This window comes from Pantherophis guttatus, chromosome 1 (assembly GCF_059756535.1).
Source record: "Pantherophis guttatus breed Tessera chromosome 1, ASM5975653v1, whole genome shotgun sequence".
Taxonomy (NCBI): domain Eukaryota; kingdom Metazoa; phylum Chordata; class Lepidosauria; order Squamata; family Colubridae; genus Pantherophis; species Pantherophis guttatus.
The window spans coordinates 231,963,615-232,107,793 of NC_142063.1; the positions used below are offsets into that span (position 1 = coordinate 231,963,615).

The 144,179-nt window shown below is 38.4% G+C and overlaps 1 protein-coding gene across 1 annotated transcript; it reads left to right on the forward strand.

Annotated features, from left to right (window-relative positions):
- Positions 1–49,852: 49,852 nt before the first annotated feature.
- MEI4 (meiotic double-stranded break formation protein 4) lies at positions 49,853–97,097 on the forward strand. Its single transcript, XM_034431830.2, has 5 exons — positions 49,853–49,931; positions 59,558–59,803; positions 60,990–61,525; positions 77,285–77,416; positions 96,733–97,097. Exons 1-5 carry the CDS (start codon positions 49,853–49,855, stop codon positions 96,988–96,990), a joined length of 1,251 nt encoding a protein of 416 aa, XP_034287721.2. The 3' UTR covers positions 96,991–97,097.
- The last annotated feature ends 47,082 nt before the right edge of the window (positions 97,098–144,179 follow it).

Sequence of the window (144,179 nt, forward strand, 5' to 3'; positions counted from 1 at the left end):
GCTGGATGACCTTGGACTAGTCACTTTCTCTCTGCCCTAGGAAGAAAGTAATGGAACCACTTCTGAGAATCTTGCCAAAAAAAACTGCAGGAATTGATTCAGATAGTTACCAGAAGTCAAGACTGACCAAACATTTAACAAATAAAAATGATCAGTTGTAGAATATTTATTCCATATTTATTTATTTTTCATATATTTAATTTTTAATTTAATTTATTTGTGTATGCTTCTTGGCTTTCCATAGAAGATCAAACAGCCTAATGGAAGGACAGTGCATTCTGGCTCTCTGCATTAGAAAGAGGTCATTAGGAGTTTCTCACCTAGCTTTCTAAGAAGTCCATTATGGTTAGATATGTGGGGAAATCATCTGCCAGTTTCCTTATAAGGAGAAATCTCCTAAATTTACTTTTTTAACAGTATCTTTGTGAGCTCAAATATATACTACTAATAAAGAAATGACTTAAATCTTTACTTTGAATGTTTTTTCTTATTCGTTGATTACAACTCTGTGAATTATCATCCATTCTTCTTGCAGCATATTATTGATTTCATAACTACAATCACATCCGTTGGATTTATTTATTTTATTCAATTTGCATGGCCAACCATCTCAACAAATTATTCTGGATGGGAACAATTTTAATGTCAATTTAAAGTAAATGTCCATCACAAATATAAAAATTAAAACATAGAGCAACTGAGTAGAATATTACCATCAATGGCTTTTAGAAGAATCCCAGGAGATGGACTCTTCTCACACTCGGAGCCTCAGACCCTGGCACAGAATCAAGTCTTTAGGGACCTACAAAAAGCCAACAGGTCCCAGGACTATCCAAATTTCTGGAGGAAGAACATTCTGAATGATGGGAACTAGAGTAGACAAGGCATGCCTTCTGCGTCCCACCAACCATCACTGTTTTCATTACTTTGCTGCATATTAAAATATATATACGCATATATTGTAAAAATGATTTCCTCCATGCCTCACATTCTGTTCCACTTAAAAGTTATTAATAGCAATTGTTACCTTCTTGTCATCACTTGATTTCTTTGATTTCTTTGATTAACTAATTAGAGCCTTTCTTCCTCTGGAATATAAACTGACCCTGTTTATAAGCTCTTCAGATGTTCTTCACACTTGCCTCTTTTTGTTGAAGTTTGTTTCTAAAAAGTTTTCTGTGTAATTGATTTTCCTTTCCAGTTGAACTTCATACTCTCTTTCTACTCAAGAGTTTTGGTTGCTAAATAATACAATTATCTCTTGGGAGCAATGAATCTTAAATTTTGTATTTCTTAGCCTGACAGTGTCAAGAAAAAGAAATTGCTCTGTGCCTAATGATTATAAATTAAAATGTGCACTTAAAGTATATATTTGGGTAAAGTATACATAAACAATGAGAAAACAAGACCAATGGGGCCGCCATAAAACTGTAACTTTATTCATACTTGCCAAAGAATGTGTGGAAACTCAGTTTTCACTACTCAGAAAACAACTAGTGAAGCTACACTTGTAAGGAAAGGTCTGCTTCACTTGAAGGCAAGTAGAGTTCCCACTGAGACCACATCATTCATCACACAAATAAAAACAAAACAAAAGAACAGACTCAGCATAGAACATATCAAGAAATACAGTCCAATCTCTCTATCTAAGTTATGTCGGCTGGCGACACCCAGGGGGAGGGCCTTCTCTGTGGGAGCCCCAGCCCTGTGGAATGAACTGCCCCCGGAAATACGTAAGATCTCCGACCTCCGGGTGTTTCGCTGCGCTCTGAAGACCCTGTTGTTCCACCACGCCGGGCTATTAACATAACGATTTTAAATTGGGGTATTTTAAATTTCTGGGATTTTAATTGGAGCCTAATTATTTAATGATTTTAAATTTTAATTGTTGTTTTGTTTCTGTGTTTTTAAATAGGCTATACACCGCCCTGAGTCCTTCGGGAGAAGGGCGGTATAGAAATAAAATTATTATTATTATTATTATTATTATTATTATTATTATTATTATTATTATTATTATTATCCAGGTTGAGTCTCTATTGTTCTGGATAATGTTTAATGTATATTCCAAGGGAACTCAAATACCTCTTGATGGGTGGGTTGTTTTGAGGCACCATAGTACGATGATTATTTTTACTTTTAATTGTATTCTGTATTTTACTATATTATTATTATTTTATTATTAACATCATTAGCCACCCAGAGTTGTTTAAGATTGGTGGCCATGTTGTCAACTCCACAAGGCAGACCTATGGTAATCACGAAATAAATAAGACCACTTTTGTTTAGAATGGCTCTAGTAATCTTGCAAGTCTGATTCTGCTTCCCCTCTTCTCTCTTTTGTAATTTTTGGAATTAGGGAAGCATCTGTCTGAGATGTTTGTGCACACTTTCTATTTGCCCCAGACTTAATCTGTATTTTTTTTTCTCATCTCTTTAATAATGCTTCTCCCCTCAAGGCTATCCTGGGGTGTCAAACTCGATTTCATTGAGGGCCACATCAGGGTTGTGTTTGACCTTGGAGGGGATGGGGGGGCATGGCCAGGGGGGGCATGGCTAGCTTGACATCACTCGTGTCAGGGGCACCTGTGGTGGCCCAAGCACTCTGCCAGCGAAAACAGGCTCCCGAGCTCTGTTTTCGGCTATGACGGCCTCCTGCAACCCTCTGCCCTCTGCCAGTGAAAACAGTCACAGCAGAGGCACCACGGGTCCTTTGCTGTTTCCAGGACAGCCCCGCGAGCCAAATCTAACCACCCCATGGGCCAGATCTGGCCCCTGGGCCTGCTTTACACAAATAGTTTCCAATTAAATAAATGATATTCTTCTATATTAAATTATAACTTATGCAAAAAACAGAACCATCTCTACCAAAAAGGGAGATTATCTCCAGATTTGGGGGAACCCCAATATTTATAAAAAGACAAAAATGGAATGAGGAAGGAATACTCTCAAAATAACTGCTGAGCAGCCATAGATCATCAGATGATTATTTGGAAAGAAGCTGAAACAGAAATACAATAAATGGCCATGGAGGAGAACATAATATAACTTATGCATCAAGCAACCAAAACACTCTTCTGAACCCCCTGAGATAAGGTGATGGGCATTAGGAATAACCTTGAGAAACAGAAGGGAACAGCTGCAACCAAGGCAATGGGAAGATAAAATAAATTTGGGTCTGAGTCGCAAGTGTTCAGACTTGACTTTCCTTAGTTTTCACAATGAAAAAGAAACTTTGCCATTGAAGTTCATGATACTAACCTTTTCTGTCTGATTTTTGGCAGAGCTACAAGCAAATTCTCAGATTCCTTATCTCCATTCTCCATAAATATTTCAGTTGTGATGAACCAAGAGCCAACTGTCTGCCTTGAATATTGGTCCTTAATCTTGTGCCTTTCTGGCTGGTTGTCTTTACCTTTGCTCTAGATGTAATTTAGCTTAATACTTAATCTTGCCAATTTTTTTTCCTTCTAGGTGCTGTTCCTGGAAATGTTGGAAATAATTAAATGTTTGATAGGGACTGCTGAGCAACTGTAAGAAAAATTACCAATGCCAGGAATGGAAAACCAAACTAGATTATAGAGATCTCAGACCATGTTGTGACATGAATATACGTTACAATGTCACAATGCAATAGTGATTAAACTATAGAAGGGACTCATATAATGTGTGTTCCAGTAGAGTAGACAATAAAGTCCAGTAGCCATTAATGGAAGCACATCCATGGGATTGAAAAATGTTTTATTTTTGTGTTTGCTAGGGAATGCAAAAATAAGAGAGCAATAATCATCAGCTAAACAGACCATAAGTCTTGTTATTATGGTACTTTAGTTTATGGTATTTTAATAAAAATAAGGCTGCACCCAAGAAAGCCATCAATGTATGTAATAGATTTATTTATAATAATTTCAGGATATCTGGAAGCTAATTTAATTTTTCAGAAATAATTAAGAATAGCCTACGTCTACGTTTTCTAAAATTTGCTTTACAGCCCACCATCAGAATAAGGTCAATAAATCGGTTAAATGAGAAGAGGGTAATTTTTTTGCAAGAAGATTATTATAATGGAATGCTAGGATTGCCATCAAAATGGTGTAAAAATTTATGTAATTAATGGGAGTCAGAGGTTTAAAAGGTTGGAATTGTGTTTCAGTTCAGATCTCTGACAGTAGAATTGCTTACGTTTCATAAAGTGAGATTATTCCTTTCTCAGCCTCAAATATACAGTATAGCAGAGTTGAACAGAACTCAGCCTCAAATATACAGTATAGCAGAGTTGAACAGAAAATATAGGATAGTATTGCACAGATATAACTGACAATGGGACAATTTCACAAGTGACTCAGTTGTGCGTTCCATTCTCATATCAGCAACAACTCATTACTGTATAAGATATCTTGATCTCACCAGGACTGGTCTTCCATATTTTACAAATAATAAGATAGTACCACCCCCTCAATAATGGTAACAGAACAATATTCTTTACTCTGTTTGATACAAACAACCTAATTTAGGAGTACTGACAAAATACACGTCATATTCATTTCCAACAGAAGGGAATGTCTGGGAAGGTTCAAAACAAATGTTTGCCCTTACTCTTCTACTTCCTTCAATATCTAGTATTTGCAGCAGTATCTTCAGTCTTAATGATGGGAATGAGTTGCTAATATGACCATCATTTCTATGTTCCCTAGTTGGCCATAATCTATCATTACAAGGCCAAGTTGCTTCTCAGCTTCCATTCTATCATTCTTTCATTAAAATCCATAGCAGTGGTGAAATCTAAAATTTGTTACTACTGGTTCTGTGGGCGTGGCTTGGTGGAGGGGTAATGTGACTGGGTGGGTGTGGCCATTTTTTTTAACTTTTAAAACCATTTTTTCTACAACCTCTTTGGCGAAGAAGTTGTAAAAAAAATGCTTTCAAAAGGCTCTGACGGTCCCAACTGAGTTGCCCGATCGTCAGAGGCTTTTTTTCTTTTAAATGCCTCTGCCGATCAGGCAACTCTGCTTGGATCGTCAGGCATCATCTTGAATCATCAGCTTGGATCGTCAAACTCAGCTTGACAATCAGGCAACTCAGCTTGGATAGTCAGAGGCTTTTAAAAGAATAAAAGTCTCTGCCGATCAGGCAACTCAGCTTGGATCGTCAGGCATTGTCTTGGATCGTCAGCTTGGATCGTCAAACTCAGCTTGACGATCAGGCAACTCAGCTTGGATCGTCAGGCATCATCTTGAATCATCAGCTTGGATTGTCAAACTCAGCTTGACAATCAGGCAACTCAGCTTAGATAGTCAGAGGCTTTTTTTCTTTTAAATGCCTCTGCCGATCAGGCAACTCTGCTTGGATCGTCAGGCATCATCTTGAATCATCAGCTTGGATCGTCAAACTCAGCTTGACAATCAGGCAACTCAGCTTGGATAGTCAGAGGCTTTTAAAAGAATAAAAGTCTCTGCCGATCAGGCAACTCAGCTTGGATCGTCAGGCATTGTCTTGGATCGTCAGCTTGGATCGTCAAACTCAGCTTGACGATCAGGCAACTCAGCTTGGATCGTCAGGCATCATCTTGAATCATCAGCTTGGATTGTCAAACTCAGCTTGACAATCAGGCAACTCAGCTTAGATAGTCAGAGGCTTTTAAAAGAAAAAAAGCCTCTGATGATCGCGTGGCTCAGCTGGGCATGGGGGGGCAGGGATTTTTGCTACTGGTTCTCCGAACCACGTGCCTCCTTCGCTACCGGATCGGGCGATCCAGTCCGAACTGGGAGCATTTCACCCCTGATCCATAGGGTCCCCAAACCAGTGCTTTTTCAACTTCAGCAGCTTGAGGATGTGTGGAGTTGAATATCCAAAATCCTCAGCCACCATGCAGTTGCTTTCATTTAATCCAAAAACAAAAAATCAGAAAGTGTGAAAATGGGCTCATTTCCAGCAATATAGGCATCATTTTCTCTTTTCATAACTGACAACTCTATTACCTGGCTGTTTACTGACATGGTCTTATATCATCTTGTACAGTATTGACACTGCTTTTAGAATGCTTTGCTTTAGTGAGTTGGACTGGGGGATTAAATAATGGAAAAGAGAGCTGTTGATTGGTTAATCAAAACTCAGGCAGCAGCACAGCTACCCCAGGATAAAGTCCCTGAGCTTTGTAATCATCTGGAAATGTTAGTTCTGACAGTTAAATCCCCTTAACAATTAGACTTGGCAGCTCCTTCCTGTCATTCCATTAGAATGTAGCTTTTTCTCAAAGCTTTGGTATATTTAACCTGTCAGGATAAGCAGCAGGCTATATATATAAGTACAATACATATCAAAAAGGATCTGACTGATCTAATGGCTTGGAATCCTACCTTTTTCACTGATTTCAAAGATCCACCCAGCTTCATACTACCGATAATATAACAAAATTACTGAATAAATTAAATTGTTCAACATTAAAGCCAATTGTGCAATATATCTGTTGAGCTACTGAGATTAGTAGAATTTAATCCCAGACAATCACTATAAAACTACAGCATTATAGGTAGTACTTGACTCATGACTATAATGGAGACTTGCTCGCTATGGTTGAAAGTCATGATGGCTATTAAGCGAAGCACCCATGTGATTGCTTCACTTATGACTCCCCATCCCTACTCTTCATGAGGCTATCATTAAACAAATAGATGGGCAATTAAATGCAGTTTGAAATGCCTCAGAGGCCCTAGGGGAGGCCTAATGCAGACCAGCTCCATGCCTCCCAAGGTTCTCCTACTCTGAGTTACCATGTGCTCCACTTCCCACCCTTCAAGATCCATGCAGGCCTTGGGTCTGCTTTGCCACTGGGACCCACATCCTCCTCACCTCACCTCACCTATCACCCATTTACCTTCATGAGTATGGCTCATACCTGTCTCCCATCATATTTCCCTCTATAAACATAGTGATGTTTCCACTAACCACTAATCCTTCTCAGAAACTAAACCCTGACCCCACCAAGCCCTCCTCAGGTCACAGGGTCCCATCCCAAACACCCCCCCCCATTCCCAATTCACAGGGCAATTTCTGCATCAGCAGGTAGAGGCATTGGGCCCAGGCCACACACACACTCTCCAGTACTTTGTTCAAAGTACTTGTTCAAAGTACTGAATTTCCCAGAGACCATGATGGTTGCAGACAGGGCCGGATTTTCCTATAGGCTAACTAGGCTTCAGCCTAGGGCCTCAAGATCAAGAGGGGCCTACATTCCCTACATTCAAATTGTTAGCAAAATTAAAATTACACTTTCACTATAGGTGAAAGGGCCTCATAAGTGGAATAGCCTAGGGCCTCTTTTCATCTAAATCCGGCCCTGGTTGCAGAGATGGTATAAGACCATGATGGCAAACCTATGGCATACAGTACATGCCAGAGATGGCATGCAGAACCCTCTCTGTGGGCATGTGCACCGCCAGCTGCTCTTCTGGTTTCTGGCACGCATGCTGGTCTTCGCGGGTGCTGGAGGGCTGGAAAATGGCCTGAAAAACAGCCAAAAAACAGACTGTTTTCTAGGCCTTTTTCAGGTCATTTTCCAGGCTGTTTTCCAGGCCTTTTTGAGCCCTGAAAACGGCCAAACAAATGGCCAAAAACATGCATGTGCTGGCCAGCTGGTCTTCGGGTTTCCGGCGCTCCATGCGCGCACATGCACGCACATTCTGGTTTGGGCACTCAGTGCCGAAAAGGTTTGCCATCACTGGTATAAGACTTGACAACAATCTTAGAAGTAATGTTAATATAAACATTGGTAGAAAAAGAGAAATGGTTAAGATCATAGGGAGGAAAGGATAAAACTCCTATCTTGAGAGAGATGGGCAGTTGAGAAATATGAAATACATACATGCATGCATACATACATACATACATACTAATTACAACTTTAGTCCATGATATTTAGATTCAATTTGCAATTAATTACGCATTTTGAACTGGAAAAATTCATACTCCACTTCTATACTGGATGAGTCAGTAAGTAGAGTACATAGTAAAATGGAGCTTCTCCCATCTCTTACCAACTTTGATGGTTGGAGCTGTACTATAGTAATATTACCATCTTCTCCTTTAACTTTAATGCCCTGGAAATCCCCAAGACTAATTCAGAAAGACAAGGAAGACAGGGCAAGCATAAGACAGCATCTTTATATTATCTACTACTCAAAAGCTTTTTTTTTTCTTTTTGCAAAATACCAGATTATATTCTATAAACTTTAACAGCAAATCCATATTTCTCTTTTGGAGAAAAAAAATGTATGTAAAGAAATAGACTTTTTCTAGTCAGAGTCTAAACAGCAAGTTGTGTTTAATCCTTTTTTACTCGTTTTGCTTTTTTCACAGCACGACTGAGCACAGGAAATAGATTTCAGGTTTTTTACTTTATAATTATATTAAAAGGAAATCATTCTTTTCTTACTGCTGAAAAAAATACTTCTGCTGAGTAGTCAGCTCTCTTAATTACCTTCAGAAATTTGATTTAGATTTAACCTGCTCTAATCTTTTGATCTAGCAGAAAGAAATAATTTGAGAAATACTTGTGAAGTAGCTATATATGGTAAACAAACAGGATTAGAATAAGAACAAAACTAAAGAGAAGTCTCATTATGAGACAGATCTTTAACAAATGGAAATGAAAATATACTCTCATGAAAAGAGTGTGTGGTTCTTCAGGAAATAGGGTTGCCAGGTGTCCACTATTTGAGCGGACAGTCCACTTTTTTCACATTATGTTCACTATTTTTTTTCACAAAATAGTGAACATTTTTTTTATTCAAAAGCTTTATGATGAAATGGTACGTAATCTAAAGCTGTACAGTCTAAGAGAATAAGGATAGGGGAATCGCGTTTTGTCTTTTTTTTTCATAAGTTAGTATGAGACAAAGATCGAATATCCATTGAACTCGATTCTCTGAAAAAATTAATGATGAGATTAAAATAAAAATATATTATAAAATTATGTACAGTTCACATTTTTAAAATGTATTGTAGCTTATGTCAACTGACCTAAAATGGCGTGTTAAAATGTTTGTAACAAAATATATAATTTAATTGTAATTTTTTTTTTAATTTTTTTACTACTTAACACGCCCCCCCCCCCCACTCCGCTTGTCCGTTATTTTTTGGAAGCAGACCTGGCAATCCTATCAGGAAAACCGGTTAGAGGGTTTATTTATTAAGAAATGGATCTTACAAATCTGATGAGTTCAGGGCATGTTCTATGGAACTATTTCTGTCACTATTGGTGGTTTATCGGAACATCAATTATAAATATGGAGAAACTAGGCCTGTCTCTATCCATGCACAGCAAGCTTTATATGAAGCATTCAGTGGAAATTCTTGATTCCAAAAAGACCATTGTCTCAACTCCTGTAAGGTTTTTAATGTATTTCTTCTTTGTAAATCGATAGTTGTAACATATTTAAGATATTGATAGTAACAGAGCAGAACCAGGGGTGATAAATCTTCCAGACTTTTCCTTCAGAACCTTAAGCTGAAAATGTTTATAATGTTTCTCACAATTGAGGGCTAGGATAACACATAAATAAGAATGCAATTGTGTTTAGTTGAAAGCTCATGATATGGAATACAGATAGTATTTTGGGCTTATGAGCCCAAAATTTATGTTGCTAAGTGAGAAATTTGTTAAGTGAGTTTTGCCCCATTTTACAACTTTTCTTGCCGCATTTGTTAAGTGAATCACTGCAGTTGTTAAGTTAATAACCCAGTTGTTAAGTGAATCTGGCTTCCCCATTGACTTTGCTTGTCAGAAGGTCGTAAAAGGGGATCAATCACATGACCCCAGGAGACTGCAACCGTCATAAATATAAACCAGTTGTCAAGCGTCTGAATGTAAATTACATGATGATGGGGATGCTGCAACGGTCATAAGTGTGAAAAATGGTCTTAGGTCACTTTTTTCAGTGCCATTGTAACTTTGAATGGTCACTAAATGAACTGTTGTAAGTCAAGGACTACCTGTACTTACTACATTTGGATCACTCACAAGCAAACAGATGGTTCAGATTAGTGCACAGGTACACACAAGGACATACCCAATGCCCATTCAGTGCACACACATCCATAGGTATAGTAGCTCTTCAGATTCAGTCTTCAAAAGGCACTTTGGGGTATGCCCCTCCCCTTTGCAACAATTGAAAAACTGCAAATGCAATTGCAGGATGCCAGAAGAAGGCCTGGCTGCCTTGAGGTATTACAGTGCATTTGAAAATCTAGAGAGCTGCATAACACGTGGGTATGTATTGAAGAAGTTTGTATCATTTATTATATTTTCTAATTTGATTTCTATTTTGAAAAACAAAGTCTCTGCCCAAACATTAATGTCAGACTGTTAAGAGAAAAGGCAGCTTGCAAAGTCAGGAAGCTGACACAGAAAAATCAATTCTGTGAACTTACTTCTTTTTTAACAACTTCCATCATTCATGTGCCAAGTGGTACATTATTTTTCTGCGTTAAGTCACCCAGAATCTACAACATTAACTGATCCAGCAAGAATCACTATATCCATTCTGTCTTCAGGCTAATTGCATTTTTAATCATCTCCCAAATTCAAGAACCTAAGCATTTTTTTAAAAACTGAAATGAATCTAGAAAATTGTCATCAGTTAATATAGTGTAATGTTAATCTGTGACCTTTATGAATAAATTTTAAAATGCAACTCTAAATATATATCTCTGCCCAGATATAAGGCCACCTTACACTGAGTTAGCATTTATTTTAACCATGATTTGTTGAATAATCAACAATGATTTCCAATATAACCAATAGACTTTTGTTTATAAACCACAATAAAAAAAACAAGTGCAAATCATAATAAGTCTTAGCATGGAGAAGAGGTGTACTTATTATGTCAGCTAGGCTTTCTCCCTCCAAAGTACATAGAGTTGCAGTTTAAATATCACTAAAATAGATTTCATTCGTTTGTTTTGTCATCTTCCATTCTTTCAACTCCCATGTCCTCAAATTATAACCGTTCATTTAATAATTGTTTAAAGTTACAACAGCACTGAAAAAAGTGACTTACAATCCACCCTTGCACTTACAACTGTCACTGGATCTCCACCAGTAGTGGGTTCCACTTACCTTCGCTACCAGTTCAGAATTGTGAGCATGTGTGTGCGCTCGCTTTGCTCGTGCACAGCGCTTCTGCACATGCGCAGAACCTTCCACACATGCGCAGAGCATCCATGATGACGTCTGGGCAGGTGGGCGGAGCCTCCTGCCACCACCACTACTGGTTCATCTGAACTGGGGCGAACCAGAAGAAACCCACCACTGATCTCCACACTATACTTTCAGATTTGCAAGATTACTAAAACAATGTTACTACTATGAGTACGGACACTACTTTATTGTACATTTACAGAATCTTCTGAGTCTGAAAGTACTTCTCTCCTCTTTCAACTTTACGGTTTCCCCAAACTGACTTTCCCAAGTTGAGATAATAGTTTTCTTTGTCATGAATTACTAAAATGCCCCAGGAAAGACTTATCAATTACCTGTTTCTTTCCTTGCCTTTGGATTTCTCTTTTGGCTCGCCTACAGAAATGTTTAATAAAAGTTGTCTTTGATACAAGAAACCATGGACTGAGACTGACTGTAGGCTCCAAAGGTACTATTATGAAATGGTATGAAAAGTAAGAAATTAAATACCCCATCTAGGGGTACTGGTTTAGAAAAAAAGCAAAAAAGATCCATTAAGAAAATCCAAAAAGATTCTGCACATTTTTTTTCCTACCTACATGTATTTAGAGAAGTTGCCATATTAGTAATTTCGGATTAATATGGCTGATTTATAAAGCAATGCTAGTATTCCACTATAATCCAAATTATTTGTAGGTTATTAGAGCCACTTTTATTGCATCTTCTCAGAAATAATATAAGGCCAATCCAATGCATGTTTCCTCAGAAAAAATGTCCACTGAGCTAGGAGTGGAGTAGGAGTAGAGATACAATCTTATAGTTAACCTAGAAGCAAAGCCCAATTGAACTCAGTGCAATTTGCTTCTGTATGATTCCAGCATAGCCAGTATTGTTAGCCCAGGTACCATCAAATACCAGAAAGATACCCATACATAAAGAAGAATTTTAATTAAAATAATTCTGAGGTAGGTTCCTTCCAAGAAGCATATAATCTCTGTACAGCAGTTCATATCATGATGAGTTTTACTGTGGTTTGCAGATTTCCATGAGAAGATCCTATTTTCACTATCCAGAATCCCCGGATAAAATTAGAAAGTCATTGTTGGAGAGCCCAGACCGGCCTTCACAAGCATTTTCAGTGGTCTTAGGAGTGCAGATATCTTTAAAAGTTATTGATTTGGGTCAGAGGCAGATAGTACTGAATGAGAGGAACTGCAATCTGAGTTAGCTGAAGTGAAGTTCCTATTGTATCATCCACAGTGGCAAAACAGGTTCAGTTATGCTCTGATGGTTTTAGCTGCCTCTATGTTATCCTTCCCATTAGTAAGATTGCTAATCCTTCAGGGTGTTAGTTTGTCCCTCTTCGTAGTTTATAAAGAACACCCAGTAAAAGTGGCACAAGTTATAATTGTCATGTTGTCAGAGAAGTATCTGTGATTTATTACTGCCAGAGGTACAAAGTGTTCAGCTTCTCTCAGTTCAGTTGTCACACAGTTTGCCATTAAATTTCAACTGCTTAGAAAAGGTTGAGGGTTGAAAGGAAAGACCCATGCAGAAATATCACTTCTACAGACAAGAGAGGTGAATTTGTCATGTCAAAGAATATAATTATGCCTATTCGTTGACTGACTTGCTTTGTGAAATATATTGCATGTTCTCTCAGTTTAACGGCTCATCTGTCCAAACACATAAAGTGTTAAATATTTACAAAGTACTGCAATTACAAATAACAAGCATTTTAAAAATGCAGCATTAAAAATCATGCTAATATATCCACAGCACAGACCCATTTGCAGGTTGAATAAAAACCATATCAAGACTATGAGAAACTAGAAAGTGAATGAAAGAGAACTTTTTGTTTGCTCCCTTCCCCCCTCCCCCCCCAAAAAAGCATAAGAAAGAAGCGATAAATAAAGAGATAGGAAAGTTTTGCCTTCTAGTTATATTTTCTACTGGCACTGCCCCCTGCAATTCCTTGGAGAGGTTTCTCAGAAGTGTATTGCCAGCTGAGAGTGATTGGCCCAAAGTCACCCAGTTGGTTTCATGCCAAAGATGAAATTAGAGCTCACGGTCTCCTGGTTTCTAGGATGGCATCTTCCCCATTACACCAAACTAGCTTTAGATAGAGCTATTTAGCCAATGTGTCTATTGGCAATTCTCAATCATCCAGATCGTGGTTGTTCCAAAGGTGCTTTTTCAAAAGGCAACTGGACTTTCTTGGTTTTTCCCCTTGAAAACATTTCACTTCTCAACCAATGAACTGAAGAAATTTATTGGATGAGAAGCAAAACATTTTCAAGGGGAAAAAACACCCAAGAAAGTCCAATTGCCTTTTGGAAAAGCACCTTTGGGATATTTAGCTGATACAAAAGACAATATATTGAATCATTTGGTCTCTGTCCTTCTGGATCTATCTCTAAAAAGCAGCACAATAAAATAGCTCAAACATTGATTTAGAGCCATCGCAGCTTGTGAAACTTTGAAAGAAACTGCTCAGCCCCACTTAATAATCGGGTTTTTCAATCTTCTGTTTCCCAAACCTTTATATAGCACATTTAAATGAATTACTCCTTATTTTGGGTTGCCCTATTTTTTACAGATCTATGTTAATATTCATCATGCTGTCATCAGGGTCCAGCCTACATTGGTAAGTCTGACCTTGAAGATAGTTATCAGTCAAAAAGATTTCACCCAAACAGCCTTTAAGCAGGTCAATAACCAACCAAATTTTTCCTGTCCATTCACAGAATGGGCTCAGGAATAAGAAAAACATCATTAGTTTTCATTTTATTCTTATCAAATTTAGAAACTGTGCATCTGATTGCCCTCCAGTGACTCTGGGCAGTATAGTTTTCTCATCTCCATCTCTCTGATATATAATGTTTATCTACATGTGTTTGATGACAATAAATAATTATCTTTTTGGAGGTTGCTCTATGAAAAGAGAAAGTGAAGGAAGACTACCTTTAAAAAAATTAGGACATAAACTAAAGGGAATGTTCCAGATGCAACAACTTCTTGTGGCACTTTTACTTAATTATATATGTATATGTTTGTATGTATAAATTAGTACAAGGCTTGAGTGAAAAATAATGCTTCCAATGTTGTAAGTTGTTACAAATGGTACTACTCACGTACTAGGAACTCTGTGGTGTTCCTTAACATCTGTTCTTTCACTTCACTTGGTAGGAAATGGTAGAGAAAAACGGCTGTGCTGCTATTGTTTGTGAAATGAAAGCCTGCAGGTAGAACTCATCAATGCACTTCAAGCAATGTGCAATGTTTTGAATTTTTAACTGATCAAAATATTCACTACTGAATGTAGTTTGTGTATAATATGAGTATGAATGCTGTTTGATGCTCGGCCAAAAGATGTCAAGAAGGTGAAATGGGAAGAAATGATTTCTGTGACCAAGAACAAAATAGATAACTTGTGATAGCAACCAACTTTCACAAGAGAAAGGTTGATAGCCTGATGAAGGACAATCAGTAGATCTTTCAAAGGGAAAATTGTGGAAAGTTTAGTATCCTACAGGAGTGTGTTGGTGATATTATAATGTTCTTTGATACTGGAAGATTTGAGAAAGATGGGTCATGGAGGCAAATTTGCCAGTAGCTGTTGTCATGCACTGAGAATGAAATTAAAGAGTGTCCCCACAGCATCATGACAGCTGACAAAACAAGAGCTTAACATTATGATCCAGAAATAAAACGTCCGTTCATAGAATATTGTCATAAACTTCCCTTCAATCAATCAATAATTTAGGCTCCAGGAAAAGAAAAATCATGATTGTAGATATTTTTTTAAAAGATGCAATGCTGTTATTCAAGTGGATGTCCTTGAACCTAGCACCACTATCAAATCAGATAACACTCAAACTTCGAAACAATGACTAAGCAGAATTCAGAGTGCAGGAAGGAAATTTTGCTGCACTATGACAGTGCTAGGCCTCACAAGCCACCCAAGAGACAAATGCAAATCTGGATCTTATCTTATCTTATCTTATCTTATCTTATCTTATCTTATCTTATCTTATCTTATCTTATCTTATCTTATCTTATCTCTTATCTTATCTTATCTTATCTTATCTTATCTTATCTTATCAACTCAAATGAAGAAATGGAAAATACTCTCAGACCTTAATAGAAGAGACAAAAGTTTGGAATTCTTGTATTACGACTTTAAAAAGTTGCCTGTGGTTGGTTGACTGAAAGCGACAATTATGTGGAAAAAGTAAACACAGGTAAGAAAACAGCTCATTTCAATTATTATTTAAATATCCCTATCTAAACTAAAGTTATGGAGGTAAAAGCATTACTTTTGATTCATCTTAATATGTATATGTTCACATACACATGTATCTATGTAATCACACCTCAAAGGGATTTATAAATTTAGGATTTACATCAGGTTTATAGTTATGTTTAACACTATCACAACCCTTATTAGATCTTGAAACTTATAGCCTCAAGGGATCTACCCTGAGAAATGTACTCACTTAAATCTTTAGTACCAAAGCATCAGAGCATTGGAAGGAATCCCTGGGTGATCTTCTGACACCCCTCTTTACCTTGGCCATATTTCACTACAATAATCTCAGACTCTCTTCTGAACCTACCACATCTTTCTGATCATTTCCATTGTAATAATGTGTTGTAATGAAAAGTTCATTCATTTGCTAATTTAATGCTAGTGCAACTATGAAATTGACCACTAGGGAAGAATCCTGGGTGAGAGCTTTCTTTGCAATCAATAAACAAGCTGCATCATATTTTTCAATTTGTTGTCATCCAGAATGTTATTACTTTTAACTCACCTGAGCTTGTCTTTCCCATTTTTCCTATATGTGTCCAGAATGTTCATTTCCAATCTAATAAATTTCTTGTGCATTGTTTACTTGAATGGCACTTTGGGAGTTTATCTATATACAGTATTTAATTTAATTTAATTTATTGAATTTCTATGTAGTTTCAAATAATCTTTTGCAGAAAAGAAATCATTACTACTATCTTTGGGTTTGGTTCTTGCCTTTCCAGGTTATAGACTTGAAACTTAAATCTGATATATTGCAAGAATTTTCTATACATTAATAATTTTTAGCATAATCTTCATGGAATATATATATATTTGATATTAAAACCAGAAGAGATAATTTTGGACTTGCTCTTTTTTGGTTTTCATCCCAAATTTTGAATTTCTTTTCTTCCATTCAATCATGTCTGATTCTCAGAGACTACCTGAATGAGTCCCTGCAGTTTTCTTGGTGGTGTTTTTCAGAAGAGGTTTGCCATTGTCTACTTTCTAGGGCTAAGAAAAAGTGACTGGTCCAGCCAACTGGACAGTTGGCTTTGTGGCTAAGGCGGGACTAGAACTCCCAGTCTCCCAGTTTCTAGCCTCATACCTTAACCACTATACCAAACAGGATCTCATATAAGCTACTTCTAACTCATTTCTTCTCCATGCATCACTTCTTTTCATATCGGTCTAAAGACATTTATGTCCTAGCTATACTTTAGTTATGTGTTGTGACATATCCTTTACTCAGTCTTGTTACATTTTCATATGATTCCATTATATGGTTCAGTGAATTTTGTTTGTTTTGTAGACTTGAAGGATTATAAATTAAATATTAAAGTCAGCATCTTTAGCAAGGCTGCCATATAATTTGGCTTCATTACAGATTTAGATTTAATTCAGATTTATAAGGCTTTTCTGAACATTCAATAACACTCAACATTTGGCCTCACATGTACCTTCTGCCATTGTCTTTGTGGGTGGCCTTCAATTATTAGTAGGCCTTTCATTTTATGACCTAATTGTGAGTAATGTATTCCATTGGTTTCAAGTAATCAAACTGCAATTAAGTTTAGTTCATTTTGACATCTCTCTCAACAGATGTGGGCCATCATTTGAAAAAGTGAGAATCACTATTATTTCACAAGGTTGTCATGGTATAATACAAACGAATCACATTGTTCATTAAACCTGTTGTACAAATTAATGAAGAGGAGGATTCCCACAATTCCTTAACATGATGAAATTCTTAATTTTCCTATTAAATGCACCCTTTTCGTTCTACTATATAGTGCTCATTCTCTTGTGTTGTATTGGTTGCTATGGTTACCAGCTATAGCACCATTCTAGTGACTTTTGTCGACTGTCACTTTAATTATATTTTTCAAGCTTATTTTTGCCCCTTTGTGACATTTTCATGACTGCCAGGCACCCAGCATGGCAACTGGTACACTTCCAATGAACTGAGTATATTTTAGCAGTGTGACATTCATTGACTTTAATGGGAAACTGAAGGCTAAAATGCTCCTTTGATGGGCAAGGTAAATGTTAGAATCTACATTAACAATAAACCAGCAAGACATATACTTGTTAAATATATTCTTTATAAGCAATCATTTCAACATCTACTCTTTGAAACTACAAGGGTAATTCTTTTCTTCTACACATATCAAGTAACATCTCTGCTATGCACGGGAGAGCTACAGAAAACTAGAAAATTAAACTCACCTTGTTATTCTGGAAACAGAAAATGCCCTTGAATTTGACACATGACAGAAAAGTTGCTTCTTGTCTTTAAAAATTTACCTGGCTCATTCAGGTCTTTTCTATCTATTGTTTGATATGACCTCAAAATAAATCATTTATTCAGAAATACATATCCATGTGTACTTATGCAAATTTAGACTGATCATAAACAAGCCCCTCACCATAAGTATTGAGGCAGATTACAAAATGAAACCAAATAAAAAATATTTACCAGTTTTAAGACAAAACTGCTTGTTTTGAAATTGATTTGTAAAAGCTGGGATCTAAAAGGCTAAGCCTGTATTTCTTTTTGCTAGAAATATCTTGTTGTGTCTGCAGAGCTGCCGAGTGGAGCAAGGAACGTGCCAACACAGAAGCGTTCTGATTGGTTGGTCCATAACTCCCTCCAGTGGGAAATTGAAGCGCGCCTATTGGCTAGGGTGTTTTTACAGCTCAGTATATAAGACCTGTCAACTTGTTCGCATATTGCTGTTGTTCTGTTCTGGGTTGTCTTGTTAAGGTTAGAACGTAATAAACTAATAAACGGTTAACTGTTAGCAATCCGTTTCGCCTCATTAATTCCAACCCACGGTCAGTATTTAAAATATCAAACCCAGGGGTGTCAAACTCAAGGCCCGGGGGTCTGATCCGGGCCACAGGGTGCTTAGATCTGTCCCGGGGGTCTGATCCGGGCCACAGTGAAGAACTGGCCCGTAGTGCCTCTGCCAGTGAAAACGGAGCTTGGGAGTCCACTTTCTCTGGCAGAGCCATAGGCACCTCCAACACGAGTGATGTTGAGCTGGCCCCGCCCACCATGGCCACGCCCACTCCACTTCCGAGGTTAAACACAACCCTGATGTAGCCTTCAATGAAATCGAGTTTGATACCCCTGATCTAACCTATCCATTCAAAACAAGCATGATTTACTTAAAATTTATATTTGCAGATTAAGTTTTAGAAAAGGGTACCATAACTAAAATTGAAGCCCAACATAGCTCACTGTGGTGTGGAAGACAATGACCAGTGATCTTTGTGTTTGTTCAGTCAGCTGTCCAAGAGGAAAACTTTGGACGGGTGTTTTTTTTATCCTTCCTTCTTAAGTCTTCTCATCTTGAAATTGGATTTGGACTAAAACCTCTGTATGGACTTAATCCTTTCAGTAGTTCTGACCTTAAACAGGACTGCAATGAAATGTCCCTTCAAACAGTTGACATTTCTGGAATCCAACTGGAACATAGGATACATAGCCATCCTATGCTTCTCAGGTCTTTTCTCTTCTTCTGTTCTTTGCCATATGGATACCCTAAGCAGCAGGTGAAGGGCCTCAGTTTGGAAGTTGAAATGACCAAAGTCATAGATATCTGGAGAAATCCTTTTGTCTCACATAGGACTTTTTAGATTTCCAGTCTTTTGTTGCACCACAGCAAAAGGAGGTCACTAATTTTGGGGATTCAAAGCCAACGGACCCATGCCTGAGGTACAAGCTGAAAGGATTTGTTTTTTGTTTTTTTTTTATTGCAAAAGTTTTACAATTACATTTTCACCCCACTTTTCCCCCCCAACCCACCCCTCACTCCCCACCCTAACTCCCCCAAACCCCCCTAACCCTCCCCCCCTGACTTCCACAGAATATAATCCCATCAAAATCCCCTTTTTATAAAACTTGAACCCCTCAAACCCCCTTATAATTTTTTCTCTTCACAATTCATACATTTCTATTTTTATATAGTACTTTCAGTGAAAAGCTATTTGATACTTCCTAACTTGATATTTATTCTGCACATAATCTATCAATTTTTTCCATTCCCATTCATAAGTCTCTTGTGAGCGATCTTTTAAATATGCTGAAATCTTCGCCATCTCCGCAAAACTGGCCATCTTCAAAGTCCATTCTTCACATAGGACTTTTTAGATTTCCAGTCTTTTGTTGCACCACAGCAAAATGAGGTCACTAATTTTGGGGATTCAAAGCCAACGGACCCATGCCTGAGGTACAAGCTGAAAGGATTTGTTGAACAAAGCAAACTAGCAAAACTAAAGAACACCACCTTACGATACAGACCGAAAATTATTCACATATGAGGAAACAAAACAAGAAATTCAGTACAGACTAAGAGACAGTCCTCCACTACTGGGAACCTTGCTCTTATCCAAGGCAAACAAATATAGTTCCCCCAAATGATTCCAGCAAAGCCCAGCACAATATGCTGTCCCAGGATATGGCTGCTTTCTTCAAAATCACAAAAGCAGTAATCAGCCATAGTGCCATATGCCCCATTCCTTTTCTTCGTATGTGTAATGACAGCCCACTGCAAAGCCTCAATCCAGAGTAGGCCTATGCTGTGGGTACACTAAGCAAGTTGTTTACAGCTTCTATGTAATTACTCATACTTCTAATTCAGCACATGTATTGCTTTTTATTTTGTAGGGAGTTATCAGAAGTTTATGTAAGATGGTGTTGAATAGTGGGTGCGGACAGAGGACACAAGACACGTCCTGCAGTGCAACATCTTTATTCAGCTCCACTAACAGCAATGGCTATGCGAGCCATGGCAGCCCTTTTTAAACCGGAGCTGTCCACGGCTTCAGCCACTGACGCGCGCTTGATTTTCCCGCTCTAGCTACTGGCTCCTGATTGGTCTTTGTGCCCGTCTATTCAATACTTAACAGATGATATGTCAGCCCTTTTAGGAGGACCAAAATGAAAATCAGACTCCACACATACAAAAAGCTATTTTTTATTAGAATAACTATTTGAATCTTACAATATGAATGTACTGTTTACCTTCCCTCTTTTATCTTTATGAGAATTGGGGCTGGGGGTGAGGCTTCTAAGGTGTTTTTACAAATTATTTTCTTGGTCTGGGTTTAGGTTTGGTTAATCTGATAGTTGCCTTGCGAGTCAATCTTCCCTCTGTCTTTCAAGCCATCCTCTTTATTCACTATACAGTAGCAGCTCATCCAACACACATTTCTAGTACAGGTGACTGGCAGTGTAGTTAGAAGAAGGGAGGGAGGGAGGGAGGGAGGGAGGGAGGGAGGGAGGAAGGAAGGAAGGAAGGAAGGAAGGAAGGAAGGAAGGAAGGAAGGAAGGCCTAGAATAGGGTATCCAGCAGAGCATAGTCAGGTTTAGACAAATAAAGTGATGTGCATGTGTCCATGAACTTGAGCCAAACGTTTGGGACAGAGATTAACTTGATACAGATAGTCCTCAATTTACGACTACAACTGAGACTGGCTTCCCCATTGATTTTGCTTGCCGGAAGCCAGCTGGGAAGTGGCATTCAATATGACTCCAGGATGCTGCAACTTCTGCAAATACATTCCTATTACCAAGCACCCAAAGTTTGATCATATGAGCATGGCGATGCTTCATCAGTGGTAAGTGCGAAGACGAGTTGTAAGTCACATTTTTGCGGTGTCATCGTAACTTTGAATAGTCAGTAAATGAATGGTTGTAAGTAATAGTGCTTTTCTGGGCAACTGTTCCCTTTTGTTCTATGCCAACTTGCCAGCTACCTCATCTGATCTACCATGTAACTCCAATCCAGTCATGGATGAAATGATCTTCCATGAACATACATTAAAGGGAAGTTGTCACTGGATTAATTAGATAATTTTTAAGATGTCTAAAGTACATTAAGATCTTTACATAACCCCATGCTTATTATTATTAAGAATGCAATGTTGATCTAAAAGACAATCTGAAGAAAGGGTGAGTGTTTAATGTATGAATGTGTAAGAGAATCTGTGTGAGTCATAAGAGATACTGAAATACACATATACACACCCAGACACAGAGCACTGCCAGCAAAACAGTCTCCATAGTACTTAACCTATTTCTATGAGGTCAAAATAAAATGGCAGGCAGCATCATTCAAAAGTAACCCTGACATGGGCTACCATTTAGGGATCCGCTGAAATGCCACATGCAATGCAATTTGAAATTTTCTTGACAAAATAATGTCCCTTCACACCATTAAAGTATTTAAGCCCTTTCGGTATGAATAAAGATCTTGGAGGTAGAGGGAAGGAGATGCAAAATTAGTTCAAATATAATTGTGTGCCATGTTATACTGTGATACATTCAAGTACAGCTTCTAATTCAGCATGTTCATTAGCAGTGAATAAGACAATATGGGACTTTAATTTTCTGCTGAATATTTTTAGTGGGTTGTACTAAAAACAAGTTCCCGCTGATAAAAACCAATGTGTAGTCTAATCCTTGACGTCTTTGGTGCTCTCACAGAAAGTGTTCTTTACACTCAGAAAGGAATTTCATCCATTGTTCCAGCATGTCATATGCCACTATTAAGAATTATTCTGACCATAATTCAGAATATATCAGTTTGTATTGTACTTGATTCTTTGCAGCACCTGAGCTATATTTTTCCATTATTCAGAATAACTGAACAATGATCCAGGATTACATCTTCTAATCTACATTGCAGATGTAAAATTAGAATAATTCTTTCAGGTGACTTCCTGATCTTCCTTAGATGCTCATTTATGACTTTATAAAATATAGGCGTTCATTTTAAACTAGGCATAGCCACAAATAAGAAATCCACTTTCTTGGCTTTGAGCCAACAGTCCCAATTTTGGATGTAATAGGAAATTCTGGTTTTCTACACCTTTCCACTCACAATTCATGCTCACATAATCAATAGGTATAGCTCCTTTGTATTTTGATTAATTCTTTATTCAATCAGTTATTTCATTCCAGAAGTAGAGCGGAATGAAGTGGATTTGATTTAAGAAAAGAGTCACAAGTCCACTTATGCGGTGCCGCAGCTCAGCAGTACAGTATCTGGTTTGCATGCTAAGATACTACTCATCATTTTCAGCATGTTTCCCAGCAAGTCAGGCTAGGAAAAGCTCTGTTGGAAACTCTGGGGAGTCACTGCCAGTCAGGGTCACTGATGGCCTGATTTGGTATTAGGCTGCTTTCTAAATTAATGGAATTTGCATGAAGGTCACTAATTGCCAGTCAGCACCAGATGTCATACTATACAGTATGTACCTCTTAACCCAGTTGTGTGTGTGTGGGGGGGGGAGGCAGTCATAGAAGATGGGAATATTAGTTGTGCTCAGAACTATGCATTGCTAGCAAGGGTGTTGTGGGCTGTTGGACCCTGGCCCCTCCAACAGCCAAATCAGAGGAGGAGGCAGTGTGGGAGTCAAAGTCAGCATCAAGGCAACCTGAGAGCTCCGAGGGGGAAGCGGGAGTGGAACTGGCAAAGAGAGAGACAGAGAGACAGAGACAGGGCCTAGGCTGTTCATCAGCCCTCAAATGGAGAGTCAACAGCCCCTAGGTCTGGAGGTGGCTGATGAGGAAGAAGAGGAACAGCTGAGTCCAGTTCCTAACATGCAGATGTGCAGAAGGCAGAGGAGAGAAGAGCAGTGGAAATCCATGGGCTGATCCTGGGGAAGCAAGAGCCACCACTGCTAATGAGGCCCCACCCTTGCTCTGGGGATAAAAGGCAGGGGGCGGGGATGAATAGATGTGGCAGACAACTAATCACCTTCTGGCCGGATGGACTTGTTAGCCTGCAGTGAGAAAGAAAATGGGCCTTCCAGTCCCACTGGAAGTCAGCAAATAGGTCGTTTCCGGCCTCCGGAGGGCCTCCGGGAGATGGGGAAGTCCATTTTCACCCTCCCCAGGCTCCTAGAAAGTCTCTGGAGCCTGGGGAGGGCAAAAAAACATGCCTATCAGGCCCACCGTGCCATCATGTGCCAAAAGCGGGGAGTATGCAGGGGGTTGCACGTGCATGCATGGGGTGAGGCGCATAGAATTATGGGTGTGGGCACAGTCGCTCATGACCGCCCCACACTCCCCACGCTTTTGGCATGTGATGGCAAAAAGGTTAGCCATCACTGTCCTAGACCCTAAAAGGGCTATTCAATTTCTGGTTAATTTTCCAAAGGGAGAAAAATTATCTCTAATATTAATGATCTGTACCATTTTATATATTTTCTGAATGAATGGGCTAAATGGTCAAAACTGTTCTAGGAAAGTTATAATAATGCCAGTGCTCTAGTGATGTATGATCTGCACTTTGGTTTAGAAAGGGGTGTCAATGTCACAGCCCACGGGCTGGATGTGTTATGTGCTGGCCACGCCCACCCCCGGTTTAGCCAAGGGGGAAAAAGTTGTGATATGTCATGTGATGACAATGTGTCGTCACGAGTTGGACATCCGTGGTTTAGAACAACTAAAAAGTTCTGATGATGCAGTCATTTGTTTGAGAATGCATTAAAATGCAGTTAACACTGTGGCAGTAACCACATACTGGCCATTATTTCTATTTTCTACACAGTATGTCTTATAATAACATTGACAAATCTTGTTCATCTTTCACAGATGCTATTTATTTATTTCTGGTATGTCATTGGAGGAAGAAAAATCTCTGTATGCAAAATGTCCAAGGTTTAATCATGATATATCCAGTGGAGTACAAAATTCACTGACTTCCCTGCCTGAAATCAATGACAATCACTGTTCAAATGCTTGACTCGGTTTGCTAAATTTCATTTAAGCACAAATGTGTTCAAGGTCCCGAAGTTAGGAGCCAATTTGCATTTTAAGTAACTGGGAAGTTCAATTATTGATATTGAAATACAGGACAAATATTCTGTCAAGCACCCAAACTGTTTTCTTCATGTTCAGCAGATTATAATGCATTGCTATCTTATAGTATCCACTACCTGGAGAATAGACAGTTTGATAATATTTGTCTAAATAAAGACAGATAGTCCTCAACTTATAGCAATAGAAGTTATACTGTATACCACTTTATAGTGTCTTGCAGCCCTCTCTAAGCGGTTTACAGAGTCAGCATATTTCCACCAACAATCTGGGTCCTCATTTTATTGACCTTGGAAGGATGGAAGGCTGAGTCAACCTTGAGCCAGTGAGAATCGAACTGCTGGCAGCTGGCAGTCAGCAGAAGTAGCCTGCAGTACTGCATTCTAACCACAATGCCAGCATGGTTCTTATTTAAGATGGTAATAGAATCTGCTCCTTAGGGTTGTAGGACATGATGTTTCAAAGCAGGTCACCCACATGATTGACCCGATTGTACAATCTTTTTTGTGGGAGATTTGTTAAGTAAATCTCTGTGGTTGTTAAATGAAGCCATTGTTTGTTCTAGGGTGTTTTTGTCAAAACCCAGAAGTGAATGCTGGTTTTTTGACAAACACCTTGAAAATCATGGTCATGTGACCATGGGGCTGTAAATTTCTGTAAATGTGGGCTGGTTGTTGAGTACTCCAAAATGACCACGGGGGGGGGGGGGGACTTGGCTGTTGGAACTTTGGAACCTGGTTGTAAGAAGCTTTTGGTGTGTCCAATGTAACTTCAAATGGTTGTCAAGCGACTGGCTGTAAGTTGAGGAATAGCCATATTTCTATTTCTCCAATAAATTACTGATACAAATTAAATACTTTGATTTGTTTCATAATCTGCCTGGCTGATATCACTTTCCGATTGCCTTTAGACTGGTGGAAAGTGTTGAAGAAAAGTTCATGTTGATCTGAGGCGAGAGGAGAGGAAGAAGAAGGAGGAGAAGGAGAAGGAGAAGGAGAAGGAGAAGAAGAAGAAGAGACTAAAATGAACATTCCTAAACTGAGAACTAGAAAAGTGATACGATGAGGTTGGGGGAGTTTTTTGACTTCCATGAAAAACAGAGCTAAAGAAAGACAGGTGCAAAAAACAACAACATTTTGTACAGGTAAAAGCAATAACTCGATTAAATCTTTTTGGCAATGCCTCCCCTGTTTGCCTAATTAATATAAACGCAGTTGGCTTCTATTTTATTCAAGTTTTCATTGCAATGTGAATATATTCTAATTGCATCTGCTTTTATTTTACAGCCTGTATTTTTAATTTATTCTTTGACTGAAGAGCTATTGTTTTGTTAGGGAAATAATTTGTCACTGCTGTGAATTAAATAAACTCAGGTATATACAGACACTTTATTCAAAAACAAGAAATTTTATTATGCTGCCCATTCCTTTTCAAAACCATCCATGAGGGGAATAAATTATATGTTTGCAAAAAGATACCATAACTTTGGATAGATATTTAAAAATATTATTCCTTTTAAATTTTATCTTAAAGAGATAAAATATGAATGTCTGTGTTTTTGGATATCTGTATTAAGTCAAAGTATAATACTGTATATATTTGCACATTTAATATAAATAATTATTTCTCCCTTCTGGATAAGAATGATGTTATGAAATCTCCTTATTTCTGTAGTCTGGCAGAGAAATTCAATTTTTATTTTTTTTCCTTCCTAAAACTATTTTTATGATTCAGTTATAAAATATTCATACAATGGTTTTTATGCAGAAGGGCTTTGTTTAGATATGAAAAAAAAATCATCTGGAGTGTTCGAGTTTTGAACAATTGTACACCTGAATGGATTATAGGTGCATGTGTCCTTGCTATGGCAAACTTGTACCTGGCTGTATTAAGAGATTTTTAAAAAAATAACCTTGTTCTTCAATCCTGTCTTGAAGTACTTTTGTCAGTTTTAAATTAACAATCTAAAGCTGTGAAATGATAAAGAAGACAGAATTCAATTTGGTGGACAAACTTGGTATTTCTTTTTTTCTGCCAAAATTATTTTTATGAGTCACTCATAAAATATTCATACAGTGGTTTTTATACAGAAGAACCTCATTTAGATATGAAGAAAAATGTCTTCTCAAGTGCTCAACTTTTGAACCTTTACACCTGAATAGATTATATGTGCAGGTTTGCCTGCTATGGCAAATCTGTATCTGTGTCAGCCTCCGCCTTTACTGCTTTGGCTGCCATAGTAACGGGAGGGGGGAGAGCTAGGTAGCATGGGGGGGGGAAAGCGTGCTGGAGGGAAACGAAACCGATAGTTAAGCCACCGGACTGTATCTTTGAAGCTGCCGATGGTCGTGGCATTCCTGATTGATGACGCTGCCAGACGTGTGCTTCCACCTGACCCCTGGGAGACCTTTGGATTGGATGATTTACGGTGGACAGTGGGAGGGGATGCTTTCTATATGCAATTTTCACGCGTATTGCCTTAGATTCTGCTTTCCTTTGGTTGCATTCACTTCATCTTCTAGTAAAAGTACCTTTCTCTATAAACAATGGAGTTTGGGTCATTCTTTCCTGGACTTTGATGGAAGCACACCTGACAATCTGGTTGTATCACCAAGAGATTTTTCTAAATAACCCTGTTTTCAACCGTGTCATGAAGCCTTTTTCCTAGTTTTAAATTAATAATCTAAACGTGTAAAATGGGAAGGAAGGCAGAAAATGGGAAGGAAGATAGAATTCATGCCATCTTTCTAATTACCTGTGATTAATTACAGGTATCTATTCTCTTCTGTTGGTACTTATGACTAATTCAGAAATGTTGCTTGTTCTTCTCAGGACTTTTCTTCCTTTGCATGGCTCAACATTCTCAACAAGACTTGGCCTATTTCTGTGTGCAACAGTTCTTGCTCAGCCATTTACAGTACAACCTCTGGTCACGAATGCTCCTGACCACGACCAAATCGGGTTCGGACCAAAAAATGCACCTTTTTTTTCCACAGCTGATTTCCCCTTCCACCCCATTTTTTTTGTAAGTGCCATATTTCCAAAATTAGGTTTGGATCATGACCAAATCGGTTTGCGACTAAAGTTATGGAACGAATTATGGTCGTGATCAGAGGTTCTACTGTATATAGTTGCTCTTTCTGAAAAACCCAAGGTTTGTGTAGACGTCTAGATCAGCAGTCCCCAACTGTTCCAGCTCCAGAGACTAATTTCAGAAGAAAAATTGTCTTCCACAGACCAGAGGTGGGAGGATGGTTTCACATGGGCAACCTAGATCTGCTCATCCACAGATGAAGTTTCATTCACTCACTCACTGCTTGCGTGGCCCAGTTCCTGATAGGCCATGGACTGGTACTGATCCACGGACCAGGGAGACCCCTGATCTAGGTAGAGAACAACAGATGTTTGACATCCTTGCAGAACTGCTGCCTATGTTGCAGCAGAATCTTTATTAGAAACTTATGCCATTTTTGTGTTACCACATGTCATTGAAAGCAGTGTAATGAAATTATAGCAAACGAGGATTACAGTAAGAGATTTCGCTTCTGTATGCTTCTGTGGAAAGCTCTTGTAGCCCCCTGATTAGGAAGAGGCTACATGATGCTATACCATACCTGTCCTATCAGAAATTGGAGGGTTGTATGTAAATATCTGTTCAAAAGAGGTGGCTGGCTCAAAGCCAATGTCTTTTTCACTTTAGACTGACTCTTTCATCCATAGTAAAATAATGATACACTCGGTAATAACTGTGACAAATTATGTGCAGACATGTCTAATATTTAACATTGCAATTTTCGCCTTCCATGGCAGGAATTGGAGGTAGGGAAAAATTGAAAATGGTTCAGTTGTTCTGTTTTTGTGCTTCCAGAAAGAACGGGCAAGGTTAAGACGTATAAAGGAGCCAACATTTCCAGCCCATTGCTTAAATTTTAAATGAAACTACAGGTTGCAACTTACAACAGCAATGGAACCCAATGTTTTTGTTGCTAAGCGAGACACTTATTAAATTAATTTTGCCCAGTTTTACGATCTGTATTGCTACAGTTGTTAAGTGAATCACTGCAGTTATTAAGTTAGTAACACAGTTGTTAAATGAATCTAGCTTTTCCATTGACTTTGCTTCTCAAAAGGTCGCAAAAGGTGATCACATGACTCCAGGATAGTGCAACCATCATAAATATGAGTCAGTTGCCAAGCATCTGAATTTTGATCATATGACCATAGGGATGTTGCAATGGTTATAAGTGTAAAAATAAGTCACTTTTTTCAGTGTTGCAATTTCGAATGGTCACTAAATGAACTGTTGTAAGTCAAAGAGTACCTGTATACCATTTTCATTGGAAGCTGATTCCAAAATATGGAAATATGGAGCAAGATCCTGATGGTAGTACAGGTAACCCTTGACTTAAGTATTGTAATTGAGCCTGCAATTACATTTGTAAATCCTGATAGTCATTAAGAGGGTTATTAATGTAATTAAAGAGCCTTAGTGGCACAGCAGACTAAAGTGCTAATAAGTAGCACCAGCTGCCTACAATTACTGCAAGTTCAAATTTCACCAGGCTCAAGGTTGACTCAGCCTTCTATCCTTTCAAGGTAGGTAAAATGAGGACCCGGATTGTGGGGGCAATAAGCTGACTTTGTATAAAAAAGAACACTGCTGGGGGGTGGGGGCGAAAGCCCTACAAAACCGGTATATACAAAAGTATGAAGGCTATTGCTTAACGCATTGTAAGCTGCCCTGAGTCTCCGGAAAAGGGCGGCATATAAATCGAACCAATAAATAAATAAATAAATTATGTAACTGCACCCAATTTTATGCCGTGTTAAGTAAACACGGCAGTTGTTAAGCTTATGTTAGGTCATTAAGCAAACCCAATGTTCACTATGAAGGGTATTTTGCCGAAAACCAGAAGTCAATCTTGGTTTCTTGCAAAAACATAGTAAATCAGAGTCACATGAGCTGCTGCAAATGGCCAAATGCCCAAAATGTAGTCACGTGACTGGAGGGGTGCTGGTTATTATAACTTCAAATCTGGGTTACTTTGAATTCCAGGTCGTAAGTACTTTTTTTTTGGGGGGGGGAGGGTGTCTATCATAAATGATTGATAAAGCAATAAGTCATAAATCAAGGACTACCTTTATATAAATACTTAATATAGCTCTCCTCACTGAGCTGATTTACTACATTATGTACAGTATATATATTGGACATAACTGGATGGCTACTAGGTCAACAGTCCAAATAGCCATGAATATATCTTCATATAGATTAAACTGGCTAATCTCATTATTTGGCTAGAGACATTACTGAATACTGAAATGTTTTCATATCAGTAAATGAGCAGCTTGAAGAACCTCCTGGGTGCCACTTTTTACCCAATTAACTTCTGAAAACATGGCTTTAAGGATACTTTAGAGACACGGCTTCGTCATGCATATCTGAAGGCTGTTACAATTAAATTTTTCATTGGCTAAAAAAAGGAAAACTAAGCAACCCTATCAAGTTATTTCTGTTGAGTTTCCAAGCTGAACTTTCTAAGAACCTTTGTATTCAGACATCCATGTTATCTTTTGACCCATGGGACATAATGTGGACAGATACTCTGCTACAATCATTTGTCTGAAATTGTATAGGGTTTACTACTGAAGCAGGGGGTTGGACTAGAAAACCTCCAAGTCTCTTCCAACTCTATTATTCTGTTAAAGCTCTAAGATCTATCTCTGGTTTGCCAAGTTCAATGCCTCTTTCTTCTAATTCATCTTGTGCTTTTTTCTCCTTGACTGAACCAACTTGCTTGCTGATTTGTAAGCCAGGTGATTCACTCCAAACAGAATCTTTTCAGAATGTATCTCTTTATTTAAATTTGTGCGCGCACACACAAATTAAATAATTTGAGAAGAGGATGTGCTTCGAATGGATGGTCACATTTTATGAGAATCTTACTACTCAAGGTGTAAGAGCTTAGTCTTGAAGTGGGACTGAGACTGTTGCGTGTAGATTTTCAATTATGGTGTTAAATTCTAAACTTTTGCAAAGCCATGGTTTAGTTAACCATGATTTTAAGTAAACCACAATGTTCAGCTTTAGTCGAAGTGAAAACAAAACAACCATTTATGGTTTAGTGTAATATGCACTTTGCTTTTGTGAACACACCCAGGCTAACTCATTATCTGTTTTATAATGATTTATTAGATAAACCATAGCTTAGACTACACTTTGAAGCACTTTCATTCACAGAATGGCAGTTCTGAACAAGTGGATTTCATATAAGGCATAGCCTGTACATCTGTCATCAAACAAACTCGGAGCTGAAACAATAGTACTCAAGCAGTTACAAAGCTACCAACATTTAAGGGTTATAATCAGAATTCTGAATTAATTATTTGAAATTAATCCAAAAAAAATGAATAATATGGTTTCTTTATTAAGATAGTACAAACACAATATGATTTTAAATAAAGCTGTACACATATATACAGTGCCTAAAATCTGCTATGTCTAAATCAAGGAGCTCAAGAAAACAGTGGATATTAGATATGAACTCACAGCAAAATCTTGGGGAAGGTAATTTTATGCAATAAATAAAATAGGTTACATTTAACAGAACAGTCAAACACAAAGGCTGAAAAGCAGTCCCGGTGAAGAACCTCACTAAAACCAGTTTTATATTGGGACAATTACGGTAAATACCATGATCAATCTTATTAACCTTATTAACTTGACTTGTAATGGAATTGTGTGCATCTGATGCCACAGCTGATGATAATGTTAATAAGTACACTTGAAAGCTGATTTTGCAATAGATTTTTTCTTTAAATGTCATTTATGTCATGCCCAGAATAAATGGCTCCTTTCATTCATGCTAATGTAACTGTGTCTGAAGATGATAGATAATGATTAATAAGCAGCATATAACATATATGACTCCCCCTTTTTAACCTTGCAGCCGCTCTCAGGTAAGCTGAGACATATTGATTGTCACATGGACATTTATTGAGCTTTAAAAGTTTCTCTGTTTTTTGTCTAGCATTCAGATCAATGCAGCACCCTATTATTTGTTGACTTCTCTACAAACTGAGGTCATGAATAATTTATCAATTTAATTAAAAAGATCATAACTGTTATCTGATTTAAATGACAACAGTATTGAAAACTTCTGTCTAAAGTATTCAGGAGAAATAGCTAATGGAAATTACTTTGATGCTTAACCCAATAGTATTGGTTGGTTCCTATTACAATTAGTTGGTAATAGGTTGGCTCCAATTACAAACAGTGGGCATAATTACAAATAGTAGGTAGAGAGAACTATGTTTAATTGTCATTGATTAATTGATGTCATGAGGACAATCAAATCTATACAATACTTGATTTTGGATTGATTAAATACTTTTTCGAATGAAATGAGAGCAAATGTTTTCAATTGGCAGAAGCTAAATCCAATACATACATACATACATACATACATACATACATGCATACATACATACATATAAATATATATATATATATGTAGGTCTTTGGTTATTCGGGTTTCTCCCACGTAAAATTGGAGGTTTCTTGGCAACGTTTCGACGAAGTCTCATTCGTCATCTTCAGGCTGGTGTTCTCGGCTTCGTGCTTCTAGGAGCAATGTGAGAAAACCTGAATAACCAAAGACCTACATACAAACACCCGCGAAAACCTCAGAAAACAAATATATATATATATATATATATATATATATATATATATATATATATATATACACACACACACATACACACACACACACACACACACACACACACACACACACCAAAGAGCTGTTTCAAAGGTGGTATTTAATTGAAGGAAATGTGGAACATATTCATCAGTTTTTCCAGTTCGGAACAAGCAAAAACAAATAACAAATCAACCCCCCAAAAACCTATCAAATGTTAATCAGCCATATTATTTCATCTTGTTCTGCCTACAAATTATTCAGCGTATTAAGGAATGTAAACTTTAAAGCATATTTTGTGCTGAATAACTTGTAGACAGGACATATGAAATAATGTTAATTAGATCTTATAATATGCTGGCTTATTAATGTTTAAGAGGTTGGGGTGTAATTTGTTACCAAGGACCACAAACGAGCGTGGAATTTCAGTTGTAAGTTGTTGCAATTTTTAAGCAAGATGCCCACGTGACTCAGTGATCACAGTCCTAACTTTCCCAGTTGTGATTGTTAAGCAATTGTGAGAGTTGTTAAGTGGACAGACACCACCCCAGTTTGTTGGCAATGTAACGCCGCTATGGGAACTTATTTTCATACCTGGTGGACCTGTCCCCGAGCAAAAGAATATTGGACTAAAATTCAAAAATGGATTTTAGAAATCATAGGATGCAGGATAAAATTGAACCCGGAAACGTTTTTACTAGGCATGAAACCAGAGAACTTAAACAAATCTAATTGGTATCTCGCTCTCCACATCATCATTGCAGCCAGGATCTCGTTTGTGCAAGAATGGAAATCCAAAAATACTCCATTGGAGACTATGTTAACCGCAAAGATCATGGACCGTGCAGAGGCAGACAAGTTTACCGGACTTTTGCGAGATAGACAAGAATCGGGGCTATATATGAGTTGGGACTGGTGGTATGCTTGGCTGCAAAAAAGAAATCTTAAGAAGAATGTAAAATAATAATCTTAGTGTGACTGTGGATAAAGATTTATAGGAATATTGCATGGCAGTTGAGAATTTTTTCTTCTAGATAATCTTTTCTTTTTTTGATGATTTGGTTTAATGGAGGTTTGTACTATTTCTAGACGAAAATAGATGCTTTAAAACTATATATGTATTATATTATTCTCTGCAGTTCTATCCATACTGCTATATTTTTTCTGTAATTTTTAATATTTTTCAATAAAAATTTGTAAAAAAAAAAAAAAAAGTGGACAGACACAGCTTAAAGGAATTGCTTGCTAAAATACAAAGTCCTTCTCTGTACTCCCAGCAGAGGGGAAAACTCCTGTGCTGGGCAGTCTAAACAAAGTTTGAAACCCAAAGATCCAAACCTCATTCAACTTGTCCAGGGAAGGAATTCTCTTTCACAGATACTGTTCCTTTAACTGTGTTGATATCTATACCAATGGCAATAGCACCTCTCTAAGCGGTTTACAGAGTGAGCATATTGCCCCCAACAATACGGGTCCTCATTTTACCCACCTCGGAAGGGTGGAAGGCTGAGTCAATCTTGAGCCTGATGAGATTTGAACTGCCAAATTGTAGTCAGCTAGCAATCAGCAGAAGTAACCTGCAGTACTGCATTCTAACCACTGTGCCACCACAGCTCCTCTATATCATTACCTTGATATTTGCCAAATTATTGGGAGGACTACTGTTGTAATTCAGCATCTGAATGGATTTCACATCATATTTTCAGGTGTTTGGTAACAACCTAGGATCATGAAATGTTCTCCCTTCAACTTCCAGGAGCAGACAGGGATAAAGAAGTATTCCCTTGGTGTTTCGTTATCTCACAAACTTCATTAAATTCTTTATGATTGTTGAGAATCTTGGGGGCAAGTCAAGGGAGATTATTTCTTTTCTGCATATTCTAATGAACTTGTTTGCCTAGAGAACAGCAAGATATTATCACTTGGGGTTTGCCTAAGGAATATTCCTACAACTATACTCGATTTATAATAAATTGACATCTTGATGAAACCAAGAAAGCTGATTAAATTTCGACAGGGAAATCTCACAAAAACAGGCACACCTCACAAAAACTTTATTTATTTATTTATTTATTTATTTATTTATTTATTTATTTATTTATTTATTTATTTTTTAAATTTTTATACCGCCCCCTCTCCCAAAGGACTCGTGGTGGTGAACAGCCAAGATTAAGAAACATCCAATACAAACATTAAAATGCATTTAAAACAAAATTAAATCCAATGGCTTTCCCCAATTTAAAACCCCTTACCCATAAAATTCACCAATAAAAATTCTAAGCCAGCCCGGCTTGCCGAAATAAAAACGTTTTCAGAGCCCGGCGAAAGGTTTGGAGGTCTGGGATCAGTCGTATCCCTGGGGGTAGCTCATTCCAGAGGGCGGGTGCCCCCACAGAGAAGGCTCTTCCCCGGGGGTCGCCAGTCGACATTGCCTGACCGACGGCACCCTGAGGAGACCCTCTCTGTGGGAGTGTGTTGGCCGGTGGGAGGTTATCGGTGGCAGGTGGTGGTCTCGTAAATAACCGGGCCCTAAGCCATGGAGCGCTTTGAAGATGAGAACCAGTATCTTGAAGCGCATTATCAGTTAGTAGAGGCTGCATACAAAAATCCAATATTTTATCTTGCATAAATGGCCTGGGATTGGAATTAGCTCATCATGCCATGGTGGGTCCGTGGCTAAAGACACTGAGCTTGTCAATCAGAAAGGTTGACTGTTCAGCAGTTTGAATCCCTAGTACAGGTCTCCTGCGTGAGCAGGGAGTTGGACTAGATGACCTCTAAGATCCCTTCCAACTCTGTTACTGTTACATGTCGCTAAGCTCCTCAGAATGTGATCTCTCAGTCTTTTAGAGGGCTTGGATTCTTTTATCATGAGATTCCAACATTTTCTCAAACTCTTTAATTTTATTCTGTGTGGAAACAACATTTTGTCTGAGTGTTTCAATGGTAAACATATACTTTGTAAGAGTGATTGATTGATTGATTTTATTTAATCAACCTGAATGCCACCTCAATCACAAGGCAATTCAAGGTGTCTTACATAAAAAAAACACAACATAATGAGAACAACAATAAAGAAACCTTATAATGAGTGCTTCAAAGTCTGATTATTCAACTCCAGTTCATAATCAATCAGACTGTCAGCCAGGTTGACAGTCTCTTTAAATGGAACAGGATTCTCTGAAATAATTGTGTTCATTGGCAGCTGCTGGTGAAGTTTTTCCTTTCTTGGTTGGGCCCGGTGCCTTCCAGCCAAGGAAATGGAAGGAATGAGAAATGTATTTATTATGAAGCATATTTTCTCCCCAATTTTCAAAGTTTAATAATTTACGAAACCACCTTCTGCCACCGATAACCTCCCACCGGCCAATCCGCTCCCACAGAGAGGGTCTCCTCAGGGTGCCGTCGGTCAAGCAATGTCGACTGACGACCCCCAGGGGGAGAGCCTTCTCTGTGGGGGCACCCGCCCTCTGGAACGAGCTACCCCCAGGAATACGACTGATCCCAGACCTCCGTACTTTCCACTGAGCATTGAAGACCTTCTTATTTCAGCAAGCTGGGCTGGCTTAAAATTTTAATGGGCTATTTTATGGGTAAAGGGTTTTAAAATTTGGGGAAGCCAAACCGATCTAATTCTGTTTTAATTTATTTTAATTTTTATATTGTGTGTATTTTAATTTTGGCTGTTCACCGCCCTGAGTCCTTCGGGAGAAGGGCGGTATACAAATTTAATAAACCTAAACCTAAACCTAATACAACAAAACAAGATTTAATTCTATTTATTTTTTAAGAGCAATCTAGTTATAGTTAAACTATTAGGCTAGAAACCAACTAGATCCCAACATCCAATGAGGCACGTCAAATAATAACTTTGGACATGATGCATCAAATAATGCCAATAATAATGGTTATTTAACAATAATTACTCTGGATTTTTATACATGCAAGAGATTAATATTAATATTCTACTGAATATTCTACTTAGCCAATAGCAGCTATTTGCCAATCTTGTCTAGTCTCAGAAGTTAAGCAAGGTTGGGCATGCAGACTCCTTATATCATAGGACTACAGAGTTATGGGTAAGACTAGAAAGACAAAAAAGCCTTCCTAGAAGAAGCATAATGCCAAACTATCTCCATATTGTTGCATTAAAAAGTATAAAAGCATATCCACAAACTGTCAATCAGAAAATATAAAAATAGGCATGTGCAAAAACTATTTGGGGAATATAATTCTACCAGATCAGGCCAATACTCGTATACCTCACTGGCTTGCTTACACATTTTGCCTGGGTCTACTGATATTCCCTATGGTGGGATGTGGTGGCTCAGTGGCTAAGATACTGAGCTTGTCAATCAAAAGGTCGGCAGTTCAGTGGTTCAAATCCCTAGTGCCGTGTAACGGAGTGAGCTCTGTTACTTGCCCCACCTTCTGCCAATCTAACAGTTGAAAAGCACGTAAAAAATGCAAGTAGAAAAATAGGGACCACCTTTGGTGGGAAGGTAACAGTGTTCCGTGCACCTTTGGCATTTAGTCATGCCAGCCACATGACCACGGAGACGTCTTTGGACAGCGCTGGCTCTTCAGCTTTGAAACGGAGATGAGCACTGTCCCCTAGAGTCAGGAACAACTAGCACATATGTGCAAGGGGAATCTTTATCTTACCAATATTCCCTACAAGAACCTCCATAAATGTTCAAACTACTGAACAATTGCACTTATTTCATCTCCTAATAAAAAATCCTCAAGACTTTACAATCCAGGCTTTAAATACACAAGGGAAGGAAATTATCAAAGGCTTCAGAGGAAGCAATGATATCTGGGATCACATCGCAAATATCCAGTGGATAATGGAAAATGCAAGAGACTTCCCAAAAAATGTACTTTTATTTTATTGATTATACTAAATCTTTTGACTGCATGCAACCAACAAATATAAATAAATATAAATATAAATAGCCTTTTTTAAAAAGTGTACTAGACCTCTCCATCAGTAAAAAAAAAAATTGTATAAGCAAGAAAATGGTTCTTGCTGGGAAAAGTTTTCATCAAGACTATATATTTTCTATCTACTTAATTTAGATGCAGATTATGAGAAATGCTGAAGTAGAAACTGGAATTGGAAATTGCTGTAAGAAATATTATCAACTCCAGCTTTGCTTGGTGGCTGGAAGCTGGGAACACTTAAGGGAATGTTTTGTTGAAGATAGAAAATGCAAAAACTAGTGTAATGTTCATCGTGAAAAAAAACCCCTTAAAATTATACTAGCTGCTAGTGCCCACCTGATACAAATAGGTGAAGATGTTGTGGAAAGAATAACTGACTTCATCTTCATCTTCATCTGGGTCAAAACTCCACAGAGATGGTGATTCTAACCATGATATAAGGAGATGTGACAGACATATTCTATTCTAACCATGAGGATCTCTTTTGCTGATTCCTCGTTACCCTTGTGTTTGTGCAAGTGTGAATTTCTCCACACAGCACTTCCTTTTGTGTCAGTTTTCCTTAAATTGAATTCCGGAAACTCTATTCCCACAGACAGTTTATGGGAAGGTAGGTCAATGTGTACCTTCATTCAGAAACAGATATGTTCCCCAGAGAGGAAAAATGACCTGAATTGTTAATCCTGTAAGTAAAATTCTCAAAAAGGAGAGCACTCTATTCTGTAGTAGTTAAACTTGGCAAGTTTGAGAGAAATATAAAGACTGTCACCTGAGATGATGGTATGCATAAAACAATTTTCTGAAGTGGGTTTTAAGGACTAAAATGTCGTATTCTACCAAACCAATAAAGGCAAAAAAATTACACATTCACATCAATCCTAGTTTTGCATTTTTCTTTGTGAACCCTTAATAAAACGCTCCTGGTATTGAGGCTGAGGCACCTAAACAGTCAAAAATGAAGTTTCAGTCACATCTAGGCTTAACCTTTTTATTAAAACCAGATTTTTAATAGCTACCTCTAATATCTCCATCAGGAGCAATTTCTAAAGATAACATTCCTCATGCCGTTCAAAGTAAAGGTTAAAGTTACTGCTCAAACAGGCTACTGAAAAAAAAAAAAGAATGACATTTACACTTCGGAATTTGTTAACAATAGTCCCAAAGATACAATGGAAAAGATTCCTCTTATTCTCAGTTTTATTTTTGGGGTATCCATATCTTTCCCCAGCTTTTTAGGGAAGATTATTCATAAGATAGTAAGCTTACAGCTCATGGAGGACCCTAGAGGAAATGGATGATCTTTTTCAGTCAGGTTTCGGGTTATAGTGTTGCAATATTTTCAGGATCAGACTCAATAATAATAGTAAGAATTAAAGGTTTAAATATACTTCCTTTTATTTACAATAGGCATTCTATATTCACTGAATATTCACAGATAGAAGCAAGGAAAAGGGTGAAGGTGGCTCCTTATATATACAATGGGTGGAGCTATAAGTGGGAGTGGTGAATCATGAATACATTAGGAATTGAAGAATAAGTTAACCCCTGATATCCCATTCATATACTATTTACACATTAGAGAATAAGGCATTTACATCTGACAAATCCCCCTCTAAATGCCGATTCGTTATACAACACCAATTACATTCAGATTCGGGACAATACAAGATATGCAGTTTAGAAGTTAAATATTTGTGCTGTTTAGAAGGTAAAGGCTTTGTCAATATGTCAGCTAATTGTTCTGAAGTATCACAGTGCACTGCTTTAATAAATCCATCCTGAGACAATTGTCTCACATGTTTAAATTTTATGTCTATATGCCTGGACCTTTGTCCAATGGCATCGGATCTAGATATTTCAATGGCTGCTTTATTGTCTTCATGCATAACAAAAGGCAAAGCAGGTTTTTTCCAAACATCTGAAATTAAATCGTTAAACCATACAAGGTTATTTGCAGCTTTGGATAAACAAACATATTCCGCTTCTGTCGTTGAAGTGGCTACTAGTTCTTGTTTACCAGTGTACCATTAAACTGGACAGTCATTTAAGAGAAAAATATAACCAGATGTACTTTTTCTGCATGACGTGTCTCCAGCCCAATCCGCATCTGCGTAACATACAAGCTTTGGTTCTTTGTTATCACTAGGTTCTAATACTAAGCAAAAATCTAGTGTACTTTTCAGATATCTTAAAATTCTTTTAACAGCTTCCCAATGGTACATTGTGGGTTTGCTGACGTGTCTGGAGAGTAAATTGAGTGGTAAGGCGATATCTGGCCTAGTCCAATTAGATATATAAAGAAGTGAACCTATGATTGATCTATAAAATGTGTTATCCTTGAATTCAGGAGAAGATTCATCAGTATTTCTAAGAAAATCAGTCTGCATAGGGGTATCACAGGGTTTGGCATTGATTAAATTGCATTTATTTAAAAGTTCTATAATCTTATCTCTCTGAGTAAGTTTGAATCCCCTTCTAGTCTTATTAATTTGGACACCAAGATATTTATTCACTTTACCTAGGGATTTCAACGAGAAATGTTCATTTAACTTATTTACAAAAGTTTCTCTTCTCTCTTTGTGTTTTCCTATATATAAAATGTCATCTACATAAATCAATACAAATTCAATGTAATCATCACCCTTTTTGACAAAGAAACAGTTATCAGCAGTGGTAGCATTGAAATCCATGGTCTTAAGTACTTTTACTAAACAATCATACCATCTTTTACCAGATTGTTTTAATCCATATAAACTCTTATTCAACAACCAAATCTCATTTTTGTTGGTGTATTGACTGTGAGGTGCTCTTACATATATTTCCTTATCTAGTTTCGCGTGTAGATACGCAGTCTGTATGTCATATTGAAATACATCAAGGTTGAGTGCTGATGCTACCACTAGAGCTGTTTTGACACTCTCTGTTCTTACTGTGGGGGAATACGTGTCAGTATAGTCCTCCGGATATTTCTGTGCATAACCTTGTGCAACTAATCTAGCTTTGTATAGAGTATTGCCTCCTTCTAAATTCTTAATTTTATATATCCACCTGGTACCAATAATTGTTTTATCTTTAGGTGCTATTGCAGGTGTAAATACATTTAATCCTTGTAAACTTTCCATCTCTTTCTTCATAGCTAGTTCCCATTTTTCTTTTTCTTCACGAGGAAGTTTTAACACTTCTTCATATGTATTAGGTGTTATTGGTTCACTATCCATATGCATTATGTAATCTCTGTATTTATTTGGCATTTGATTCCTGTTGTTCCTAATGACTCTTTCAGGTTTGCTATTGTTATCATGCAAATATCTTGCTTCCTTTTTTGTTAGTGTGTCTGTCTTTATTTTGTGTTGGCTATTTGTCCAAGTTTTGGTTTTGCTTTTATGTTTGTTGATATTTTGTTTTTCTATGGTCCCTTCCTCATGAGATTTTGTTTCTTTGCATTTATTTGGAAATATTTCATTAAGATGTAATTTAGACCAGTTGGCCTGTTCATGGAACACAGCTGTTCTGGAAACTATAAATTTGTTATTATTATCAATGAATCTGTATCCTTTGGTGCCAGTTTCGTATCCCATGAATCTGAGTCTTCTGGATACATTTTCTCCCTTTCTTCTCAACTGTTTAGGTATGTGTACGTCTGCAGTGACTCCGAAAATGTGCATGTGTGCTAATTTTGGTTTCCTATTATACATTACTTCATATGGTGTCTTATTTATAATACTGGACCAGGTTCTATTTTGTGTGTAATTTGAATAATGTAAGGCTTCTGACCAAAATTGTTTGCTTAAGCCAGCATCCTCCAATGTGCACCTAATCATTGTTTGTAATGTGGAATTTTTCTCTCTGCAATCCCGTTCTGAAACGCAGAAAATGGACTAGACGTGTAATGTAGCATTCCTCTATCTTTTAACCATTGGGAGAATTCTTTAGACATGAATTCACATCCCCTATCTGTCATAATTTGTTTTATTCTGATATTGTGTTGTGTTTCTATGCGTTTGTAAAATTCCTTAAATTTTTGAAAGGTTTCATCTTTATGTTTTAATGTGTAAACAAACCCATAACGACTATAATCGTCTACTATTGTTAGGAAGTAACGTTTTCTATAAGTGATTGATGGGGTTAATGGACCTACTAGGTCCATGTGTACTAAGTCAAAAATTTTGTTAGTTGATCTAGTAGATTTTCTTGGCCTGGGACTAGTTTTTAGTTTTGTAGATTTACATACTGAGCATTCCAAATAGTTTTCACAATTTTTTATTTTGACACCTTCTGCGTGTTCAGTCATTTTTTGTACTACAGGAAAACTGGCATGTCCTAACTTCCTATGCAAGATGTGAGCACACTCATCATGAATTGGCTTACCTATTTTTGGTTTTTTTTTATCGTGTGCATCTGTATGATCATGAGATATTTTACATTCATCATTGTCACTGTTGCTAATGTTTTCATCATCTGCCTCAATACAATCTTCTATATTTGAATCAATGTTATGCAACCATTCTTCCTTTATTATCAGATAAGGTAGGTCTCCTTTAATCATTACAGTGCCTACATTTGTTTTATTCTTCTCCAAAGTCGCTTTTCCCTTTGAGAAAACTATATTAATGTCAGAATCTCTACTTAGTTTTATGACACTTAGTATGTTATGAGGTATTTCAGGTATTAACAATACCCCCTCTATTTTTCCTAGACCAGGCAAAGTTACATTCCCTCTGCCTAATACTTGAACCTTCTCTTGGTTAGCTACCTTTATTACAAATTTATCTTCTGTAAATGAAGACAATATATTTTTGTTATTAGTGGTGTGATTAGTTGCTCCAGAATCAATAAGCCAATTATTGTTCTCATTTTGCTGTATTTTAGTGTTGTCTTGTTTATTTAGTCCATTCAGTGAACCAGATTTTCTATCCTTTGAATTTTCTCTGCCCCCTCTATTTTCTCTGTAATTTGGTGGGCTTCTATATCTATGTCTATCTATGGAGGACTGTCTATAATTGTAATTGTTCCTATATTCTGACCTATGTTTTCCTTTGAAATTTTGGGGCAATCTCTTCTATTGTGTTCCCTGGATCCACAATTGTGACATTTGTATGTTTCATTATATTTTTCTTGGAAAGCTACTTTCCTAAAAGGTTTGTGTTCTGTGTGATTGCTAGAACGATTTTTTCTCGAATTGTCTTCTGCTATCAATTTGTTGGATAGACTTTCTATGGATAAATATCCTAGATTGATAGTGTCTAAATGTGACATAAAACTATCCCATGATGAATCAAGTGAGTTGATAATAACACTTTTCATTGTTTGGTCTGAAATTACCTCCCCCCTCAAGTGCAGCTCAGCTCTTATTTTGTTTAAAGATATTAAATGCTCACTTATGGAAACCCCTGGTTTTACCCTAGATGAAAAGAAATCCTTAGACATTCTTGTGGTGATAGCTACACTGTCGCTGTGAAATAGATTAAACATGCATTGAATAATTTCTGAAACAGTCAGATTTGGTTTGATGCTATGATACATTGCAGGAGACACACTAGATATTATTAAGAAAAAAGCTCTATGGTGTAGACAATCTATTTTTAAAGTCCAAGGTCTTTTTGGGGGACTAGTGATAAAGAATAGTAAGTTTTCCTTCATAAAGACAACCTGGAGCTGTTGATACCATTCTTGCAAATTAACGCCATCAACCCTTAGTTTTGGGAAGTCACTGGGTAAGTTTCCCACATTATTTTGTCCATTACTTACAACCTGAGGTAGTCCGTGGTCTCGCAAGTGTAGAAAATTGCAAAACGGCATGGGGATGCTCGCAACGAGTCTGCGTGGTTCTCTCACCAGTTCATGTCTTCCCGGACCGTCTGTGTAGTTTCGCGCATGCGCGTTGTCCATTTCTTCTTTGACGTCGTCGTGGAAGGTTCTCTCCATCGCGGCTCGTTCGCTCTGCTCCTCTTCAGACGAGTCGGTCTCTGGTTCGGCCTTGGGAGTTCTGGCGACGGCGGCTGTTCTTCTTTTTCTTTTGTGGGCGTTGTCACTTGCTTCGGTCTGTGGTGTAGGGCGGAATCGACAAGACTCTCTAGGTTCGGGCGTCGTCGCTCTCGAAGTCAGGATGGGAGCGGGCAGGTCTTGAGGTATCGGCTTGCTCGCTCTCTTCTTCGGCGGCTTTTTGGTAATTTTTAGTTTTGGCCCAAATGCAGCAAAAAGCGTTTTCATCGCTGACTTTACTTGGGATTTCGTTGAGTCATCTTCACTTTCTGATTCTGACTCTTCCGAGGAGTTTGAATCCTCTTTTTCATTTTCGTTATCTGATAACGTTTTTCGCGCCAGAAATTTTGAACTGAGCATTTTGATTGGCTCTGTTTCGCTCACCTTGGAGGCCTGTTGAAACCAAGATGGCTGCCATTCAAAATTTCGCGCGGGATCACATTTTTTCTTCTTCTTAATGACTTTCTCTGTAGTCATATCACTTACTATTTTTGGTTCTTTAGACTTCTCATTAGTGATGTTTTTCTCTCTCGCTGCTCCGCTGTTCTTCAGCATTTCTTGGAGGTTCGCGATGAGGCTTTCATCATTCTTCTGGCTTTTTAATAGTTTTAATATCTCTGACCTGAGTTCGTTATTCTTTATTTCGATTTCCTCCTGGTCATCATTTTCATCTATTATTTCTTCGTCTTCAGTGGTGTATTCTTCGGACTCTCTTGAAATTGCGTTTGTGGATTCGTTGATTATTTCTTGTTCTGTTTCCATTTCTTTGCTGTAGGCCCTGGTGTTGGGCCTATCCTTCTTAGACATTTTTAAGTTTTTTATTGAGTCAATTAACCATCCTCTGCTACCAGCTTGTTGCAATATTTTCAGGATCAGACTCAATAATAATAGTAAGAATTAAAGGATTAAATATACTTCCTTTTATTTACAATAGGCATTCTATATTCACTGAATATTCACAGATAGAAGCAAGGAAAAGGGTGAAGGTGGCTCCTTATATATACAATGGGTGGAGCTATAAGTGGGAGTGGTGAATCATGAATACATTAGGAATTGAAGAATAAGTTAACCCCTGATATCCCATTCATATACTATTTACACATTAGAGAATAAGGCATTTACATCTGACATATAGTACCGAAATTTATTGATTGTATGTGTTGATGATTTCTGGGAGCTCAGGATGGAAGATACACCTGTCCTCACCATTTTGAATCTTTCAGTAGTTTTCAATACCATTAATCATGCTACCCTTGCTATCCCATTTAGGGATGTGGGGATAGGAGAAACAGTTTTGTAGTGGCTCTCCACCTTCTTTCAAGGCTAGTTCCAATTAGTGTTGGAAGTGAAGAATGATCTAACATTACAAGACATTTTAGGATTGTATTCTTTTCTCAGACCTATTTAATACCTACATGGTAAATATTAAAGGTCATCCACTGGCATGGAATTAAGTATTCTCAGTATACTGATGAAAATACTCAGTTGTACATCTCTACCCAGGCCACTAAAATGGTGTCAGCAAGCTTTTTTTCCTAGTGCCTGGAGTTTAGTCTTAATAAGATCAAGCAGTTCTGAGTTTTAGGGGCCCGGAGATTTTCTGCCTTTGACTCTGGATTGGATTAGTTCTTCCAGGGTTGTTCACAATTTGGGTATCTCATTGCTGCTGCTTGGGGAGGTGCAGCTGTGATCAGGAAGGCCTTTACAGTAACAAATGCAGTTTTGGGCACACCATGTTAACACCACTGCATCATAAACTGCACTGACTCTCAGTAGGCTTCGGGGTACAATTCAAGATGTATGGGATTGCCATCTCCAATTGCTTCCATTTATCCTACCAAATCCAACTGGGTAGGTGTGCTCTGGGGCCCTTCTCTGAAATAATATAGTTTAGCAGGGCCAGGGCCGGATTTAGATGAAAAGAGGCCCTAGGCTATTCCACTTATGAGGCCCTTTCACCAGTGGTGGGATTCAATTTTTTTAACAACAGGTTCTGTGGGCGTGGCTTAGTTGGGGGTGTGGCTTGGCAATCATGTGACTGGGTGGGCGTGGCTAGCTGGTCACGTGACTGTGTAGGCGTTGGTAGCTCGTCATGTGACCTGGTGGGCGTGGCTATGTGCATAGACTTTTTTCAGAGGGCTGAAAAAAGTCATTTCTGACTGGGCCTCACACTTTTGACCGGTCCTCACACTTATGACCATCCTCACATTTATGCCCGTGCAGCTTTCTTAACAACCATGTCACTCATTTCACAACTGCTTCTCTTCACCATGGTGACAAGATAGGGCAAAAATGTAAAATGTGAGGAGAGTCGTAAGTTCGAGGACTGGTCAAAAGTGCGAGGACCAGTCAGAAATAACTTTTTCAGCCCCCTGAGTAGTCCATATACATAAAAGGATACAGCAATAGAGAGGGATGAAGGAAGGGAAGGGAAATTAGAGTAGGAGTGAGGGTAAGAGAGGGAGGAAGAGAGGAGGAGAAGGAGAAAGGAAGAGGAAGTAGGGAGGAGAAGAAGAGGGGGAGGAAGAGAAAGTAAGAAGGAAAGAAAAGAGAGAGGTGGTAGGTTTGAGGAGAAAGATTGCTGTACAATAAAAAAGATGAAAGGGAAGAAAGCCAACCCCAAACAAATATAAAGATATTAAGATAAAGAATGAATTGTTAAACTTTAAAGAATAAAAGAGAACAAATATGAATAAATAACAATAATTAGAAACACACATACAAACATACAATGTATTTTCTTTGAACAGAGTATTTGGCCAGTTCACAAATTTAAACAGTGTTTAGTCATTTCAATTAAATTTACAATTTCTATATTTCCTTTTTGCCATATTTATTCCTCATCTATTTTTGTAAAAAACCAATATTACCCTTCATCCTCATCTCTAATCTTAATCAAATTCAATTTTTCCCATCTATTCTATATTATACCCCTTCCCATTGTCATCTATTTTTATATCCATCCTCACATTGGTTAATTATGTAATATTAGTTGTTTAATATAAATTCAACATTTAAATATAAACCAATTAGTTATATAATTACCTTTTTTGTATATTAATCAATATGAACATGAATATTCCAATTATTTCCATGCAATCCAATTTCTTACAAATCAATTAATTATATTTATCAATAATAATAAACCAAATAATTTCCCCCATATATTCCTCCAAACCACAACTTAACCATTTCTGCTTTCAGAAATATACAATTAATAGTATCTCAATTATTACAATTCCCTAGTTAAATAGAGCTTTTTTTCTTTTGTGTTTTAAAATCCTGAACTCTCCTCTTTTTCCCTAAATTTCCCATTGTTTGCACCTACCTTTTTTGGTGAGGAAAAAGAAAAGAATTCTGCCTGTCTAATTTTCCAACCTTGCAGCAACATCAAAGCAGTTTCAGTTTCGTTGGTCCACATAGCTAGAGGGAAAAAAAATCAGCACTCTTTGCAAGGAAGCAGAAGAGCCCTGAGCAAAACAGCCGAGACAAATCAGCTGAGAGCCGGGAGGCCAATTAGCCTATGCTGAAGCTCCGGGGGCCAATAAAATTACAAAAAACACACCAAACCATTTGTTAAATTGCTGGCTCCCCTGCCCCTCGCCCACCACTATTTATTGGCAATAAATAGTGGTGCGGAGGGGCGGGGCAAGCCAGCAATTTAACAAAGGGTCGGCTGCACCACTGGCTATAGGGCGGCCCTTTGAAGCCCCGCGGCAAGAATTTGAAGTTTTTTTTTTCCTCTAGCCATCGGAGGCAGCAATAGATTGGGAGTGGGCGGGGTAAAGGAACGGCCGGCGATCCAACAGAGCAGAGAGTGAGGGTGAGTGAAGGCGTGGAAGCTGCTTTCTCCATCCTGCTCTCTTGCGTCCGGAGCCGGTGGGGAACCACGTGGCAGCCCACGTGGATCCCAGGCAGCGGAACTCAGGCTAGGGAAGGGGTGGGCAATTGTGGCTCTTTTACAACCTGTGGCCTTCAAGTCCCAGAATTCCTGAGACAGCCAAGCTGTCTCAGGAATTCTGGAAGTTTAAGTCCACAGGTTGTAAAAGAGCCACAATTGCCTACCCCTGGTTACGGTAGGCTGGCACCGCGCGGGTGGGAGGCGAGGGGCGGGCAACCCAGCAATTTAACAAAGGGTTCGGCTGAACCCCCTAGAAACCCCAGAATCCCACCACTGTGTAGGCCCCTCTTGATCTTGAGGCCCTAGGCTGAAGCCTAGTTAGCCTATAGGAAAATCCGGCCCTGAGCAGGGCCCATGCACTTGCCTTAAAACGGGATTCCCTAACCCCTCCCACCTCAAATTTAGATGGCTCCAATCCTGTTAGCCTTCTATAAGATCCTGAAAACCTGACTTTTCCCTTAGACTTTCAACCAAGGTATTAGATGAGTCCCTTATATAAGGATGGCTAATGGGTTTTCCCCCAGTTTAAGTATCATAAGTCTTGGTTGCGTCATATTAGTTATGTGTGTTTACTATGAGTTTTTGTTATTGTTGTAGGTAGCTATATTATTGCTCTTTTGTATTGTTGGCATATTTTCATGTATTGTTAGTTGCTCTGAATCAGTGTGACATGGACAACAATATGCTGATTAGAAATGAAATAGAAGTACTATGTTTCATATTTTCTGATATTAACAGGAATTCAACTGAGTGGAAAAGCCTGAAGCCATATTGGGATATTTTGAAAAGTTGCTAGAGAAACATTTCATTATTCATCGAGCATCTTGATTCAATAGATCCATTTATAGTTGCAAATTGAGATCAAAAGAGCTTGTGTATATTTGAACTGTATTTCTGTCATAATTATCAATATTATAAGGCACCAAGTTACAAATTCATTATAATTCATTACACAGTACATAATGAAGACATCAACATGTTTTATCTTTCATTAAAAAGATAGTAATAGTGTCAATGAGCAAAACAATCTATCTTGGGATGGAAGCAAAATTTTAAGTATTTAATTTTGAAGCATCCTTCTCAAATGTGGCGTCTTCCAAATGCACTATAATACAGTTTCTATCAACCCCCCTACCCAACTAAGTATGGGAGAATTTTCTAGAACTTTATTAAAATGCACATTTATAATAAGGGTAATACAAAAGTTCACTGGTTTGGAACTGTTTTATTAATTTGACCTGCTTTTCAGAATCTTCTCTGTCTTCAATGTATTTTTTGCATAATGCCATTGTTCTTCAGATGCTTGGTTGCTTTTCTCTCCATTGTCAACCTTCTGATATTTCAGATCAAGGGCCTTTTTCATTATAGTAGAAAATATGGATTTTCTAAGTAGTTTTATGCTGTTTCAGTTAACCAACTTCAGAAGAATATTGTAGGTAGAAAACTGATGGAGACTTCTGAATATGACGTCTAACATTGATTAAGAGCCCTGAGGTTCAAATCCATCTTTAGCCATTGAAGCTAAATGCCTTGGGTCAATTTCTCCCAGCTCAATCTTCCTCAGACTTGTTAGATGTAGGATGGGAGGGCAGGGGTCACTGTGTAAGAACTACTATAAGCACTGCTCAGAGATACAGGAAGAAAATGTGGGCATAAATCTAACAATGAACAAATAGTCTACTTCACATGGTGGAGGATAAAATCAGTTGGAAGTAAGAGTAGGATGAGTTGAACACCTTAAAAAAAAATTTTTTATGCCATAAGTATAGTATGATAGAAAGTACATAGGTTTGCTTCCTCTTTGTAGAGCAAAAAGTTGTTTCTCACTAAGGATAGACAACTTTGCTGCATGCCTTTAGAATAGAATAGAATAGAATAGAATAGAATCGAATAGAATAGAATCGAATAGAATAGAATCGAATAGAATAGAATCGAATAGAATTCTTTATTGGCCAAGTGTAATTGGACACACAAGGAATTTGTCTTGGTGTCTATGCTCTCAGTGTACATAAAAGATACATTCCTCAAGAATCATAAGGTACAACACTTAATGATAGTCATAGGCAGTAGCGGGTTTCAAAACCCGTCACTACTGGTTTGCTCAGGGGCGTGGGCGCGCTTGCATGTGCGATGCTTCTGTGCATGCACAGAAGCATCCAGCGTGGGTGAATAGAGCCTGGGCAAACCGGTAGCAACACACTACTGGTCATAGGGTGCAAATAAGCAATCAAATCATATTAGGAAACAGTCAATATAAATCTTAAGGATACCAGCAACAAGGTTACAGTCATAACTGGGAGGAGATGGGTGATAGGAACAATGAGAAGATTAATAGTAGTGCAGACTTTCTTCACAAGCCTCCGGGATTTCCTCAGAAATAACTCTATTCTACTCAATCTGACTTTCCACCGTGATTATGAAGATCACTGCACCCCTGAGGAATAAACACGAATATCCACTAGAGACCCGAGTGCCTAAATTTGCTCCATGGCAGGTTACCCGATTTACCATCAAGTGGACCTACCCACCCACCCCCGCACACATACACACACACCGAAAATAAATGCATACACTTTCTGCTGACGGAAGTACATTATCTTATTGTTCTCAAAAGATCAGAGAGGTTTACTGAGCGAAGCTGTTACGGCTCCTTTCCACCTCCTCCTCCAGACGCGTTTTGTCCCTCAAATTCAGGCGCCAGTCAAGCCAGCCATTGGTTTGGTTTGGTTTGGTTTTTAAGCGCAAGCCCGCCCCATTTATAAGCGCTTAATCAGATGTTTGGGGGACTCATAAAGGGCTTTTTTAAAAAAAAGAAAGAAAAGAAAAGCCGTAGTTGCAGGGAGTTTTAGCAAAGCGCGGGACCATCCCAATCACCCCAGCCGCTTTCTCTGGCGTCCTCAACGCGCGAGCGCTTTTCTCAGCTGAGGCGCGTGGGCCTCGGCGTGGTTTGTGGAGCGATTGCTGCCGCGCAAGCAGCACCGAGATAACCCAGGGGTGAAGGCCGGGGAATGGCATGGAGGCCCCGGCTTTTCCCTGGGTGAAAGACAGCGGCCCTACAGAGAGTCTGCCGGCTGCAGGACGACGGCCTGCAGGTGAGTGGGCAGGACTGCTGAAAAGTGGGAAGTCCGAGTAGATGCGGTAATGCCCGGTTGCTGCAGCTATTGCCACAAAATAATGCATAGATGAAACCCAGCGCCTTTGAAATGTCCCCAAGACTATCCTACTTCCAGAATAACTTAAGTGGAATTTGTTGTCTTCCAGCGTACTTTTAAGTGGAAAAATAGTTCCTCTGGTCAGTCAGAAGGCAAAAAGTCAGGACACTCCCCCCCCCCCCCCCTTTAAATCATATTATCCTGCGGGGCTTGAGGTGATGAAAAAGCATTCTGGCCTAAAAACGTTTTCTCTTCCTGGCTAATTGTAATTCTGCCAGTATAACTAGGCCATTGACTGACGCTGTCCTGACTGGTTTAATGTGGGGACAGGATAGGGAATTGCTTGGGCTTGTTTCAACCAGTATCACTTTCCTCAACATGGAGCCTTGCAATGTTGGAGGTGAAAACTTGGAATTGAGTGTTTGCCCCCCTGTCATGTTATATTTGCGGAAGGTTGTGTGAGGTGAAGTGAGAGCCCCCCAACACTCCTGGTTGGCGCAACTCTTCCTCTGTAGAGGAACTGGTAGTCCTCGACTTAATGATCCCTGTTGAGCCCCAAATTTATGTTGCTAAGTGAGAAATTTGTTAAGGGAGTTTTGCCCCATTTTATGACCTTTCTTGCCCCAGTTGTTAAGTGGATCACTGCACTTGTTAAACTAGCAACATGGTTGTTAAGGGAATCTGGCTTCCCCATGGACTTTGCTTGTCAGAAGGTCCCAAAAGGGGATCATGCGACCCTGGGATACAGCAACTGTCATAAATATGAACCACTTGTCAAGTATCCGAATGTAAATCATGTGACCATGGGGTTGCTGCAACATTCATAAATGTGAAAAACAGTTATAACTCACTTTTTTCAGTGCCATTGTAACTGAATGATCACTAAATGAATGTAAGTCGAGAACTACCTGTTTGACAGCCAGGCTATTTCTGAAGAGATTGCTAGCTTTGTTTTTTTAACATTTGGCAATATGTTAGGAAGTGCATCAAGCTTATGGCTCCAAAAAATATGATTTCAAGGATGGTGACATCCAATTGATCAGACAGATAAACAATAAAATTAATCAACTGAAAAAATGTCACAATTAATTGGTGGAACATTTATAGATGCACTGTAATATTTAATTCATGCTTATAAAAAGATAAACAAAAGTTTAAACAAGGCATTCTCCCTTTTCTTAGCCAGAAGAATGGTGTTTCTCCAAAGACCAAAATATACAAAATTATCTCTTGTTGCTCTTGAATGCAAGACACCTTTTCCTATTAGCCTGAATGATGTTCTCATCCTGGGATAGAAGTATGATCTTTGGAGCTTTTCCCTTTATTAAAAACCTACCTGGATTGAGTGTTATCTCTGAAATTTTCATAATTAAAAAGCACCTACTAGAAACTTGATATAGATAAAAGTATAATAGCTAGTCGTCAGGTAATACAAATGACTTTTAGTTTATAAATAAGTTCACATTTATGCTAACATTTTTATATTTATTTGTGTTTGGAAATCAAACTTGGATGTAGGAACCATATTTTCATCCTTGTAAGATTATGATGAAATAGATTCCCTGTGCTCATATTAAATTTACCAGCTGCTTTATCATTGAAGTTCAGAGTTACTGTTCACTAAATCTAGATTCTCTTAAATGTTCTCATGAGACAGCACTGAAGAGGCTTATTTTTGTAACAAGGAAATGAGATTGGGAGGTGAGGTTAATGGGTTGAAAGTTCAAGAAGATATAGTATAGCAACTTGACACATTTTAAGTACACTATCATGAAGCTTATCAATTAAAACTTTAAAATTATTTGCTGAATTGTAATCTTTTTTGGTACCTTCTGGATAATGTTAACTTCTAGTGATGGCCTAAACAAGTTCCTGCAATTTTCTTGGAAAGATTTCAGAAGTGGTTTGCCATTCCCTCCTTTCTAGGGCTGGGAGAGAGTGACTGACCCAAGGTCACCCAGCTGCCTTTGTGCTTGAGGCAGGACTAGAATTCACAGTCTTCCAGTTTCTAGCTTGATGCCTTAATCACTGCATCAACATGGCTCTAAATTGTAATTTCTGAGGGAAAAAAATATATATCTGCATGTTCTATCTACCCTGTCTTTTCTGCTGTATCCCTACCAGTGCCTTAAACTACTATGATTTCTCTTGAAACCAGAACACTGGTTTTTTAAAAAAATAAACAGCATAAGTTAATTAATTATGTAAGTTTTTCTTCTCTTGCCAAAGAAAGCACAATTCCTGTACTGATTACTTTGGCTGTGGAGCCCTAATGAGTGGGAGTGATTTTTCCCTTGCCATAGTTATGTCAGCAACTTACAGCATTCTTTTGAAAGAGAGAAAAATATAGCAAGGCTACAATTCTTCATGGATAGGGAAATCACATGTACCAAAGATTAGTACTAATTTTATACCATCCACTATTCATTATCTCCCTCCTGTACATGTAGAGGGAGAATACACAGACGTTATCTTCCATATTAGGTATTCAAGAACAAATGACATTTATTTCACACTGCAGACAATTTCTGTCAAGTGAGATCCTGAATTTTGCTGACCGAACTTTAAGCATCTAGAATCATTTGGTGTCCAGCTATGAATCAGTTATAATTTTTCACTGATGGTAGGTTTTTCTTTATTGATATATTCTTTGCTTCCTGTTATAACTGAAAGTTAATTCATTTTTTCAGAATATACTTATTCTTAAAGTTCTTGCTCTCTCAACAGCTTAACATGATTAATATAGAAGACCACAACTATTTTCCAGTCCCCAGAGTTTACATAGGAGCAAAATTACATCGTTATGTTTTCAGAGACTCAAGCCACCAATTTCACCTTTTGACAAATCCAAAATTCCCCATGCAAAATTGGAACCTGGCCCTCCTACTTAACTTTTGGTATATGGCCCTTCTTTGCCACATAAAGTCTGATGCAGCCCTTAAGCTAATAAAAGTTGGTCATCATCTATCGTAGCATGTAGCATAAGCCTATTTTCCCACGAAGAAAACCAGAAGGGAAAGGAAATATATGTTTTTAGCCACAATTACTCATATCACTCTTTCTTTGCATGTAATTCTAATCAGGAACATTACCAATATTTGCCAATCTAGAATAAAGGACAGTTATGTTTCAAGTATTAGTGTCATAAGTATGCTTTATTTTTCTGTCAAGATTATATTTCAGTTGTGCAAAACATTATATTTCCCCAGTTCCAGCAGTGGATTTTTAACTATCTCTACAGTCTGTATACATCATTGTATATAATATGCTTGAGTACTGTGTCATGAATGCTGATTTCCCCTTCCCCTCATTGCCTTTTGTGACACTTAGTAACTTATGTATTTAATAACATATAGACTGTGCCTTTGTGTCATTCTACTAATTCACCACTGACATTGTGGTGTACTCACTGAACCTTAAGAAAAGAGGGGCCATTCTTTTTCCTCCCACTCCCCTCCATCTTTCCACACAGACATACAACTCATAGGAATTTATCATTATTTTCTTTTATTAGGTTTCTTAAATTTTATGTGCCTTCTTTATCTTGTATACATTTAGATCTACAGCAAATGTACTGCATTTTCATGAGACTAATTGGGTCCCTCATTCCTCCACTTTACATAAAAATTAGATATTGGTTATCTTTCAAGAGAGATGAAGGCTAATCATCCAGATAAGCAGAAGGGTAAGATTTGAAAAACCATTTGAAAGCTGCCCTTTGAAGTCCTTTCCTCTTGAGTTTAAGATTATAAGATTATAAGGTAAACTCAATACAACAATTCTTGGCTGAAATGGCATTAGGTTACCTACCATGCGGCAATTCTTAGATGCTGGCATGTGCAGAAGTAGCTTCAACTATATTGAAGCATTAAATGAAAAGTGGCATCTATTTTAATTTTTTAAATTAAAATTAACCTTAGCTGAAATAAAATAGTAAGCTCAACTAGTCATTTCTATGCAGCTGTGGCATACATGGATTAATGGTTCTTAAACTGGTGGTGATTTGGGCATATTCTAAAGATAAGAGTGTGGTGGCTCAGTAGTTAGAATGCAATACTGCAGGATACTTCTGTTGACTGTTGGCTGCCAGCAGTTCATCAGTTCAATTCTCCCTAGCTCAAGGTTGACTCAGCCTTCCATCTTCCTGGGTAACCCATTTGGGTAAAATGAAGACCCAGATTGCTGGGGGCAATATGCTGACTCTGTAAACCATTTAGGGCTGTACAGCACTGTGAAGCAGTATCTAAGACTTAAGTGCTAAATGCTATTGCTATAACGGAACAGTTTGTAATTGCTTGTTTATTAATCCAAGATCCAGTTTGGGACTGCCATGGACAGTCCCAAACTGTTGTGTAAAACAACAGTGTCTGGCTTTTTTGGGGAGGCATGGCAACAATATTGGAGTCTGGGAAAAGGGGTGAACAATAAGAACCATTAACATAGATGGTGTCATTGTTTTATTTTTTGGGGGGGTGGGGTATGTAGAACACAAGGAAGACCATAAAAGTTTTATATCTGGGAGCTTTCGAAACATTTTGCTAAAGTGGCCCATAAGTAAAACTTCCTAATTTAATCTAAATATTCTCCTTAGACCATGCTATTTTTAGTGATCTTATTCGTTTAGTGCTTTTGTACAAAAATAATGTATTGTATTAATGTCTTGTAAGAAATCTCACTAATTTCAGTGGTGCTTAATTGTCAGTTAAGTACAAATAGAATTGCAGGTTAAGAGTGCAACAGGATTTTGATGCACAGTCTTCCTTTTTTAATATATCTATCTCATTTTTCATCCTCTCATTGTTTGCATCTCTGTTGAAATCTATATTCCTCCCAGTCACTTGTTTTCCCCACATTCTCAAGTAGCTATCAAAATAGTAATATCTTCTACATTCTGGAAATTGCTACTGTATATGTCTAAGGTTTATAAAGATGCAAAAAGTGAAACAAGAAGAAGAAATAACAAATGAGGTCTCAAAAGAGAATATCAAAAAAGCACCATGTATTAGGAAGAACATTCATCTTTTTCAAAGACTTAACCATTGATGCAAACACATTTTAGTCCTTGTAGCTAAGAAGATACATCATTAATCTTTTTATTTTACTACTAAGAATTGTTATATATAGTCTCTTAAATCTGAGGAAAATGTTTAATTAATAAAATAACCCAAATTAGCAAAGCTAACGCCTATCTTTTGAGTTCAGAAGTTATTAAGAAAGATTTAAAAGGTTCAAGCTTCTATAGCCCAAGACAAATTTATTAATGTCCTAATTTAATACGTTAATGGATTATGCTTTAAATACTCTGCATTCGTATGTATGCAGATGTGGTAAATATAACTAATGTTGTATAATTTTTAAGATAGTATTTTTTCTTAATCTGTTGTTTCTGATACCCCGGATCAGTGTCTAACATTATACTCTAGTAAACAGGTCCCTTTTGTGCTGATTCTGACATGCAGAAAAATTGCTTAAATATTTGCACTGTGTACTCCAGGGCACAACCACATGTCTCCCTAATAGGGGTTAATAATTCTTTGCTAATCATTCTTGAATGAAATGTCCTCATTTGAACCTTCTTTTTATCAGCATCCTAGAGCTAAGTCTGTTAGCCTTTTCATTTATCCAATCCATAATTATTAATAATTGTATTATTATCTTCTCCCATCATAGGACTTGCTATATACACAGTGTACAATATTTTACTTGTAGAAGCTCAAGTTAGCCCAATTCCAGTTGACTATTTTCTGTTGCTGTGGGAACCACTCTCCCCTAAAGTCAAGGGAGAGGCTATTTTGGCAAGGATAGTAGGAACATTCAGACATCAGGCATTTGTCTGCATGATGCCTGAGTAGTACTTTGCCAAGTGCAGGTCAGACATTATATGGTTCTTTTCTCATGTGTGACTACTAGACACTTTTTTTAAAAATGCCAAAACATACCTGTATAAAATGGGGAAGCCACTTTGTAACACCTATCAACCATCCCTATCAGCAGTTCCTACAGACAACAAAAGAATATAACACAAACAGAAAAACAAAAACAAGAAAGATGAGCTTGTAAAAAATGAGCAAATAGGACAAGCAAAAATGATAGACAGTTGCGCAAAACAGACAAGTGAAAGCAAGAAAGGGCAAATGAATGAGAGTAAGTGATAAAAGGACATGAGTTAGCAATACAGCAGGCATGAGAACCGATGAATAAAAAAAGACAAGTGATGGAGAAAGATGAATGAATTGGAGAGAGTGTGCAAGTGATAAAATGAGCACTTGAGCAAGAAACAACTTGAAAGACACAAGCAAATAAGAGACAGATGAGTGTTAGACAGAAGAGTGAGAAGAATAATCCACAGATCATCCATGGGATATATAAGAATTTTTGGGCACAGCAGGATAGGTGGAAAGCTCCCATTCACACCCTGGATCAAGTACTAAACTAATGGCTAAACCCTAGACAATAGTCTAGCCATAAATCAGACCTTACCTCTTCTCCCAACCTACGTCTCATGTGAGGGAGAGTTATTGGCAGATGTCCTTATTTTCTGCATGAAATCCTCAAAACACTGCATATTAACTTGCCTCTCAGAAAACTGTTAGGCCAGCACCATCTACCTCCCAATTTACCAAAGCACAGGAGAAATAGTTGTTGAGGGAGATTTATACTGACTTACTAATATGCAGTCTCATGGCTGGAGGAAAGCCTGTTAAACTGGCGGTCTGTAGGTGCCCTTGTATTTCAAGATAGGATTAATAAATATGTTTGTAAATTTGGGGCTCGTTCTTTTTTGTGGTCCCTATAGGTAAGAGATAGGATTTCACAAAAAGTGTGGGCTGGTTTCAGAGTTGTAAGCACATTTTCTACTTTCGTGGTTTCAGAATTCTTTTTTTTTTTTTTTTTAATTTGATTTATATGCCGCCCTTCTCCGGAGACTCAGGGCGGCTTACAATGCGTTAAGCAATAGCCTTCATTCTTTTGTATATTTTATACAAAGTCAGCTTATTGCCCCCACAAACTGGGTCCTAATTTCACCTACCTTGGAAAGGATGGAAGGCTGAGTCAACCTTGAGCCTTGGAGAGATTCGAACCAGCAGAAAATTGTAGGCAGCTGTGTTAATAACAGGGTGCATTAAACCACTGTACTATCAAGGCTCTTCTTTTTTTTTTAAAATAAATGTTCATTTAATTATTTAAATTAAATATTTATTTTGAAACATATGAGTTCAGAGTGGTATTTCCATTGATCCACAGTTCAAATAACTGATATGATAGCTTTAATACAGTAAGGAAATAAGGTGCACAGTCAATTAAACTCTTTGTGTCGGTACGGTATTATCCCCTGATGTACAATGTTCCAATCCTTTAATATGAAGTGAAATACTTTGAGAGAGGAATTTTGAGTTTGTATAAAAAAAGGCAAAGAATATTCCAACTCTTCATCATGTTCTAGCTTGGCTAAAGTTCTAGAAAATTCATACAAATAGATAAATTATTTTTTTCCAGTGCTAATAGATGGCTATTTTTTCCCCTTTAGTTAACTGTACAAAATTGAAAAGCACTAAAAGCCTCTAAATTAATGGATTGCTATATTCTGGCCAACCTAGCAGTTTGAAAGCATGCAAATGCAAGTAGATTAATAGATACCACTTCGGTGGGAAGGTAACAGTGTTCCGTGTGCCTTAGTGTATAATCATGCTGGCCACATGACCATGGAAGTGTCTTAGAACATGCTGTCTCCCTCAGCTAAGAAACAGATAAGCACCGTCTCCTGGATTTGGCCTCCTGGACAGGGGAAATCTTTACCTTTTTTATAGGACACTATGGAAATTAGCATTGCTTGTAAAATTATTGGATTTACCCAAAAGGAAGACAATCCTGCATTTAAATCAACCCTTCAAAACAGAAGAGCAGATAGGGATAACAGTGATAAAACAAAACACAAATCCTATCTGATCTGGTGCCAAGCTTCTTTACTTTGTCTCATTTTCATAGAGTGAGTCCCTTTTTCATTAAGAGAGAATTAATATCTCTCTTTCAGACATATTATCTTCCTTTAAATAAAAGCCTAATTCAGGCAATTAATTCGTCTCTAGTACTCACTTTGTCTCTAGTATTCTATGAGTATGGTGGCTTGAAAATTTACTGTCTTGCATTAAACATCCTCCAGTACAAAGATAATTATTTTAGGAGTTAAATGACATCTTTTCAAGGAAATGTTGTAGTTTATTTGTTAAAAGCCAACATAACTCAAGCAATTATACAAAATATTATTTCAAGCAGTTGTTCATAAAGTACTTATTTTGTAATGTATAGTAGCTAATAAAGCTTTGTGTTTTGAAAATTATTCAGTAGTGGTTTGAATCTCATGTGAATACAGTACCTCCGCTGTAAATTAAAGCACTCAAATCTTTTTTCAGGCTTCTACTTGACCCTGAGAAGGGTTGGTACTCTTCTAATGAATAGAATCATTAAAGTAATCTATAATAGAGCTCTGAAAGCAAAGGAATCTGTTTTCAGACTTGGGGGAAAATGTAAATAAATGAGACATGCTGGGCTCACGTGAACACCCCTCCCCCAGAATTAAAGGTCTTTAGAAAGAAACATTAGCATCAGAGAATTGGGTGCTGGGTTGGATATGGAGGAACTCTCAGAAAAGGCAACTTTTGCTCATTGATTATGAATCGGGATTAGTGTCTGGACTTCATCTTTCAACTGAAATCTAAAGAGCAAGAATCTCGAATGACTATGGATTCAGCTGTTTCCACAACCACTGGCTGAATCAGTGGCTTCACATCATATAAAGCATAAAGATTCTCGTGTTAGGCTTGACAGTTCGGTGTTTTTAAAGTTCTCAATCTACTTACCCATCTGGAATTTCTTGGTTCAAGAACGAGCCAAGGTCAGCCCTGATTCACTTTTTTTTTTAATGTAAGGCTCATGCTGTGGGATGCACGTCAGGAATCTCCCTTATACGTGGCCTCGACTCAGCCATCTGAGAAATTTAGAAGAAAAAAAAGAGCCACTATGGGCAGTTGGTAAAAAGACAAAGTTATGAATACAAGATCAGCATTTGAAGAATTTGAATCTCCAGTGTTCGAAACAGAGTTGAATGTTAACCTTTAGAGTAATTCCTAGATTGGTCTTCAAATTAAGCCTCAAAGGAGCTTAACATAGAGGGAAGTTCTACCCCAAATTATTGATAAGACCATTTTATGTTCCAGCCACTGTGTAAAAGGATTAAGACATAGCTTCTGAATTTTAATTTAATAGAATGCATTTGTATACTTACAAATATATATAGACACTATCTAAAGTTTGACAAAACCAGGTCCTCGTATGTTAGCATAGTATGAGAGTCCTTAGATTCTTAGGAACTACAATTTATTTTTGACAACATGTCATTGCAATTTGTAAATATTTAATTTTACTTGTCTTGGATGGTTGAACCTTTTGATTAATATAAGCCTTGCCAGAGCTAGGATATTTCCTTTAGATCATTGAATAAATAAAACATAAAGCAACTTTTTAATTGGGGAGAAATACCTAATATGGCTTTGCTTTCATTCTAACAGACATAAAAGATAAAGAAGATGCAACATGGTATTTCAAAACATTGCAGTTGGCACTGGCTTTAGCAATTATCCGCTCCAAGCCACCAGATAAAAGCAGCAAAGAATATGCAGTGCACCTGGCCAATACAGTATCTGAACAGGATTCTAAATGGAAAATGAGAGTTGAAGCATTAGAAATGGAAGTTCTTCATTTAAGGCAACAGCTTCTTTTGAATAAATGTTTTTCTGGAATCAGTGTAAAAAACAGTAAGTTTCAAATGTATTTCTAGTAATTAGCTCTGTAAAAGTAAGTGTGTTATTCATATATTCGGGGGTTTATAAATTGCCTTGCCATTAGTGTTTGAGCTTAAAATGAAGTAAAGCAGAATAGACAGCCAGCATGGAAGACTGATGAGTTGCCCAAATCTCTTGCTGGCTTCACTGCCTTTTGGGCAGTAACAGGCTGCAAACTCCTCTAGTTTTTGGGATCACAATCTGTGGACCCCTGAAGCCTTGAATGTGCTCTCCAGAGTTTTTCCAAAAAGTAGCTACATAGTAGCTATATATAATTTTTATATAATAGAAGTTGGTTACTATTAAACATACAATTATATCAATTAAATTAAATTAAATTAATCAGGTCAAGTTTTTTTTTGCCCTTATAGAATAGAAAAAAAAATGGAATTCTTTATTAGCCAAGTGTGATTGGACACATAAGGAATTTGTCTTCAGCGCATAAGGTCTCAGTGTACATAAAAGTTATAAGTGATAAATCATGATCATAGTCATCATAAATACATTCATCATGAATCATAAGACACAACACTTAGTGATAGTCATAGGATACTAAATAAGCAATCAATATATTTGTTTATTTGATTATCCACATCTTTGAATTCACACAACTGTCCTAAAAGCCAGCCAGGTTTTGGTAATAATACACACCAGGTGGCTTCTCTTATCTGTGATCAGATCACAAATAAGAATAGCTTCAACAGAAATACCCAAAAGCCTGGAGCTCTGGAGGTGTGTTGACTGAGAGGTAGGGTTAAGACAGGATCTAAGACACGGGGGCATATTCCATAAGAGCCTATTTGTTGACTTCACCATACTTGTCAGCATTAGAGGCTTACATGTTACTCCATTAATGGAAAAATACATAAAATGGCCATACCTTTGTTAGACATAGATGAGACTTTGCAGACAAAAGCAGTCATTTCCTCTAAGTAAATGACACTGATTACTAAATAAAACCTTTATTATGATTTTTTAAAAATTGTTCAGTGGCATTGATTGAAAATCATGGAAGTGATAGGAGCTTTTGAAGCCTAATGTTTTCAATGAAAGCCTCCTTTAGGAAATTTTGATTCCCCCCTCAGGTCTCTTGATTTAGAGTCCAGTTCTCTATGCATTGTAATATACTGAGTGTCTAGTTTTTTTCTTGTCTTTTCAGGGATTCTGCCACTTACAAGCCAGTCTGTGGCAGGTTCTAATGCAACAGAGTGCAGTGACCTTTTTGAAGACTCTGGATGTGATATCTCAAGTGATTGTACAGAAAACCTGCCTAGTTTAAGCCTCAGGGGACAGGATTTCAACAGTCTGGGCCCTCCCGTTTTGTCAAATGTACTTCCCACATTGACTTCCAGCAAGAATCAATCTGTGATGCTGCACATGCAGTTCCTACAACATTTCATTGAACTAAGAAATCTGGCAGAGTCCAATAGTGCGAAAAAAGATTTGATGAAACTTGGAAGGGATTGCTCTGTGGTGTCCAATTCTTTTTCCCAGTTACTCGATGGTCTGGTTACATCATATAACCTTCCTGAACAACCCTTTCCAGATTTTATGGCTCAGGCTGTTTTTGTCATAGCTAAATTCTTAAATGATGCTGATTTTTCTTGTCGGATATTGGGAAGGTGTTTTAAAAAGTTGGAAGACTCTGTGGAAAGACTTGTACAAATTATTTTAAACAGCAACTATCTCAACAGAGTAAGTAAAATACATTCCAGGAATTACTGTATTTTTAAGTTTGCAAGAATAATGACCATTCGGTTGTATGATGCTTATTTATGTGATGTTAAACATTTTATATTGCTGGAAATTCTGAGCTTCCAACCCTTTGCATGAATGAGAGTATGGAAGGCAATGAGTTTGTAAATAGTACACAACCCATATGTATCTGAACCAGACATATCAACATATTACATTTACTGTTTAATGGACAGCCTATATTTATAGAGTGTGTACAGTCTATTGACAGACTCAGGCTGAGGAAACTTATGATTTTCTCGTTAAGTCATAACTCTGGTCCAACTAATCTAGCATTGTCTCTGGAACAGCTACCCTAAGATGTCCTGGGAATTTAATGTAAATCTGCAGTTTAAAAATTATTACTGTCAGCTTGTTATAATTGCAAGTTGCCAAGCTCCTCCTCACTAGGAATTGCGTCCCTAGGCAATCCATCTCACTAGGTTGCATCACAAAGCTGCACAGGAACAAATTTTGCTACTTACATAGGAATTTGTGGAGCCTGTGCAACTGGATTCATGGACTATAACCATTTTTATTGACAGATTCCGCCTGGGCAAAATGTATATACCTCATTGAAAGTTTGTTAACTATGGAGCAGAGTCTAGTTCATTTGTTCTGCTTGTAAAAGTTATCTTTCATAATAAAGAAGTGCTTATGTTACATGCTCACATGCTTTTTGATGGTTCTAGATGAAACTTGCAACACATTCATTGAGCAAGCTGGCAATTTATAATCTGTTTAAAAAGTGCCCAAGAAGTACTCCATAAATATTATGCATGCATTTTGAAGATTAGCCTGTGTCATCTAAATTCAAATATTTCATAGTGCAAGAGAATCCAGCTCTTTCCCACTAAATGAGCTCAAGGGGTGGTAATGTATCCAGGTGGTTCTACTTTCTGATAAGGACAGAATTTCAGCGAATGTCAGTGTTTGAAAATATTTTATAATTTAAGGGATGTGTTGGAACATAGTGAAAATCTGTGAAATATCCAGGATAGTGTAATCTTTATAGGTTTCCCCAGACTTTCCTGATTATAGTTTAAGTAGGGTAATTAAATTTAGTAATACATTGTTCAAAAGTAATTCCTTTGCAGTTCCAGAAAATAGTTCTCTTTGGTATTAAATATTTACAGATTGAAGTCGTAATAGTTAATATTATGGTTTTCAACTATTAGATAATAGTTGAAAACCCTATTAAGTGGAATGATATTAATAATGTTTAAGAAACTTGGAAAAAGTATTTTACAGAACATGTATAACATTTTTTAATCTCGAATATAAAATTACCTGAACATAAAAGTTTTACAAGACTTTAATTAGATCTTGGCTTTGCTTTGTTTGGAGGTCGGTGACCAAAATATAATATCTAAACTTCAAATCACAATAGTAGAACATACCAGATAATTTTAGGCAATGAGACTTTAAAGAATCACTTTTGTCCTTGATTGTGAAATGATAACAAAGTATTCTTGATTCAAAAAATTATAGATTATTCCTCTATAATAGGAATTATAGAGGAATTATTCCTCTATTATAATATCTATAATAGACCTATTATAGATTATAGGTCATTCCTCTTGTGACACCTTAAATAAAGGAAATGGAGAAATAAATTGCATAACTATACAGAACATTTTTATAGACTGAGGAATAGTAAAAGTATGGACAATAGTAGTACTCTTAAATTGCCTTCTTCAAAAGTCACTGTTTGATTAATGTTTTCAATTTCAGATCACTTCTATCAAGAGACGTCTTAATGTATTCAGAATAACAAATTTTAAAATCAATTATTTATAGATAGCAGTTGTTTTTAGTGGCAAATATGATCAGGAATATGTAATTTATACTAGGAGTATAATTTAAAAACAAACACAGATTGTCATTGTAAAATTGGTTTACTAAGGATATCCTTTCAGTCACTCTTTGTTTCTGATAACAAAGAGTCTATCTTCTTAGACTCAAACTTTATTTTATGAAGAAGTTAGATTTGATATAGCTTAGAATCTGCTTCCTATGTGTATTTAAAATAATACACTTTTGAGCAGTTGGGTTGCAACAATATTTGTTATCAAATGTTTCAAGGATTATGGGTAAATTTAAATTTTATGAATTTGTAGTGAGGAATCTTGCAAAATGGCTTCTAAAGAGATTTAGCTATTCATAAAATGACCGCCTCAGAGAATATAAACAGGTACATCTGTGTTTTTGATTAGCTTAAATGCCCTAAAATATGGAATACTGTAGTTATATGCAAACTTCTTCTGTTTTGAGATCACAGTGATTATGCAATCACTATTATAGGTAGTTCTCAACTTACAACTGGTCATTTGTGATGTCTTGATGTGATGTCTCGCTGCCTGGAGGCCGTGCGGGTCTGGATGGGGAGGAACTTGCTCAGACTCAACCCCTCCAAGACCGAGTGGCTATGGCTTCCGGCGCCCCGATATAGTCAGCAGGTGCCATCGCTGACTATTGGGGGTGAATCTCTACCCCCCACGGAGAGGGCTCGCAATCTGGGTGTCCTTCTGGATGCACGGCTGTCTTTAGAAGATCATATGACGGCCGTGGCCAGGGGGGCCTTTTATCAGGTTCGCCTGATTCACCAGTTGCAGCCCTTTCTGGATCGGGACGCCCTGCGCACGGTCACTCATGCCCTTGTTACTTCCCGGTTGGACTATTGTAATGCTCTCTACATGGGGCTCCCCTTGAAGATCACTCGGAGGCTCCAACTGGTCCAGAATGCGGCCGCGCGGGTGGTTATGGGCGCAACTCGTTGTGCCCATGTGACACCCCTCCTGCGCGAGCTGCACTGGCTCCCAGTGGTCTTCCGGGTGCGATTCAAGGTGTTAGTTACCACCTTTAAAGCACTCCATGGCATAGGACCCGGGTACCTCCGAGACCGTCTTCTGCCACCAATAGCCTCCCACCGACCAGTCCGTTCCCACAGAGAGGGTCTCCTCAGGGTGCCGTCAACCAAGTTATGTCGACTGGCGGCGCCCAGGGGGAGGGCCTTCTCTGTGGGAGCCCCAGCCCTATGGAACGAACTGCCCCCGGAAATTCGTAAGATCTCCGACCTCCGGGCGTTTCGCTGCGCACTGAAGACCCTATTATTCCGCCAGGCCGGACTAGCAACACAATAGTTTTTAAATTGGGATATTTAAATTTATTGGGGTTTTAAATCTGAGCCACTTTATTTAATTATTTTAAATTTTATATTGTTGTTTTGTTTGTGTTTTTAAACAGGCTGTACACCGCCCTGAGTCCTTCGGGAGAAGGGCGGTATAGAAATAAAATTATTATTATTATTATTATTATTATTATTATTATTATTATTATTATTATTATTATTATTATTTAGTGACCATTCAAAGTTACAACAGAACTGAAAAAAAGTGACTCATTACCAGTCCCCACACATAGCAGCATCCTCATGGTCATGTGATCAAAGCTCAAGATGCTTGGCAACCAGCATGTACAGTATTTATGACATACAGTGGCATGCCAGAGTCAGGGATTATTATTTGTGACCTTCCCCAACTGGCTTTTAAAAAGTCAATGTGGGAAACCAGATTCACTTAATGATCATGTGAGTCACTTAACAAACAGAATAATTCACTTAACAACAATGGCAAAAAAGGCCATAAGTGTTATAACTATTAAGTAAAGTAGAAGAACTTTTAAATTTGCCACCACTTAATTTAGTGTTTAAAGGCTGCAATTGAAAAATAAACAAGGAAGCCTGAGGAGGACAAAGTAAAGTAATATGAGATGCATTGCTTCTCCTGGAACATCTGCAGCGACACTTCTCACTTTTTCTTCTTGTCTTACTGAGATGTGGTAACCACGTGATCGTAAATCGGTGGAGGAGGTATAGAAGACTGATGTTCCAGACAGCTATTTAATTTTAAATGCAATTTTCTAATAATTGAAAATTATTATTATTGTTGTTGTTGTTATTCATTGCACAATCAGCCAGATGTTCAGACTGGGTTTGGCATTTTCGTCTACCTATCAAGACCTTCCCGCCTTTTGCAATTGAGTGGTGGCAAATTTGTCAATGCCAATGGTGTTCAAGTGGTCCTCCAGTTGTTTTGGAATTGCACCCAAGGTTCTCCTCCTCCTCCTCCTCCTCCTCCTCCTCCTCCTCCTCCTCCTCCTCCTCATTATTATTATTATTATTATTATTATTATTATTATTTCTTCCTGTTGCAGAACACACCTAGGCCGTTTACTTGTCCCTTTTCTGGGCTAGTGAGTACAGTTTCAAACAACCACAGGATTGTAGCCAGTCCATCCTTTTTCCCTCTAATAAAGTTTATAGAAGCCTCTAGGCATTTTGGGCCATAGAACAGTGATGGCTATCCTTTTTGCCATCGTGTGCCAGGAGAGAGGGAGGGGGATTGCGTGCATACATGCCCACACCCATAATTCTATGCCCCCCATCCACGCGCATGTGCGCACAACACCACCACCCTTGCTCCCCCCGCTCCTAGAGAGGCTCTGGAGGCTGGGGACAGCAAAAAACAGGCCTTCTGTCCCACCGGAAGTTGGCAAACAGGCCATTTCTGGCCTCTGGAGGGCCTCCGGGCGGGGGGGAGGCCATTTTTGCCCTCCCAAGACTCCTAGAAATGCTCTGGAGCCAGGTGAGAGAGAAAAATGGTCCTTCCTCACCCCCACCCCCAAGGCCCTCCGGAGGCAGGAAACAACCTGTTTCCCTACTTCTGGTGGGACCAGAAGGCCTGAAAATCAGCCAGCCGGCACGCACATGCATACTGGAGCTGAGCTCACGTGCCCACTGATATGGCTATGCGTGCCACCTGTGGCACGCGTGCCATAGATTCGCCATCACGGACCTAGAATATTCTTTGAAATCAAGAGGCTTCCTAAAGTCTTCCCATTTTTACACAGGTTCCTCTGGATGTGAGTGTATGTTTATGTCTGGTAGGCTGGATACTTAATGCCAAGGAAAGCACTTGATGGCCATTGATGTTTAGAATTACTTATATGATTCAAGCTCCAGGCTGAGACCTATGAAATATTATATAAAACTACAGTAAATGAAAATGTTATTGACTACGTGTTAAGGTCATTTTTCTTGTAAATATGTAGCTAGAGACACCCATATATGTTCTCCATTGCGCTGGGGAGAGAGAATCCAGGACTGGGTGTTGCTCTCCTCTTCTGCCTGGAGACTGAGCCTGTCATCATTTTTGGTGATGCCTGATGATCTCCCAGCCCATGAGAAGGAGCATTCAGGTAGGACCAACAGCCCTTTCAGTTTATGAAAATAAAGATAATCACCAATAAATTGGATGATCCTAATAGTGCCATTGGATCTTCAGTCTTTCAATCTGAAGTTGCAGATCAGTAGTTTCTCAATAAAATTTAGAATATAATAGAACTTATCACTTGACAAGTGACTTTACTTGAAGTCACACTTTAAGCATATATCTTTTTAATCTGGTTTGTAATCAGTTTCTGCATCAAGGTTATAAATGACATGAATATGTTGCAGTAGCTAGTAAAGCAAATTGTGTAGTACCAACCTGAGTGTGAAGAAATTTGCCTCCTAGGTAAAGCTCTGAAATTAAAAGCCCCAAATGTTACGTATTCCGTTGGAATCATATGCTAGCAATAACTTGCGAGATTGAAAAACAAAATATGGCTGAATTGTATCTGGTAAGTCATTGTAAACGTATCTCTTGTGTATTTTTGAAAGCCAATAAAATTCTTTAACATCTTTGGAGCCACTAGCACAGACTAGATTTCTTTTAATCTGTTGGCTGGGTATAAAAGCAGTAAAACATCAGAATTTGATGTAGGGGCACTGGGGTTGCTGAAAGTTGCATTAACCTTTTATTCTTTCCTACTTTATTTGAGCTAGAGAAAAGAAACTAGAGAAATCTTGTTTGATTAAGGTCATGATTCTTCAAATTTAAATATAAATAGGTTTAGGATTATTTGTTTAGGAGTACATCCACTAAATAAATATAGTAAAAAAAATAACTTATTTACACCAGTAAACTTTGAAATGATTACTGTATACTTTTCTCATTTTTTCATTATATTTTTCATCTCTGTCATGATCTGGTCTAGTGCTTTAACATATAAAAGATAGAACATGGTGATTCTTTCTTCCTGTATTTCATGAAACAGGAAAGTAGTTAAAGTTATTGATTTATAGAACATTAGAAGTTAAATATGATTTAACTTAATTTTGAAGATCTTGTTTCAGTATCGATTTAAATAGCATTGCTCCTTGTATTAAAGATTAACAACATTGAGTACAATATTTCTGTGAAGAAAACCCAATGCTCAATGTAGTTAACAGGGAAGCGTCTTTGACACTGTATGAAAATGCAGACCAGTGGAATATTTCTGGTTGTGCTTTTAGGCTTTGCTTAATCTTAATCTAGAATATGTTAATTTAATCAAATTCATTTTACTTGTGTTAACAGGCAATTGCTCTCCATCTAATTGAGTATTAATCATAGTCATTCTAATTAAAATTATATAGCCTTTTATATCTTTGTGTTGTAGAAACAAAGAATTACTTTATCATATTTTTAGGAGAAGTGGGTGGAAGTTATATTTCAGTTACCACCACTTTATCAATATGGCCAATATCTAGAATCATAAAAATTGTAAGTCAACAGCAGAGGACAAGGAATATAACCCTTTTGTAGATTACATATAATGTAGGAAGAATAGTCCAGACATAATATATGGTAAAATTTCAAAGTCCAGTTGCTAAATGCTGTGTTGTTTGTATGAAAGCCAATAGCATGTGCAGGATGTGAAGTTTTAAACAGGTTGCAGTGGCATGCAAATAGAATATACCCTGGACTCTGCTGTCAGCATTTGCCCAGCCATTTTGTTGGACACTTTATTTCAAGAACATGAAACAAGAAGGAAAGTAATATGAGACTAAACATTTCTTTAAAAAAAAACTGTTCTGCCTTTACAATGTCTGTGTCTGTGGCTCTCTTATTCAAATTGGAATCCTATCCATTATCTTGTAGATCATATGTCCGCTAAAAGGAAATACTATAAGTCTGGAAATCAGAAAGCTAAACTATGATTTATCTTATACAACATGGTCAACCAAATTCAATTCCAAACACTTGGCAGATTATAATTCATGATTGTGAACAGTCAGTCTCTCTCCTCTAATGTTGGTCCTTTCTTGTTGCCTAAGACAAGGAATATTTTCCCAGCAATATTGGGAGGGGCAAATAATTTTTGGTAATGCTCCATATGCTTAAGCTGTCAATTTGTTGCATTCAGCTGAAAGTTTGCTTTCATCAGTGTTGAAATTTCAACTATCAGAAATGTGAAATTGAGATTATAATGCCACTTTATCTGTTGCCTCAAACTGTCAGATATCACGATGTGATTATATGGAGAGACCTAAAGTTATTTTTAAAAATAGAACAATCAAATTCTACATTAAAAAATTTATTCAGGATATTATTTCAGAATTCAGAAGTGAGTTTACATTAATCCAGATGGGAGAATGTATGCAGTTGTCAGTAGTCCTTTGCTAGTTATCTTACTGATATAAAAAAGGCAATATATCATGGTCTCAGGGTTTATTGAATTAATCACTCAAATCCTCTTCATGCCTCATTTCATTATTTGGGTATTAACTTTTATATTTTGTACCCCCAATTAATCTCTTCCTTCTACATTTCATTGATCTTTTTCATTTATTAATTATAAGCATCATTGAAAGGATTTATTGGTAAAATTTTAACTATGATTTATCATTAGTGTTTAATTTCTGCTAAGTGGCATTTTATTAAACATTATTCTTTGTAAAAGTCTAAATTAATACCATTTGTGAAGTTTTTGGTCCAATCTTGTCTATGGATATTTTGCGTTAGCAGTCTATTACCTATCCCTGACTAAAAAAAAAGGGGGGGTGGAGTTTCTGTGTATGATTTTGTATTGTCCAGAAAAGGAAAAAAAAGTGCTGCTGTATTATTTGTATGGCTACAAACTTATTCAAGCTTAATTAGAATGGGTGTTGGTCTTACCTGAGACGCCCTTTCTCGGGGCAGTGGGAACAGCAGTCAGGAATGGGTTAACTCTGTCTGTTAGCTGCTAGGACTGAGTCTGCAAACTGTTAAGCCACGCCTCTTCCTGTTGCTTCCCAGCTTTTTGACGAGATCGTCAACGCAGACTGACATGTTGAGCTGTGAACAAAGAAGATCAGAAACACACACACATCTGGACCCCAGGGCTGGGTGTAAAACCGAGTGGGTCTGACTGCTGTTCCCACTGCCCCGAGAAAGGGCGTCTCAGGTAAGACCAATGCCCATTCTCCATAACGGTGGGAACAACAGTCAGGAATGGGACATACCAAAGCTGGCTGTCCTATTGGGAGGGTGTAGTCTGGTCCTGTGTCCCCTGCTCTGAAAGGACTCTCTGGAGGACCCGCCTGCCAAAAGCTGCCTCAGCTGAGACGTAAGTGTCCAGCTTATAGTGGTGGATACCTGACCAAGTAGTGGCCAGCAGACCTCCTCTAGAGAGGCCTGGGTCACGCATGCAGCTGAAGTAGCTGTGCTCCTGGTAGAATGGGCGGTAATGTGTCTTGGGACCGGTAGGGCCTGGACCTCATAGGCCTTACCTATAGAAGCCCTAATCCATCTCCCCAAGGTTGAGGACGTAACCTTGCAACCGAGCGTTGCAGGTTGGAATGAGATAAAAAGGGCTTCCGTCCTCCTGAGGGAGGAGGTCTGTTTAACATAGACGGAAGCCCTTTTTGTCTAGAGCCCTTCGCACAGCCAAGATATGTCAAGTATGTTCCAAACGGTGGCCAGGCTCAGGACAGAAGTTGGGTAATACAAGTTCTTGACCCTGTGGAACAAAATGTTGACCTTGGGAAGGAATGTTGGGTTGAGTCATAAAATCACCTGGTCAGCATGGAAGATGCACAGATCCTCCCTGATCAACAGAGTTGCCAGTTCGGATATCCGCCTGGCGGAGGTGATAGCTACCAGGAACGCCATCTTATATGACAGGAAGTGTAGACTGACCTCCCTCAGGGGTTCGAAAGGACTCTGGGTAAGGACATTTAAGACACTGTTTAACCTCCACGTTGGAAATCGGTGTACCACAGGAGGCCTAAGGTTAGTGGCCCCTCTGAGGAACTGGCGGACCACCAGATGCTGGGAAAGGGAATCCCTGGTTCCACAAGTCAACACGGAGGAAAGGGCTGCAACCTGCCTCTGAAGGGTGTTTGGCGCCAGCCCATCATCCAAACCGTCTTGTAAAAAGTCCAAGACTAAACTGTAGAAACGTCCATGGGAACCAAGTCACATTTCAAGCACCAGCCACAAAATGCCCGCCATTTGGTATCATAGATGCAGTTGGTGGAAGCCCTGTGGGAAGCCTGGATAGTGTTTGTCCCCACTCAGCAGGCTCCGCTCAAGTGCCAGGCGGTCAATTGGAACTACTGGGGGTCTGGGTCGACCAACGCCCCCTGGCTGAGGCAGGTCCTGTCCTGAGGGATCCTCCAGGGCCATGTCACTGATAGGGTCACCAGGTCCGCAAACCAAGGCCATCTGGGCCAATGCAGGGCCAGAAGCAGAGGTTCTGCCTCCTCCTCCAGAAGCTTCCTGATCACTCGGAATCAATGGAAGGGTGGGGGAGGCATAAAGCAACCCCGACAGAGGTTTTCCTCCGGAGGACCTTCCAACGGTGAGGGCAAGGAGAGAGCCACTATAGGGGTATCTACCGGTGGCACCTGGAGAATGTTAGAAAGCTCTGGAGCCATGTTATAGAGGCATTTGTCCAGGCCATTAGGATTGGGACCTGAGCTGGGGGATGCCCACTGTCTCTGCACCACATCTGAAAAAAGTTTGGGAGCGGGCACGATTTCTGCCTCCACAGTGGGTTCCACAAATAGAGGGTTTCTTGGCTCAGTCGCCTCTGGAGTCATCCCCAGGAATGTCTGAGTGCTGCCCAGACAAGTAGTGTTCCATGCCTTGAACAGCAAAGACCTAAAAATGTGGGGCCAGAAAAGGCCGACGAAGACAGGATGGTCAGGAACCAAACACTCATCATCAGAGAGGTCGAAGTCACGTGGTGTATCTTCACCAGACAAAGATGCCTGGCCAGAAGAGACGGGAGTAGTCCTGTTCAAATCCCCCATGATTTGGGGTCCTTGATGGCGGTCCAGGTGTCTGGTGTAGTCTGACACCTCCGATTCAGCTCTTTGCTGCAGCTCGGCTGCAATGCCCTGCCTGATTGCCTCTGATATCAACACCCCCATGGAAGATGAAATTTGAGGTTCTGGTTGCTTATCCGAGCGAAGGCCAGCTGCGGCAGGTGTGAAGGTTGCTGATGGACCCCTTTGTGCCCCAGGTTGCACCCAGGATGGCAGTGGAAGCCAGGCATCTGGCATAGGGCCGAATAGTAGATCAGTGTTGCTGGGCAGATTAAGGCCCTGCTCTATAGCACCATCTAGGGACCATGATTCCCTAGGGCTCCTCTTAAGTGGATCAGGCTGTTCAGACCTTTCTGGTGCGGGAGGTTATACCTCCTGGTCGTCTCCACCGCCGCTCTGTCCTCGTCGATCTCAGCACGCAATGTGGGTTGCAAAGGCAAACACCTGGCTCAGTGTTTTGGAGCAAGCTCGTGAGCGCTGCACAGTCGGAAACTGCAAGCCAGCAGTCTGATGCTGCCTACGTGGCCTTCAGCGGGATCAGGCTAAAAGCTCTTCACGCTGGTAAGATAATTGCACAACCAAATGTCCTGGGAGCCTCTAAGAAGAGATCTTTGTCCTTAAAGATGGAAAAGGCAGGTAGAAATGTGTTAGCGCAAAAAGCCACAGCTGTCCAAGCTAGACTGAGTCTAAAAGCTGGGAAGCAACAGGAAGAGGCGTGGCTTAACAGTTTGCAGACTCAGTCCTAGCAGCTAACAGACAGAGCTAACCCATTCCTGACTGCTGTTCCCACCATTATGGAGAAGTAAGCCTTATTGAATTTAGTAAGTCTCGAGAATTGGCAAATAGAGTTTTCAACAAGTAACCTACTTATTAGTTAATACAAATGCAGGGGAAAGTATATTTAACTGATGTTCTAGCTCAGGGGTGTCAAACTCAAGGCCTGAGGGACGGATCTGGCCCGCAGGGTGCTTAAATCTGGCCTGCAGGGCTACCCTGGAAAGAATCATGGACCGGCTGCTTGGGAGCCCATTTTTTCTGGCAGAGCACTCGGGCCACCACAGTGACAAGTGTGACATCGAGCTGGCCACAACCACCCTGGCCAGGTCCACTTGGAGGTCAAACCCAACTCTGATGCGGCCCTTAATGAAATCAAATTTGACACCCATGTTCTAGCTTACTCTACCCATACAAACTTTCTAACCTTCCAAATAATCACAAAAGCTGGTGCCATTCTCACAATCATTTGGAAGGTTGATTCTCCAAATCACACAATTTGGAATAGGAGCTTTCCAAATGGTGCCCACTTGCAGAAAGGCATGAGATGGCCTCTGTAGGAAGGATGCACCACATATCAATTGGGCATGCCTGCCAGCAGTTTCAGAAAAAGGCAAAGTAAGTGGAGACATTTATATGTGCTGCTCCAATTTAGGCAGGCCTCCCGGGTATGGTATGGTAGTGAGCAAGTCTGGGTCTCCCAAGTATGGTGGGGCAGCAAAAGGCCTGGGCACCCTCAGCAGTTTTCTGCACAATGGGAGACCCTGTATAAAAAACCAGGCCACCTAGCTCACAGCAGCTTTCCGCATATTAGTGGGCCCTGTAGCTGTTGCAGTCTTCCCCACCCTGAGGCACTCATGCTATCAGATAATGGGGGAGCCAGTACTGCATTCATTGAACAAAGCAATCATATGATGCCTTGGTTAATGATTATTTCACTCGACAAAAGAAGATTCCATAGATAATTGTGGTCATAAATTGATTACCTGTATAATCAAAAATATAACCATTTCTATCACTGCATTGTCTTGTTCTCCCTCCATATCCCTGAATAAGTCCTCAGCTATGCTGAATGCTAAATTGTTTCTATATTGAATATGCTTTGGATTGAGATTTTTCTTCAATGTTCTGCTGTTGTTTATAGGTAAATAAGCCCAGGGAAGGATTTCCGAGAGAAAATAAATTGTATATAACTTTTTCTTTGTTTAGTATACAATGATGTATAGGCTTAATAGTCTGACTCAAAATTCACAGTGTAAATAAATGATTAAGATGCATAAATGGTAGTGTTTCAAATAATCTAGACTCATTAGGCAAAAAATTTAAATAAAAAATATGGAATAGGAAATAAATACTAATGTTGCTGTCTCTTTCTCTGCTCTCCAGTTTTAACTATGCTGGTGGATGGAGGAGAGAGAAAAAAACCTCACCAGAAGCATGGCACCCCAACCCAATAAAGTGTCTGAATGCTGTTGCAGTTGTTATGTCTAGATGATTCACATAATCTTATTGATAGGCAGGAATAAATCCCAATGAAATCAGTAGATATAAATAATACAAATAAAAATATTTGTACACTGCCCAATTCTCAGCAATTTAAGAATAATCTACTGTAATTATATAGGTCTGTTGTCTGCATAGGAAGAAATCCAGAATAACACCATTGATTTAGATAGCTTTGCTACCTATGTGGTTTTAAAATGAAACTAATTTGGGAAAAATGGTTTGGAGGTACCAAATAACCATAACAGCTTTAGAGAATAATAAAAATGAAGTGCTCAATAATTATACTGCTGAATTAAACACCAGATTAAATTTAGACAAAGTTCCCACTTTATCAATACATTATATAAAAAGAGGCATTTGAATTATTGAGATTTCTATTTCAAGTTTATCAATTTTATATATCTTCTTTTTATATGCATAGAAAAGTGTAAAACTTTGCCAATTTAAACAATGGAAGCTTGGAATCTCTTGTAATATTTTAATAGTATATATAACCATTAAAAATAAATGAATGATAGCAAAATGACTGAGATTTTGAAATTCTGAAAATCAACTTGCAGATGAACAAAGCAACGGGACTGTCACACTGTGTTCCATTTTTGCTATTTACTCAAAATTAATGCATAGTCATAGTATATTTCTTAAGAGTAACACACAGGGTTGTTGTCATCAACAGGTTTAGCAGAGAATGTATAATATAGCCTTTATTGTCATTGTATATCATGTATACAACGAAATTGCCTCACTGGTACAATCCATGACAAAAAATACAAACAGCATAAATAGTATAAAGAATAATCCCTATGCAAGTAATTGGGGTGGGGGGAGAGAGAGAAAGAAAGAAAAAGAAAAGCTAGTCATACGTTTCCGCGTGTGTATGGAATGATTATGGTTGTGTTTAAGAGTCTGACAGCCCAACATGCTCCAACAAACACAATGATTATAAAAAAGGTGCTGGAGTGTGCAGAAGCAGACAAGTTAACGATGGAATTTAAGGACAGAAGGAAACTATTTATTATGAAACATGGAACAGATGGTACGATTGGCTGGAAAAGGAATCTAAAATTAATGGATAGTGTATAGCAAAAGATAAGATATTATAATGAAATGTTATATTTAATGTGTAGTAGGTATGTATATAAAATGTATTGATTATATGAATAAGTATGTAACAAACAAAATATTATGTATATAATTGGCTGAAAGATAAATTGGATATTACTAAAAATGCCGATATTGGAAAGCTGTAAAAGTGTAACTAAGATTTAAAAGATGTAAACGTTGAATAAAAACATTTTTTTTTTTAAAAAAAAGAGTCTGACAGCCCAAGGATAGAAACTTTTTAAACCTATTTGTTCGGCTGGCTATGCTTTGATGTCTTCTGCCCAATGGTAGAAGTGTAAAGATGGCTTTAAAAATTGGTGCTTTATTACATTAACAAATATGTGCAAATAACGTACTGATAATCTCTTGCTGTTTTACAAATATTGGTAATCCATGTCATTTAAATTAATAATACTAACATTACTAACTGTTCGTATATAAACTGAAATTAAAAGAAGCAAAGAAAAATATTCTGATGTTGACAAACCATTAGATATTGGCAATTCATTACCTCAAATTTGTTGTAGACTTAGGCTTCCAGATTTATGTAACATTGTTTTGGGAATTCCAAAAATAAGCAAAAATGCCATACAATCATGTCAGTGGTGGGTTTCAAAATTTTTTACTACCGGTTCTGTGGGTGTGGCTTGGTGAGCATGGCATGGCTTGGTGGGCGTGGCTTGGTGGGCGTGGCAGGGGAAGGATACTGTAAAATCTCCATTCCCACCCCAATCCAGGGGAAGGTTACTGCAAAATCCCCATTTCTCCCGATCAGCTGGGACTTAGGAGGCAGAGAATAGATGGGGGCGGGGACAGTCAGAATTTTTATTACTAGTTCTCCAAACTAGTCAAAATTTCTGCTGCCGGTTCTCCAGAACAGGTCAGAACTTTCTGAAGCCCACCTCTGAATCATGTGCTAGGAAAAAGGGAGAGGGTAGAATACTTTTGAAGGAAGGAACTGAACATGATTTTTTTTTTGTCTTGGGTGAAGGGAGAAAAAGATTGCACTTCTGTGTGCATTGGTACTGGGTTTTGCAGGTGTTCACAGGTAGTCCTCAACTAATAATCACAATTTAGTTTGGAATATTGGTCATTAAGGTTGTTTAACGGGTCACTACGTGGCCAGGTACAATTTTACAACCATTTTTACAATGGTCATAAAGCAAACCAAGTAATCAAATCCAGCGTATCTAATGGGTGTTTTTGCAGGACAATGGCAAGAAATATAGTAAATCATGAACATGTGATTAAGGGATGCTAGAACTGCTAGAACTAGTAAATGTGACTTGATTGCCAAGCACCCAAAATGTGATTATGTGACCATGGGAATGTGTGTGTGTGAGTGCAGCAGTCATACATTGGAGGACAGGTTGTAAGTAGATATTTTGAAGTTTGTTATAACCTCAAACAGTTATTAAGTAACCAGTCATTAAGCAAAGACTACCAATATATGCATTCCATAAATCATTATTTATTAATAATTGATATATTTGAACACACTATATATCAACCTAATAGAGGATTGTGGTAGTAAACCCTATTGGCATGCTAAGTGCCTACAGCTTTAAGACACCAAATCAAGTTATAGAAGAGTTTATTGCATTCTGATTTTATTCCTGTCAGATATCAGCATAAACGTTGAACTTAAACTCTCCCTGGCACCAGGTAAACCCAGATATTAAGCTCCCCTCAGACACTGAAGCATATTGAGTGACTCTGTGCTAGTTTCTTTGTATCGGCCCAAAACACCTCACGAAGTTATTGTGGAGAAAATAGGAGGTGGGAGCATTATCTATTCTACCCTGGATTTCTGAAGGCAGGATAATAATCAAATAAATGGTATTCAGTAAATTAGTGTAGCTTCACTGCATGGAAGTTGTTCTAAAATTGGTTCATTGGCATGAAAGGCAGTAATTTAGCATGCTGTTTATGATCAAATAAATCTGACTATATCTACTCATATTTTTAATGGTTGTAAAATATACAAAATAGTTTTATATTGATGTATAGTACATTTCAATAAAATGTGTTGGGCTTGCTTTTTTTAGTCTCTACTAGTACTTTGGATGTTCTATAGATGTTCTAAATATCTGCACATTTTAATTTAGTTAAAACTATTTTTTTTTTATGGGATGAAACTTAATGATATTTTTATTCAGTTTCAGATTCAGAATTCCATCTCCCATACCCTTGTTCTGTTTGGACAATGTAGCATACTGAAGCGTTCTACAATATCACTGCTTTTCAGAGAAATCAGTCAATTTGCTAATAAATTGCAGCATGCAAACAAGGTACAATTCTGTAGTTTTATGCTGTTATAAATTTTATAGATTTTACCTTGATACTGTTATTCCTAAAGGTTTATTTTTTATATAAGTATTCTGACTTACATCTGTAGTTTATTAACCAGATTTCAATATAGGTAGGGATGATTAATATCACTAGTGGTAAAATTTATCTCAGTAATGAACTTTGGGGAAGCAGCCATGCACACACATTCATCCAGAAACAATTGGGGAAAGCTATTGAAGCAGCTTCATTGAGTGACATGGCTGCTTTAATGTTTCAAGATAGGCTGGTTCACTTACATCACAGGTGTCAAATCACAGGTGTCAATCATGTCACATGATGTATTGTGATGTATCGCGTTGTTTACCTTTGCAGAGCTCAGGTGGGTGTGGCCTGCACGTGACACATCTGTCCATGGACTGCCAGTTTGAATTGCCTGACTTGCATCAACATGCCTTGCAAAGTGGCTGTTTTGAATGCTTTATACTGGTTGATTATAGTGTTTAGATATTCAGATCATGTGGCTCAGTGCTTTTAAGATGGGGAAATTAAAAGATACCTAGAAACAAAATTAAATGAAATGATTAGGTATTGTTAAGAAAGATTTGATTCCCAGAAAATGGAGCAAGTTCACTGAACTGTTTCTTAGAGTTTCTTAGAGCCTTATACCACAATTGACAATGGTATATGAGATGAAAAGATAGTTCCTTTATCTTATTGTAAATAAGTCAAAATATAAATTACTTTTTTATCCATTCTTGTTACCGTACCTCCATCTCTCATTCCTTTGTTGTGCTTCTGTATCTGTTTTGAGCTTGTGGGAATAGAGCACAGTCATAACATGCTCTTTGTAAAATGTTCTGCACATAGATGACATATAAATAATGCAGACGAAAGCATGAATTGTCACCCGCAGAAATATACTAGGGGTACTAGAGATATTCTTATGCATTTGAATCTAGGCTTTCAGCTGAATTCTATGATGTTCCTTGTATTTTGCCTCAGTTGAGGCATAATAGTTCCTTGCTGACCAGAACTTTCATTGGCTGTAAGTCAACTCTAGAAATGGAAAGGAAATATTAAAAAATGTGACCTGCCAGTCAATCTGGAGAATGATCAATGGCTTAAAAAAAAAAATCCAGCGCTCTGCAGATTAGAAGCAGATGTTTGCTGTTTTCTTTTATTGTACAACAAAACTGAATGTGACAATCAGAAAACAGAAATTATTTTTTTCTTCAGCTGAATAAGCAATTAAATTGATTTTGTGAACATAAAATGATTTATTATAAGAAGGTTTAAAATAAAATGCATTTAGGGCATCTTTATCTGCATGTTGAGAGGCCCCATTTGTCTTTCTGTAAAAATAATTGGCAAGTCCCTGTAGTAACAATTGTATGACAGTCCATTGTCTGATGAACGATGATGAGAGATACCATGCATTGTTTCTTGAATTTTCTTAATCTTCTATGCATTCTGGAAGAGGAAAAAGAGCCGCCAAACATTTTGGGAAGTGACACCATTAGTTAAGAAGTTGTTGCTATTAAGAAAATACGTCCTGTACGATTGTAATTGTGACTTAGCCAGCACGAGTCTATCTATTCCACACCCAAAATATTGTAGTAGTAGGGTTCCGGGAAGAAATCAACAATTTAGAGCAGGGTGTCAAACTCACGTCGTCACGGCAGCGTCACGTGACATATCGGGACTTTTCTCCCTTTCGCTAAACTGGGCATGGGCGTAGCCAGCGCATGACGCATCCAGCCCATGGGCCGGGAGTTTGACAGCCCTGACTTACAGCAAGCATGTCCAGCCCGTGCCCCATATGCAGCCCTGAACAATTAGTCATGTGGGCACACAAGACACCCCCCTCCCACCACCAAAATAAAGAAAGTTTGTTGCTTATATACATTAACTACATATTTTATATGCGGCCCAGGACAATTCCTCTTCACTCAGTGCAACTCAGGCAAGCCAAAAGGTTGGACACGCCTGACCTAGAGAACTTCTGTGGTGACATGCAAGCTGAGGAGCTAATAGGATAAGTTTCAGGAATGCTTACAGAAAGCCAGGAACTTTGGTAAAGAAAGAATCCTGAACCCAATGACCAAGCATAGAAATGGTGACATCCAGAATAAGATGTCTGTCCAATATATTATTGACAGCAGAAATGGATTATAATATTAAAAAGCAGCACAGAACTGTAAAATAAACAGAAAGACATTAATGGAGAAAATCAGATCTGATATGCTCTGCTGAAGATGATTTAATTTGTGGAGAAACATGCTGAGATAGGTACTTGTCAAGAGAAAGACTGATGGTAGCCTTTGCTTCACACTTACCTCTGGACTGTCAAATAACAGGTGGCTGCAGAAGGTTTGAGCGAGACCTGAGAATTCCCTGAAGCTGTGCCAAAAACCACTCAAACCTATCCACATATCCATAATATGATTGTAGGACTCATTTGTTTTAGAACTGTTCCAGTAAGTAGATATGTACCTCTCATGCTATAGAAAAAAACAAATCAAAATACATTTTATTTATAATGCATGGTCGCAATGGGTCACCACTTCTATCAGATAAAAACAGATAATTATATACCATGGATAACAGCTGTTACAGCTCTTGCATTTACTATTCCCCTCTTGCTCTGAGTAAAACATGTTTTTAACAAATGGAAGTTCTCTAGTTGCTTTACAGTTTCGATAATCCCAGTCTTATCTGGAAGGTGCAACTTAATTTTATAAGATTTTTGGCATGAAATAGCAAAACCCTGGGAAGCTTGCTTACAAAATACATTGCAGGTAGTCTTCAAATTACAACCACAATTTAACTCCAAAATTTCCATTGCTAAGCAAGACAGTTGTTAAATGAGTTTTGTGACTTCTCTTGCCACAGTTAAGTGAATTACTGCAGTTGTTAAGTGGATCATTTGGTCATTCTGTGAATCTAGATTCATTAAGTGAATCTTGACTTTGCTTATGGGAAGTTGGCTGGGAAGGTTACAAATGGTGATCACACGATCTTGGGACAATGCAACTGTCCATAAACCCATTTCAGTTGTCAATCATCTGATTTTTGATCATTTGAATGCTGCAAAGGTTGTATGAAAACCAATCATAAGTCATTTTTTTCAGTGCTATTATAATTTTGAACAGTCACTAAGCGAATGGTTGTAGGTCAAGGACTAAATGTATACAAAGTTGAAATGCTGAATGGCCAATCATGCTGATTCAGTCTTTTTAGTTGAAACATATGGGATCTCTTCGATAGTAATGGTCAAATATACAATTTGAACCTGCAAATCTCAAGTCTATGTAGAAATCAGATAGATGACAACTCTGGAAAAGAAATTTATTTAGATGGAAGTAACTAAATGAAATGAAAACAGCAAGGTATTGTTATTCCAGATTATGAGAAACTGATACCTATGGAATGGATAAGAATGTGTTTTAGAAATGCCAATGTACATTTCTGACACAGCTGATCACTCCTCTACCATCCAAAAAGCAAGCTAGAGTACTAAAACATGATCCCTAGGTGTTTTGTATTCAATAGAATGGCAGCCATTAGATCACCTAAGACCTATTTACATCTGATAAATCCATATTCATAATAATATAAATTCATCTACAGGCCACTATTGTTTAGGGACTGCCTCAGTTTGTAGTTATGACAATGAAAAAAATATCTTTGTGATCCAATTCATGCTTTTATGACCTTTGCATCATACCTGTTCAGTATTACAGTCAGTTAGTAGTCATTGTCCTGTGCTTGATTTCCAGAGTGAAGCTATTGCTTAAACTATTATCTTCCTGAGCTGCTTCTGATAGTAGAGCTCCCCTTTGAAAGTGCTAACCTCAAATAAACAACCTCAGCTCTGTGACCTTAATTAGCCTGATACTATCTGCTACCTATTATTGAGAAGGCCCTAATCAGTTTCACACTAAAGACTTTTAATTTGCTTCCTAAACTTCCAACCACAAGCTCACTAGGCAAATAGCCAGTGCTAGCATATTCCTTTCAAAGGAGCTTGAGACATCAGCCTAATAATGCACATTTCACAACTCTCCTATCCCTAATTATATTAACCTATTTTAGGACTCTTTTTAAATATAAGTTACACTATTCTGAGTGAGACAAAAAGCAAGATTTTCTGTGGGATTATATAATATGTAAAAAAGAAACAGCATAGTAACGGCCCTGGATCTTTCTCCCCATGGAAGTCAGCTAAACAACCAAAGGTAGGGTAACTTTGTACATGAAAAGGTTCTAAATAAAACAAACCTCCCTCTTATTTCCCACAAATTTGAAGTTTTAGAATGGATTTGCAAAGACAACTGGGGGGAAAAAACAGCTGTTAGAGCTTTCTTTAACAGCTATTTTCAGTCAGGGATGAGTTAGAGATAAGCCATGATTCCCTTATAGGATCAGTGGTGGTATTCAGACGGTTCTATCTGGTTCGGGTGAACCGGTAGCAGCGGCTGTGGGAGGCTCCGCCCACCCACCCAGATGTCATCACATCCTGTTTTTGACACTCACTATGCACATGTGCATGACGCTCTGCATGCGCGCTCACATTTGCAAACCAGTAGCGAAGGTAAGTGAATACTACCCCTGTATAGGATGTTTTGATCTGAGTCACGCAAACAGCAGCAGATGCTAGTATAGTATGTTTATTACCCAACTATATTGTGTCAAGCTGTTTCTCAAAGCAGCCCCCAAACCTTTCTGTAGTCAGGCTGATAAAGTTTGGCCCCAATTTCCCCACAATCCACGAGACCCCAGTTCCAAGGACAAGGTCCAATATCCACAAGAGCGAGGTCTGCAATTCCACCAGGCAACAGCAAAGCCCAAAGTCCACAGAGCAGGGTCTGCAAGCAATCCAAAAAGCAAGAACAAGGTCCAACATTCACAGAGTCGAAGAGAGTGCACTGCAGAAGTAAATGGTTGTCTCCAATAAACTCACCCTCTCCTATGTCTGACTAAATCTCCCAAGTCCAGTGTTTTTCATTAGGAGGGGTAAAGCTGTTTCCTTGCAAGTAGTCTCACCGACCTCCTCTGTGCTTCTCTACACAACACTCTTTGTGTCTGTGGATTGGGTGCAAGCAGCAGCTGTTCCTCATTAGAGGCGGAACTCAGCAACAGACGATCCTCCCTTGCTTCTGCTAGTGTAGGCTGCTGACTATCCAGTCGACTGTTCACTTTGATGCCAGACAGGCCCAGGACTGGATTTTCCTCTGCTCCCGGGCTCTCTGGACACTTCTAGGGATTCATGCCAACCCCACCTGAGGGCTCCAGTTCCAGCATCTTCCTCCTCCAAACTGGCTTCCAATGGGGTACCATCATACAGGGGTTCTTTGTATGTCATCATTGCAATTAAATAGTCCAACCATCAACCTCGGATACGGAAAATAAATTTGAAGATAAAAAGCAAAATCAGTTTAGAGAGGAACTCCCTTGAGAAAGTTCAAAGGAGTTTGTGGCAGGTTAGTCAGTTTCATCAAATATTAATGCTTTTTTTGAATATCACATTATTTTATTTTTTCCCACTGGAAATATGGGTTACATCAGAGCTGGGATTGGATTGCTATTGGGTTAACCCAGTTCTAGCTACAACTAGCAAAACAGCAGAAAAACCCAAGGGCAGTATTGTAACTTGTTAGCATTGCCTTACAATTCAAATGTGGGCCATTTCCTTCTTTGAAACCATGGTTATTGGCCTTCATGCTTTCATTCAATCAAGCTGAAATCCTGCTTTATTCTTCTAACACTATAAACCTATAGGAAGCCTTTGACGTAAAATTGCAAGCCTACACCCAGACATATTTTCACTTAGCAATTGCCTCTTGATAACTGAGTTGCCAGTTCCAATTGTCACTAAACAAGGACTTCTGGTATTTATTTCTGTATTTCCCCTTGGAGTGTTACTTTTTAGAATATATCTGGATACATAGTTCATAATAGTAATATAATACTCTATGCTAAGTCTAGTTGTCAGTTTCATTTCAGAGCCAAAGGAAGATATGGCTATTTATCCAAGCATTTCTGTCATTAGAAACCATAGTTAATTCTTGTTTTCTTTTATAATATTGCATTATAGAATTTGAAGCATTTGTTATTGTAGGTTTATTTTGGCTTATTCTTGTTCCTTTCCCAGAAATCCACAGAAATAAAGTACGTTGTAAATAGTTTAAGTAATAAAGTGAGTCCCCACGTGAAATTCTATAGACAACAGTGTAGTTTATTACATTCATAAGAATTAAAGCAAACACTAATTTTCTGAAGCTAAGACTCATCTGTCATTCTTAGCAAAATTAATCTTCGTAAGTATCATACAGATTAAAACTGTATTTTATAATTTGCATACCATGTTTTATAGTTGAAACAATTTTAAAAGGACCTTGTTTAGAAATCAGTATTTTCAATTCATCATCACATCAAAGTGTTTAAGGAAAATAAGAGTTGGGGAGGATGAGTCGATTAGAAACAGTAAATGTCTCTCTATAGATTTTTCCAACTGCAAATCAGTCAGGAAAAATTATACCACAATTTAACAATATATCATTGAATTACTCTTCTAGAGATGCAGAATTTACTAACTATTCTGAAATATGATGCTAACTTAAACAAAGAAGTAGCAAAGTGAGAATCACCTGCTGGAGTGTAAGGTTTTGTTGATGTTGTTTTTGTTTTGTCCCTGGAGAACTAGAGTTTATAGTACCACAAAAATCCATTTCCTTTTCATCCTTGGGTTTTACTGTACAGTGTAAAGGTAATTGCCAGAAATGCTACAAAAGGGAATTTCTAACTAAACCACATATCAGAAGTTCAACAGAACATTTCCTTTACTTCAGATAAATGGATTGCATTTCAGATGTGTTTGATTTACTGGAAATAAAGCAAAGTCACATGGTATTATCAATTGGTTCACCTTCAACTTGGAAAGCAAAAGAGGTGAAGTGCTTAAACTATATGATGCATTTTTTATGTTAAGGCAAGATTCCTTTGTAATCAAATAAGGAATTTTTAAAAATGTATAGTTTCAGGCTTGGGGTGTTTCCTTTCATTCTTGAATTATCCCATTATACTGCATAATACGTCTGTGTGGATAGCATAGTGAACAAAAGATTCAAAAGTTTAGTATTAACTTGGGCAAACGATTGGAAGGATCAGTGATTTGAAATGAAATTTCAATGGAAGGGGATGTTATTTTTAACATGTTCTTTTGGATGAAGGGATCAGGTTTTTCTTAGTTTTGCATGTTGTTGACATATATGTCCACCTACTCTTTAAAGTATTGTGAACTTAAGAAACTTGGGGCAGCTTATGTATATAAAGGTTGATGTAGCATGGAGGTATTTCACTATATTCAATGCTGGAAGTAACTCAAGGAAGATCCTGAATAATGTAACAAAAACTAAATCAAGACTACAATAATGATAAATAATAAAAAGGCATAAATTATAAAACATTGCTAGAAATAGAATCTTTGGAGCACTTGAGAAACATTTATTATGCATTTATTAGCCACATGAAATGGGCAACTGCGCTTTTAAAAAGATAGTAAGTTTCATAGATGGATCTTAGACATAAGTTTCTCAAACACAAGAGGGATCTAAAAACAAAGACACATGTGCATTAACAGCTTGAAATTTGCTGATCAGCTCATGGGTCTGAAGGGAGCCATTTCAAGAGTTAAAGTGCCAGCATGGACGTAGCACAATTTAGTTAACAAGCTAGAATGCACTGACACTTTCCCAGGTGTGAGGGTATAAAACTATTGAGATTTCCATATTTGGAGCTAATTGTCAATAAGAGAGCATTACTTTGGGTCAGCTAAATAATTATAGTGCTTCTGTTTCCTTCTTCCCAACAAAACATCTTGGGCACAGGTGTGAGCATGAAAAAGGACCAATAATGTTTTAAATATCAAATTATAAAAGGAAAATATATATTTAGCAGGTCTCTCTAGAATAGCATGCTGGTCTAATCTATCCACATATTGTTTTTGGAAAACAGATTTAATTACCCTCTTTTTCTGCCATAAAATTGAATTAAATAGCGATTTGCCTACCCTAGAGATGGAAAGGTTGCAAGTAATTATCAGAGAGCACAGGCCATTGTCCTATATCAGGTTACAGAGAGAAATAAAACTTTATAGCCTTCAACCATAGTTCTGATTTTGATATGTGCTAAATATTTGGTATCCTCAATGAAATACGTTTCTATCACAATTCTGTACATCATTCTTAACTGGGGCTCCACAGAATCTAGAGCAGGGGTGTCAAACTGGCAGCCCGTGTGCCGGATGCATCACGCAAGGCCACGCCCACTCCAGTTCCGCGAAGGGGAAAACCATCACAATACATCACATGATGGCAACATAATGCCGCAAGTTTGATACACGTGATCTAGAGTTTCATGAGATATTGTGATTAAAAAACAAATTATTTTTGGACTTCATGCACCATGCACTACTAGCTCTTGCAATGGTGGGTGTCATAGCCTTGGCTCAGGACTCAGATTCAGAATATGATCTTGAAGAAGCTGCAGTGGCTGAGTCTGTGGAATGCCAGCTTCAGAAGAGACAAAGCCAGGAATCACATGAGGCTAATTAACCATAGACACCACTTCAGCAGCTGGACAAGTCAGATGAGAATGATGTAAGGCCTCCCATCCTCTCCCCTGATGAGTAGAGAAGAGACTAGAGCAGTGGAAGTTTCTTCATCAAGCAAGGGAGTAAATCTCTTGATTATTGACAGCTGGCTGCAGTCTTGGCTGCCAGCGCAGTTCTGACCATGTTTTTGCTGGATTAGTGTGTAACCTCTGGCTTTTGTGTGATGTTCCTGTTTGTAAAAGAAACCTTGAACTTGTGACCTCTGCACTGGCTAATAACCCTGGATTGGCATTGGATGATTCTTCTGTTTGCTTTATTTCAAAGAAAACTCTGTGGGCAAGCTTTTGCTCTGTTTACATCCCTTTGTTCATTGTTAACTCTTCAGTTTTGAAGTAAAACTGATAATCTTCGGAGCACCATGTTTGATAGAAGCCTGAAGCAGGACAGGTGGGAATTTTTGCATACCCAGATTTGGCTGCCGGCCTTCTGCTTTGCCATTGAAAACATTGTAAAACATGTTTTCATGTCACTTAGAAATGAATTATATTGTGAAGTTTTCATGTTTTTTAAAAAAAATGTACAGAGGTTCTCATATCCTGAAAATTATTTCAAGGGCTCCTTCAGCATAAAAAAATTGAGAAAGGCATATAGACTGTGTAATTTTACTCATCATGGAACCTGTGAGCTATAACAAATTTTCAACAATTTCTTTGCAGAAACTCTGCAGTCTTATATGAATTGCTCACTGATCTCCGTGACAAAGTTGTCATTTTTTATTTTACTCAGAAATAGGCTACGGGTATAGCAATGCTTGATGACCTCAATTGGGCCAGGCAACTCCCATCATAAAGCAGAATGGTTGCTAAGTGGGAAATCATGTGGTAGTGCTTTCCAGTTGGAAAGAGAGAAGACTATTCAGTTTCATACTTTCGGGTTTTGTTGAAGGTGTGAAACAGTGACCCTAACCACTCCCCCTCTCTTTGGAAGGCTCAAATACCGGCTTACTATTTTGTACACATTGAAAACAATGTGCCTGCATGCTATAGAACAGCTTACTCTCTTTAAATCTTTCTCTCCAATCTCTTTGAGCTGCAAGGTGGGAGAGGGGAAAAAAGAAAGCAATTCCTGTAGGTAATCTCCTATGCCTGATGCTTTTCACTGCCACAAGAATTGTGTTTTTTTCAATGTGGGAAAGAGCAAATAGCTTATTCTTTCGAAATATCTTCTTCTCCGACCTTTTTGTTAGGGGGGAGAAAAAAGGGGGAAAACCAAGTCTGGCACAACACAACATGTACTGACAATAACGGCAATCATATGACTAAGGGATACTGATAAAGTTGTAAATGAGTATAAATTGGCCATAAAGTTATTTTTTCAGTACTTTCTTAACTTTGAACAGTTGCTAAACTAGTAAGCGAGGACTTCCTGTATTCTCATAATTTGTACAAGAACTTGGAACTGAAGACTAGCCCTACCTTGACCAGCAGCTGTTTAAAAAGTTATTCTTCTTGGAATGCATCCTAGGTATTAGGAATATGACTATTACCTAACTTGTTGGGTTGGCAATATATAAACCATCAATGTATGTTTGCATTATATTGCATTGTATTGTATAGCTTGGAGACTGCTGTATTGCATCATACTGTGTACTGATTGGTTAGCTCTATTGCCAGTGTCCTTAAGAGGGAGCTAGAAACATGGCTTGTTCTCTTTGTTGTTCTTGCTCTCTGATATCTCTATCTGACTTACTGTCTTACTGTTTGCATCTCTAGAAGAATTGTTTACTGTGTATGGTTAATATGACTGGTATGAAGACTTTATTTATTGGACTGTGTAAACTATAACACGACTCAGTGTATCTGTGGTGACTGTGCTTATTCATAACTACTCTCAACGCTTTCATGTGCACACCCTTGCTACTCAAGGGTTATTCCTTAACATTAGGTCAAAGCTTGTTCTGTCCATAAGGAATTATTTTTGCAGTGGTTTTTTTTTAACATGCATCTGTTAGGTAATTGCTTTGATAACATTATAATGCTAGAGATTGTGTTTTGCATGTATATAAAAAAATGTGAATTTCTTTGAAAGTCATGTGTTAAAAAGGCAATATACACATACGATCTTTTATGTGAATCTGAATCTCTAGTAAGTGAAATTGTGCACACACTTAACTGGGAAATATTTAAAAAATCTATTGCAGAGCGAATAGGTGTGATTAGTCACGGCTAACTGTCACAGTGGAGATGGAAGTAATGCAGTTTTCGTGCAATGAGTTCCCTAGCATAATTATTTATTTAGCAATTCAAACAACACAGCATTTGGAGAGAAACTATTCATACAGGGAACATAATATATTAAACATAGATCATACTAGGAATAACTAAGTAGAAAAATTTGTTTTTTAGAAAATTGGGTATGATAATGCAAATTACCTTTTAAGAATAACATGCTGGAAAAATTATGGAATGAAATAATAAGCAAATTGCTTATTCTTCTAACATAAATCAGATTTAGAGTGACAGGGTGTATCTTTGAACTCTATGAAGTATTGCTAAGTACACAAGGTAGGATTATGGAATAAATTTAATTCACTCTGTAACGTGACCTTGAGTTATGAGTACATTACTGTATTTGGTTGTTAACGTTGGTTTTGGATTCAGTGACTTGTACTTCACCAAATTCTTATTTGTGGGTACTCACTAAAGAAAATGATTGGTATTTTTTACAAGCATCAGTTCAGATAGCTTTCTCTGGCAAATTCTTACTTTCTCTAGATTTTTTCTTCTTCTTTATAATGCCACATATGGACAAAAATTAGTGTGAGCTGGGTTTTCTCTTGCAGAAATATTGGGGATACAGTTACTGATTCACAATGATAAACACATGTATGAGACAATGGTCTAAAGTACATTTATTTTCATTCCATGACCAAGATTAAAGATGGGATATTACCAGATTTTGGCGGGCTGATATCTACAGCCATGTTGTTTTGAGTTAGACATGGCTCCCTTCCCCATCTAAACCCACATAGCTTTTGAAGAATTATTATGTGTGTGTATGTTTTGTATATAGAAATATCTATGTCTATAAGCAAACTATTCCTGAATTGCAAGTAGCATCAGGTCTTCAAATAACTGAGGAAAATTGTATTTCCAGTGTCGAAGGACTATCTCTCAGCAATAAGAACAACAAAGATAATGCATTTCTGTATTCCCCCATCAAATTTTCATGGATTAAATATGTAGTTCAAAAGAAAATAGGCATCCCAAAATATTAAACCTTGTCTCAAATTTTAAGTGAAATTAATATATGTAATTATTTCTTCCCTGAATAGAACTTTAGGAACATTTAATAAAACATTATTCTGAATGTACAGTGTATCTAAATAGATAATTAGTTATTAGTTTTATGGCAATCTGAATTAATATTATACATAATGTTTAAATTTTGTATAATTATGGTATAACCAACTTTGTGAAATGTGTACTTTTACATTAGAATCCAAGGGTGTTATGTGTGGTCAGTATAAATGGTATTTTAAAGTTTAAGTGGAATGCTGTCTATGTGATAACCTATTGATCCTCTATTCTTCCACCTTGAATGTTATGGCTTATGGTTGAACAACTAAATTAAACTTGACTTGGTTTGACATTTATACTTCAGCATCTCAATAAAAAACAATTTGCAGCTCAAATATTAAGCTCTTGATAGAAGAAATGATGATGTTAAAATAAAAAGCTCTTTTGTACCTATGTCAGTTTTAGCAAGCAAATAATCCTAACTTTGTATATATATTTATACATAGAACACACACACACACACACACACACACACACACACACACACCGTCTTTCCCCAAAAATAAGACCCTGTCTTATATTTTTTTGTACCCCGAAATAAGTGCTTGGCCTTATTTTTGAGGTGGTCTTATTATTTTGAGGTGCATGGAGCAAGATGGGGCTCCTCTTGCCGTCTTACCTGATTTCCAGCTCTGCATTTAAATATTTTTGGGGAGGGCTTATTTTCGGGGAAACAGTGTGTGTGTGTGTGTGTGTGTGTGTGTGTGTGTGTGTGTGTGTGTATGTAAAATACATTTTTCAATTCGCTTGTATTGGTTATTTTAAATTATAAAATTAGTGCTGCTTTAATTTGTTTTTAGAATCCTGTACTTGTACTTCCAAGGGGAAAATATTGCATAAAATGGGGACTAATTAGAGTACCTTAAAAAAGATAAAAGCATAATTGCAAGCAATCCAAATAAGAAAAAAATGGAGGACAGCAGAACCGCTACTATGCTTCAGTCTACTTCAACATTATAGTTTACGGTCTGTCAGAAAATTATAAAAAGCAACGTTGCTCTTCACAGGTTCTAGATTGAATTGTATTCTCTTTGAGAAAATCCTGGAGAATTGGCAGAGTGCTCTCTGTAAATGGAAGAAAATAATATCATCCCTTTCTTCAGTGGTTTATATTGTCCAGGCTATGTTTTTTCCAGTTGTAATACAGTATATGCTGTGAAAGCTGAACCATCAGTAAAGCTGAAGAAATACTGATGCCTTTGAACATGATGCTAAGGAAAATTGTGGTTCAATAACTTGAACCACAAGAAAAAGAAGTTATTTGATATTAGATTAATATTGAATAATGTGGGAAACGCTAAAATGAAGTTAATCTTTAAACGTTTTAGATAAACAAAGCAAAGTACAAATTGTTGGAGAAAAACTGATCCTAGGTAATAAAAAATAGATTGAGGTGGCTAAATCATATGACTCTTGGAGTTGTTGTTGTTGTTGTGATGATGATGATGATGATGATGATGATGATGATGATGATGATGATGGTTGGCCACACAGCCAGACATTTAGACTGGATTTTGCATTTTTGTCCACCTATCAATTCCTTCCTAAGGACCTGGAATATCACCATCATCCAACCTTCAATTACCATTCTTACTAATAATGCATTATTTAATGCAATACTTACAGAGAGATGCATATAGAATAAGTGTTTCTCCTGGGGTGGAGAAGGATTGCATAAGAATTTGATTGAGAAAGACAGAATTTTCAAATTTTGTTTGGCTCTAAATAACAGTTTTCTTAGGATGGAAAAATCAAGTATTCTTGACAGCTTTAACAAATAACAAAATATTTGAAATGCTGTATTAGTTCAAAATAAGGGGCACATAGTTAATGCCGCCTACTACCACCAATAGCCTCCCACCGGCCAGTACGCTCTCATAGAGAGGGACTCCTCCGGGTGCCGTCAGCCAAACAGTGTCGACTGGCGGCCCCTAGGGGGAGAGCCTTCTCTGTGGGAGCATTTACCATCTGGAATGAGCTCCCCCCGGAGATACGGAGGATCCCGGATCTGCGCTCCTTCCGCCGTGCTGTGAAGACCTTTTTATTCCATCAGGCGGGCTTGGCCTAATCTCTTCCCTTTTTAAATATGTAAATTTTAATCAGTTTTTAAATTATTGGGGTGTTTTAATCTGTCTGGGCCAAAATGATTTAATTTGATTTTATCTGGTTTCTAAATTTTTTGTATCTATGTATTTTATTGTTGGCTGTTCACCGCCCTGAGTCCTTCGGGAGTAGGGCGGTATACAAATCAAATAAACTAAACTAAACTAAACTAATGTAATCTTTCAACAGCAGCCAATTTACTATTATAAAATTTCATAAAAGGAGTCACCAACCTTTTTAGACTGATAGGCATATTTAGAATTTTGAGGATAAGTTATGGGTGCACTCACAAAATGGCTTTTGAAAGGCCTTACCTATTCCTAAAATAGCTATCTTGGGATAGAACCCAGTTAGAAATTACCAGTTTACCTTAATGTTTTCATATATACTGTATGCATAAGTGGTTTTTCAAGTCAGCAGAGATTTTGCATGAGTAGCAGAAACTTTATGTCAGGCTTTTATTCAGTAACAATTGGAATTAGAACTTTAATCTACTTTCAACCACCTGGAATCTTTTAATAAAAAAAATATCGGGAGGACAGGAAGCTTACATATTAATTTTCACAGGGACTGTTTTCATTTCTATCTGTTCAATGGGCTGATTAATCATACCTTCCTTTCAGCATTCTTGAATGCACTCCAAATGTTCAACTATAAATATATGGGTGTGCTGCATATGCCTTTCCTGTAATATTATTGCTGTGTAATTCAAACTCTTGTGTCAAAAAGTAGGTTAATTGTTCTCCACAAATGGATAATACATGTAAAATTGCTTGAACATTGTTTCATTTTAAAATGGCTTACAATGCTTTAATTTAAACCAACAAATTTTAACAAATATATAGTGTCTGGCAATGTAACTGTAAATAAAGTGAACTGTGTATTTTGTTTTAAAATTATATTTCTTTTATAGTTTCCATGTTTTATTGTAAAACATTAATATAGGCTGGTAAACCTTATAGCAGATTTTTTTCTTCTTCAGGAACTACAAGATATTCTATTTGGAATAAATTCCATATAAGTTTACTTCATGCTATCTATCATCTATACGTATCTGTTCAATCTCCTTCGTTATGGAAAAGTGGGTAGCCATGCCTTTCTCTACCAGAGGTTTAAGATGTACCCTAGGAATTAAATTGAAAGCCATTGTTTCAGAGCAGCGGTGTCCAAGAGCCACTAGCTTCAACACCAAAAGGCTCAAGGAAAAATGTCTGCTGACCTATGAGAATTAAATTGCAATGAATACAGGAAAATACTGCAGCTTCGTATCAACAGAAGGCAATCAACTGTTTCAAATAATAAAATTTCTATAACAGAGATAAGGCGTATGATGAAACTCAAATAAGACCCCACTGTTAGGGATTATATTGTGATGATAAGAGTGGCAAAAATATTTTTTTTCTGTTTAAAATCACATCTCCACTGGTAGCTGCCCAGCAGACCTTTTTAAGTGACTCCTACTCTGCTAGGGAAAGATGAGTCTTAAGAATATCTACATGGCCATAGAGTCAGAATTGGACTCCAACTGCTCAAGTCACATCAAAGTGGTGTTATGTGATTAGCTGAGACAAGTGTTCTTTTTTATTTTCCGTTGTTTATTTTATTGGTCTATTTTATTTCTGTTTTGTTTACACTCTTTTTATTTCTTCCTTTTTATTGTAAGTTGCCTAGAGTAGTGCCATGGCGAGATAAACGGCAAATAAATGTAGATAGGTGGCAAATTTAACAAATAAATAAAAATAAATTAGAACCTGCAAACTCCTAAGGAGATAAGCAGAATCCCCAAGACTGCTAATCCAACCACCTATTTATTATATCCATGTCCCTCCTCTTTGTGAAGTCAGCCCAGGGGAAGGCATGCAGTTGGGCCACACTGTAATATGTATTTTGTAGAAGGAAGGGATGGTCCCTACTTTTTTGAAGGAGTGGTGTCATGCCCCCTCCTCAAGAATATTTCTCTAGATCTAACTATATTGGTCAGTTTTTATCCAAGAGATGATGGGGCTGTTATCACCAAAGTCTTGGTCTAGGCTCAGTGGTGGAATTCTACCGGTTTGCACCAGTTCAGTAGAACCGGTTAAGTAGTTAAGCAGTTCAGAGAACCAGTTGTTAAAAGAAATCTCCTTTTGTTTTTTTCCACTTTACAGGGTTAATCCTGTAAGGAATTACAACATTTGCTGTTGTTTCCTAGCCTAATCTTTATTGCCCTGCTTACAGAAACTGCCTCTCTAGTAGTATGCCTAGATTTACTGTCACTTCTGGTTCCAGAGGTTCTCGGAGGGTTTGTTTTTGTTTTTTTTGCTTGACTTTCTTAAAGGGGAAGAGTTGTTTTAAGCTTTTTACACCGCTGTTGGGAGGAAATACTCCCCTGTTGGAGTTCTTCCAGCCAGGGTGCAATGATCAGCACTTTGAAGAAATAATTGAATAATGAAGCAGAAGCTTTTAATGACAAGGAACCAAGATGAATGACATTTAGCAAGGCTTCTTGGCTTGCTAGAAAGATTAACATTCAAACGTGAGTTTACATACCCTTTCTGACTTTTGGTCTAAAACTGGTTTTTGGTGAAGTTTAATTCTGTGCTTGGTGGTGATGTTTAATCCTGTGTTTAGTGATGGGATAACTTTCCCTATTCAGCTTTGTTTGGAAGGAAAAATGTTAATCTCTGTTCCTGAAAAGAAGCAGCTTTGGAAATCTGACTAGTTCTGTGTCTATTTGTTCTGGTAATTGGTTTAACAAGCAATAGATACTCTGCTCCTTTGCTTCATTCTGGAGAGCTTAAATGATCTCTCTGCTAAAGGGTTTCACTTTATGAGCAAGAGTTGGCTGCTGATAGTTATCATTGCTTTTTAACTATTTTAATTCCTCAAGGAATGACACCCTCCCTGATTTGTAACTCCAGTTTGAAGATATTTCTAATCTAATGATTGGTATTTAGGGCAGCTTTTTGCAAGCAAAGAAGCTTTTTGAATTTTTGTACAGGTTATTCCTTGATTTACAACAGTTACAATGGCACTGGAAAAAGTGATTTATGATTGTTTTTCACACTTATGACCATTGCAGCAAACTGTCATTAGGGCAAAGAAGCGATGCCACATGACCACCTGGCCACACCCACCCAGTCACATGAAGCACCGCAGTTGTGAAATGAGTGACACAGTTGTTAAGAATGCTACAAGGGGCATAAATGATGACCAGTTATAAGTGCAAGGACCAGTCAAAAGTCCGAGGACCTGTCAGAAATCACTTTTTTCAGCATATGGACTACTCAGAGGGCTGAAAAAGTTATTTTTGACTGGTCCTCGCACTTTTGACCAGTCCTCGCACTTACGACTGTCCTCACATTTTATGTTTTTCGTCCTATCTTGTCACCATGGTGAAGAGAAGCAGTTGTGAAATGAGTGACATGGTTGTTAAGAATGCTGCAACGGGTATAAATGTGAGGATGGTCATAAGTGTGAGGACCAGTCAAAAGCGCGAGGACCTGTCAGAAATGACTTTTTCAGCCCTCTGAGTAGTCCCTATACACATAGCCATGGCCACCCGGTCACATGATCAGCTAGCCAGGCCCACCCAAATAAGCCACACCCACGGAACCGGTTGTTAAAAAAATTGAATCCCACCACTGACTAGGCTGATTATATACATCCTTTTCAATGAGGTTTCAGGCTCAAACATATACTGAGACAGCATTGGTTGCACTTGTTTATGGCTTTGGGGAGAACTAACATATGGGTAGTACAACCATTTTGGTTATTTTGATTTCTGAGAGGCTTTCCATACCATCAACCATGGTATCCTGCTGGCTTAAATGCAATGATTGAACAACTTGGTATTTTGATGGTTTATCTTTCTCTGTGGTTGAATTCATTCAGTTTTGGCTTTAGGAAAGAGATTGCATCCAAATTCTACACTGTGACACCTTTTATTTAACTTCGGCATGAGGTCTCTGGGTGAGGTCATCTGTCAGTTGGAGTCAAATATTCATTATTTGATTTCATTTTCATTTCAATTCATTTTCAGCAGGTTAGATTGTCTTTATAGAAAGGGAAAACTATTCAAAGCATTTGCTTCATTGCTATTCAAGAAGAGCAAACTGACACCTTTCCATAAAATAATACATTTAATTAATTAAAAAGCATGTTGAAATGACGGCTGAAAAATATACTGTATGCATAATTTATTAATCAAGATATTCATGGTTTCCTCATATTACTACTACTTTAGTTTGATATGGCCAATCATTTTCACTGATCTGTTAGAAACAAAGAAAATCAGATCTGTCTCCTGTGAAGCAATGTGATTTTTTTTCTTGTTTAATGAATGCTTTGTATCTACACCAGGGATGTCAAACTCAAGGCCGGGGGGGGGGGGGATCTGGCTTGCGGGGTGCATAGATCTGGCCCATGGGGCCACCCTGGAAACAGCAAAGGACTGGCCCACGATGCCTCTGCCAGCAAAAAGGAGCCGTTTTTGCTGGCAGAGGGCTGCAGGAGGCCGTCGCAGCCGAAAATGGGCTTGGGAGCCCATTTTCGCTGGCAGAGCGCTTAAGCCAACACAGGCACCCCCAACATGAGTGACATCAAGCTGGCCACGCCCACCCTGGCCTCCAAAATTAAAACACAACCCTGATGCGGCCCTCAATGAAATTGAGTTTGACACCCCTGATCTACACCATAAATTTTTCTAGGGATTATTTTCAATCTGCCTTTGCTTATTATCATTGATTGCAACAGTACTAGCAATGTACTACTAATAGTAACTAGTAGTACATTGATGAATGACCCATCATAAATTAAGTCACCAATAGATTAAACATTACTTCACACATGTTTTTTAAGTGTATTCTGTACATAATATTAGTAATGTACCCTCAAGTATTGCATAATATAATTCCAGCTGGCGGGATCCAGGGGAATGGCCTTTTTCTGCCTTGGTTCCAACCCTTTGGAACATTATGTCTCTTGAGGTGAGATCCTCCCCCAACCTGTTGGCCTTCTGAAGGAGCCTAAAAACCTGGCTTTGCCAATTGATCTGGGGTCCTGATGGGGGCATTCCACACTGATGTAGTGGGCTAGGAAGAAGATCCCATCCCCACTCCATTGACAGTGATATGGGCAGCATATAAAATAAATAAATAAAATAATGCATGTACAAAATAATCATATATCTTTTTCTTTCAAGCTACTATGTACATTATTTCATACTGATGCTGCTATTTATCTTTTTTTCCCATCCCAGATTCAAGCCAAATACAGTGTACAGTATGAAAATATTTTCTTTCTGTGTAACATTTTGGAACAGCTTCTTGAAACCCAAACAGAGCAAAAAAACAAAACCAGTCTTGGTTATGAAGAAAAAGAGAAGAAAAAGTTTTTGCAGGACATTGATCAAGCGGTCCTCCATCTCTCTGATGAATTTCCTTTGTTCTGTATTTATTTATGGCGCCTGGGTACACTTTTGAATGCAGCACAAACAGAACTTCAAGGAAGAAACTGACCAGCTTTTGGTAAGAAAGAAGCAGGAAGCAACTAAAATTCTCCACTGAATGAGAATGAAGCTCTGAAGCAAAGGTGTTAATAAATTTTTATTTTATTGGTGTCAGATATTGCTTGATTGGGTGTTTGGCAGTTTCATGATTGCCACTTCAGTTCTTGGTGGCTAAAATTTGAGCAACATTTATAATATGTTCCTTTGAATAAAGCAGATTAGCTCTGATACTAAAAATTAGCTCTGAAATTGTGAATTCAGATATTAGAATATTTAAAATTGTAGTGCAATGAAGGGCACCAATTTATGAGCCTAATTATTATATTTTTTCAGACAACCTAAGCACACAGTTAGGTTTTATCTTTCTGAATAGTCTGCATAATTAGGAACTGTTATTTGTAGGTTATATTTTCCCACCCAACAGCTTTCAGGAAAAGGTTCTGAACTATTTTCTATTGGAAAGCACTAAATACATTTCCACAATGAAGACTGCTCACATTCTTCATTGTGACAATTAGATATCTACAAAGTATAATAATTAGACTTAGATATTGTTTACTTTATAAATCAAATGTGTAATCCTTGTTGAAATTTAGGTGTGTGTGTATGTGTGTGTGTACATACACACACACACACACACACACATACACATATATACAATATATATGTGTGTGACCGTATTAGCTACTGTATATAAATTGCAATTTATTTCAATATATTTAATACTGAGTCATCTAAAATGATTATTCTACAATGGAGAAGGGGGAATGTTGAATAAATATGCTGGCCTCCCTTTTCAACTTTAATTACTGAGTAGGGAAATGTTTCCTAAAACATCTTGTAATGAGCAATATCAATGTGTATTTGAAATCGATTTTTTTCTATCAAGTATTCTGTTTTTAAATTTCTCAGAATAGTACCTTAAGTGACCATAATTAATTATATCACAGTTTGGCTTCTTGATGCAAATTCTTTTTCTGACTGATTCTCCATAGCTATCAATTTACTTCCTTTTTAAAACAGATCTCTGGAGAATATTAACTCTTAGCAGAGATGTACAGTTCAAGGACTTTTTAAAATTGAAATCGCAACACAAGATCAAAAGGCTAAAAGTTTCCCCCATTTTCTTCAAGAATTAAATGATTGGCATATCCATAATTAAGAAAGATCTACCATTTACAACTACTGAATAAAAACCCTGTAGTACTCCAGACATCCCCTGTAATTAATAGCATATCACATAGATTTTACCATTAGGTTAGAAGTCCCAATGCCTCAGTTATTTTTTTGCAACATGTAGTAAGTTTCTGAATAGCTGGGAATTTTGCTGTTTCTAAAAAGATGTTTTAGGCAATTTACATACATAATATGTACCTTGGCCTTTAGCCATTTCAACAAGATTAATGAGAAAAAAATGAAATGGGAAGCATTGTTCTACTAAAAGTAGCTGTCTAAAATTATAAGAGCATACCTAAATTGCAACAGAGAAAAAAGCACAAGAGAGATGCAACACTTTCCTCACCCTAAGCAATTATGTGAATAGCTTTTAAAATAATGCAACTATTTATATTAAAAATAAGAAGTTAAAGGTATTTTTTATTATTGCAGGCAAAAGGTTTTCCTCTACTTAAATTCTATATATGGTCTATCAACTCTTAAAGACAGATATTTGTTTAAAGCAGGGGTGTCAGACTCTATTTCATTGAGGGCTGCATCAGGGTTGTGTTTGACCTCAGGGGGCCAGGGTGGGCGTGGGCATATCAACATCATTCATATTGGGGGCACCTGTGGTGGCCCGGGCAGGGCCGGGGGGATCAATTGTCTTCAGTGGGAAAAGGCGAGACCTGGGAGAGCGCCAAACCCTTGTCCTCAAGAGGCACCTCGCTGCCCTTCTCGGGCCACACGGAGGACCCCCCGGATAGTGGCGCAGGCTGTTCAGAGCCCTAGGCAGTGAAGAGCAAGCACCCAGCCTGGCCCTCGAGCTCCAAGTGCACCAGGACCGCACAGCCCAGCCTAGCCCCGCTTCCCCAAGGGGGTGCCTGCTGCACTTACCTCTTCCTTGGTGCTGCTGCTGTTTTCACTCTCCTTGGCCAGGTTCATGGTGTGTGTGGGAGGGCAAAATGTGTGGGTCAGAGGAAGGCCCACTCCCTCTCCACGCAAGGAGACTCAGCTTTGTAACCAAAGCATCCTCAGCGATAGGATGGGAGGCCACCAGGAGAGGTCAGGAGACAAAGGGATGGCAAAAGGGCAGCAGGGCTGCTGGTGGCCAAGTGCTAAGGCAGGACTTCTCTCAGATCCTCCCTTCCTCTCATTATAATCTTCCTTCCTTTCTTTTCTTTTTTCTTTCTCTCTTCATTCTCCTTCTTTCTTCCCATCTTTCTTCTTTTTCGTTCTCTTTTCCTGTCCCTTCTTGGATGCTCAGATACAAAAGGGGAAACATTTCTCTTTTTCTTTTGTTTTCCTTTTAGTTTGTTTTGCTAGCCCTCTGCCAGCGAAAACTAAGCTTTTTGGTCGCAACAGCCTACTGCAGTCCTCTGCTAGTGAAAACGGAGCTCAGAGGGGCTACATGCAGGCCCCTTAGGCCTCATTTTTGGTCACAATGGCCTCTTGCAGCCCTCTGCCAGCGAAAACGGAGCCTGGGGGCTGCCCGAAGCTCTGTTTTTGCTGGCAGAAGGCTGAAGGAAGCCGTCGCTGCCAAAAACGGGGTCTAGGAGAGCCACATGCGGTCTTCCCAGGCTTCATTTTTACTGGCAGAGGCCCCACAGGCCGGTCCTTCACTATTTTCAGGGCAGCACCGTGGGCCAGATCTAAGCACTTTGCCACCTCTGGTTTATACAAAACTCTTTGACCATTCATTTTCTAATCAATCTATCTTCTGGAGTAAACTTTCCAATATTTGCTCTCATCATCAAAGAATCTATTATTCTGCCTGTCATAACCTCATCTCTTATTTTCTCTTCAGATTTCTTCTGTTTCAAATTGTCTGTGTTTTACATTGAATTATCTTCCCCATCAGTCGTGCCCAATATGAAAAGGGGTGAGTGGAGAACTGTTTTATCTGGGCCGCAAAAGTCTGAGTAACCACTAGATAGCAGCAAAAGTTTATAGTGGCAGGTTTAGGTGTGGATGGAAATTGCATCCAAGCATCTGGCAAGCCCTGGGAAATTCTTTGATTTGGTTGATCCTTGTAGCATTTTCTTACCAACATGAATGTATTATATTCGGTTCAATAATTCAGTTAGGCAGCTGCTCACATTTCTTTTTGTGCTCACTGTTAATAAGGTAAAGGTAAAGGTTCCCCTTGCACATATGTGCTAGTCATTTTCAGCTCTAGGGAGCAGTGCTCATCTCCATTTCAAAGCCGAAGAGCCAGCACTATCTGAAGAGGTCTCCGTGGTCATGTGGCCGACATGACTAAATGCCAAAGGCGCATGGAACGCTGTTACCTTCCCACCAAAGGTGGTCTCTATTTTTCTACTTGCATTTTTTATGTGCTTTCGAACTGCTAGGTTGGCAGAAAAACTGTTAATAGTTTTTATCATTAAACTTCTTTTGTTAATGAGAGAATCATTAACACAAAAATGGAGTGGAGTCTAATTACTCAACCAAAGAAGTAACATATTCCAATAATCCTTCAATACTTATAGCCGAAGGGAATAATTAGCAAATTCTTTCACTGAGCCAGGATAAAACAAGTAAGATGAAATCATCAAATTAAACATTTTGCCAGCAATTAAATGTTTTACCCAGTAAGGCTCTAAAATCACTTATATCAGAGAAGATAGCCTGTGTACAGTGCCAGACAAAACTACTCTAGTAGATTTAGCATTCTCTTAGTGTGCTAGTTTCGAAAATTACTCTTAATTCTGAACTCAGCACAACATGCTTCCTATCAAGCTAATGTTGCTCATTAGGCAGACATGGGAGTCTGCCACTCAATCGACAGACATAATGGAGAAGTAGAATAAATAAAAAGGATGCTTTTTGCAAATTATAAATCATGTGCTTTTCAGTTTCACTTGCATTCCTTCAGATGCAATAAATAGAAGATGAAATCAAACAGAACCTGGAAACTGCACAAGAATTTTGCAGTATATCTTTTTCTGTTCAGATGTCCACTTGTGGGAAAGTAGAAGCTGCAAAAATATGAAATAAAACATTCCAGCTCCTCCCTTTCTCCTCCTCTTGGCTCTTTTCTTTTTAAACTGACATTATGATGATCATAATGATGATAGTGAATACTTAACTCCCAGACAGTGACTTGACACTCCAAGGAGCAAAACACTGCCTCACTGTCAAATTTTAGACTTACAATGCAAGAGAGTTTTGACTTATATATTGAATTTAAGAAACTGGAATATTGCAACCATGCTGTGGAGGAATATTTTCCCACAGAGGACCCCCAAACTGTTATATATTCTGGATAGCCTCAGATTACTTTCTGCTTCCCTTCTCCCAACAAAGGATTCTGTCAGAATTGATATTCTAGAGATTCGGAAGTGAAATTATTTAAATCTAATCCTGAATATTTTATTTTGGCACTTTTAATTTTGTTCAAAATATGCAGAGAAATCTTTCTAAACAAATTTACATCATAGCATAAGAGTCACTTAAACAGTAATTGCAGCAAGCAGTATAAAGAAGTATATGTCAGTCAAGTATATCACAGTAAGTATTTTTGACAATTGTTTACTTCCTTACAAGTCTTCAACAAGTCCAAGAAAGATAGCAGACATTTTAAATATTCAGATATGTGAGCACATCATTTTACAAAGATAATTATTTTTCTTACCTTTCATTCTTGTGATTGTTTTATGCTAGAAGGAAAAGATTTCACTTTGTAACATTCAGTGTCAGCCTGGTATCTCACTATAATCTATTTTTTGTCTTTACTTTTGTTTGTATGTATCTAACCATTTTTAAAACGTTATGATACCTTTATGTGTTCTTAGTTCTAATTAACAAAGTTATTTAAATGATCATTAACAAATAATGGGAACTTTAATTCTATGAGAAACAGAAATTATTTATAGGCAGTCCTTTTTTAGCTACTACAGTTGGGATCTGCAACCACGTCAGTAAGTGAAATGGTCATTAAGTAAAATTACCACTGTGCTTACGGTCTTAACTTCGGCTTCCCTTTGCTTTACAAAAGGTCCTAAAGTTGTTTTTTCATCCCCATCATAACTCTGAATGTTTGCTATCAGAGGCAGTTGATAAACAAGGATTATCTATAATCGAAGTGCAGGATAGAAATTTATATTTTGAGGAACTTTCAAATTTGGGACATCTATTGTCATGTTCAGTCTAAAGTGAAATGGAGAAGCAAGAATTACACCATCTGATTCCGTAACATGGTTTTTCATTGTGGTATTCAAAGGATGACAAATACCTGCCTTTGATGGCAGTCACTTTTAAAGTAATTTATCTTACCTCTCCCATATTTATTGTAGGAAGCAACTAGAACAAGGATAAGCAGTTTAGGCTTGCATGCAAACATCATTCATTCATTCTGCAGAGCCCTCTCATTTTGCATCACCTAATTTGAGGTGGGACTCAAGTCCACCAGTTTACTATTTAACTAGAATTTGTTTCTGTTTCTACGCAGTTCTATTCCTCCTGTCCTCAGACTACAAACCAACCCTCTCCGAAAATAGGGAGTTGGACTAGAAGACCTCCAAGGTCCTTTCCAACTCTTATTCTGTATTCAATATAGCTGTTAGGAGGAAGCTATGGAACCTTGCACCTGAACCACAATTTTTCTTTTCAAACAAAACCATGCAAGAAGAGTATGTCACATTTATTACATTAGCAGATATATTACTTAGGACTCCTAATGAAGCTCTTTTGTGCTTGCCCTTATTGCATTGAGTGAATCCTACTGAATCCGATCCATAGTAATGATGCCATCTGGAAGAATTATCAAATATGCCAAAGGAAAGAACGTCATAACATCAAGGGTTCCACTTACTGGTTGTCATGTTCTGACTCAATCCAGCCAAGTGCCGAGCATGTTCCCTGCCTAACTGCACACTGATTGAGCAGGAGAATAGGCCAGGGTTATGAGAATGGAATCTATAGGTTTATCAATTGCATTTAGAGAACTTTCTCTGTCAAGGGAGGATTTGGTACTCTCAAGCTCCTTTTTTATGTGCAAGCCTACAGTATATGTGTACCAATGTAAAACTTCTTACACTTCCTAACGTGTACAAATGAAACTGGGACCAAATGCATGGCGGAGTCCATTTCATCACAGTTTATGAAAGTATCGAAGCTTTCTTAGCACATAGTTAGCTTTTCTAAAAGGTTTCAAAGGAGGTAGCTCAGGTGCAATTCTATGTACTTTCAGCATGGATCTCTTCTAAGCTGTACTCGATACAACCAGTGGTGGGATTCAGCCGGTTCGCACCACTTCGGGAGAACCGGTTATTAACTTTCTGAGCAGTTTGGCAAACTGGTTGTTGAAAGAAATAATTAGGGCAGAGAACCGGTTGTTAAATTACTTGAATCCCACCACTGGATACAACTCAACCTAGAGATCAATAGATAAGTAGTTCTTTTATTCTAAACAGGATTTTTCTCTCTCAGTATCTATCTACACATAACCCTGCAATAGATAAATGGATCCCTGATGACAATACTGATCAATAGCATCAGGTTACCAGTTTCCAGTGTAGCTCATACATAATTCTGTTTCTGCTGTCACTTCTTCTAAATTCTTGTTTTCTTGCTCACACCGAGCTTCCTCCGGTTTTCATGTATTTGCTCTGCATATCAGTAATGTCCCAGTTAAGAATTCAAAGGAGTCTGGTAGCATCTTTCCAACAAACACATTTTGTTTAAAAGCCATACGCATGATCAGTCTGATGATGTGAGCTGCAACTCAAAAGAGCTTATGCCTGTTAGTAAAATGTGTTAGTAGGAAAAGGTGCTATACATCATCTGATTTTGGCTATCATAGATTAACATGGCCATCCTTCTATTATACCTACAGTCAGATCATTAATGTAAAGCCTGAAAATTAAACTTGATTCTTTCTAACTTCACAGGGACATCCTTATAGTTTCAGCATTATAGAAGTTGTTTGTCATCATTGCCTTCTAAAAATGTTTAAAACTCCCAATGTACTTAGTCAGTGCCCCCCCCCCCCCACCATACCTTTTGGGCACCAGGGACCGGTTCCACGGAGAGAATTTTTTCCACAGATTGGTAGTGTGGATTTGTATTTTGCCTGCATCCTGTAGATGGGGCTTTGGAACAGAGGTTGGGGACCTCTGACTCAGGTGATCCCGAGCCAGAGATTCCTATAGGTAAAGACACATCACAAGCAAAGTGTCAGACTACTTTGCTAGTCAGTTTGCCAAGGAGGGGTGGGAAAAATATACATCAAATCAACCTGCCTTATTTTTCCAGCAACATATATGGCCGAGACTTAACATCCTGGACATGATATTCTAGACAGTGTCATATGTGTTTTCTTATTTCCAATAGCCACCAAATTTGCTAAACTATTGTTGTGTCCTTATACGGGCATCCGCCAATGGTTGGCTAATCCACCGGCGGGAAGTTTAAATAGATGTCATTGGCTGGCTAGCTTGCCGGAGCTGTATATAAGGGGGGCTCGGCAGCTCAGCCAACAGTTCCGTATAATAATAATAATAATAATAATAATAATAATAATAATAATAACAACAACAACAACAACAACAACAACAACACACCTGACATAACAATAGTTGAAAAGAAAAAAGTATGGTTCATTGACATTGCAATACCTGGTGATGCACGAATTGAAGATAAGCAGCAAGAAAAAATCACAAAGTACCGGGACTTACAAATTGAAGTTGAGCAACTGTGGAAAAAGAAATCGTGTGTTGTCCCGATTGTAATTGGAGCCCTCGGAGCAATACCCAAAGGGCTACCCCGCTATTTAGAAATTCTAAATTTGCCGGACTTGAACATTTTGACTCTACAAAAAACCACCTTACTCGGAACAGCTTACATCCTCCGACGATACCTTAACAGTTCCTAGGTCCTTGGTTAGGACTCGAGCTGCTGAGCTATTAACCAGCCTCAAAGGCTGTGAATCTCACTAAAGATTAACCAATAAATAATAATAATATAATATAATATAATATAATATAATATAATATTATATTATATTATATTATATTATATTATATTATATTATATTATATTATATTATATTATATTATATTATATTATATTATATTATATTATATATATTATAATATAATATTATATAATAATACCAAGAGCAGAGGGTGGTCGAGGACTCCTACAAGTAAAGCAGACTGTGGAAGAAGAAAAATGCAGCTTGAATGATTACATCCAGAAAAGTGAAGAACCAATGATTAAGGAAGTAAATAAAGGAGGCCTTTTAAAGGCAACTAAAACAAAAGCAGAATATAAGAAAGAAGTAATTGAGCAGCGAGCTGAAAATTGGAAACACAAAGCTCTACATGGCCAATACTTGAAAAGTATTGAAGGCAAAGCTGACCAGAAATTAACCTGGAACTGGTTAAGATCAGGAGTACTGAAAAAAGAAACAGAAAGCTTTATTTTGGCAGCTCAAGAACAAGCCCTAGCCACAAACTGTATGAAGGCAAAAATTCAACATGTTACCACCAACAGCAAATGCTGCCTCTGCAATGAGAAAGAGGAGACAGTTGACCACCTGATCAGTGGGTGCAGCAAAATTTCACAAACTGACTACCTACAACGCCATGACCGTGTTGCTAAAATCATTCACTGGAAATTGTGCCAGAAGTTTGGATTTGAGTACAGCAAAAACTACTGGGAACATCAGGTTGAGAAAGTTTTAGAGAATGAGAAACTCAAGATCTTGTGGGACTTTAGGATTCAGACTGACAGGCACTTGGTCCACAATACACCTGACATAACAATAGTTGAAAAGAAAAAAGTATGGTTCATTGACATTGCAATACCTGGTGATGCACGAATTGAAGATAAGCAGCAAGAAAAAATCACAAAGTACCGGGACTTACAAATTGAAGTTGAGCAACTGTGGAAAAAGAAATCGTGTGTTGTCCCGATTGTAATTGGAGCCCTCGGAGCAATACCCAAAGGGCTACCCCGCTATTTAGGAATTCTAAATTTGCCGGACTTGAACATTTTGACTCTACAAAAAACCACCTTACTCGGAACAGCTTACATCCTCCGACGATACCTTAACAGTTCCTAGGTCCTTGGTTAGGACTCGAGCTGCTGAGCTATTAACCAGCCTCAAAGGCTGTGAATCTCACTAAAGATTAACTAATAAATAATAATATAATAATAATTTTATTTCTATACCGCCCTTCTCCCGAAGGACTCAGGGCAGTGTACAGCCAATTTAAAAACACAAGACACAATGATTAAAAATTAAAATAATTAAATAGATTTGGCTGGTTTAAAACCCCAAAAATTTAAAATACCCCAATTTAAAATCATTATGTTGATAGCCCGGCCTGGCGGAACAACAGGGTCTTCAATGCGCAATGAAACACCCGGAGGTCGGAGATCTTACGTATTTCCTGGGGCAGTTCATTCCACAGGGCTGGGGCTCCCACAGAGAAGGCCCTCCCCCTGGGTGTCACCAGCCAACATAACTTGGCTGATGGCACCCTGAGGAGACCCTCTCTGTGGGAGCGGACTGGCCAGTGGGAGGCTACTGGTGGCAGAAGTCGGTCTCGAAGGTACCCGGGTCCTATGCCATGGAGCGCTTTAAAGGTGGTAACCAGCACCTTGAATCGCACCCGGAAGACCACTGGGAGCCAGTGCAGCTCGCACAGGAGGGGTGTCACACGGGCACAATGAGTTGCGCCCATAACCACCCACGCGGTCGCATTTTGGACCAGTTGGAGCCTCCGAGTGCTCTTCAAGGGGAGCCCCATGTAGAGAGCATTACAATAGTCCAGCCGGGAGGTGACAAGGGCATGAGTGACCGTGCGCAAGGCGTCCCAGTCCAGAAAGGGCTGCAACTGGCGGATCAGGCGAACCTGATAAAAGGCCCCCCTGGCCACGGCCGTCATATGCTCTTCTAAAGACAGCCGTGCATCCAGGAGGACACCCAGATTGCGAGCCCTCTCTGTGGGGGGCAAAGATTCACCCCCAATAGTCAGCGATGGCACCTGCTGACTATATCGGGACGCCGGCAGCCACAGCCACTCGGTCTTGGACGGGTTGAGTCTGAGCCTGTTCCTCCCCATCCAGACCCGCAAGGCCTCCAGGCAGCGAGACATCACATCAAGGGCATCGTTGGGGTGGTCTGGGGTGGAGATGTACAGCTGAGTGTCGTCAGCGTACAGATGACACTTCACCCCAAAACCACGGATGATCTCACCCAGCAGCTTCACATAAATGTTGAACAGAAGGGGCGAGAGGACCGACCCTTGTGGCACTCCCCATGCGAGACGCCTCAAGGTCGACCTCTGCCCCCCTGCCAACACGAACTGCGAGCGGTCGGAGAGGAAGGAGGAGAACCACCGCAGAACAGTGCCCCCTATTCCTAACCCTCTCAACCGCTGCAGCATGATACCATGGTCGATGGTATCAAAAGTATGAGCTGAATAAAGTGCTGAACGGATCTCTGCTGAGTCGCGTCTTCTTTTCCCTGCACCAATCTAACAGATATGTAAATTCATTTTAGCAAGTATTTTTTTTTTCATGGTTTTCCAGCTTTTATTCTCGGTGGCAATGAGCATGTGATCTGGTACAACAGAAAAAGACTGCTTTGAAAACTTTGGCCAGCAGAACAAAGATAATTGAAAGATTTGACTTGTGAACATCATTTACTTTAATGTAGACTTATATGTCAGTCACACTATGACAAATAGGTTGCCTGTCTTCCATGTTGCTATTTCAACAGCTAAGAAGGACAAAGGACAATTTTTTAAAAATGCCCTGAAAGAAACTTGAGATATAATCAAGCAGAAGACTCACATTGTCCATTTGCTGTCTCGTGAGATTTTTTTTCTGGATAGTCCGTTCAGAATAAATCATATGTGAAGATCTACGTTCAGGGAAAACAAATAGCAAACTTCTGTAGTGAAAACACTAAGGAAATAAATCTGGCATTCAAGAGCCTGCATGTCAGCTGTATCTCTTGTTTCTTACTAACCTCCAAAGTTAGTTTTCCATGTGGTCAAAACATGTGTAAGACTCTGTGCATGGGCCCTGCCTCACAATCAGAGGTGGGTTTCAGCAGGTTCTGACCAGTTCTGGAGAGCTGGTAGCGGAAATTTTGAGTAGTTCGGAGAACTGGTAGTAAAAATTCTGACTGGCCCCGCCCCCATCTATTCTCTGCCTCCCGAGTCCCAGCTGATCAGGAGGAAATGGGGATTTTGCAGTAACCTTTCCCCTGGAGTGGGGATGGAATGGAGATTTTACAGTATCCTTCCCTTGCCACACCCACCAAGCCATGCCACACCCACCAAACCACGCCCACAGAACCAGTAGTAAAAAAATTTGAAACCCACCACTGCTCACAATGTCCCTGTCACAGAAAGTTTCACTCTTTTCATTACAAAATTCAGAATATTTGAAGGGAGAAGCTGCACACATATAGACAGGATATTCCATGTGATTACAAACTATAACCATCCAGGTTTACTGATCATACTTTTAAAATCTTCTGCACGTTGGAAGTTTGTGGAGACAGAAATGTTGGGGTCAGGTACAGAACACTCAGATCTGCCCCCTTCCTTGCATTAAATTAGCATAAGGAATAACTCGGGAAGAAGGACTGTTAAGTGATTACAATCCAATGGTGCGCTGTGCTCTTATGACAAGATTACTAATTTTCAGTGGATCTTTGTTGCTTCTTAAAACATTTACTAGGATTGAAACTTAAGAAATGATAAAGCAAGTTATGGTTCAATTACAAAACAGTTTTAATATTGGAGTTATATTTTAAAAGCCATATTACAAAAACTGCAGGCAGAGGGAAAATTTTGCTTACTAAATACACATTATAAGTACTGCAGATATCGGTGCCAATAGGAGGGATGGGGGAAATTTTGCAAGCTCAGTCTGTTCACCTCATTCCTCTGCCTTGTGAAGTATATGTAATTATCAACAAAAATAGGGGGGAAAAGTGACTTGCATCTGCCAGAACTGCTTTTGTGCAGCAATCAGGAAAGGATAACAACCTGAACTGTAGAAGTACTTGTATCTCATTTGCCACCTTTCAAGATTATTCAACATCCACTTATCCTTTCCAATGAATCAATAATTGGTCTACCCTTCCTGCACCAAGAATTGATAATAACACATTGAATTTTTCCCTCCATCAAGATGTGGATGTGAGGCAGAAGTGCACGAGGGGAGGCATTTTAAGCTAAGAAAGGATGGTGGAAAATTGAGATATTTTCAGCATGTGTGAAATGTATACATGAAAAAAAAAATCACAGGACTGACCCGGGCTACAACAGGTCTAATAATCTAATAAACTTATCTTCCAGCTTCATAGATACTTATGTGATAGAAAGGTACATTTCCATCAGTGATTAAGAGCCTTGGTGGTGCAGCAGACTAAGTGCTGTTATGTAGCACTTAGCTGCCAGCTGCCTGCAATTAGTGCGAGTTCAAATCTCATCAGGCTCAAGGTTGACTTAGCCTTCCATCCTTCTGAGGTAGGTAAATTGAGGACCCGGATTGTGGGGGCAATAAGCTGACTTTGTAGAAACACCGCTTATGGGGGGGGCAAAAGCCCTAATAAGCAGGTATATACAAAAGAATGAAGGCTATTGCTATAAGTGCATTGTAAGCCGCCCTGAGTCTTCGGAGGAGGGCGGCATATAAATTGAACTAATAAATAAATAATAAAATAAATTAAGATCACTGGGGCGCCGTGGCTCATGTGGCTATGACGCTGAGTCTGAAGACCATTGAGAGCTCGGCTGTGCAAAACCCGAGACCGCAAGCCACATAACGGAATGAGCTCCCATCAATTTGTCCCAGCTCCTGCCTACCTAGCAGTTTGAAAGCATGCAAATGCAAGTAGATAAATAGGTACCACTTCAGTGGGAAAAAATAACAGGGACAGAAAGGAGCCCCCTTGGGCATTCCCTGGGCAATTGTGATGTCACCGGTTATTCCTTTCAACCCAGAATTGCCTTGGCAGGTGCTTCCGAACAGAATGTAGCAGTATTAAGACAGTCTGCAGAATGTTAGGGATTGGAGCATTTTAACTGATCTTTTAAGGCAGTGCTGAGCAGTTTGAATTTCCTGCAAAGCAATATCACCAATAATACTATTACTTTTGGAATAAGGAAGAGAGATGTATTTGGCAGCGGGTGCAAGTGGTAGTGATAAATAGCTTTAAATTGACAGCTGAATGGAGAGTTAGACTCATTAAAAAGCAAACTCAGTTACTGTATAGGTAAAAGGTCACGCCTCATAAAAGATTCTATTAGTAATTTATATAGCAATGAAGAGATTCTTTGCCAATTAATTGGAAGGGAATCTAATAGTCTCTTCGTTACCCAGTCACTATAGAGACTAATATCTCTCTTAAATAGATCTAAAAGAACCTGGAGGATCAAATGAAAGCTTAAGAAACAACAGTGAATGATAATCACAGTATTTTCACTAATTGAATTATTCTTTTGGAATCTCAGCTACACAGAATAAAACTGTATGAGTGGCATTGTGAATATTCCTAATCAAACTCACTTTATTAGACTTTAGGAAGGTGAGTTTTTTTTTCTGACCACTGATTCTTAAATGAAACTGAACATGTGAACAAAATCCCCATTATGTGAAGTTTGCTATTGAGACTGGCTCAAATAATGCTATTGTTCAATTCCTGCATGTTACTATAAGAGATTTTGCATAGTATAGACAGGAATTAGCAGGGATATGGTGGCTCAGTGGCTAAGACGCTGAGCTTGTCGATCAAAAGGTCGGCAGTTCAGCGGGTTCAAATCCCTAGTGCCGCATAACAGGATGAGCTCTGTTACTTGTCCCAGCTGCTGCCAACCTAGCAGTTCAAAAGCACGTAAAAAATGCAAATAGAAAAATAGTGACCACCTTTGGTGGGAAGGTAACAGTGTTCTGTGTGCCTTTGGTATTTAGTCATGCCGGCCACATGACCACGGAGACGTTTTCAGACAGCGCTGGCTTTGAAATGGAGATGAGCATCGCCCCCTAGAGTCGGTTACGACTAGCACATATGTTCGAGGGGAACCTTTACCTTTACCTTATACAGGAATTAGTAAGATCTTGCTGGCATTTCCTAAGAAAAAGAAAACATCAGTCTACCCAGGCTTTACCAAGGAAGCTGCACACAAGAGAAGAACAAGAGAAGAAGAAACATCTTCAAAGAAAAAACAAGAAAGTCCAGTTGCCTCCTGAAAAAAGCACCTTTGGGACAACCACAGCCTGGATGACTGAGAATCTCCTTATTAGCTGTATAATTTGGGATCAACACCCTTTGAATGGTGTGGGAGTAGGAATGGATTTTCAGAGAAAAAATTGCAGACTACAGGAACCAGGAGCAGTACTCATGTGACCCCGAGGACACACATAAACCTCCAAGTGGTTCAACGACCCTCTAAAAGGATGCAAATGACCAGCTGTCTGCAAGGAGTATAAATCTTTCCATTCCCCACTATCCTGTCAGAGCTGAAGAAGCTTCTTGGATGAGAAGCAAAACGTCTTCAAAGAAAAAGAAGGAAGTCCAGTTGCCTCCTGAAAAAAAGCACCTTTGGGACAACCATGACCTGGATGACTGAGAATCTCTACAGACACAAGAGAAGAAGTTTTTCCAAAGCACAGAATCTTGCTAAATCTTTGCAACCGCAATGTTTTATTTCTTTTTCTGCTGCGGTACATTTTTATATTTAAAAAACCCACGATCAATTTGATCAGGGATCACTGAGTGTCATTTCTCATGTCTTCCAGGCCATTCCATGTCCACTTTTGATGCACAGTCACTGGTATGGAATGGAATGTCTTATGTTCCTGTTCATTCTGGCATGATTTCTTTCATTGGTCCGGTTTGCAAATAATCATTCTGGCATGAAGAACATTTTTTTCCAGCTTTGGTCAAGTTTTTTGTATTCTTCTATATTTGGTCTCTCAATAGTGTGTGTGTGTGTGTGTGTTGCATGGGATGGCTAATTTTAGAATTCTTGTTTTGAACTTTCATTAGTTGTATTGACCCTGTTGCCAGGACTAAGGTTAGTATGTTAATTTTAAAAAATAGACTAGGAAAGATTTGGTAGGCGTTCATACATTTCCAGGATCCATCTTGATCAGAAAAGAAAAGCTCCTGAAATGGTTTACTGGATAAAGCCTGGGACATTTTACCTGCATTTATTCTGCCCTTCAACTAAAGCACAACTAGAATACACTTTGGGGAGATCAAAAGTGAAATTACAGAGCTACGCCTCAGCAAGATCTGGCATAAAACAATTCTACAGAAATTCCACGCAGTCCATTCTAAGAGGCCAATTCCATCATCCAGCTAATCCAGCGTTGTTGTATACTGCATTTCTTTTTGCCCTAATTTGCAATCAGATCTAGCATAATTGATTTATGTGCTGCTGCCTGAATGCATTTTATACATGCTCTTCTGCTGCATATGAAGTCCTCCCTGGAGCAGTGAACTATGCAGGCTCTGTGAACCCAGAACTATTCAGACTATTTAATATTCTGGGATTTATTTCATCCATTGCTCTGTGAATGTAAATGGCATTTCACTAGTTTTATCCATAAGTATATAGCCTTCATAGTTCATCAGGCTCTGATGCCCCTCACCTTTATCAAGGAATCACAGAATCTCTAAAGGTAGCATTAGTGTTTAGTTTGATTTGGAGAAAGGAGTATGGAAAAGGAAAAGAAAGAAGGGACTTGTTAATGTGGTGGGACCAAATCAGTGGTGGGTTGCCCCTGGTTCGCACCGGTTCTATAGAACCGGTAGTAATACCGGCAGGAGGCTCCGCCCACTGACCCGGACATCATCAAAACGCTTCTGCGTTTGCACAGAGGAGCACAGGTGTGTGTGAGCGAAGCAAGCGCGCGCACGCGGCCCCGCTGCAAACCGGTAGTAAAGGTAAGTAGAACCCTTGGACCAAATATTTTCTTTAAAAAAACACACACAAATAAATAATTCAATTAAATGGCAATAGGCTTTATAAAATTTCTAGCACGAAGTCATCTGCTATAATCATAAAATATGTATTATAATTTTAATATATCAAACTTTAGATTACTGTGAGATTAATAAATACCTGAAGTTTTAGAATATGATTCTGACAGTCTTTTAATTATGATGGTGCAGAATTCTAAATGATGCTAAAAGGCTTATTGCAAACAGTAAAGAATTAGAAGAGCATCTATAGTTGACACCATGAAGGTGGAACATGCTTGAATGGGCTGGGTTGGAGTTTCTAATAAATCGATCGATGGTTAATCTAGTTCAAAATCAGAGCTTTTCAGTTATAATTTTGCAGAGTGCTTTGATAAAAAAAATATATCAGACATTTTAGATAGGAAAGTTCAAATTAGAGAGAACAGATATACTGATGCTTCATTACTCAACAAGCTTCATTTTTTTAACCAATAATGAACACACACAGACACACACAGGCATATTAACAGAAAAAAATTAATTGTATCTTTAAACGTTAGAAAAACATAAAGGAGGCTTTGAATATTTATGGTAGAAATCACACATTGGAACCATACTGTGCCTTCAGAGCTGTAAATCTGGAGTTAGACCAATTATCTGTTTTGAGTATTGAATATTCATTAAAGTGTATTGAGCAGTTCTATTGGGAACAAGGAGAAAAACCTGGAAAACTGTTGGCTTCATGTATGAAACATCCAAAACAAAAAGAATAATATCTATAATAAAAGATTCCAGAGGAGCAATTCATAGAAATTATAAAGGAATTCTCAGTTGGTGGAGTTTTATTCAAGTCTACTTTCCATAAATGAAGCAACACTACTACCAAGCAGATGGATGGCTTTTTACACAGAATAAATCTACCAAGAAGGCCTTCAGAAGCCCATATTAGGGATTTGACTGCAGCTTTAACTTGGAAAGAGATTTCCAAAATAAAAGTCCTAATGAATGGTCAAATACAGTAAGGATTGATATTTTAAAGCTATGCCTTTCATATGAAGAGGGGGTGTTTAATCTCCCAAATTTCAAATATTGGGCCTACTTGTAAATGTCAGTAATTTATTGTAAAATTATAAAATATTGTAAATTATATTGATTTTTAGTATTTATTAAAAGATAATATTCAATTATACTATCTAGTATCCTTCAAATCTTGGCAAACACTTGGTTCTAACTATAGTAAGAACTTGTTGATATTTCTAGTACTTAAGGCAATTAGACACATATGGGCACTATTAGGTTTAAAAAAATTAAAATTTGATTTGAATTCTCAAGATTGATTATTTGAAGTAAGGCTCCTTTTAAAATGGTGCATAAGACCTATTAGGAGAATATGAGTCAAATAAATGAGCAAAAATAATCTTTTGGAAAATCCTTAGGGTTTATCTGCACTACCCTGTTGTTACATTACCAGCAGAAGCAGGTAACAGTTTCTAGAATACACAAAGGTACGATGTCTCCCTCTATTAATTCTCCATTTACCTGATTTGAGGGTGTGTTTGTCAGCTCCATCTGAACTACAGCACACTTTTCTCTGTTATGGGAGCTCAAATTTTCCTACTCATTTGGGTTATAGCACTTCAGTTGGTTACAGGTAACTCACTAGCTACTCTGCAAAGGAAGAAGGCTTTTCCAATGCTTATGATGCATTCTAAGAGTTTTTATACCTTCCTTTATCAGTCTTGGTGAAATAGCATAGTGTTTGAGATCTTCATGTGGCATAGAGGAGACTGCCAGTCTGTACCCTCGCAAACATATTTTATGTTTCTTTCAATTACATTACTCTTTTCTTGAGTAGCTAGTTTTTCCTCTTTCTTTTTAAAAATGAATTCATGGGTTTACTATGTTACTACCCTGTTTCCCCCAAAATAAGACATCCCCTGATAATAAGCCCAATCGGGTGTTTGAGTGCATGGCAATAAGGCCGAGCCCTTATTTCAGGGTTCAAAAAAATATAAGACAGGGTCTTATTTTCAGGAAAACAAGGTATTTTCCAGACACCTGAGATAAACAGGTTTAACCCCCAGCTCCTAGATAGCCCATGGCCTATATACAAATGTTTGAGTTGTATTTACAATATTTTTTTCCTTGTGTTGTACTACTTTACCTACACCTAATAAATTAGGTAATATTATTACCTAATAAAATCATATTGCATAAAACATACTCATCTTGAAGACTAGTGCTCTAGTTCCCCATTGTGCATCAGTCACCCTCCTACCAGCACTTACTAGCTTTGAGATCTACAGATGGCCTTGACTATGTCAACAAGAATTTCATAACACTACAACATGTTCAACAAAAGGAGAATGCCTCCAATATAAAGTGATTCTTCAGCTGCAAATTCACGGGTGCGTAATCAACTCTAGTTAGGAAAATAGTTATAATGTCAAGACCATAAATGAAAGTGAACAGAGGGCTGGATATAGAGAAAGAGAAGAGATGGCAGATGCAACCTTGGCAGGCCGCTAGCAATCTATCAGTGGCATTCAAAATCTTTTCTGGGTTTTCTTTTAGGATACTAAAGAATTTCTAGGATAGTGTGAAAATAGCCTGATTAAATGACTGAGGGGTTTCCAATACTCATTCAGCTGCCCCTTCATATCATTGAAGTCATAATTCTACATTTCCGTTTGCTGCTTAATGGGCACCGTAGAATTATTTCTACAACCATATCATATGAATAGGACTTTCTATGAATGTGTCTAAATGAATGGATGTGGTGATTTGCAATGTTATTAGGAGAAAGGCTTGAAAAGGAATGAGTTGTTTGGCAGTCAGGGTCAGTAGGAAATACGAAACACATCATACTGGTAAAGTGATTTCATGTACTCAAAAATGAGAGTGTGGTGAAGGGAAAACACCTAACCTCTTTGTGAGTGAGCCACAGTTCCAGACGGTGGTAAGTGCCTGCGGTGTCTGCATAGCATCAAGGCTGCTCTGAAAAAAGGCAGGTGTGGGAGGTTGAAGGAGATGGTGGATGCTAGAGGAGGACAAAGACAAGCCTGTGGAGAAAACATCTGCTGAATTTGCCTTATTGCCTGAACAAACAAACTCCCCCACCCTTTTTTGCTGATAGATGGTATCCATTGTTCAGGCAGACAAGAGACCTGGTTTCTCATGTTGGAAAGCCTTCATTGAAGAGAAGGAAGGAGGCAGAGTCTTTTTTTAAGTAAGGGAGTAAAAATTAAACTGTTTTGCTGCATAAAATTCCTCCAAATCATAAATCAACCAACCAGCAATGGATCAGAAATTGGACAGCAGTATCATTTTACTTTAACATTTTACTTAACATTTAACATTTTACTTAATATTTAACATTTGATGCGGTGGCTCAGTGGCTAAGATGCTGAGCTTGTCGATCGAAAGTTCGCCAGTTCAGCGGTTCGAATCCCTAGTGCCGTGTAATGGGGTGAGCTTCCATTACTTGTCCCAGCTTCTGCCAACCTAGCAGTTCGAAAGCACGTATAAAATGCAAGGAGAAAAATAGGGACCACCTTTGGTGGGAAGGTTAGAGCATTCCGTGCACCTTTGGCATTGAGTCATGCCGGCCACATGACCACGGAGACATCTTCAGACAGCGCTGGCTCTTTGGCTTTGAAACAGATGAGCACCGCCCCCTCGAGTCGAGAACGACTAGCACATATGTGCGAGGGAAACCTTTACCTTTTAACATTTTAGAGAGTTTTCTGGAGGCACCAATGGGATTGCCAGCACTTTTATACAACGTTGCTAAATCCAGATTGATCTGAGTCGTTTGCTTTGCAGTGAGCTCACATTAATACCCTTCATCTCTTAACAAAAGAATTTGAAATATCCTGTTGTGGTCAAAAAGTCTTTTTCTCAAGTTAATAAATGGTGCTAGTGCAGAATCTGAAACTTGCAATAGTAGTGAAGTCCCATTTTAAGATTTCAGACAGACTCTGCCTACCAGATCATATTAAAATGTTCAAACTTTTAACATCAACTGTTCCTGAGATTTATTTATGGTTTATAACTTTAACATTGAAAGACAGATCTGTCCATGTGCTTACACTTTCTCTTTCATTCCCATCATCTCCGGTGAATAATTTTCAACATAAAACTTTTATAGGAAGAAATATGAGGAAGTAAACAGCAAGATTTGAGGACAATGTGTATTTTGTTGATGTATATTGTGGACTCGCACTCTTCTGGCTTACATCGCTTGTTCTTTAAGGGTAAAATATATGTAATTGTCAACATCAATCATTATACCAGGACAATACCAATTCTTCCCCTTGGAATTCAATTTGTCTCTAACAAGTAGAATGACTATTTGGTGCAACAAATTTGTCAGAGTTTAGGCAGTGTAACCAGTATTCTGAAATAAACCCAGGAGCAAAACACAGCACACAGCACAGAGAGCCTTTTAGATAAATAACAGTGGTTTTATCTACAGCGAAATATTTACAAACTTATGCATGGTTAAATAACTTTACAGCTACAAGAAAGAGCAATGATACACACGATGAGAGAACAAGAAGTACAATGCACGAGAAGAAGGCTTGAGGAGAAGACAGGGCCTCTAATCGCTTCTTTTATATAGGCAGCTTCTGACCCAGCTTCTTAAAGTGGCAGTAACCCTGTTGCCTCATTCCATTGCATCAGCTTCCGGTTGCCACTGTTTACAACTTCTCATCAGTTTACAGCTATTAACTCTTTATACCCTGACAAAATTTTAAAAGTAACATGTTGTCCCTTAGGCCAACACTGTCCCATCAAAGTTTCATAGCAGGAATAAAATCTATAATGCTTTCTTGCTCTAATCTTTGAGTCAAGACCAGATTCCTTTTGTGAGTTAGAGTAGAAGTGAGTTCAAGGAGTGGCACAACTTGTCCAATGATCGCTTTGCTAGTCTCTGCTGCAGCAATTTGTCTCCCAGTATTTATCTTTTCTACGAGCATTTTTTTTATTTGATTTATATGCCGCCCTTCTCCGAAGACTCAGGGTGGCTTACAATGCGTTAAGCAATATCCTTCATACTTTTGTATATTTATACAAAGTCAGTTTATTGCCCCCACAATCCGGGTCCTCATTTTACCTACCTTAGAAAGGATGGAAGACTGAGTCAACCTTGAGCATGGTGAGATTTGAACTTGCAGTAATTACAGGCAGCTGATGTTAATAACAGTGCTTTAGTCTGCTGCGCTACCAGGGCTCTTTGTTTCCTGAGTGCCTGTTCAGGGCCATTACCTCCCAGTTTCTGATTGTTGACACCATTTCTATGCAAGCTTCCAAAAAGCAAGGCTCTTGGTCTTTTTCATTGGAGAAGAAGAGGAGTTAATAGTATCCTGAAATCTCCACTGTCTACTTGGCAAAGAAAAGGGGCCTCTCTCTTTTTTTGGCACCACTGTGCTTTGCTTTTATTGTAATCTAAAATTTATGCTTAGATAAAATAGTACCACTTTTCCTCACTGGGTCTAGAAAATAAAAAAGGATATTGATATGGCTTTTATTTATTGTTTATTTATGTTTCAGGCATTCTTTTCCACCAACCTGATTGTCTAGGAACTAATCAATTTCAATAATTCTGCTTTATTTTTTGGGACTCCTGCCAATCATAAGTCTCCTGTCTCTGTCAACTCTGGGGTTATATTGTTATTCCTGAATTTCATTTTATATTCTTAAACTTGGGAGATGCCCAAATTGGATATATGAGGATAGGTAGATAACCCAACCTATGGAAGTATCATTTGTCCCCATAAGAATCCATAGGAAGAGGGAGTTATCAGTATGTTTGAAGTAGTCTTGGTAGCCTGTCACCATAACTTGACTATAACTTCATATCAGATTTGTATATCATGGCTTAGGATCCTTTCAGCAAGGAATAACTTATCTCCAGCATCAAGACTTTTCTATCTCAATATGGTTCATGGGCTTTTTCAACCCATGGAGGTGCATGTATTGTCCACCCTGAGTTGTGAGACTGGGATTGGAGAGGTTTGCTCAGGTAGCTGTGAATCATCTTCTATGTTTGATACTGGTTTAGACGTTCATCTGGACTGATTACCTCCTGAACATCTTGCTTGCCTCTGTAGGTCATATTCTCTACATTCCTATTCTTTCTGTTCCTTTGTATTTACTCCCCTTCTCTACCTATGGGGTTGGACTAGATAACCTACAAGGTCCCTTCCAACTCTAATAATATATTAAATCTGTTCCCTTCTTAAGGAGCATCACCTGTCTTATCTAAGATATTCTCACTTTCCCTTTCATTCTTTCCTCCAATAAAAACACCAGGAAGTGTTACTTTCTTTATTAAAAGTATCCTTTATTAAAACTGAGTCAACAAAGGAGAAGTTTCTTTTTTCTAGACGACAGTTGTGTATGTACTTCTGTTGTAAATTTAATTGAAGTCATAAGATCACACTTTGAAGGAGATATTCATGGAATTGTGCTCATATTATTCAGCAAGTCTCCCTAAGCAAATGCAAAAATATTGTAAACCTGCAAGCATTCTCTACGGTTCCTGCTTTTTCAGCATTAATATAATGATGTGCTTTATAAATTGTACATTGTTAATGTATTATTATTATTAATCATAATCATTAAAGTTAATGAAATGCATAACATTAAAAATTGCTATTTAGAACTGACAAAGAAGTTAGTTGGTTTATTGAGAAGATAAATACATTGTAATAATTTTTATAGCTAAAGAAAAAAAAAACCCAAATTTGAACACATTCTAAAACTTAGGGTTTGCAAAACATTCAGGTATGTGACAGGTATGAATTTTCTTGTTAAAAAAAATTGTGTCCTCCAGAAGGCCTCATTGAAGGGGTTTCCTGGTCTCAGTTTGCCTGTCCACAACAAGGAGGTCTTTCTGTTGAATTTTCCAGATGCGGTTGCCTCAACACTTTGAGAAGAAAGGTACTACATTTTTATCAATGCACATTACAAAGTGCCTTTCTTTTTTTTTTTAATAATTTTTTAAAAATTTTATTTTGATTCAAACATCATCTTCCATTAAACAGTGGGTACAAATATTTTGTGCAAATATTTTATACAATAACAATTACGATTTACAGCCATATTTATTATTTTCAAAGTGCCTTTCTTGAATGCCTTGTACAACCCTACTAAAAATTATCATTATGGATTTAATCAAGTTTTTTTTTTCCAAAGGTTGCTTGAAACTTCCCAAAATTCTCTGAATACAGCAGTCAAGATGTAGACCCAGCTATAACTGATATGAACATTAGTCTATTTTAGTGAATAATTGTGGGTTGTTTAGTAATAGTATTGGCTACTATTATCCACTTAGACCAGTGGTGAAATGCTCCCGGTTTGGACCAGATCACCTGATCCGGTAGCGATGGTGGCGGGTGATTCGGAGAACCGGTAGCAAAAATCCCTGTGCTCCCACCATGCCCAGCTGAGCCACAAGATCATCAGAGGCTTTTTTTTTTTTTACTTTTAAAAGCATTTTTTCTATAACCTCTTCCGATGAAAAAATGCTTTTAAAAGTAAAATAAAAAGCCTCTGATGATTGTGCGGCTCAGCTGGGATTGTCAGAGGCTTTTCAAAGCATTTTTTTCTGCAACCTCTTGGCTGAAGAGGTGGTTAAAAAAAATGCTTTCCCAGCTGAGTTGCCTGATCGGCAGAGGCATTTTTTAAAAAGCCTCTCTGACGATCCCAGCTGAGTTGCCTGATCAGCAGAGAGGCTTTTCAAAGCATTTTTAAAAAGCCTCTCTGACGATCCCAGCTGAGTTGCCTGATCGGCAGAGGCTTTTCAAAGCATTAGAAAAAATGCTTTGAAAAGTAAAAAAAAAAAAAAAAGTTGGCCACGCCCACCCAGTCACATTAACCCCCACCACCACCACCACCACCAAGCCATACCTACAGAACCAGTAGTAACAAATTTTACATTTCACCTCTGACTTAGACAATTATACTAATAAGTAACAGAAACACTGGAGAAAAAATAATACCCTGAGTACAGTATCACATTGTCAATAATAGTTATGAGAGAAATCCCATAGTTCAGTCTAAGCATCAGTTAAACAAGCTTAGAGTAAAGCCATTATCAAGGAAAAGCGATATTATTTGGTAGGAACACAGAGAATTTTTGAATTCTTGAATCACTACATACCAGGATATCAGGAGGGAGCTGTGAAAGTATCCCACATGGTGAAGTGCAGTAGGAAAAGTCTTAAGCCTTCACTCATGATGGAGACAGGAGAAGAAATCTGTGTTCTGTCCCTGTCACACACGCACACACACCAACAGACGTTCAAGAGTTAAAGACCAAACCAGCCGGGAAAATCCTTTTCCTTGTCAACAACCTAGTGGCTGCCTGCCAAGAGTTTATTACTTACGAAGAGGAGAGATAACTTCTCCCCGCTTCTGGTACATCAAAAGAAACAGCTCAATAATTACAGAGTCAATGAAGTCCAGAGATAATCCAGCAAAGTCTATAACAAAAGTCCGGCAATGCAGAATGGCGTGGAAGCTTTCAGCTTTGTTCGTCACAAGGTTTGACTGGCCACCACGCTCCCTTTATACCTTGTGGGGTGTGGTCCAGTGACTCAGCCTAATCTTGGGCACGCCTTTTCTTCTGTTGTGTGCGCTTATCTCTGCGACGCTGGCGTGGATCCAGCCAAGACTCATTACCCTCATCACTGTCCATCTGTGGCTGCACGGACGTGCTTGGCCCCGGCCCTATCTCTTGCCCTTCAGCGGACACCGAAGGCATTGCCAGAGAGGAGGGTCCTGGAGAGGGAGGCCTTGCCAACTCCTCTCCTTTACTCTCGGAGTCCTCTCCTGCTGATGACCCAGGCTCAGGTAATGGAGCCACAACAATCTGCTTCTGCGCAAGTGGATCCAACATCCCCTTCCAGGAGCAAAACAAAGTTAGCAACTTTGCTACCAAGAGATAGCAACTTTCCCTTGGGCCATGGGTACACTTGCCTCTCTGATGGGTCCAGATGAGCAAGTGACAGTATTTCTCATGTCACCTTGACCAGACAAGCATTTCTTTAAAAGTACATTCATTTCAGTGAACCCCTAAGTGTTATACAAAGTGTTTCATTGTTTTCAGTGGATCATGTCTAGCACCTGATCCGTTTCCAAAGTACAGTGGCATCAATTCCTTTTCAAGAATCTTAGCAAACAAACAAGCTGTGGGTCCAACAAGGATAACTCTGCTACCCTCCAATTTTAGACCAAATCTGTTGCCAGGCACAGAAGGAGTGACTGGGTCACTGATACTTGTAGGTGACCTCATTTAAGAAGCAAAACTTCAGATGGCCACCTCCAAGACCTTCCATTCTCACAGAACACACTGACAGAGAATTTAGAAGAGGTTGTCCAGAGATGAGCAAGCTTTTGGAAGCAAGTGCCAGACTGAGTTATCAAGGGTGCCTTGACCTTGACTCTCTCTAACCTGCTCTTTTGAGATCACAGGGGGTCTAGGGTATACACAGGTGAATCTGTGAAATTTCTTCTTGATTATCAACCTTCTTGCAACATATGATCTTACGCTGGTAAAGTTGTTAAGAATAAAGATGAAACAATATAGTTTATTTATTTATTTATTTATTTACCAAAAATTTATATGCCGCCCTTCTCCCTAAGTACTCAGGGCGGCGAACACAAGTTAAAAACATACAATAATAAAAGATCAAAATGATTAAAACCCAGTTAAAACAACGACAATCAAAATAAAAGTTCCTGAGCAGTGGTGGAATTCAAATTTTTTTACTACCGGTTCTGTGGGCGTGGCTTGGTGGGCGTGGTGTGGCTTGGTGGGCATGGCAGGGAAAGGATCAGGGGCGGGTTTCAAAACCCGTTGCTACCGGTTTGTTTGTGGATCCACGCGCACTTGCGCGCATGCACAGAAGCGTCTGGGCAGGTGGGCAGAGCCTCTTTCCTCCGCCACTACCAGTTATCCCGATCCGGAGTGAACCAGTAGCAACCCACCACTGAGAAGGATACTGCAAAATCTCCATTCCCACCCCACTCCAGGGGAAGGATACTGCAAAATCTCCATTCCCTCCCCACTCCTGGGGGAAGAATATTGCAACATCTTCATTCCCATCCCACTCTGGGGCCAGCCAGAGGTGGTATTTGCTGGTTCTCCGAACTACTCAAAATTTCTGCTACCGGTTCTCCAGAACCTGTCAGAATCTGCTGAATAGCACCCCTGTTCCTGAGTCTCTTTTAGGGATGATATCGAAAAAGAAACAACATTCCATTTTCCTCAGTGATTATGAAAGCAGTGCACAGTATTGAAAGATGAGCTTGCCCAGGTGATTTACTGCATATTAATTCAGAGTTGTGTTTCATGGACTGAACACGTCAAACTTCTTCAGAGTTGTTAGAACATCATTACCATTCTTTGCACATAGCATCAATAGAATTTACTCTTCTTGTGTAGACTGTGTACGCTTTCAAAATTATTCTGCAAGTTGCATGTAAAAAAATGATCAGCATGCCATGAGGCTCTCACATCCACCTGTTTCCATTTCACAGATATCATGAGGTGCAGAGATTATTCTCTTCAGAAATATGAATGAGGACAACAACATGCAACGTATATGTGGGATATATCTCAGGAATTTCAGAAGTGACATGCGCCATAACTGAAGTATAATAATAATTTTTTGCAAGCCCAAATACTAACTCCAGATGTCCAACTCAAAGTGAACATGTTTTACAACATAAGACAATAATTTCTCTGATAAAACATAATTTGCAGGCTGAATAAAGTAATTTTAGGAGCCTGGATAGCTCAACAGACAGAGCACTGTAATTTAACACCAGCTGTCTGCAATTAAAGTAAGATCGAATCTCGCCAGGCTCAAGGTTGACTCAGTCTTCCATCCTTTCTAAGGTAGGTAAATTGAGGACCCAGTTTGTGGGGGCAATAAGATGACTTTGTATAAATATACAAAAGTATGAAGGCTATTGCTTAACGCACTGTAAGACGCCCTGAGTCTCCGGAGAAGGGCGGCATATAAATCAATTTTTTTTAAAAAAAAGAATTAAAAAAATAATAAAAAATCTATATTTTATGCCTGCATTTTATGCCAGTGGCCATCAACCCCAATATCAGCAACAAATGAGGAGTAGTATGCAGCTTATTAAGAAATGAGATATTGACTTGTCAAACACAATTCCTGCGCACCTGTTTTCATTCAGATTGTTAGTGAAATCGGACACTAAAATAAATAAAGTAGGAGAACCTCTTATGATAGAAAGCCATGTTCGGCTTCAAGTCCCACAGAAGTTGAGTGCTAGGTTTTAGTGACCTTAGCTGTGATAAGGTCAGGGGCAGAAATGTCTTTTCTTTAAATTTAAAAACTCAAAAGTAACAAAGGAGCAAAATCATCATCATCATCATTATCATCATCATCATCATCATCATCATCATCATCATCATCATCATCACAAAATCTCTTCCCAGCTTCTTTTGCCAATGCAAATGGATTTCTGTTCTGCTTTGGATCCAATCCATTATTAGAAGAATTGTGTTAAAATGAGAATGTTCCTGAAGCTGACTGTTTTGCCAACAGAAGGAGCCAGCCTTCTGAGTTAGTGATTGATTATCCTGATATCTTTTTTTTATCATTTTTTTAGGACTGGGGATTATTTTGTGTGTGTTATTTTTTGTTGTTGTTTGTTTTTGCCTTGCTTTGCCTTGCCTCTTTTATACATGTATCTGTTCAAACTTGACATGGCGTCTCAGCAGAGTACTACATTGTTTTCCTACAAATTTTGTTTTAAGTGCCATGTTTTGAACTGCAGTACTGTAGCAAGGCGCTCTCCAGGGCACTTGTGTTAGCAGTTGTTTTTCTGGCTGCTGAAACTCAGGATTTTTTGATGGGTCTGCAATGTGACAGAAAAATAACACATTCAAAGATATTCTGCAGCCCATTGAAGGAGTTGGTTCCAATGAGAAGACTGAGCTGCTCCAGGGGTATGAAGTAAAAGCCCTGGATATGTGGAATACGCTGTATTCCTGTGAAGTTTCAGATTGCTAACTAGAAACCGTGGTGGTGCAGTGATTAGAATGCAGTATTGTAGGCAAACTCTGCCCTCAGCCTGGAGTTCGATTCTGACCAGCTCAAGGTTGATTCAGCCTTCCATCCTTCTGAGGTCGGTAAAATGGGGACCCCAGATTGTTGGAGGTAATATGCTGACATTTGTAAACCGCTCAGAGAGGTCTGTAAAGCACTGTGGAGCAGTATATAACTCTAAGGGTTACTGCTATTGCTAACTAGTTGTGGTTGTTTGCTTTATTCTATTCTACTTTTTTATGATGGGAAGTTGTCCTCTGCTCAGTTCAAAATCAACTTGGCCTTTATGACCTTTCTTGACAAATGTTTCCAAGTAGCTTGGTTGTTTTCTTTCATTTCTCTCCCTTTTTTATTGCTTCCAATAACGGATCTACACACAGCACCACTTAGACTAACACAACAAATTCAGTAGCTACTGAACACAATGAAAATGTATAACCTGAAGAATGTAATCCCTCCTCCCTCTCTTCTCACTCTCTCTCTATCATCTCTCTATCTCTCTATCTCTCTATGTTTCTATGTTTCTATGTTTCTATGTTTCTATCTATCTATCTATCTATCTATCTATCTATCTATCTATCTTTCTATCTATCTATCTATCTATCTATCTATCTATCTATCTATCTCTTTCTTTCTTTCTTTCTTTCTTTCTATTTTTCTATCTATCTATCTATCTATCTATCTATCTATCATCTATTATCTATCTATCTATCTATCTATCTATCTATCTATCTATCTATCTCTATCTATCTACTGGTATCTATCTCTCCCTCCCTCTCTCTCTCTTTCTCTGTATCTTAGAACAGCCAGGAAGGCTCTTTAAAAGATTCAGCACTGTTTGTTTATTTGTTTGTCTGTTTATACATTCATACAGCTGTCCATCTCACTCTGGACAGTTACTCAGAAAATAAAACTCAAATAAAAAAAGAAATTACAAAAATTGTCAATGTATCATGTGCCAGCAGGTCCAAACGGATCATTCTATCTTACAATCAGTATAACAAAAGAAACAAGCAACAGAGCTGCCCAGGGTCACCCTATCAGGGAGATGGCTGGCATATAAATTTAACAAACAAACAAACACACACACACAAATAAACAGGGCTCACCAAAGACCCTAGCCCTAATGCTTGAGTGAACAAGCAGTTTTTTAGGGTCCTATGAAAGACCAACTGTGTTGGGCCAGCCAAATCTCCAGGGAGATGCCATTTAACATCACAACAGAGGCATCATAATCAAAAAGGCACATCTCCTGGACCCTTAATGTAAAAAATGCAGGGCATGTTCACCCTATCATTTGGTGGAAGTCAACAGAAACAATAGGAAGCAGGTGGTCCTACAAATAATCTGATTCTGTGCCATGTGCAGTATTATTATCAATAAGCCCCTTGAATTGCACCCAGAAGCTAGTATAGTTGACAGAGTATAATGAATCATTATGAAAAGTAGAGAACTGCCCACACTGCCACATTCTGGACCTGTTACCCTTCCAAATGTTCTCCAAGGACAGCCACAGACAGTATACATTACCAGCAAGAGCTACTATGATTCTCTCAATCCATAAATGGATGCAGTTGGGGCACAAGATTAATCCCTCCTAGCCACAGCTGCCAGCTGTTCCTGGAGTAGGAGCCGTGAGTCTACGAGAACCTCAAAATGGCTCATCAAGTCTGCATTGGGGAATGCAAGCCGATTTAGAGTTAAGGACAGAAATCTGATCCAGGAGATCTCAAAACCCATAGCCATTCAGTGTTGCCAAGGCTGGACCGAACCTTGTTCTTCCCCCATCACCTGCAGGCCGCATCACCTGCAGGTGTAGAAAATAGATAAACACCAAAAAATATTCCTCCCATTCCTAACCCACTAAATTGGTGGAGAAGACTATCATAATTAAAGGTATTGAAAGCAACCAAGAGATCAAGGAGGGCCAGAATTAATGCACTGCTCTCATCCCAGCCCCACTCTAGACAGTGTTTGAAAAGGCTGCAGATAAAAAAAAAGGGGGAAGGTTGAAGTAAACTTGCCTACAGTCTAAAACTTGTCTTATCTCAGTTGTAATCACCAAATCGGTGAACAAGTATCTCTTTCAAAGCAAGTAAAACCATCCCTCCTGCAAAGAAGCATTAACCACGTGCCACCTCCCAGGAGGCCTTGACTAACCAGGAGACACCATGGATCTAAAAGAAAGGAGCTGAACTCACAGCTTCAAGGACTCCACCTACTTCATTAGCACTAACAGTTGCCTTACAAAAATCTCATGGAGCTATTTCCACTCTCTTTTTCTTGCTCTGCCTGGGTTCTTTAGTTTTTCCTTCTGTCCCCCCTGTCCAAATCCAGATTGTCTGCCTGTAGGTTCCTTGGCTCTGCCAGTCCCAGTTTATTCCTAACTGAATCTGATACGGTGCTCTTCGTCCTCACTCTGGTTGACCCATGATTCTGTTCACTGTCCCACCAATCCAACTCCCTTGCACCCAAGCTGCAGGCAAGCATCCAGGAGTGGCCCAATGGTGGCAGGAGGGGTGGGGAACATTTCATCTCTTTACTCCACAAAGTAATTTTTCTGTTTCTGCCTTGCTTCTATTTGGAACATTTCATCTCTTATTTCCTTTGTGTCTTCTTAAACTGCCTGACTCATGAGTGTTTTCTCATTTTAGATTCCTCCCCCCATTGTTCCTACAAGTTTTATATCTTTTTCCGAAATTCTAATTTCATTTCTTCCTCTCGGTTCTTTGGCCTTCCTCTCCCCAAATCTGATTTCCTTGTTAGATCCATTCTATTTGATAAGAATATTGTATTTCAGGATCTCTTACCCCTATTTTCTCCTATTTACTTTTGTTTACTTTCCTATCTTCCACTAATTTATAAACTCTGGGGTCCTCCAGATTCCTAAAATACAAGTCATTTCCTTGCTTTTAACTCTCTTTTCCTCCATTTATTCTTTTCTCCAACTTTATTACAAACTCTGGTTATACGTAGCAGAGCAGAGAAAGCTGTGGAAGTTGCCATGAAAAAAATATTGTATCCCTCTTTCATTTTATATTTCCAGCATACAAATGTTGACATCCTAATTTTCTAAAATCTTCTTCAAAGTGTCTAATACACATGAAAAAATGCTGAATTAATCTAATGTTAAGATCTTAAGAAACATAATTGATAGTTGCTAAAACTATCAATCATGGATTTATTACTTTGGAATACTATATAAACAATAATAATGTGTAATCCATGCCCCTTTTAATATTACAGTAGAATAATACAAAAATAACTATATGTTATTATGAAACAAAAGTCAACTTTTGATGTCAGTCAACTTTCTCCAAGCACAGAAGTAGCATCCTTCATCAAAAGCTGGAGAGTTAATGCTTATGTGCAGGTACTTCATGAAGCTCTCTTCAACCTCTACTTTTTCTAGAGTTCAAAAGAGTTTTGTGTTTTAACCCGAGGCTCTGAAAACTGTAAGACTGAAGCAAAGAACAGAAGCATCTCAAGAAAAAAGTTAGGAAACCCCTGGGAGTTCCACAGAAGAAAAGTGGATCATTTGCTTTAAGAACTCTCTTACCTCTAAAGAATAGGGAAACATTTTGGCTAGAAATCTGTGTTCAATATTGTGCTTCGATGTAGCTGTGAGTGCTAGGTCTGCTTTATCAACTTGGATACTTTCATTGCCCTATGATATCTTTGCTACCTGTGCAAATGCAGTGCTTATGGGAATTTTCTATCCTTGACAGAGCTTCCCTTAATATCTCATATTTTGCTTTTGTTCTTAATTTAAATCTCCCCTCTGTATTTTTCTGGAGTGGGGACTAGATTCTCTGTTGATTATAGTTAAAAACCTCTATAATTCTATGCCTTATATTTCTTTTTGATTCCTCAAAACAATTTGTTTATCCTTTGTATGATTGATTTTATTCCAAGAGAGAGGAAGAGAGAGGCCTTACAGTATCTTCCTAAAGTGCCAGAAGTTGGCCCTATAAAATTATCACCATTACCATCACCATTGTTATCATTATTAGGTCCCTGTCTAATCCCAGTAGGGCACTAAATTGTGGGATCCCTATGCTGGCTTGGAAGCAGGATGCTAGTTAAAAGCAAAGAAATGATGGCCTCCTTAACTTCCAAGATGCAACACAACAGGAAGGCAGGGTAGAATGGTGGGCAGTTTCAGAGGACACCTGAGACAGCAGATGAACCCCTCCAACTTTTCATCCTATGGGCTTAGCTCCATGCCCCTACAATCACTGCTTGAAGTACTACAAATGTATTGAGTATGGCATATGGAACAAATGATTATTCTTTTATAATGAAAAGATGGTGCAACCCTGTGTTTGTATTCTTAGACAGATGCCAGATGTTTGCATTCTATGTATGATCTGGCTCTTTAGCAGTCTGATAGAAAGATGAATAAGCATTGCTCGGTGTGGTCAATATGAAATGCTCTTTGAAAGCTAAACTAAGCTAGTGTTTATTATACATGTTTGCTTCATGTTTTTTTAATTGCTTTTATAGTCCACCATTTACTGGAATCAGCTGCCCATATGAGTTTGTATTTGCTGATCATAATCTCAACGGAATTGACAGATTTGGGCTGTAGATTGAATAAGTATCAATTATTTTTTGATAGTGTATTGTAAGAGCCATGGTGGCACAGTGGTTAGAATGCAGTACTGCAGGCTACTTCTGCTGACTGACAGCTGACTGCAATCTGGCCGATCGAATCTCACCAGGCTCAAGGTTGACTCAGCCTTCCATCCTTCCGAGGTCGGTAAAATGAGGACCCAGACTGTTGGGGGCAATATGCTGACTCTGTAAACAGCTTAGAGAGGGTTGTAAAAGCACTGTGAAGTGGTATATAAGTCTAAGTGCTAGTGCTATTGCTACTAATAGCAACCATCTCTAAAGATGCCTGTATTTTTTTTTTTCTCTTGCCTTTTCTCATTGTCCAGCTTTCACAGTCACACATTCCCACTGGAAAGCTTTAACTGTTCTGATCTTTCAGTGAAATAAATGTATCCTTCAGGATGGCGTCTAAATTTGTAAATGATTTCTCTTTTTTATCTCCTGCATAGTTTGCTCATCTATATTTCTTATTTAGCCCAAGAAAGCAAAATTATTTTCCATTTTCTTTCCCATCAAATGGACTTTCCCGAATAAAAGAATGGCAATACTATTGACTGTTTAACATTTATTAGCATTTATAGCCTGTCCCCAGGAGGTAGCAAGACAGAAATGGAGAGGTCTTTAAAACAGAGGAAGATTGGCAATTCTAATATAAAATCTAATTGTGTCTTCTCTGTTTTGTAATGACTTCAGTTTAAAAACTATAGGCAGTCGTGTTCCTCTTTCTGACATAATTAAAAAAATATATTGAAGCCATTTTTTTATACTGAAAAAATAAGCTTATTTCTCTGAAGCTGAATGGTGTTGTCTTTAGAAATGAATAAGGAAATAATATGGCATTTGTGGGAATAGGCAAAGTTATTAAAGAATTTCTTTTCTTAAATGGTCTTCCATGCTATAACTTTTGACCAATTGGCTAATGACTGGGTTCAGGATATGCAAATTTGAGTGGGTGGAAGAAGTTTGGTAGGCAAAGATCCATGGATGCTAAGGGATAAATGCTAACATTTATCCATTGCACAAACATAAGCTGTGCTTTGTGCCTTATGTTCACATATTCCCGGAGGCTCCAGTGTATATTTGGCAGTGATTTATCTACCCATCCCCCCCCAACACCCACACAAAAACCCAAACCAGATTATAACTATACTATATTTTCTCTATCTGTTTCCTCAGGGAAAGAAGCGTCTTTTCTGCTATAGCCCCCTGGTCTTAGGAATATGTTGCACGATATATTATATCATTAAATCACTGCCACACAATTACCCTGGTCTTACTACTCTAACAGCAACAGTTAAGAACTGAAGTCACTAAATTACTGTTCCCAGCATCCTCCACCAAAGTTATGCACTTAGCAGCACATGAAGAGATACAAGTTTCTCACTCCCGCATCCTAACTTGATATTTGATATCTACTATACATGCCATGAAGCAGGAGAAGATAACTTGGTACCATCCTAGACTTTAGATTACAATTGCTGTTATCCCTTGTTGTGGTCAACAAGGCTTTTAACATCAATGGATTTGGGAAGCATCAAAGTTTGTGCGTGTGTGTGTGTGTGTGTGTGCGTGTATGTGTATGTGTGTGTGTATATATATGTGTGTGTGTATAGGAAGGAAGGAAGGAAAGAAGGAAGGAAGGAAGGAAAAAGTTATTCAGTACAAATTTTAAAATCTGAAAAAGGTATCTGTATAGAGTCCAGGATGCAAATATTGTTTCTATTCATCTGAAGGAAGTTGTTGCTTTTTTTTCTACATAGTAGAAAAATAGTAGTTCCAGGGGTAGGTTCTACTTACCTTTACTACCAGTTCGCAATGGGAGTGTGAGTGAGCCCTTCTGCTCATGCGCAGATCATTAATTCTGACGTCCGGGCGGGTGGGCGGAGTCTCCCGACGCTTTTACTACCGGTTCAAAAGAACTGGACAGAACTGGGAGGAACCCACCACTGAATAGTTCAGCATAGAAGAGCACACTTACTCCAGCTTCATGTTACTCTTGCATTCTAAGAATTCTATTAATGGAGACTGATGCATTACTGCAATATTGAACAAAGAAGCCAGCAATGACAGTCACTCCATGTGGAGAAAACCATTTTCCAAATATTTCTGGAATCCACATTTGTGAAATGAGGCTTAATTAATACCAGAATCCACTCATTTACATCTGGCAGCATGATATTTACTACCATCAACAGATAAGCCAATGTGTTCCATAAAATATTTATAATGGATACTTGGCAAACAAATGTAATTGTGTGGCACAGATTTAAATGATATAATATATTGTACAACATATTCCTAACAATATGACAAACCTATAGCTCAGAAAGCTATTTGGGGCTTACAATTATCATCTTCTAAAATAGGGCTCCTATAATTTCAACTTTTAGTTGGGTGTTGCAGGATTCATAACTAACTAATGATTCATATGTGTCACCAAGCTTAAAAATGTTTTAGGGAACTCAACTCCTCCTGGCACCTGGTTTCTTTTCGGTATGTATCATTTAGAGCACATATGTCAGGATTAAAATGAATCGTGTTTGGCGTTAAACTAAAGCAATTATACCTACTTAGCATTTAGGTCTGATACAATTTAACTTGTATTTTTCCTGGTGGCAGCAAAGAAATTCTGACAATGATCAGTGAGCAGATTTGGTCGCATGGGATGTGGTTTGTAATTTATTTTCTGTGAGAGAAGTGGAAGATGTTGCATTATCTCAAATGCAATGCTGATTTAGAAAGAAGTTAAAAGTAAGAATATTTAAAGAGAGGATGCCAAATAGAAATGGACTGAACGAGGGAGGGAGGGAGGGAGGGAGGAAGGAACAAAGGAACGAAGGAACGAAGGAATGAAGGAATGAAGGAACGAAGGAAGGAATTGACAAAAACACAGAGAAACAAGATGGGACTAAGCAGAAGGAGGATTTCATATATATTTTAAGGTTAGGAGAGACTGAAAGCCGTGGAGAACAATAGAAGGATGTAGGAATGCAGGATCAACAGGCAAACTAGTTAAAGGAAGTGGTTGTGGAAGCCTCCTGCTATTCTGCAAGCGGGTGCTATTTTCTCAATCCTATTTATTTATTCATTCATTCATTCATTCATTCATTCATTCATTCATTCAATCATATATAAGATAACAGGTAAAAGTATAAACATAATTTGAATACATGAAAAGAGTAAGTAAAAAGGAATATTAGGACAGGGACGGTAGGCACACTGGTGCTGTTATGCATGCCCCTTACAGACCTCTTAGGAATGGGGTGAGGTCAACCGTAGACAGTCTAAGGTTAAAGTTTTGGGGGTTTGGGGAAGAAACTACAGAGTCAGGTAGTGCATTCCAGGCATTAACCACTCTGTTGCTGAAGTCATATTTTCTGCAATCGAGTTTGGAGCGGTTTACCTTTAGCTTGTATCTATTGTGTGCTATTGTATTGTTGTGGTTGAAGCTGAAGTGGTCATTGACAGGTAGGACATTGTGGCAGATAATTTTATGTACTATGCTTAGGTCAGATTGAAGTCGGCATAGTCCTAAATTGTCTAAGCCCAAAATTTGGAGTCTGGTGGCATAAGGTATTTTATTGCGGGTAGAGGAATGGAGGACTCTTCTCATAAAATATCTCTGGACTCTCTCAATTGTATTTATGTCCAATAAGCAGTGTGGGTTCCAGACAGATGACCTATATTCAAGAATTGGTCTAGCAAATGTTTTGTATGCTCTGGTTAGTAGTACAATATTACCAGAGAAGAAGCTACGCAAGATTAGATTAACAACTCTTAATGCTTTTTTGGCAATGTTGTTACGGTGGGCTTTGGCCTCCATTTTTAAGGGGGTTCTGTTTTTAAGGAAAGGAAACAGAGGAACCCTCTATAGCAAGGGTGTCAAACTCACATTGTCAGGGCAGCATCACATGACATATCGGGACTTTTCCTCCCTTCGCTAAACCGGTGCGTGATGCATCCGGCCCACAGGCCAGGAGTTTGACAGCCCTTCTCTGTAGAATCAAGAGAATATAACCTGCCTGGTGAATAGCAGGAAGCTGCTTCTGTAGGAAAGCTGAGTCATGCATCACATCACATTTATTTTATTTATTTGTCAAACACATCTAAGATAACAGGTATAAGTATAAACATGATTATGAATACATAAGGATACGAATAAATGGGGACATTAGGACAGGGATGGTAGGCACTTTGGTGCGCTTATGCACGCATTCCATCACATCAGCTGAGTGACTGGGTTGGGAAGTGGCCCAAGGCTTGCGAGCCATGCCAGCTGCCTCTACAACTAGCTTAATTCTCCCTTGGGTTGCTGGATTGGAAGCCTGCCCAAGGTCAATGGTGGGATGCGGGGGGGAGAGGAGATGAGGGCAGAAATGCTACAGCAATGTTTGGTCAGTCATACGGGCTAATGTCCATAGGGATGGTGTAATGGTCATAATTTGAAACCGAGTCATGAGTAGCTTTTGGAGGAGGGTCTGTCGTAATTTCGAACCCTTGCTAAACAACCAGTCATACATTGGGGGCTACCGGTATAGTGTGTCGTTAGTTATGGCTTCCTCCTTATAAATAATTCTCTGCTTTTGGAGGTGCCTCAGAAGATTCTCCCATAGCCCAATTTCACTGAGGGCTTAAGACTCACTTCTTCATTTACCTTTCTGAATTTTTGATTACGGTTATTACATTTTTATTAAGCATTTTAAGAAAAGAGAATGGAAAACAAAAAAAGATACCAAAAAAATGAAGGAGAAAAGAGAGGGAAGAGAATGGAAAAAATAAAACAAAAAGTGGATAAATGGCATGTACAGATTTAGATTAAAATTTTCAAAATTTCACCAACTCGGATTTTTAAAACTACAAATCTATATAATGTGGGAATATCAACAACAATATCCAGCTCAGTATGAATTATATTATCAGATTAAGAATGACAGTATTTTTTGTGCAGTGAAAAAAAACAAAATTTTGAATGTGATTCAACCCATATACGGAATTATAATATAATCCAAAAGTGGCTTCCAAGTTGAATTACGTTCTGTATCAGGTTTATTTTTGAAATATAGGTTATTATTGGATATTAACGGATATTAACGCATCCTCCCAAGATCTTCATTAGTCATTTCTTTTGAAGAAGGAATATATAGATGTTTTCCAGAAAGAAGCTCTGGAAATCTTTGTGACAGAACTTTTTTGAAATGTCTTGAAATGGTTTGAAGAGATCTTTGTGTCTTCTGTTCCACCAAGGCATTTATGATGCTTATATCATGTCATACAATTTAATGATTGTTAGGAGTTTGGACCATTCTGGATATTTGAATTAAGACCTTTGTTAAATATGCAGATACTGTAGCCCAGGGGCGTCAAACTCAAGGCCCACGGGCCGCATCTGGTCCGTGAGGTGCTTAGATCTGGCCCGCAGGGCTGGTCTGGAAATAGCAAAGGACCAGCTGGCCTGCAGTGCAGTGATGGGTTTCTACCGGTTCACCCTGGTTCAGGCGAGGCGATAGTGTTGGTGGCAGGAGGCTCCACCCGCCCACCCAGACATCATCCCGGACACTCTGTACATGCGCAGAATCCCTCAGGGAATGCACATAAACACAGATGCCCCCACAGAAAATACAGAAAAATCTGTATTCTGCAATATCTGTTTTTCTCTCAGTGCCACAAGGACTTCATGCATTGAATCTGAGCCTTCTAAGATGGATCTATTTGTACAAAATCGGCTACATCATGCCAAATCACACATGGCCAGGTTAGCACCCAAATTAAAAAGAAAATTCTCACCTGAAATGTTGTTTTCTCTCTCTGTCAATTTTATAAAACTCCTCCAGATGTTGAACGAATGTTTTCTTCACAGGGAATAAAGGGAAGCAGAAACAAGAAATTTCACTAAAGTCAGTAGTGGGTTTCAAATCCCATCGCTACCGGTTCACTCGTGGGTGCGCACGCACTGCTTCTGCACATGAGCAGAGATGTCCGGGCGGGGGGGGAAGCCCCCCGCCACCGCCGCTACTAGTTCACCTGATCCGGGGCAAATCAGTAGCAACTCACGACTGACTAAAGGTTTAAATAACAGAGATTCAGTGATTGACTTACCAAAGAACACATTTTTCCTTCCTATTTACTTCTAAACATTATTTTTCTTAAAGTGCAGAAATGTGTGTTTGACTGTGTATGTGTGTGTACTGTTTGTATCCAACTAGCTATATAGGCTGCAATATTTATAATGTATGGTGTTTTTTTTTTTCTTTTATTGCACGGCAGGAAGTCATATTACAAAAAGTTCTAGCTTGATTACATTGCAGTGAGGGGGCATACCTCAAGCTGGTTTATTTAATCCAAAATGAATTAAAGAGCAAAAACAAACAAGGATTGATTTTAAATTCAAAACCCTGAAGGGGAATGTGGGAATCATTATATTTGTAAACTTCTAACATTAATACTTTCTATCTTATTTCATTTCTTCTCTTGGCTGTTATTTAGTTATATAAATCATTTTTATTTTAGTCTTTAAGAGGGTTTCTCATTCTGGTAATTAATATCAGAGACAGGAAATTTTTTTGCTATTAATTGAGTTTAGTTACTGTTGCTCAAATAATTTTTCTGGTCTTACATTGTACCTTGTTTTCTATATAGGACGGTGCAGTAGTTTGCAAACATGTCCTGACTATAGATTGAGCAATTCTGCCATGAAGCAAAGCGACATGCATCCCCTCCCACCAAGATCTGAAGAAAATGCATGTTGTGCATGATTCAAGCAATTTTCCTACTGCAACTACTTTTCCCAGCAACTGATTTTATGCTCTCCAACCTTTCTTCTGGTAATGCTTAGGAATATTCCTTCGATCAGTTAATAAATATTTAAATGAATATTGCTAGTTTATTCATATCATGTTTCCCTGAAAATAGGACCCGGTCTTATTTTCTTTTAGGCCCCAAAACAAGCACCAGATATCATTTTCAGGGGATGTCTTACCCACTCACTTTAGGACCATCGCAGTCAGGCCGCCAGACCTGTCGTGCCACTCCCTGACTTCTTCTGCGGCCACTCACAGCCAGGTGCCACATGGCTCATCGTGCATGTGTGGCTACTCGCGGCAGGAGGCTATGTGATGTGTTGTGTGATTGCACATGCAAGTGGTGGCACCGGTGCGACGTGCCATGCAGTATCATGCCGCGAGCAATTTTTTGGCCACTACTGTAACACATCATCAGTGGGGAGCTACAGTTTAGAAAAGGAAGATAAAGAAATGATTCTGGATTCTAATTCAGTTCCAAGCTTTTGAAATTTCAGGGGTGGGAAAAATGAAAGGGCTCTAACACACTCCCTCAGTATTAACATTTATAGCAAATTCAAGTGATCTTCAAGGTGATGGGGAAAACTCAGTCATAAACCTGTGACCCAGTAAACCAAACTGTTTCTCTGAATGATTGTATCTCAGATATAGTATAGCTGGTATGCTGACTGATAGAAAGGGCTAAATTATGAGAAAGTCACCTGGGTGGGTTTATAAAAAACCCTCCAATATTCATCGTGTAACTTATATTGTGTTGGCCTTCTCCTTGAAATGTAGTAGGGCAAAGGTATTTAAACTGTGATTCTGCTTTTGCTCAGAGCTGTTCAGCAAGCTGCCAGTGCTTTGCTGAGAGCTCAGTGTACACTGCATTGATGCCTGCTTAATCAATTTAGGTCACTAAATTTAGGTCACACCGTAATTTGGTTGCTTTAGTGAAGCCACAGTTTGGCCACAATGGCCCCAGCAGCAAAGCAGGGCAACACATATATTTTACACAATGCTAGTTGCATCCTTGGAGCACCTGCTGGTATATCTGTTGGAACCCTGTGCCCAAGAAATTGGTTACATAAATTAACCTTTGTCATTCCTGGTTCATTTCTTTGGATTCTTCCTGTCTCCAGGAACAATGTTTGCTGCTATCTGTAGAACAGTGTATGAAGCAGATGTGCAGGCATTCAGATGGTCCTGGGTGTGGTGCCCACTACCAAATCATAAAGCAATAAACAAAGAGAAACAAAGAAAAACATGAGGCAATAGCTACCCAAAGCAGAGCATTTCTTTGATTGATATCTCGTCAGAGCTTCCTGACTCTTGGACACTCTTCCTCTGCTCTCCTCTCCTCCCAAAAGGTTTTTTTTCTCTTACCTTCACATTATTTTCATTATTTTTCCTTGTCATTGATATGTGCCTCTCTCATTTCTAGAAAAAGGAAAAATAAAATAAAAATACATTCCAGATGAATATATTCTTCATGAGACATATTACATGAAGAAAGAGTAAGGAAGCCACTATATAAATTCATTACCTGCCTGCAGTTAATTATGTGGCTAGAGGGGCCCTTTCAGGGATTAACCTACACCAGGGGTCCTTAAATACTTAAATACTCAAAGAGCCATTTGGATCCATTTCCCACAGAAAAGAAAACACTGGGAGTCACTGGGTGGGCATGGCCAACTCTGCGTCACTCATTCCCACCCAGTCACATGACTCCTCACCACCAGCCACGCCTAGTTTTGTGGTTCCCAGTGTTTTCTTTTCTGTGGGAAACAGGTATCTCTCTCTGTGTCTCTCTTTCCCTCTCTTTCCCTCTGTCTCTGTCTCTCTGTCATCTGTCTCTGTTTCTCTGTCTCTGTCTCTTTCTCTCTCTCTCTCACTGTCTCTCTCTCTGTGTGTGTATGTGTTCCCTCTTAAACCATTTCCAAAAACAGGCAAAGGTTGAGTTCCCCCCCACCCCCAACGTTCTTTCTTTTTCTTTTACCATATGATTTAAATATGATTTAAATCAAGAGTCAGTCACTCTTGATTTAACCCTGTCACCCTAACCCAGTCACTCCTCGCCTGGCCTGAGAAGGTAAGGGTGAGAGTGGGGGATGGAGACTCGCTCCATATTCCAGAGTGGGAGCAAAGCGCCCCTGTATTTCCCTCATCTCACAGGCATTTCTTCCGGCCCTTGTTGGTGCTGCGCGCACCTTGGTCGCTCAGGGAGATGCACGATTTGCTCTCCGCCCTGAGACACTGGCCTGGCTTGATTGTGGATGACATCGCTGCTGTTGCCACCTCCATAGCCTGCCCGCTATTTCTTTTTGTTTTCTCTTGCCCAAAGTGTGAGACAAGAGATGACTCTAAGCCTGTATTCCAACAGCATAATCAGATTGTTGTGCCGATTGCCTCGCATAAATGTCAGATCAAGAATGTAATTTGAACTATGACAGACTTTTTGCCCTCTGGCTTCATATCTTGGTTCTTCTTTTCCAAAATGTTAATGGCCTGCCAAGGAAATCTAGCATCTTACAGAATATCTAAATGCTCTCAGCTATTAACAAAGTGCCCATTTTCTGACCATTTTCTGCAGCGATATAAGAGGCAGTTATAATATAGTAGTCAAATATTATCCTAATTGTCTAAAACAAAGATCATGAGTTGCTGAGTTAACCTCTCATTCAAAAGGCCACAGCTCAGACGATGGGCTTAGCACGCAGATTGCTTGTTCAATAGCTAAACATACATTTCAGTCAATCTATATTGCTCTCCTGTGGATATAGCCTTTTATGCGCATCTGCTTTTACTCAGATTTTAAAAGGATATTCCTTAGGGATCTCTAGCTTTTAAAAGGCAGTGTTATATTCAGCAGATGCTTGTAAAGTGCTTAGAGTCTGAGACTCACGGTTCCTTCTTTTGCCATATTTGGGGTGTATCAAGATGTGGAAGGATGCAGAGAGAGATACTGGACTAGCGGTTTATGATTTCAAAACTTATTACTATTTTTAGTAAGAAAACATGGCTAGGAATTATGATTCTCTTTTCTTTCCTTCTTCTGCAAATAAGGTATAATAAACAAAATAAAAATAAATTTTATTACTAATAATATGCTGGTATGATTGTTCACTGGCCAATCTATTTTATCTTAGAATAAGCCTCCAATTAGATATATTTGTGAAAGTGGGTATAACTATCCTTTCCTATCTTGCATGATGTCCATAAACCCCAGATTAGTTAAAGATGAACATATTAACAATAACATCTGATCATTTATTTTACATCAAAAGTGAGTAATGAAGTAAAAGTCATATATCTACATCTTCAGAAAAAAATGGTTCTCTTTGTGGCAGAGGTACAAACATTATTTTAACTTTAACATAATCACTGGACAGAATATTTGCACTTAAGAAATTTTGCATTTAGAGGAACTCTTTTCACAGTTTATTATTTTTGAATACCCAATTTTGAAGTAATTGTGAACATTCTGCAAAAGTATTTATTTGGTGTCCTTGATTGGCTAAGATTGTCAATAAAACCATAGCAGAAGCATTGCTTTTACTCCAAATTGGCTTATAAATAAACATGGCTGCATATCTATATACAGTATCCCTCTATCCATCTACCTATCTGAGGTGAACTTATGTGACAATAAAAAAATAAATAAATATTTTTAAATAGGGATATTCAGAAGAAGTTCATTTCTCCTAGTTAACCACTTGAGACCAAACACTGACTCACAAGAGCAAACATTTACTCAAATTATTTTTCAGCATTTTAATATCTGTTATAACAATGCAACAAGCATTATAATTAAATAGAACTTGGACAGTCAAGAGAAATAAATAATGCATTTTGTCCACACTTGCTAAAGTATTCCTTTTATTTATGAAGGGCAAGTTGCTTTTCAAAAACAACCACCATTGTGGTATTTTATTATGTTGCATATAAAACTAAACTGTTTATCTCTCCTCATAAAAATATAAGGACATGACACTTTCTAAATATTCTATTTCTTGCAGAAGAATTTATTTTTGGATGCAGTACATAAGGTGGTATATAAATTCAATATTTAGGACGTGAGGCATGCAGCTGCATTTTTGTACTCATTAGTTCAGCATTTTGTGTGTGTTTTTTCATTCTAGAAGCCAGGAGAAAATATCAGCTCTCAAGGTCATTTAAACAAATGAGTTTGCATTCTGTGATGCTCTATGAATTGTTTCCTTAGTAAAGATCTAACTTTTTCTAGTTTATAACCTCCAGAAGTTTGGGATTTCAGCTTTCATTAACCATAACACCACTGACAATGCCCAGGAATACTAAGAGTGATAATGTCCCACATCTAGTTATACTGTACAAAAAAAAAAAAAAAACATGTCAGTATCTTACTTTATTCTGTAGTCGAGAGCAATAACAATAGCACTTAGATTTATATACCGCTTCATAGTGTTTTATAGCACTCTCTAAGCGGTTTACCGAGTAAGCATATCCCACCCCCCCCAACAATCTGGATCCTCATTTTACCAACCTCAGAAGGATGGAAGGCTGAGTCAACCTTGAGCCGGTCAGGATCAAATTCTTGGCTATGGGCAGAGTCAGCCTGCAATACTGCATTCTAACCACTGCACCACCAATGGCTCTAGAGAACAATAAGATGATAATTTGTTAAGTCAAAAGGAAGGAAATTAAATCTAAAATGGAGGATAAAGTGGCATACATACCGCAGAGCTTCTCAATCCTCTAAATTTATAGATAATGAGGAATTTGGAGAATCAGACCATGAGATTATGGAAAGACCATGAGGCTTTGTTTTCTATGTTAAATATGTAAGGAAGTTTCAATGAACAATGCAGTAAGATTTATGCTGTGGAATCTACCAAGTGGGAGTATTGCAGTCTTTTCCTATTGTTTGATTGATTGAGGCTTATGTGCCTCTAAGGCAGTGATGGCTAACCTTTTCGGCACCATGCCAAAACTGGAGTGTGCATGCACGCCGGAATCTGGACAAGAGCAGCTGGCCAGTGCGCATGTGCATGGTGGCCAGCTGCTCTTCTGGATTCTGGCATGTGCATGTGTGCCAGACAGTTGGTCTGACATGCATGCTCACCGGCCAGCTGCTCTCTTCTGGGTTCCAGCACGCCGGCCAGATGGTCTTCACACAAAGACCAGCTGGCCAGCGTATGTGTGCGATGGAACCCAGAAAAGCAGCTGGCTGCCGCACGCATGCCTCCAGACCAGCTAGTCGGTGCCATGCGCACAACAGAACCTGCAAGAGCAGCTAGCAATGGTGCCCATGCCCACAGGGGGCTCTGCATTCCACCTCTGGCACATGTGCCATAGGTTCACCATCACGGCTCTAAGGTTACATTTGACTCTAAATTGCTTGCTCTGAAATATTCAGGAACCAAAACTAAAAACAATTAATAAAATGTTGCACGAAGTGTACTCAAACAATAATGAAAGATTTTTTTTATTTTTAAAAAGGATTCTGTACTCATATCATCTCTCATAGGCACTATAGAAAAGCCAGGTCTTAACAAGCTTTCTAAAATCTTAGCAAGGTTGTTCCAAAGAAGAGAGCAGTAATGAAAGTTTATCCCCATTAACTCTGATAGCAAAAGTCCCTAGGAGTTGGGGCCCAGCTCTTTTCCAGCTCCTATTGAATAGGCGGCTGCCTTTTTCAGTAGAAAGCTACATAAATACCTAGGACATAGATCATCAGCTATGTAAGGTACTTTGAATTATAGACAAGACCACTAATTGGCAACCAGAGAACCAGTGCAGGAGAGATGTCAAACTGGATAGTGTCCATAAATGTTTAAGCTTTGAATAATTTGAACCAACTATAGTTTCTGAGTAGCCTACAGAGGCAGCCCCATGGGGAACACATTATTACAGCTGTTCATACAGTCATCCAGATGTTTAGACTGGATTTGGCATTTTTATCTACCTATTGAGTTCTTCCCAAGGACCTGGGATAGGACGATGTTGTTTGATAGTGTTATCAAGTTATCGTTGCAGGCAGTGGTGAAATTCAGCTGGCTCTATCCGGATCGCCCTATCCGGTAGCGCCAGCTGCGGGAGGCTCTGCCCACCCACCCGGACGTCATCACATCCCATTTTTGACCCTCTGCACATGTGTAGAGGAGGTGTGCGCGCTCACATTTGCGAACCAGTAGCGAAGGTAAGTGAATACCACCCCTGGTTTCAGGATGTAAAATGTTTCAAGTAAAGCTGCCTTTTGCAATTGACTGGTGGTGATTTTCTCAGGGCCAATGGTGTTCCATTGGCCCTCCACATATTTCGGGATTTTATGCAACATGCTTATAACTATTGGTACTAGCTTTGCTTTCTTTTGCCACAGTTGTTCTACTTTTATTTGTATTGTATCTACTTTCTATTTATATTTTGTACTGCCACATCCATTATCCAAACTTCTTTGTCTTTCTTATCAAATATTGTTAAATCTCAAGTGCTATATGGCAGGTGCTTGTCAATAATAATAATAATAATAATAATAATAATAATAATAATAATATCCAACTAAAAGTTGACCAAGTTCCTCCCTATTCATGTGGAAAGTTGGGATGACTGGCCATCACACTCCTACTGAGATTCTCCCACCCATCTAATATGAGAGGATGTATGTATCAGGGGTGGGTTCTACTTACCTTTACTACCAGTTCGCAAGGGGGCCATGCGTGCGTGCTTGCTTCACTCTCTCTCGCGCGCACTCTTCTGCAATTGCACTCTTCTGCAATTCTGATGATGTCAGGGTCGGTAGGCAGAGCTTCCCACCAGTTTTACCAGTTCTATAAAACCGGTGCGAACCGGGGGCAACCCACCACTGGTATGTATGTGTGTGTATATGTATGTGTGCATATAGATAGGCATAGATAGGTATGGATATATCTCAGCTGAAGAGTTCAGTTCTATGGCCTTTTGCATGATTCTAGATCTCTTGAAATTAAAATAAAACTAGAATGAATAAGGCTTGGCTAAAATACATTGTTTTCCTTCTAGCTAGCCAATAAGCAAAATTCTCCATAAATCTTGATTATTTTTTCTGACATGGATATGTAAGCATATTATGTTAAGACTCAGAGTGGTGCAGAACCTATTTTTAATCACTAAATTTTATTACACGTTCCAAGTAATTCCCTCTCTTCTCTCTCTGGATCCTGAAACTCATTTAAAAGTAAAGCATGTTCCATTAGACACATCAGTCTTAATTTTCTTCAAGTGAAATCTATGACAGTAGCAAATTAACATGCTTGGCCACTTTCTGTGACTAGTGTAGGAATTTTTAAAAGCTCTTTCTCTACAAACTTCACAATCCCACTAGATTTTTTTTTTAAAAAAATACACTCATAATCACTCTGAAATATTTATCTTTGTATTTTAAAATGAGGGGGGGAAAATACTTGAGTGACAATGGCTGTCCAAAATCCCTTTCTTCCTTTTTGTATTTGGGGAAGAAACATACAGTATCTGGGGAAAATTGTAAGAAAATATATGAAAACTCAATAGCTATTTGGAAGATTGCTAACACTTAGTTGCTTTACAAACTGTATTCAAAAGTTATTTCTACCGTTATCTTCCCAGCTTTTA

Excerpts from the sequence above, each read along its gene's own strand:
- MEI4 (XM_034431830.2), top strand. The coding sequence starts at position 49,853 with ATGGAGGCCCCGGCTTTTCCCTGGGTGAAAGACAGCGGCCCTACAGAG. Across the intron at positions 49,932-59,557 it reads TGCAGGACGACGGCCTGCAG|ACATAAAAGATAAAGAAGAT; the intron begins GTGAGTGGGCAG and ends TCATTCTAACAG. Across the intron at positions 61,526-77,284 it reads ACAGCAACTATCTCAACAGA|TTTCAGATTCAGAATTCCAT; the intron begins GTAAGTAAAATA and ends ATTTTTATTCAG.